We start from the raw sequence: 144,179 nt of genomic DNA on the forward strand, positions 1-144,179 counted from the left end.
CATGCCTCCATCGTGTTATTGGCCATCCTCTTTATTTATACAGATCTCTTGGTATCCAGTCGGTTGTCCTAACCGACCACCGGTTGTCGGTTTGTCTCACTACATGGCCAGCTTCAGTCCATTTGCTTTTCTTTATTTGAACTACGGTATCGTCAATTCCAGTTTGTTCTCGGATCCAGGTACCTCGTTTCTTCTCCCGGAGTGTTATTCCTAACATTATTCGTTCCATCTCCCGTTGAACCGAATGCTTATTGCTGTTACGAAACTAAAATGTAAAACATTTAGTGGTAATGTCGTTGATTGGTCCTCCTTATTTATTTTTAGCATTATGCGGAAAGCTGGCTCAAGTAAAATTTGTCGACAGTTAACAAGTTGTGTGGTCGTTATTTTCTACCTAAAACAGCTAATCGGTTATTGTTGACCCAGTGAGAAGAGGCTGTTTATTTTTGTTTTTGAATTAGAAATAGAAATACTGTAGGACATTGCTTACATCTGACATTCGCGAAACAATTACAGCAACAACATTAAAACCAAAGAATATTTACGGATACTGTCTGCATAAAAACGGGAAATATTTGGACATCTGTTTAGCAGTTTCTGAGGAATGCGAAGCCTCAGACGAACAAATGTCACCCCGACACGTGTTCTGATTCACCGTTAGTCTCACTTAAAAACAAGGCTCTCCCGTAAGGCAACTATGCGTTCATATCCACAAGCTGCCAACTATGTCGAGGTATTCTTAAAAAAGTTAATGAAGGCACTTTGACACGTGGAATAGAGTGAACCTGGGCAACGATGTAGCTGCTCAAACCGTTCAACTGGGAAACAGTCACTTCAAGACGAGTTATCGACTTCATAGCTTCAACCTTGTCAACAGTGTGGCCTATAAAGACCATGAAATTTGTTGCCTGTTTTGCCCAGTCAAACATCAGACTGGCCACATACACATGATCTGTGCCAAACGTTCTTATGGCCACTGCTTGAGGTGACAGAGCGAGAGAGTTGCATTTTCTTTACCTTGTTTTGTATTTCTTTTTACCAGCACAATTTCGACGCCTGTGTTCACCCGTCTGTTTATTTTTCACGGAGATACCAATTCAATGTGAATTTTAAATTCAGAAACTCCGGCATTGTCCGTATATTGCTTCATTTAGCGCCAAACCTGCCCAAGCTTTCTGTTGCAAAAAAAAAAAAGTCGGCGTCAAGTGAGCGCTGAACCATACGTACCAGACCGCTGGAAAGCGCGTGCGCATATACACTTCGTGTTATTGCCTTTTGTGGTGGCACAAAAATCTTTTGTAGTGATGTACAGTACGCTACTAGCTGACGATGGCTTCAGGTAAGCTGCATATATAAGTGAAGATGAAAGAATAAAATCTGCACGTAAATGACGTCCTGTCTCCTATGGTGGGAGATAGGACGGACGCAGGTCTTGACAAAGGACATGCCAGGGTTCCCGAAATACGTTTTGGGTATAAAGTGTTTCGCAAAAAAATAGGGGCCCTCATTTTAATTATTTCAAGGTGAAAAGTAGGTTTTTGAGGCGTCAATGGCTGCAGTGTGGGCGTTAAGACGTTTGAGGGTACCATAAAATAGCGTACTAGATGCACTCATCATCAGTGCAGGCGGGTTTAGAGCCTATCGCAAATTAAAGACGCCCGCGTGTGTTGGGATGCTGTTCGGGGCACATAATTCTCAAAACGGTTACCCGCACTAAATATTGCAGGCGGTCGAATACCGTTTTCTTGATAGTCTGCCCAAACAGACTGCACACTTTTAAAATTCGTCGCCGGGAGGCTTCGACACAACACTCCAGAACGACCAATCCTCGTGACCAAATGTGCAAAAAATTTGGCGAATAAGGATGCCCAGAATGCAGTTAAAGCAAAATATAGTATGTGCGCTGTTACAACAGCGCTGTCTTCGCCGCGCAGATACTATTTACAATATACAATGTATTGACAATAAACAAAATATTACCATTCAAATATGCGCATGCAGGGCTTTAACTACCTGAAAAAGAACGGCGATTTTGAAACCGAAATTGAGAGGAGGATCGCCATTAGGGCCAGGTTGAAGTGACCTCGCAGCCGGCAAGCGAGTGGCCGACCATTTGGAGGAAAGCTCCGCGCGATTCCGCCCAAAAAAGGGGAAGTGAGCCTAGGAGAGCTCGGTTGATTCTCCTGGGTGTCCGGACGAGCAAGCATCCAGCAAGCCGGAATGTATCTTTCACATCTTGGTTGTTTCCGCGATCTGCAGGCAGCACAAGCACTGTCTTCTAGGCAGCTTTTGTAAGCGCTTTTAACTCGTTAACAAGGCCATTCACGGAGCAAACAGTCACACGTAATTATTTTGTGGTACCTACTGCACGTTAAAAATAAAACTTGGTCGAGTTGAAATTTGGGAGCAGTTTTTAAGCGATCTGAGCCCGCATCCGCACAGGATGAGCTAATGAACAAAACATGGTGTGGATGGCTTTATATGTTGCACAATTTACTACAAAATGCATTACAAATTAATAAAATATCTTTCTATGAGAAAGTTTAGCTAGTATCGACATGATGTGCCATATAACCTAAGGACTAATCATGAATATCCACCGAAACATTCTGCGGACTACATCATCCGGCTGGAGTGAACAGTATATTTCCGCATCAATCTTGGCATTAGTAAGAGACAATATATAGATCTAGTGCTTAAGCGTTCACTCCTACAGTCTAGTGAAAGAATGACGATGTAAGGTGTGGTATTCACATTTATCGCTGGTTTAAGAGAGAAAGAACAAAAGAGCCAGAATGGGTTCGCGATGAGTAGCGTGTAGTTGCTGCTATTGTTTTATCGCTGAGAGTGACGGTGAGTGAATTAAATGTAAAAAGCCACTGCCACATACATAGGGACGCGGTGGTGCGTCGTCGATAGCGGCATAACATAGCGTAGTATTCACCGTAAACAACAACCTGTCTAAGCCCACTGCAGGGCAAAGGCCTCTCCCATCAATCTCCAATTATCCTGGTCCTGTGCTAACTGCGACAAATGTATCTCCCTAAACTTCTTGATCTCCTCTGCCCACCTAACTTTCTGTCCCCCATGCCACGCTTGATTGATTGATTGATTGTAGGATTTAACGCGCCGACGCAACGGAGGCGATGAGGCGCGCCGTAGTGGAGGGCTCCGGATGAATTTTGACCACCTGGGGATGTTTACCGTGCGCCGAAATCTCGCACACACGGGCATTTTTGCTTTTCGCCTCTATCTGATAAGCGGCCGCCGCGGCCGGGAATCGAACCCGCGACCTCGTGCTCAGCAGCGCAACGCCTTAGCCACTGAGCCACCGCGGCGGGTCCATGCCACGCTTGCCTTCTCTAGAGATATCCCTTCTGTTACCCTTAATTACCAACAGTTACCTTGCCTTCGCATTACTTGCCCTGCCCACATTCATTTCTTCTTTATTTCAATTAATATGTCCTTACACGCGTTTGTTGCCTGACCCACTCTGCTCTCTTCTTCTCCCTTAATGTTACACCTATCATCTTCCGTTCCATTGCTCGCTAATTCGTCCTCAATTTAAGTGGAACCCTTTCAGTGAGCCTCCAAGTTTCTGCCCAGTAGGCGAGTACCGGTAAGATACAGCTGTTATACACTTTTTTGTTCAGAGACAATGGTAGGCTGCCATTCATTATCTGACAACGCCTGCCGAATGCACTCCACTTCATTCTTATTTTTTTATTATCTCTGCCTCATGGTTGGGATGGCGGGTCACAACATGGCCTAAGTAGATATATTCGCTTACCACGGCCTTGCCATCTATCTCAAACCGCTGTGCTCTCCCGAGGCTATTTATTACTACTTTAGATTTCTGCATGGTAATTTTCAGGCCCACGATTCTACTGTGCTGGTTCAGTGCGGTAAGCATGCTTTGAAAGTAGTCCCACGGGTTTCTTAGCAAGGAAACTTCGTCAGAAGATCATAGGTTAGTATATATTCAACAGTGTGTGTCTATTATCGGAGGCGATCTTTACACATTTCAACGAATTTTGTCCGACGTCTTTGTCTTCTGGCTGGAAGCGGATCATAAAAACCTTGTGAAGGCAAGATTGGGACCAAAAGAAACAGCGTGACGCCCGAAGGAGGGCGAAGGTATAGAGTCCAGAAAAAAAGCAACGACTGTGCAGAGCTTCGTCAAACAAGAGCTGTGAAGAGCAAAGTCAAATAAAGGAAACAAATTTGAAAAGCTGTGGTTGTTGCTATTCATTTCTTCATAGCACGCGGCCAATTCGGTGACTTACACGCAATGGAGAGCTTTAAGGAGCGCATGGGCTCCGTTCTGAAAATTCACAAAACTGTGAATTGGAAAATAAAAGTTGCAGAATAATGCGTGACACGCGAACGGGACGGCACATGCGATGACAGGTGCACACAAGCCGCGCAGACCCACGATTACAGGGAGGCTGCGCTGTGTGCCAGTCTTCTTGCTGGTGAGTTCACTACGAAATCAAGAGTAGAAACTCCCGCAAACATGGTAAAGCAGCAAAGAAGCCGGTCGAAGTAATGCCAATATAATGCCGAAAGACAACGAAATAAAACCGAGAAAAAATACGCAACTGCAACATATTAGTTAGAATTACCTCAAGTACAATGCTCAGTTGTTAATAAGTATCGCAAGTACAATGTATCAGTGGTTAAGAAGTATCGCCAAACTTTTCCCATCAAATCACGTAATCAGACTGAAGTGCGTCTAGGAAATTTCGTATGTGTAAGCGGACAGAGGGTTTCGATAACACCGAGCAGCAATTACTTTGAATTTGGCGCATTTCCATCCCTAGCTTTCTTTTTTTTTACAGTCGTCTTTCGTCATGTGATTGCATTGTCTGCCACCTACGGCAGAAATGGGCAGAAAGGGCTGCTTTGGACGGCGAATTTCAAACAAAAATCTCATGAAAACCCTTAAAATAAAAATATAAAGACACTTTCCAGTGAAATACAGATTATTAAAATAAAAGTGCGATGAAGTAATGTAGTTGGATTTGCTTGCCCCTGCAGTGCGCCACCACTGCAGCAGTGGAACGAGAGACGGCAGTGAAAAACGCGCCACGCCCTAGTCGCGCCTCCTTGGAACGCAGTTGCCTAGACGGGTTACGTCACCCCAATAATCAGCAAATAGCATGAATTGCATTTGTAAGGCGCTTGAGCTCCGCCTCAAAATATTATCATTATGTTACGCGGGTGTCGCTAGAGCCACTACAAACGTGCGCGATGTGGACTCCAGTGATAGCCCGGACGTGTATCCGAGCGATGTGTGCGCGGTGTGTAGGAAGGACAGGGCCACGATGGCTCATATCCTGTGGAACTGCAAAGTGAACGACGGTGCTACAGAGACGTTACCGCCGCACCTAGCGGATGTGGTGGCAAACGAGGACTACGACGTGCAATACAGGGCCGTCCAGCAAGTGTTGGAGGCTCTCGAGCGTCAGCGGCCGAAAGCACTGTCCCCTCGGGGGCTGGGTGCGTGTGGGTAGCCGATGCCGAGGGACCGACTGACACGACGTTAGGCAGCGTCAATTTTGCCGGACAATAAAGATGTTTTATCTATCTCTCTCTCTCTCTCGTGTTTCCGGAGTTTCGCTTCTGGCTTCTGGAATAGCACCTCTGGCTTCTGGAATCTCGGGTCTTTTGGAATAGCACACCAGGGTTTGTTCTTTACGCTTGGAAGGGTTGCAAAACAATAAAGAGGCGCTTGGAAATATTCATCGGTTTCTATTCTTGCAATATATGCACGTACACTATTTATTCTGTTCGTTAGCGATTATACGCCTCGAGCTTCGCGATCACTGCACCGCCTGCCGCTGCTTCTCCGCGGCGCTCGCGGGATGACCGCTACGCAGCTGATAGCTGCTCATGCAGTGTTTTGGTTCTCATTCGCCTCTTTTTTCTTTTCCACGCCCTAAACAACTTGTGATGGTTATGTCTGTGAACAAATAGCTCGTTTAGAGCACTTCAAAAAACAGCTACGTCCTGATACAGTGCTCGAACACCAACAAGAACTACCCGGGGACGCGGTACTGCGCGCTTCTTCGCCGCTCGTACGCGCGTCGGGGACGACAGCAGCATATCACTACTGCCACCTCCGAATACATCAGGCGCAAGTGAATTCTGTTGGAGCCCTCAATGTTTAGGCCTGATACTGGCGGAGTGAGAGGTTGGTTTCGTTTTTCAGCGCGGGCAACGAAGGCTGCCTTGTTTTGAATACTATATACGTCGTAGAAAAATATGATTCGGGGATGTGATTACGTATTAACTGACAATAACTGGTATCTTTAATAGGAATAGAAGCCACGCGAACTGAACATGTTGAGTATATTCGAAGTCTGCGGGTCGTTAAATATGTGCTCACTCCCGTATGATTGCAAGGACCAAGGAGAGTTAATTAAACCACGGAAAAATAAACAGCCTGCCAAGTTCAGAAGCGATATAATAGCTCTTACGGTAATGAAAAAAAAAAAAAAAACCACTGCAGCTTCGGAAATCCCAGAGACGTTCGTCTTAACTTAAGCAACGTAGGACTCACTAAACCAACTAGCTGCGAAATGCACGAATATTTTTCAAGACAGGAGGGGGGATGCAGGGCGTGGTTAACTATCGTTGTGTACAAATGCGGGGCGAAATAAAGGAACAACCGCTTTAGTTACCGCACAGAAAACCTGCGCGTTCACTTTTATTTTGATTTTCGACTTTAACAAACAGCAGATCCCTCCGCGGACAGATTTTTTGAAGTATAAGTATACAAGTTCACAAGCGATAAAAGGTGTCGCTAGAAGAGTGTGGTATCTGATAAGGCCCTCTGATTTTACCTTTGTGCTAGGTTCTGCAGGCTCCCTGTGTTATATGACAATGTTCCGAAGAATCCTTTAGTCATGGACGCGGATATAACGGGAGGATATATGTAGCAGATGATGAAGGTTTGGGAGGGCTCACCTCCTGACAAGACGACCCAGTAGTAAATTCTTTGTCGTGTGCTGACACCCGCATCTAATTTTACATTATCCATCGTACTAATTGCGTCGGATGTACGCAAAATGTATGCCACATTGGATGATTTAGATTATGAAAGCACACGAAGCCGATTTACATTGCAGCGTAGCGTATAACCGTAGCACGAGCATCTGAACGACGGCTGCTTACGGAGGTACTGTTAGTAAACTTCTGCGCAGTGGAATCACAATAAGCTCCATGCATGTGCCGGTTTCCCGACGCCGGCCTGTGACACACACCTGGCGCTTATGCGTACCGAATACACCACACTAAGATGGTGTCAGAAGCATTTACACTCTCGCAAGTACACCAAATTTGCGAACAGTAGTGACTGCTCCATATAAATGTGCATTTCCATTGCATACAAACAGAAAATATCAGTCGCAATGGTGCCGCAAAAGCAACGGCGACAGTGGTGAGCGGGACGGAAACTCCCGCGACTGCTTTCGAAACGGGCCGCTAGGGGGATTTCAGTGGCGCTCCTACAGGCAGCGCTCGAGGCGTATATCAAGCCTTCAACATCATGACCATGCCATAATTGTTAGGGTTGAGAGTGGGTTCGGTATGGTAACGATAATTACACGATAGAAATTCGGAGCACAAAAGCCGCCTCCGACCACTCTGGGCAACGTTGTCTGGGACGCGGTAACGGTGGCGGAGCGTAAACCTTCTCATTGCATGTGCATGTACATGTGAATAAACAACATGCGCAGTGGATATGCACCTTTTTGCATACAGCCATAAGGAAAGACAATTTGTTAAGAAGGGAATGTATGCCATACAGCCTGAAGAAAATATCCACACGATCCTCGGGAGCCTCCCGAACAAACCCAAACATTAAAAGAAGACATTTCTGACGGTGCAGAAAAATTGCACACACACACACACACACACACACACACACACACACACACACACACACACACACACACACACACACACACACACACACACACACACACACACACACACACACGCACACGCACACACACACACACGCACACGCACACACACAAGCACACACGCACACACGCACACACGCACACACGCACACGCGCACACACGCACACACACACGCACGCACGCACGCACACACACACACACACACACGCACGCACACACACACACGCACAAAAACATTAATCTGATACAAGTCAACGTCAACGAAAGAAACAGAAGACAGCTGCTTTATTTCCTGCTGTGCGATGGGCGTGTAGTGGCTCACTGCTTGGTACGTAGCATTAGACTGTTGAGCCTCCATGAGAACATCTCAAAAATACTGTATGGAAGCCTACGCATTTTGAATACTTATCGAGGAGGTCCGAGCGCTTAACCTCGCGATTAAGCTAGTTAAACACGATCTTATGAGCCATGCTTTGAAGCAAGTTGTTCTCTCTCTTCTTGTGTTTGTCAAACTTGTGGGGAATACAGCTCGAAAATATTCAGGTGTGTCAGGATCTGGCAAAAATAACTGAATTACTAGAAATACGCTTTTTAATACACTACAGCATCAAAGCGGGCGATATATACCACAGGCACTGGTGCCCCTCACAAGCGGAGCGTAGCAGACGACAGCGGAGCGAGTCCCAAGGCCAAGTTGCGATGCAGAGGCGCGCCACTAACATCTTATCACCAATAGTACCTCCTGTCTGAGTAACCGCCACAACACCCGATGACCATTAACGCAGCAACGTGCTAGGCCTGCCACAGCTGTCAAAAGATGCATTGAAGTCACGCGAGCAGCGATGACAACTGGCCGATAAAGCCGTGAAACTGGGTGGCTCTGGCGTTACAAACCACGGGTTCAACGGGCTCCAAATGGACGCTCGGACTGGAACACCCAACTGTCCAGCGGAGCAACGACGACGCTCTGACCGTGTTTTTTTTCTTATAGCTCATGAATCGTCAAAATACAGCAGATCTTTAACAAATTAGGCCACATTGTAAACCGCCTAAGCGGAGAAACAGCAAGAGTGAAAGAGGAAACGATAAGCCTCATGCGGGCACTGAATATGAAACATTCTACAGGCTGCCGCACCACAAACGCAGCCTCCCCGAGGAAAACCCAGTAACTCCTTCATCAACACAGAATTTTAAAGCAGACCTAAACTTCCTATTTGCAAGGTCGCCGAAGTGGCCCTCCAATTGAGTCTCTATAATACCTTTGAAAACGTTAAGGGGGCCACACTTCAAGCGCACAAAAAGGGGCTGTGGAAAAAATTGGCGCGCACTAGTATATGAAAATAGCCCCCCCCCCCCCCAACCCCCCAATTCAAACCTACGGAAGGCCAGGAGATAAGCGAGAATCAAATTCTTTTGATTTCACAATGAAAAAGAAGCAAACACAGTATACACCGAAGGCGGAATGTACAAAACTACTGAGACAGCAATCGCCACAGGAATACGGAACTTCTATGTTGCGAAAGTATTCAGTCATTTTAATGATGAATTATGTACGTTAAACACGAAGCGGAAATTAAACACGAGGCGGAAACAAAGCAATAAGAGAATGGTGCGCAGGTTCAATAAACACTGATTGGGTAATGCCACTTAAGATGGGAGGATTTGTTCACCGGCTTTGTGTGAAACTTGTTTATATTCATATTCTTTTATATCTGTGTAATTTCAAAGTCGCATTGAATTATATTTCAGTAAGTCAGTGTGCAATTGGTGTATTGCTTTTATAGGAGTTATTGTAACATTCAATTATTCCTAAATTACAGTATTAAATAGAAAGAAACCTATAAATACTCGGGAGAAAGAAGGCACTCCTTTTGGGTGTGCGCTTTATAATTTGCTTTGTTTTTGTGCACTGGGAATTGATGAGTGTGCATGCGCAAAAAGTTATGGTTCTAGTTTTCGTGAAATGTAATTGAAAAAAATGTTTCACCGAGGGCCGGGACACTATACAAGCAGTGCGTGCTTAGATTGACATGAAAATTATTCCTGTACAGAAGGCTCTGATGAATGAATGAATGAATGAATGAATGAATGAATGAATGAATGAATGAATGAATGAATGAATGAATGAATGAATGAATGAATGAATGAATGAATGAATGCGCTTTCTTTTTCAGAAATGAAAGGTTCCACATCGGCCGAAGGTTTCGCATCAGTCACATCGGTAATGTACTACAAGTACATTACCATTAGCAGCAGTTATCTTAATTTTGCGTACAGTTAAACCTGGATGTGACGAACCTCGATGTAAAAGATTCCTGGATTTAACGACGTTTTTCAATTCCCCATTGCCACCACCGTTGAAGCCCATATGCTTGTGACCTCTATGTAACAAAACGTCGTGGCGGTAACATTATTGTAGCGAAGTCGGCCGGAGAAATTCGGCCGGAGAAATGAACTGATTATGCGAATACTAGAACTACCGCAACTAGCCAGGAGCAATGAAAATGTATGGAATCACCTAAACATGGAATTCGTCATGATGGTGATGGTGGCCATGAACGGAGCGGATAGCATCATCCCGTGGATAACGTAGAAGTCACTTCTGGTTCTACTTATGTAGCATGACACCAAACCAGCTAGCCAGATTGACTACCCTTCACGTTTTTCCCCCGCACCGCACACGACCATGAGTTTCCACGTGTGAGTGCGGCGTCGGTTTCAGACTTAGGTTTTGAGGTATAGGCCATCCTGTCGGCGTGTAGTCGCGTGTATGCACTTCTATCTCTGGTATCGGGTTGTCGGAGATGAGTGCAGCTACTAGAAAACGAAAAGTAGTGTAGTTTCAAGAAAACCACCAAATTTTATTGCCGTCTCAGCTGGCGATAAGAACAATATCCTAGCCTCTCTCAACAATATTGATTGCAGTAAAGCGCATCAAGGTCCGTTTAGCATACGTTTGGTTTTCCTAACGCGCTAAGGCGCCGGAAAGTGTGAAAAGTGAAATTAAAGCTTAAGTTGCGGTTGTTAATACGGGGGAAAGCGACTTTGCTTCTTTGGAGCACTGTGTAGTGCCTAAGCTCGCGCGAAAGCGGGATGCGCAACTGACGCAATTTTTCGGTTTGACATATAAATCCATGAAGGGTGAGTTCAGCTTCACTGACTTCTAGCATTTTAGCTCCGTTTCTGCTTCATTCCCGCGAGCCTTAACTCGAAACCTGCACCAGCATGTAACAAAAACTTAGTTGCAACAAAAAATTGCGAACTTTTGTTAACTTTGTTACATCCAGGTTTAACTGTGCGCTTAAAACGCTTGCGATGAATACAAAATTTAAAAATTTTCGTGGTGCAAAATTGGGTGGAAATCGACGTAACGCCAAGCTGACATCGTGGCATTCTTGGGTTGAAATGAAGTGGCATGTGGTATTTTGTGTTATTGCTCTCTGCGCAGTTGTAGGTTTTTTCTGAATGGTTTGTGGTAGGGAATGTGTCGATTAATACGTCACGTAAGCAGAAACGTGGAACGTTGCATTATCCCTGCCGAGAATTCCGCCATCGCTTAGCTCAGAGAGCGTGATACAAGCATGAACCGCGGTTTCCCCAGGTGCACGCCCCTATGTCGTTTTGTTCACCTACCTGTCGAGCGCGGTGCGAGGTAGCTAGCCTTATCATGTGTACATTCTCGAGGCGTCGCCCGCGACGCGCTTTAGCGAGCGGCGAGTCGCTTTTCGAGCCCTGCGTCCGCGATATGCGGATGGTAGCTAGCATTATCTCGTGAAAGATGAAAGTCAGAGCCAAACCAGGCCAGAAATCAGCAGCAGCAGCCGCAGCCGTAAAGCCTGGGAGAACCACCAAAGAAAGCTTCGCATTAAAACCCAGTTAACACCGCAACAAGACCACGTGTGATCATTCCACAAAAAGTGGGGCATGCTCGATCTGCAGGAAGTGCACGGGTGATGTTGGTCACATGCCCTTACCCCTATAAGGATAGAAGGAAACGGGGCTGTCTCGCGTCACCACCAACAGCAGTCCAGCTAGCGTCCTAATCACTATGCACACCAGTTGTTTATGTCACTTGACACCGCTACATTTTGGCTAGTACAGTTTTACACTAGACCGTGCATTCTCATACCCCTGTTCTGAACCGCGGCTAGTACCGCTGCAACTAAGCTCGGCGAACTCATATTCTGCAACCAAGCGAGGGAAAACAGCGGAGGAAAATGTGGCGGAAGTGTGCGGTGGAGGGCAGTATTCTGAGCCCGCACAAGACGCTCATAGCAGGGTGTCGAACCGGTGTTTTTTCGGGTTCGGTTCGGGTTCGGGTTCAAGCCTTTCGGGTTCGGTTCGGGTTCTGTTCCGGAGCACCATTTCGTTCCGGTTCGAACCGGTTCGAACCGGTTCAAAACGGGTTCAAACGGGTTTGGGAGAAAAAGGCATGGGTTTTTTTTCTTTTTTTTGTGCGCTCGGTTTTCATTTCTCTGTGACGTCGGTATAAAAATGAAGTCACAATGTAGGTTTGTTTGTGAAAATGTTTTTATTTGGCCAACTTAAAGGGACGCTAAACACTTTTGTCAACTTTTTTTCTAAATCTTGAATGCTTGCAGAACGTAGACAACCAACACATCCTGTATTTATGTTACGGGGTCGCGAAGTACCTCAGCCAAAAATTACTGCTCTATGCCCATCAGAGAACTTAGAAACTTGCTCAAAATATTTATCTCTTCTTCCGAGTCTCGGAGTTCTTCGACCGCTGTAATTACGTCATTACAGGGGTGTAGCGGCTATTCGCCGGCTTTCCTAAATTACAGCAAATAACGCACTTGATAGCCAATTTAAAAAGAAGGTCGCAAAATCAAAGCAGAAACGAAGGCGTATCCGCTGCGACGTGCAAATCACGCAGTGCCGCCCCATGCTGGCAATGGCGATACATTTCTCAGCGCTTCCAGAAGCGACGTAAAGAGTGAAAACGTTTATAGACAGCGTTGAAGAGTCCTGTTAACTGTACAATCCACTGGAAATTGTTTTCCATGGTAGGTCATCGATTACAACACTAACTGAAACGAAATAAAGGGTTCACTGAGACACCTAAGGCTGCATATGTGTATGCAGGTGAAATCAGTAGTCTTTATGGCCACAGGTCTATTTTTATTTATTTGGTTTCACCTATTTGTAGAACTTATTTTAAATTTATTCTTGGCTCAGAAACCCGCAGTTTCATATGCAGTAGGTTTTTGAGGAAACAAAAATATGGCTGACAACTACATACTCGCTAATGCGAAATTTGAGTGCGCGGCCAACTGCAGCTTCCTCAGCGACGGCGCATAGCTGCTTCGTCTCAGGAAGCCTATCGCGTATCAGCGAACGCACGACTGCGCACGCTATACTGTGTCGTTATCTCGTTGCGCGTCGCCACCGGCGAGCATGTCCCTTCCCCTCACACTTTCGCCGTACTTTATTCATCCGCTTTAATGCTTATTCTACCTTCGGTGGCCTTTACGTTCTCTCGGCGACGCTAAGGGAGTACGCCAAACCACAGGAGCGGGCGCTTAAAAGCTGCGCTCTAAAATGTGGCTCTACTTAGCCGTCGCTGTACCGCCTTGGGATCCACTCCCCTCGCCGCACCTCGTTTCCAAATGATGTATCCTTGCCTCAGTCTTCTGGAAGGCAAGCTTGTAGCCTCCTGATCAGTTGGCAGTGCCCCAGTGCCTCCGACTCCTCCTCCTCATATTCCTTGGTGTGGCATTCTTGCCAGAACCTTCTGGAAATGTACAGCCTCCCTGCAGGATGTCCATTGCCCCGTCCGTCCACTAAGCAGACGACCCGTCCGTGCGCCATCGTTTTTTGGTACCCTCGAGTGTCTCCGTGGAGCGGCTTCGCGCCATTCCATCTCCCCCCCCCCCTAGCCGCGGGCCAGCCCTCGTCTCCAAATCCCCCAACCTCGCCGGAATCTTCTGGCTGGCCGGCAGGCAGGCAGACAGGTACTTTACTGGCAAGCGGGAAGCCTCATTTTGGGGCAGGAAACTTATCTGGGTAGCAGAGAGGCTGTGCGCCCGCTGTCTATTTTGTTAACATCAGATGTCGACGCATGCACGCGCGCACGCGCACGTATTTTCGCATGGTGAGGGGAAAAAAATTTCACATTTAACAAAAATTGGTTGGTCTGTAACACTTTTTACTTACCCATAGTTTCAACGGCGTTTTAGCGTGACCACTACATCATTAGCAATGCTAGAAGTCGAAAAATGTCCCCCGTCGGCGTCAGCCTCCACTATAAACCATTGCAGGTGGCGTTTAAAGGGATGCCATTCTCCACACCTTCCATCTCCTAACATGCTGGTTAGAAGGAAAGATAAGGGCTCACTGACCAGCGATTACAACTTGCTACTGACACTTCAGCCACAGGTGGCAGCGATTGGGTTTTAGGAAAGATAGTAACTTATTGAGGTCGCAAGCAGTGGTAATGGTCGCTTGTAGAGAGAGGGAGAGAATGAACTTTAATTAAATCGAGGAAAAGTTTCACGCCCTCATTCAAGGACGCCTTGATCTCGGGCCGAGTCGACGGCACTTTCGATCAGGCGCAGCTGATCTTCGAGGCCTGAGCTGGCCCCGTGTCTCTCCCGAAGCTCCGTAGAAAGGTGGAGGTTTTGAGGGGAGGGGGGGGGGGGGGGGTTCTAGGGAAGATTTGTTGCAGCCGCCCACTAGGTGTCTCAGGTTCCCAGGCGCTCGGCACAGCTTGGGACCCTGAGACCGCCATTTTCCTCGGCCGCCATTTTCTCATAGGCGAAAATCGTTTTTACTTATTTTCACAATAAGCAGGCAAGTGCCGTCGTTGTTCCCGGTGAAAACAAATGGACCACAAAATGCGACCTTCGTGTGAAGTTTGAGAGGGAACCACGCAGCAATTCACTGACAAATTTTTTTTTTAAATTTCCAATTATCGCCGTAACACCCTCTATATTTGTTTTGAAAACACTTAGATGAGTATAAAATATGCGTTAGGTAATTATTTACTAAGGTCAGTTCGAGATGTCACTCTTACACTAGAAATAATGTAACAGCGCAAAACGTGCTTAAAGAAAGGCATTTTGCAGCATTCAGGTGGTCGTCACATAACTTCCCGGCTATTTTCTGCGAAACTAAATTTTCTGATTGGTCGAGAAGGAAACCGCCGCAATATTTACAAATACCAATGACCACAAAGGGATCGTGTTTGGTACGACCCTCTGGTTCACCTTAACCGACCCCTCTAATTCCTCTAATCCAAGTTAATCAACACACCAATCCAACTAATTCTCACTAGCTCCTCCACTCATCTCACAAATCCACTCCAGTGTGCCTGCTAATCCGCATTATTCGACTTTTTCTCAAGCTACCCTTAACTTTAGGGTAGAGAAAACTCAAGATAATAAAGAAATTCGGTCGCATCTACTTTGAAAGTGGAAATTAAAAAGCCCCCCAATTTTTTTTCAGTTTTCGTGCTCTCTGGGAGCAGAAGGTACACAACGGCACTCTACAATAAAGGTACCGATGACTTGGAGAACTGGGAGTGTTTGTTTCACCGCTGTTTTGATATAACTGCCTATTCAAACTAAAATGAGTGGAAGATATTGATTTATTGTTGATAATATCCCTAAATGCCTTCACAGGGGGGCAGGAATGCACACAAATTAACTACACATTAACAAGTTTACACAGTATTAAACACCATGCCGATAGAAATCATGAGGAACAATCCATGATGTGCTCCTTCGGAATATACGTTCTAGCTTAACTTTTTCTGAATGAAAAACCAAACTTAGTGTGATAAGCAGTATCTAAAGCAAACTGATAGAATATGCGGTAAACTTTACATTAAATGAGGCTATAAAAGGGTTGAGAGTTGGGCGAGTTAGTAATGGTGCATCTCGAAAAAACAAACTACGTGCGAATTAATGGGGACAAGAACACATGGAGGCGGCACATAATGAGGCTAATGATAAGCAGAGAACCTGGTGGGTTATTGTGCTACTGCAGACTATGCAAAATATTTCGTGGTGCTGTCGGGCGAGTGGTAAAAGTATCTTCAAAGAAAAGGTGGCACCATAATCGAAAACTAGAAATTACAGTTTTGACGCCCCGGAACCGGTTCGGAACGGTTCCTTCAATTCGTTCCGGTTCGGGTTCAGTTCCAAAATGGCGGAAAAAATACGGTTCCGGTTCAGCTCTGGTTCCGGTTAACAATTCGGGTTCGGTTCCGGTTTTCGGTTCGGTTCCGGTTTCGGTTCGACACCTGGCTCATAGGAGCGCCTGGAGAAAATTACGGGGGGAGGGCGGCACGCGCTGCTATGGTGCCATCTCTCTAAATTAGCCCTCACAATTTCAGCAGACGGAACTTCTCCGTACGTGGCTGATACCAATTACGTGACGTTTGCGCGGAGGTTCAAACGCGATATGCAACAACAGGGTCGCCGGCGGCGGCGATTCGCTACGAGATAACAGAAAAGTAGTGCGCCCTGCTGTGCGTTCGGCGATACCGCGACCACTTCCTGAGAAGCAGCAGATATGCTCCGTGACCAAAACCACTGCAGTTCGTGCTTCTCACAAATTTCGAAATAGGGATTACAGTACTCGGCCCAGCATTTTTAGGTGAAATCCTTGCATCTGTGGGTTCAAAGTTTGGGCCTTAGGGGGCACGGCCAAATAACAACCACGAGCCTGGGATTACGCACACGGAAAGGGGCACGGAGAAGGGTCGAAGGATGTATGCGAAAAATGGGGACGCTGCATGTGCCAGGAAAGGGCAACAGAAGTCCCAAAGAAAGGCAGGCCGCGGCCGCTCGCAAAATACTATCGGCCTTGAGAGCTGACAGTAACGATGCGATGAACAAAAAGATCTTGGCAATGGCGAGCAAGCGGAACCAACTTCGCAGGGTGTTGCCCAGGTGCCATTGTAGTAGTGACGGGCACAGCAACCGAGTTCTATAGAATGTTGAGCGAACGGTTCAACTAGAATTTCTGCTTCACATTCTGGGAAAGAAGACGTTGGTAGGTATCACCAGGCTTTCGACTTCAAAGCACGTAAGTTGTTGGTGCTATCGAACGAGAGGAGAGAAGGCGCTGCTTCCATACGATTCGGCGCACTCAAAGTTGATTAAGAGAGCCATAGCCACTTCTTGCATGTTGCAAGCCATCAAAAAATCCTGCGAACACAGAGTCACTGAAAGTCTATCTTTTCAAATTGACCGTCTAACAAAAAGTGGGTTCACTAATCAAGTACTTGTCTCTCTTGCAGAAAAAGTGTTAAAAACCGTGGTAAAGAAGATTAACAAAGAGAAAGACAGCAAAAAAGCAAAGAAGCGGCCGATCGTTCTGCAGTACATCCACAAATTTTCCCACAGGTTAAAGAAGGTTGGCACGAGGCATGATGTCCCGGTTGTTTTTTCTGCTCCCAAAAAACTAAAAATGCTGTGCAAGACGACTAACAAAACCAGAGATGCTAAACAAACAGGATGTGGCCTTAAGCACACGAGTAAGTTTGTCGCATGCTGCTCGGGGGTTGTCTATGGATACCTTTGTCATGCAAGAAGGCATACATTGGCCAAACTGGACGCTGCGTTAACGAACGACTCAAAGAACACAACAATATGTGCAAGCAAGTCTCAGCCCCAGGGCACTTGGCTGCCCACTGCGCCAGACATGGGTGCTCTGCGAAATTCGAAAGCACCATGATCCTCTTTGAATCTTCAGAAACGATCACCCGCGAGATATGGGAAGCTTACGCCATCCGAAAAGAAAAAGACTGTATCAGTTCGCCATCGATTGCACTGTCGACAACTGAGATGGCACTACTTGACAGTTCGTAGGCAAGCGCATGCGCATGACAAATATTGTATTCAATTCAGCGAGATTGATTAACTCCACCTTTCACGTCATCTGAATTTTCCCTTTATAAGTTGTGTTTGTTGTGATTAATAAATCAGTTGGTAGTGTGCGCTCCAGTTGTGTGTAATTCGTCGTCCTTGTCCCGCCTAGCGCCAGCAATGTTCCACGTAAGCAAATTATGTGCCCAAGAAATTTTTTTTTGAAAGTGTTACCGCGAAACGCATATTAAAACCGACCTGATACCATTATGTAGAGTCATACTTCATCGCTGATAAAGTGTTTTCGGAATATTGAAATGTTCAAAAAATGTTTTTGGATGGAATGTCATACTGTGTCTTTTACTCACACTTTTGCTAATGGGCAGCTTCTCTGTGGTATATTCAAATGACACAGACTGGTTTGAGTTTCTCAATTCCGACAGCAATTGTATTTCCTGAATATGAAAAGCGGGGTCCTTCTTTTTGATATTTAAGATTGCCCTTGGTTTCTAATAATTTGTTCCAGCTTTCGCATTTTTAATTTCCAGAATTAACACCTAGGAACGACGCAGCGAATGTGAAAGTAAGTCATCCCCTAAAACATTTTAAATGGCTGTAGGCCTTGGCCATATCCTGGTTGGGAAAAGGGTTTTGTTTTCCTAGCAGTTTATAAGTTGGAAGTTGCCCAATCTCTGCGGTGTGAAAAAAAGTGCTGAGAAATTGAAACCTACGAAGGTCATGGGGGGAGCGATCCGCTGCCTGTACTACAAAAGCCTTACGAGTCGTGCCTTTCTGCCTCCAAAGTAAAATTTAGCCATTGATAGGTTGGGGCAACAAGAGGCACAGCTGCAGCCGTACATTCAACACGTTGGTTTTGTTGCAATCATGACCCTTTCGTAGAGGGTCGCTTCTGCTTCTAAAAAATTAATTTTTCTAATGTGCAATCTCCCCGTTCATTTAGGCAGTCACTGGAAACCCTGTACAAAGATATAATTACCAGTTCTTTCAGCACACCCGTGGCAGAAAGCATTGCACAAACATTTCCGTCAGTAACAAAAATTGTCAAACCAAAACAAATGAAAAGGTACATCAAAATATTTTCGCCATTACGGCAAATAATACAAAATGTTGTAGTGTTCAAAGGATAGGTGATAGGCCGGGGGGAGGGGGTCAAAATAATCCCCATGCTGAGCAAATCGCTAAGTTTCCGCTCGAACTGCCACGCTGGAGTGTCTGTCATTTCGTATGCGTGCCTTCTACGTTTCCCGGCCACTTCTTAGTCGATGTAATGATTTCGCGATACCTAAACTTCAAGAAATTGCTGCAGCTGATTTTCCCCGCAATGGCTGCTAAACGACCAATAAGCTTTACCAAATGTGCGAATTCGGCGAATGAGTAGTCCCTACACGCGATTAGAGAAAGAATAGTATGTGCGCGGGGACTACAGGGCACTTGGGTGCATTGTGCTTTTTGCCGAGTGCACAGTTTATTTTTAATATATTCTCATGGACGGCCTCGTCCTCCGAAATGGTACAATTCGCAAGCTGATTGCTCCTTCTGCAGCCTCATGGGGAAGATCACCTGCGGAGTGTACAGCTTCCAGACAAGAACGCGGGTGGCTGCATAAATAATACGCTATGAAATAAACCACAGCGATGAAGTCAACACCCCCCCCCCCACACACACACACGCGCGCGCGCGCACACACGCACGCACGCACGCACACACACACACACACGCACACACACGCGCGCGCGCGCACACGCAAGCACACACACATGCAAAAACAAAAGTGGGTAGTTTCCAAGAAGACTCTTTCTGTTAGATCACAGAAAAGAACGCCTTGCAGGAATGGAAGGCCCATGTGCACAGGCGCGGTGTGGGAACCATGCTTCTGTACTCTTCCGGATTGTTCGGATAGATACCAGAGTAACGTGTTGTTGTGTGACGGCATGCACACACTTTCACGAACACGCGCGCGTCCACTTAACGGGACCCTGCAGCACGTTTATCAGATTTTTGGGGAATCCTAAATGATTGCAGAACGTAGTCACCCAATACACCCACTACTTAGATTAGAGGGTCGCCAAGTACCTCAGCCAAAAATTACTGCTCTATGCACATCAGGTATCTTGGAAACTCGCTGAAAAAATATTTCTCCTTTTCCCGGTCTTGATGTTCTTCGACGGGTTAAATTACGTCACTGAGGCCATGTAGCGGCCGTTGGCTGGTTTTCCTTCAGTTGCCGCAGTAGCGAGTTTTAGCTCACCGTTTTTCACGCTCCGCTCCGCTCTAATAGTTAGCGGGAGCGCCATTGCGCATGCGTGGTGCGCTTGGCCGCGAAGGGCATTGGCTCTGGTTCTGCTGAACGGGCCCCGAATACCGGAGCGGGCCGTCGAAAACAATAAGCTAAAACTCTCTATTGAACGATTTTCGATATCAACTTGAAATAAAGCCACTAAAACGAAGCAGGAACGGAAGGCGTATCCGGTGTAACGAGCAAATCACGCAGTGCCGCTGCGTGCTGGCGATAACTGTAGCTTTTGCAGTGCTTCGAGCCGCGAAGGAAAGAGTGAAATCGTTAATCAAAAGTGTTGCAGGGTCCCTTTAAGCAAACACTCGCACGCACATGCACTAGCCCACACGCACGCAGATCAAAAAAAGAACACTCGCACGCACTAACACGCAAATACACACCCAACCATGTTTTTGAGCCTCATACCAGCTGTACAGTTAAGCACATAAAAACGATTACCTAAATGGTGGTTACAATTCTGGGGTGCTATTCCAGGAGGCCCGAGATTGAGCGGAACTCGGGATACATCATCTCTAGATGATGATGATGATGGATTGATTTTATTGGCGCAAGGCCGACATGGGCAAAGAGCGCCAAACACAAAGTGAATTGATAGGAGAGAACACGAAATAAAATCAGTTAAAAACAATGAGCACGGCTGGTGTAAAGGGCCAGGGTGAAGAACAAGAGTGGTTAAAAATTAAATAAGGTGGCTGGTGTATAGGACCAGGGGTAAAACTATGGGTGATAAGAGATGAGTTGTAAGAAATGAACTTCAAATAGGAACCTTAAGGTTCGCTGAACAGAGAACATGGCTTCATCTCCTAAGAAGTATGACGGGTGTGGTGGAATATGTCGTGTGTGTAGTTGTGGGAAGTGTTTTCGTCGTGTAATGTCGAGTGCCTTACATTGTATGAGGATGTGGATCACGGATAGGGCCTCTCCACACCTGCTGCACAGAGGTCTTGGAGACCCCGTGAGAAGGTGCGAGTGCGTTGCATGAGTGTGCCCTATCCGTAATCTAGCCAAGGCGACTTCAGTGTATCTATTACGTGTGTCGGTGGTGTATGGTCCCAAGTGTGGTTTTATTACGTGTAACTTGTTGTCTGTTTGTTCACTCCAGTGCGTTTGCCATGTTTTGCGAAGTTGTTGTCTGATGTGTGGTTTCACGTCGGTGTAGGGTAATGTGGTTATGTCTACTGTATTCGAGAGTGCAGCAGCAGCAACCATTCGGTCCGCTGCTTCGTTCCCGGCTGTACCACTGTGGCCAGGGACCCAGCAAAGAACCAGTTCAAACTTGCGTACATACACCGACATAATACCCTTGACTATTAGATTTACAACGTGATTTTTCGAAGACTTTGTTGACGACAACGCCCGCACGACACTGAGGGAGTCTGTATATATAATGGATTGTGGAATGTGACTTTGAAGTATATGATTGACAACAAGAAGTACACCGTAAGCCTCTGCCGTAAATATACTAGTATAACTATTCAGAGTTTTGGTGACACAAAGGCCGGGCCCATGCGCCGCGCAGGACACAGAGGTGGAAGTCTTAGAGGCATCCGTATAAAATTCAGAATAATGATACTTCTCCTGCAAATACAAGAAGTGCTGCTGAATTGCACATGTGGGAGCTCGGTTTTTATCTACATGTGTGAATGATGTGTCGCATGAGACAGGGCGGAGATGCCATGGTGCTATGAGATCTGTTACAGAACTTTGGATGGTATCTAAAAAGGAGACAGCAAGCTCTGACGCTTCCTCTCTAACTCTGTAAGAGAAGGGCGCAGAGAAAGATGGTCGATTTAAAAGGAGTTCAGTGATGGAGGTATCATGAAAAACTGATTTAAAAGGATGGTGAGGCATGGATGAAATTTTAAACGCATAAAGAAGGTCTGTGTATGCTCGCTGACATTGTAGGTTCCATTTGTTGCACTCTACATACAGGCTTTCGACTGGACTAGTCCGAAAGGCACCACAGGACAAGCGGAGCCCTAGATGAAGCACAGGGTCCAGCATTCTGAGGGATGTTTTAGTGGCTGACCCATAGACAACGCTGCCATAGTCCAATCGTGAGCCTATCAAGCTGGTAAAAACACGCAACAGAAGCTGTTTGTCAGCACCAAAAGAGATGTGCGAGAGAACCTTCAGGATATTCATTGTTTTTAAGCATTTATGTTTTAGTTGTTTTATGTGTGGGATGAATGTGAGCTTTTCGTCAAAGATTATACCTAAAAACTTGTGTTCCTTTTTGACAGGAATCGAGACACCGTGGAGTTGAATGTCTGGATCCGGCCGGATGCCACGCCTCTTGGAAAACAAGACACAAGTGCACTTCCCTGGATTAAATTTAAAACCGTTGCTGTCTGCCCAACCAGCTAGCTTGTTAACACCAAGCTGGACTTGGCGCTCGCAGACAGACAGGTTACAAGACTTAAAGGATAATTGTACGTCGTCTACATAAATTGAGCAGGAAATCGACGGTGGCAATGCCTTCCTCAGGGAATTCATTTTCACAATAAAAAGGGTGCAACTTAAAACTCCACCTTGTGGCACTCCATTTTCCTGCACATGCACCCTAGAGAGTGCAGTTCCAAGTCGCACGCGAAACGTCCTTTCGGACATGTAACTGGAAAGCGTGTTTATCATGTTACCCGACATGCCAAAGGACTTCAAGTCGCTAAGGATGCCGTACCGCCAAGCAGTATCGTACGCCTTTTCAAGATCAAAGAAGACTGTCATACAGTACTGCTTGTGGAGGAAAGCATCTTTGATATAAGACTCTAATGCAACGAGTTGATCGTTGGTAGATCGCCCCGCCCTGAAGCCCGCCTGGCAGCTCTCGAGAAGGCCATTGTACTCTAAGAAGTACACAAGTCTCCTGTTTATCATCTTCTCGAAGAGCTTACACAGGCAGCTTGTCAGGGCAATGGGACGATAACTGGCGGGAGAGGAAGGGTCCTTCCCTTCCTTTAGGAAAGCCACTACTATGGCCTCCCTCCAAGAGCGTGGAATGTGCCCCGAAAGCCATATTTTATTGTATAGGTGTAAGAGTGTTTCAAGAGTGTCTGGGTGTAGGTGCTGTATCATGGTGTATGTAATCTTATCTGCGCCTGGAGCTGAAGGTTTGCACGAGCTCAGGGCAGCCCTCAACTCATAGAGAGTGAATTCAGAGTTGTAAGAAGTTTTTGATCTGTCTTTGTCGTGTAAGAGCTTTTTTTCTGCAGATGTTTTGTGTTTCATGAAAGTGTTCGTGTAGTGTGCTGAACTGGACACGTGTTCGAAGTGTTGTGCAAGCGTGTTAGCCTGGTCTTCAAGTGTGTCCCCTGTTGTGCTAACCAGGGGCAGGCTGTGTGTCTGTTGTCCTTTGAGCTTGCGTATACGTGTCCAGACTTTGTGTGTGTCTGTGTATGAATTAATGGATGTCAAGAAGGTGTGCCAACTCTCTCGTTTCGCCTCACGGCGCACACGTTTTCCTAACGCCTTGGCCCGTTTGAACAAAATGAGGTTACCCGACGTGGGGTACCGACGAAGGATACCCCACGCCTTGTTCTGGGCCTCTCGCGCCCGCCTGCAGTCCTCATTCCACCACGGCCTCCGCTGGTTACGCGGGGCACCAGAGGCGTGGGGAATGGACTTTTCGGCGGCGTCGAGGATGTGCGCCGTGAGGAGTTGGGTGGCTTCTTCAACGTGTAGGTGTCCTATGGATGTGTGGTGTAGTTTCGATGTCTCTGTAAATGTGTTCCAGTTAGCTCGTGCTTCATTGAACCTATTATGGGAAGAAGAACTGCTTGGGCCGTTACCTATATATGTTAGTGAAGTGGGGAAGTGGTCACTGCCATATGGGTCAGTGCCCACTCCCCACTCAAGACATGGAAAGAGAATTGCCGAACCAATAGCCAAGTCAAGATTTGAGTATGTATTGTGCCCTATGTTATGGTATGTAGGCTGTTTATTGTTGAAAAGGCATGCTCCAGAGGATGTTAAAAACTTCTCTATCAGGCGACCTCGGGCATCCGTGCGAGATGAGCCCCAAAGAGAATTGTGTGCATTGAAGTCGCCTTTAAGTATGTATGGTTCGGGCAGCTGGTCAACCAGCGCCTCGAAGTCGGTGCTCGTAAGTGCAACATCAGGAGGAATGTATATGGAGCATACCGTTATCAATCTATTAAATATTATTGTGCGGACGGCTACAGCCTCGAGGACAGTGTTCAAGGTGACAGGGTGGCATGCTAAGGATTTGTGGGTGATTATGGCAACACCGCCAGAAGCGTGTGTGCAGCCATCCCTGTCTTTCCTGTATACCATGTAACTATTCAAGAAATTTGTGTGTTTGGAATTCAGATGTGTTTCCTGGACACACATTATACTTGGCTGGTTGGCATGCAGAATCTCATAAACGTCGTCAAGATTATTCAGAAGGCCTCTGCAGTTCCATTGAACTATGTTTTCTCTTCCCATTATTATGTGTTCAGAGCTACTGGAGTGTGACTGTTTATGTAGGGTCTTTCGGGGCTTGGACTCTTGGGAGGGGTTTTCTGACCTTCTCTACTGACCTGGACGTCGCAGCCCGTTCCTTCTGCTGCGATGAAAGCCGGAAGGGCTCGACGTCCATGTCGTCATCTGAAGGCAAGGGGGTGCCCAGCGGACTGGGCCCCCTTGGCGTGGTACCCTTTCGGGTGTTCTTTGCCTGCGCTGCCAGTGCCGAAGGCGTGGGGAGCACGACAGACGGCAAAGGCAGTGAGGCGGCGGAGGGGGTCGCTGCGACTGCCTCCGTCTCCATCTCCGTGCCCTTGCATGTGCTTTGGGCCGGTGGAGAGGAAGCAGTGGATGCAGCGGCATCCCCAACAGATGTTGTTGCCACCACAGCCGCTGCTGGGTGAGCGAGCGGTGCAGAGGCTGGTTGGGCTGCCTGGGGCAACCCTGGGGGGGGCGGGGGCGGGACCAAGTCCGACTCGCGGTACTGGGTCCCCGCCGAAACCAGACGCCGCTCCGCCCCCCGGCGAGCCGCGTCGGCGTACCTCCCCAGGGGGAAAGAGGCGAACCTCTTTCGCGCCTCTGGGAAGGTGATGTTCTCAGTTACCTTCACATTAATAATCGCCTTCTCCTGCTTAAACTTCTCGCACGTTCGAGAGTAGGCGGCATGGGGTCCCTGGCAGTTGGCGCAGGTGAGGGTTGACGATGGACAATTATCAGATGGATGATCATGCTGAGCGCATTTTGCGCAGGTCAGACGACCACGGCAGGAGTTGGTTCCGTGCCCGAACCGCTGGCACTTAAAGCAGCGGCGCGGGTTTGGAATGTAGGGCCGGACATTACAATGTACAAAACCTGCATTGACGTACTCTGGGAGTGTGGACCGGTCAAAAGTAAGGATAATGTGCTTGGTCGAAACTACTTTGTCATCCCTCCTCATAGTTATGCGCCTCACAGCTGTCACGCCCTGATTTCTCAGGCCCTCCAGCAGGTCAGCATCTGTCTCATTCATCAGGTCTACTTCAGAGATGACACCTTGAGTACTGTTCAGGCTCCGGTGGGGTGTCACCCTGATTTCAAGATTGGCTATGTGAGTTTGTTCAAGGAGGATCTTTGCATGCTGTTGGTTGTGTACTTCAACCAGGATTTCTCCAGTTCTTTGTTTTTTGGCCTTATATTTGTCACCAATGATGCCCTCCAGAACTTTCGATATTACGAACACGGACTGTGATGCAAGAGGCTTTTCTTGGTCACTGGATTCCAACACCAAAAAACGGGGGTAGTTATCGGGCTTTGGAAGACTGTGGGTTGGGAGTGGCGGAAATGAACCTTCGGTGCGGCCCCTTTTCAGGGGCCGATCATGTTTGGGGGGGGGATTTACGATTTACCATATGGCATGTAACATAAGCAGGGGACGGGGGTACTTTCTTCTCAAACCTTACCCTGATAGCCTGAGAGGTCCCGGAGCTCCCTGCCTGGTAAACAGACAGGGAGCCCATCCGCGGGAGCTTGACCTGGGCTCCGACGGCCACCGTTTGAGGCTTCTACCCTTCACCTTTAAACACATCACCACGGTAGGTTACAGTTTATGTTGGGGGCTCGGGGTCCGCGGTATCGCCAGTACCGTCACCAAGATTGCTCAAGGTGCCCCGTGCGGGGACATCATCTCTAGCGACGCCCACCTAAAATGGTGATAATATTTTGAGGCGGAGTTCAAGAAAAATCCGGTTCATGCTTGCTGCTGATTATTGAGGAGGCGTAACAGGTTCAGGTCAGTGCTTTCCAAGGAGGCGCGACTAGGGCGTAGCGCTTTTTTCAGTGCGTTCTCTCGCACTCCTGCTCTACTAGTGGCTGCGGGGGGCAAGCAAATCTAACTACATTACTTTACCATGCTTTTATTTTGAACCCTACTTGCAGTGTCGGGAACTATCGAGAATGGCAACTGGATGACGCTGTCAAGAGAGTTCGTAACGATGCCGGAGGCTTTTGCAGTGCGCATTTAAGCTCTAAATAAACCTCGAAGTGAAGTCTTAGCTAAATAGCACCCATGACGTCATTTATACGAGCCTTTTTTGGGTTGCTTCGGTAAAGAAAAGTGCAAAAAACAATACGCCCAGAACACTAGAACCGCATGCGGGTACATCATGCTAACAATGTACACTACACTAGGGACAATTTACTCTGTACTAATGAGTGATGCAACGGTTAATTCAATTATGCACCGCATTATCCTTGGCTCTGCTATCTCCACAACGAACAGGGCAGCCAAAATGGTTGATGATATGCAACTCTCTATAATTCTCCAAAGCAGCGGTGCATTTTAAATTAGGATTGTTAACAACAGAAAGTACCCTTTCTATAAAATAGGCCACTAGGAAATGAATTACTACAGAGCAAATGTTCTTAAGCTAACCACCAATCTTGCTGCGCCGAAGAAAGTGGGTTCGATTCCCGGCCGCGGCGGCCGCTTTTCTCGCTTTTCTGATGGAGGCGAAAAAGAAAAAAATTCACCCCACCTCCCCGAAGGGAATCGTGAGGAAATGCGAATGCACCGGGATCGGCCCGGCGCCGCTGCCGATTGGTCTCGGCCTCGCGCCTCTTCACCTGAGGATCGACCGAGCGAACGGGAGAGTGGGGCGAGCGTCGAGAGGAGAAGCACCGAAGCACCGCGCCTACCCCGCCTACACTCTCCCACACACGCGGGAGCTCCGGCGAGCTCCCGCGATGTGAGCGCCCTCACACGCCCGAGCGCGCTCCTCCTCTGCACTCACTCGCCGCTGATCCGCCCGCACCACCTTCTCCGGTTGCTAGGGTAGAGGAGGAGCGCACGCGCTCGCAGCTGTTGCTATGGGAGAGGGGGTGAGAGTGGAGAGATAACACCTGCGGGCGCGTGGACGCCGCACGGCGACTGACATGGCTCGACTAAGAAATGCATTCGCATTTAAAACGGCCGTGTGTACGAGATTTCGGCGCACGTTAAAGGTGCCCACGTGGCCAACATTAATCTGCAGCGCTTTTCTGATGGAGGCGAAAAGCAAAAACGCCCGTGTGTACGAGATTTCGGCGCACGATAAAAATCCCCAGGTGGTCAAAATTAATCCGGAGCCCTCCACTACGGCGCGCCTCATCGCCTGCGTTGCGTCGGCGCGTTAAACCCCACAATCAATCAATCAATCAATCAATTAATCTGCAGCCCTCCACTACGGCGCGCCCCTTCGCCTGCGTTGCGAGGGCACGTTAAACCCTACAATCAATCAATGAATAACCGCAAATATGTCGGGCGGATTTACTTTACACATAAAAAGGCTGTTCGGCACTAGAATTTGTGTGTTCTCGTCACCGTCGCCTAAAAGGCACGCACATATCACGTCACAAGTAGATCTAATCTTAGTTGTAGAAAGCAGGGAAAATCTTTTATAGAAAACAGCAGCTCCTACCTGCACACATATTGAAAACCATCCCAGATGGCACAGTTAGGCTGCCTAGGAGTGATGAGGCAGAACACATCGGTGGTGTATGCGCCAGACAGGCTTCGACGACGAGCAAGTTTTATGCGAAAATGACATGACCGAACGTAGACAAAAGCCCTCTGGGGTTAATTGCCAGAAAGATGGCGCCACAAAGGAATCGGCAGATTATCTTAAAGTATGAACGTGAAGGGGGAAGAAGAAGTAGAGGGGATTGTGAGTGGTGACGAAGCGGGTGGAATCGCAAAGCCATAGTTCGGAAGGATGCCTGCAAAGAGGCGGTAGCTGTGGTCTCCGGAGACCGTCGTGAGGACGACTTAAAACCCAGCCTAGCTGCAGTGGCAGCCTTGTTTACTAGCTGCTCATCGCCCGTGCATAAAATCGTCGGCCTCGATTTTGCAACGTTGGTGTTCCCCTGGTGTTCCCTACAACCGGCACTGTACAATGTAGGCGCATCGAGTGCGCCGTAATACAGAAAATGTTTATATATAATGGGCGTGTCTTGAAACTGAACTGGGAACTCTTCCTATTTTTCTATTCTTCACCAAACTTTTGCATCTTAAGTACCGCGTGTCTTGAGGATAGAGGTCATTGCATTCTGCTTGTCCCTGTCACGTCCTACTCACTAACTTTTCACGCATCAATAAATGTTCGTCTTCGTCTTCTACGTACTTCTCAAACGCCTGTATCATTCTTGTAACGCGATTTTCAATAAGTAGCCACTAATGGCATCACATTTGGGTATTTCCATCTATACTGCCTTGAACACTATATACTTGATTTGTCAAGGCGAAGTTTTTGCTCGGGGACTTTGGGAGTTGTCTACGGAAGTCACAAGTCTTTTTTTAACTAACATGTGCACGAGATGCCCTGGCACACAGCAGACAATATTGTTATCCGCTGGTGTTCTCGGGAACTGATGGCAAAGATGAGAGACTTCGTTGGCTTAGTGTGGAAGACTATGCAATCTCATCCCCAAATAGTTGGAATACCATAAACACACCGCGATTCCTATTAATTGCGTCTTATCATCTTGATGAACGTGCGGAATTAGACGATGAGATCTTAAGATTGGCACACTTGCTTAGGCTATCTTGGAGAAGTGATTGTTTTCTTAAACAACATTAGAAAGTCATCTCCAGCGTCTCTCTAGTGTTCATGGCATTTTCCTTTCCGTCGCCCTTCAACGTATTGCTTCAAAGTGCCATTTACAACGCCGCCAACGGCCCAACATTTCTCCCATGTGTCTTTTTCCGCCGAAGACCGGAAATAACGAGAACACATGTGATAATTGCGCCATGAGAAATACCCCGGTATCATAACGCGAGGCACGCATCCTAAACAAAGGACGCGTTCCACCGTTTCTTCTCTGTTGTGTTATGTGGCGAAGGTCTGTTAATTGTTTTCTGTTGCAGTCAATTCGAGTGTTAGGTTATCGCTTTTTTGTTTTTATTGTTTCTTTCCAACCCTTGATATTCTTGTGTGCATAGGTTCGGGATGTTGGAGATGTTAACGCCTCCTCAGGCCTTACCGTCTCGTATTGATGCGGCGAGGGAAGGCCAGATTGAATGTCTTTTGCACGCTGTGGACGTGGGCATTTTCAGTTACGGTTAATTATTTTTTTCGCTTTGAAATAAATCCATTTGGCTGTCATACTTGTGTACACTGCTATCTGCCCTTTTTTCTTGTGGGTGTGGCGCAGTGTGCGCCAAAATCACTTTTTTTCCCAATTGGCTGTACATATTATGTGCCCCGCCTCTGCTAACCCCCTTGGGCCTTTCGGGTGGACCAGTGGTTTGATTGCAAGTTTGACGGAGTAAACATTCCGGTTTCGATTCCAGAGACCTTCCCAAACCACATAAACAATATGCACGCACAGTGCATTCTTGAGGCACCCACTTCCAACACCACTTCGTGGGCACCTCTCCTTTACACCACTTTCCTTCGTAGTTGGCCTAGAATTTCCCCTCCGCCGCTGTGCCGATGATCGCAGTTTTCTCTTATTTATCTGCACGGGCACAGATCAAGTTTAAACAGCTCAGCTCTTAAAAGCAACCTGCTGGATGTAAGGCATCACAGTGTTCTAGGCTTACCTTGCACGCGTGACAGACAAGCCTAAATATGCCCTTAGGAATAGCATTGAAAGCGATAGCAGGTGATATGTGAGTACATGAGCTCACTGCTTATTATTTAATTCGGAGAACACGTAGTCCAGTGATAACGGTGGCAGTGGCAACACAAAGATCACAAAAAACAGACTGTGGTTAGCGAGCAAGTTATATCATAAAAACCAGGAACGCAAAGGAAGTGCTATTGAAAGTTTCAATATCCAACAGCACAAATAATAACGGGCTTTTGCTTTTTGTACAAAAATATTTCAGCTAAAAATACAGCAGCACAAAGGCAAACGTAGCTGTTGATTTAATTGAGGTTGAGATATGTTGTGTCTTGAATTGAGTGTGAATATTTCAGGAATATGTGACCATGCTTGTTTGACAAAGCTTAGTAATGGTATCAAGAAACTGCTATGTAGTGCAGTTTTAAGAAGGCATTCAATGACAGAGCCAGCCAAGGACAATTCTTGACTGTGTTGTTCGCAAGTGTAAGTAAACCAGCCGAGCCTCTATAAAATTGAAGGCGTATGGCAGCGTTGACAAGGACGATGTCGAGACAGGACGAAAAAATAGACGATCTCCCGTCCGTTCTGCTAACTGTGCAAATCTCATGTGGTCCCCGTCGTTGTCAGCACTGCGCTAGGCTTTCACATAAAATTAGGAGCCCATTTTCCAGCAAAACGTTTCTTCGTGCAACAACAGAGTGATAGTAGGAACGTCTGTGTACCGATTTATTCATTGAAAGGAATGTAGTAGATTGTTGGTGAGCTGGATGAACAGCTAAGCATTTTTGCGAAAAAAGGCTTGGGAGAGGATGTAACGCTTGGAGAAACACCTGGGCCATACAGCGAACATGACCCTAATAAAGTGGTAACCAATGGGAGAAAACACTTACCCTCAACTACCGGTCGCGAAGTTCAGAAACAGCCGCTGAGGAAGGAAATGCATGACCGAAGAATTTGCTAAAGCTGCCGAGTGAAATTTTTCAAATACTGCATAAACATTACGTCAACGAGGTTATCTACGGACGTATACATCTGCGTTTGTCTGCCTTGTAGCCAAGAAGACGTAGACAAGTACACATTTGAACTTTTATATTTTAATAAAGGTGCTAGATAGATAAAAAAATTCCCCCGCATTTCCCCGAGGGGGAGAATGTGAAAGTGCGAATGCACGGTTGTCGGCCCGCTTGCGGCGCTTGCGCTCGGCCCCCGCAGCCCACCGCCTCGCCGCCTTCTCTTCCATCTCTTCCATCGGGTTTGTAGTATCACGTGTACACCACGCAGTTATCAAGCCGCTATAACGCCGCTGAGTCGCCAACGCACGCCGCTGACGACGTAGTTTGAATGCGTTAAAGATATAAGGCGCGTTACTCACACTGATATCAGCGTGGCGTCCGTGGCTTAGTCGGTAGAGCGTCGCGCTGCGGCCGCAAAGTCCTCGGATCGAAACCTGGCGCCGGATGCTGTTTCTTTTTTAAATATAGAGGAGCACTGCGGACGCCAATGCCGCCGCCGCCGCCGCCGCCGCCGGCGGTTAATGGTTTGGGGTCGCTTATAAAGTGCATTCGCACTTAAAAAACGTTTTACAAGCACAACAAAACCGATAATGCCCATCGAATGCCTCCCATCAAGCGCTAATTAATAAAATTTCCCAGATCTTCTATTTAAAAGAACTACCAGTATATAAGAAACTTTTTACCAACAAATGTTTCTAGTGTTGTTATCTAATAAACAATATGTGCTCTTTACACAAATGAACCTAGGTCTGTACACTAATGAATCCTATGCGTCAAGCGTTTAATTTTACTTTATTCAGGAGAATATTGTTTTTAGGTGTCCTGTATGACGCCTCAGTATTCGCTGGGATTACATGGTGCCATACTTATCGCACCGATTTCAAAAGGGGGAACTGCGATGAACGCGTACGCACTAAAAACACAGTGCATGGACCCAAAACCGTGCCCTAAGGACATTAGAAGCGACACGCGAACCATAGAAGGATGAAGGTGCTGAACGCACAAAATATGCCCATCAACCACAGGCATATCAAGCTAAGTTGGTATAATATCACGACCAGGCTGAAAAGTTCGGTAGAAAAGCTGTGGTTATTGACGAATTACCTCGTTTTTATGCTCCAGTTATACGCATCCTGCATGCCACTACGCTCGGCTTTTGGAAGTTATGTCCAGGCTTATCACAACTCGGTCTCACGTGCGGCTGCCATTCGACTACCGTTAAAGAGTCCTTTTAAGACGCTGAATAGTTTGATGATGGAAGAGAGAGTTTTGCAGTATTGAAGAACATTTATTTCTTATGACAACTTAGTAATATGATACACTAATATTGTCTAAGTATGTCGTTTTGTCAAGGCATTTCTACGGAAGTAAAATATTTGTCCGTGAAGAATTACGACAGCTGTCACTCGTACCCACCGGTCAGGAAGCATGACATTCTGGCACCAATTATATGAAGCACTCTTACAGGGTCCTTCGTTTGACAATTTGAGCAGCAATCGACACTGCCGTGCACAAGGCACGCGACCACTAAAAAAATGAATATAATGCAGTGATGCCATGGGGGTCGGATTTACAAAAGCACCCGGCAACGATCACCTGGCGCAAAACAACAAAACGGCTTTGAGAGTAGAAAAATCGGAATGTCTAGATCTGCTTTATTCTCCTTGCGGCTTCAAGAGCATGTGCGCGAGAGGCCTGAGGTGTAAGCACGCTTCCGTAATGTACAAAAAAAATTTCCTCGCACTTCCCCGAGGGGGAGAGTGTGTAAGTGCGAATGCACGGTTGCATTCGCACTTAAAAGAAAGATGCATTTATTCACAGACACCTATTTGTGTTGTCGTTGTACTTGATTGCTAGAAGGATTGCTTTGTGGTCCGTGAAATGGACCGTCAAAGGGTCCTGGAGGACGGTGCGGACTTGGCAGTTTCTCGCAAAGGCCAGGTCGATGAAACCGCCGTTGATGGTGGTGGGCGAGTCGAGGGGTACGCACGACATGGAGTGCGTGGCGTGCATGTTGTCGACCAACCACTCTCCGTCCTTGCGGACGTCGACGTTGAAGTCGCCGACCAAGACGACGGGATCCGAGGGTTTGGAACGCGCGCAGACGCTCTCCATGGCCGCGTCCACGTACTGGAGGACCGCTTCGCGCGAGAGGTTGGGGGCGAGGTAGGCATTTAGCACGAAGATACCGTCGCCGGAGTATGCGTTGGTGTAGACCATGCTGTAGGGCGACTCGTCCCTGACGGGCGAGGTGGCAACGGCGTGAGAGACGACGTCGGCGTAGACGTTGCCCACGAGGTATACCCCGCAGTACTCTCCGTGGCTTCCGCGGGCCGTGGCATTAGCCCTTCTCACGCCCGATTCCTGGTCAATTCCTCACGTGGGTATGTGCCATGAGGAGGCGCCCAACACCCGCAGTCACTGAGCGGAGAGAGGAGGAGGAGAGTAGCGCGCGCCCATCTCCCCCCGTTGCTAGGGAAGACAAGGAGGAAGACGAGGAGCGCGCGCTCCCGCAGCTGTTGCTATGCGGACTACGGCGGCGGACGATTCAGGCTCGCTTAATAAGAAGAGCATTCGCACTTAAAAACTTGACTTGTACAGAGTCTAACGGGGTTGAGATGAGATAAAAAACATCCCCGGCTTGGTCAATTACGTAAAACTTAGGGAGGGCCGAAGCATGCAGTGTATAAGTGTATTCTTGGCGTCTTGGCAATTTTGTCCGCGGGGATGAAAACATTCGGGGGCAGAGGCATACAGCTGTGCTGCAAAAGTTTGGTATGTCAGAAGCACGAAGCAATCTAGCGCGAGGCTTTGGAAAGCGAGTGTCCCCGTAGGTTACTTTTTACGTGTTTTTGCCCTCGGAGACGGAAAGTGTTAGCGCGAAGCGTCAGAAAACAAGCGTCCTGGTGTTTTAGTACCGTGACTACATGAGACGACAACGACAGGAGACGCCGACAGCCCGATCTCCAAAGGGGCGCCGCCCCTAAAATTAGAAACGACGAAGACGAGGAGGGATGATGTGCTAAGCAGGTGATAGGTGGGTGCGCAATTCCAATGGGTTCGCGGTGTTCCAGAAGAGTATCAACGCCGCCATAAAAATACACCACTCATGGCAGTTTTTTCCACCTGCAGGCAGCCGAAAATAGGTAGGTACCACCCCACGCTCCTGGCCAGTCATCATCGCGTGTGCCACCGCCATCTCTTCCGCCGAGTCCGTATCCCCCATCTCTGCTGTCACTGCCGTCAGCTCCTTACCATCACGGTTGACCACGCAAACTATATACGTCTTTCACTTTAGTTGCGGTACCACATCGACAAACCTGGCACATTCGGGGTTGCCGTACGCCGAGTTCAGTGCCTCGACTGTAGCCACTCTTTTTCTTGTAATGTTCCGGACCGAGGAAGATGAAATATTTTTAGTAAGTCTGCGTAAGTGGACGTAGCGCGTCTTCAAACAGGCTGATTTGTCCCTGACGATGGTGCGTCCGGCGGTGCTGTGTACGCCGCGGTTACTACGGCGCACTGCATGCTCAGGTAGAATCGTTAGGTGGATTGAATGGAGATCTGTTGGATTGGAGTAAGAGGTGGCATTTTATCATTGCGAAACTGGCAGTTACAAAGAGTTTAGGGTCCATATGCCACCATATGTGTTGTGCGTTCTACACGTTTCAGGTACCAAAAGCTTGAAGCCCTAGTGGCAATATGAGGAAACATTTAAAGCAAAGGTTTCCTGGTCTCACAGATTGAGGTGGTGTTACGTAACGCTTACTACAGGAGTGTCAACTTTACACAATGGGAGGGCACAAGATAGTGATGAGTCGAAAGTCTAAACTGGTTCTTGTGCGTTATGAAGACTACACCTTCGGAATCACGTTATTCTGACACCGGAGAAGCAGTTTGAATATTGGATGTTGAATTTTCCCCCGTGCTGCTCTGAATTATAAATAAAACACATTTAAAGAAATCACTCGCAGACACCCATTTACGTAATTTAGCTGAGGAAAACCTTCGTGTTTCAACCATCTTTCTGGTAAGACAAACGGGGCTTTTGCCTGGTTTTATATTATTGGCATTGATTGAAATGTTTAGGTGTAAATTTATTCTCTTGGCAACACTGGAAACGGCCACGGAGATTGCGAGGCTTGTGCCACTACGCTCGCTCGCCGAAGAAGAAAAAACACCGGCGTGCCTCGTCTGCTCCGTTTCAACCCGATTCTCAAAGGGGGTGTCAAGAGACATGTTTCTAGAGGCATTACTTTGCGTTCGGTGGGGTAGTGTTCGGAACGTCTAACACACATCATGTGCTTAGCACGAACAAGTACCGCCATCTCGCAGATCCTGACGCAACCAGTGACGGCGCACTCACATGGTGGCCTGCATGCGTGCCTCGTCAGTGAATACAAGCTATACTGAAAGGCATGGGCCTTCGTTATTTCTCCCGTGCGGTCTAATTTTTCGGCCAATTTCTTCCGTTCTTGCCACCGGGGTTGCACGGGACCGTTACACAGATGTAGAATTCTGAAATGAGGTACGAGAAGTTATTCTTGAGAGAAATTCCTTCAGGAACATACAAGTACAAAAGCTCATTCGACTAATTTTTGTATTTTACTTAAACGCATATAACGGTTGCACTAAAAATAAAGAGAATTTCTCTCCAGGGTGAAACATCAACTCTATCCCTATGCGTGTTTCGGATCAATTGAGAAGTTAGTGTTTATTTTCGAGATAAGATAATAGAGCATGATTATGTTTATACGGGGAATATGTTCGGCTGGCCTTTGGACATTCTTCCGTAAGAAATACACCTCTCACATACTCCACGGATACAGAGATATGGACGAATTCAGTGCAATTATAGGATTTTTTATTACGTTCGCGCGTTTGCGAACGCCAGCACAAAAGAGCCCCTGCCGAGTTATCACCAGATTACCGGGCATTGGCAGTGTATCACGTTGCCGATGCCAGGCCTAAAGTTAGGCCTAAAAGGCCTAACAGCATATTTACACCGATGCATCTCTATGCCGGCCTTGTCATCTACGGTGGGAGTCTGCGTTCCATTGACACGGACTCCAATTGCGGCCAGGTAATGCTGCAAAGCAACGTTGATGGCCTCATAGCTTGCGGCTTAGCGCTCTGCTTTGCAGTATGTTGAAGAAAGAAGATTCTGTGTTGATAATTCTCATAGAGTCAAGGGCGCCGCTTCTGCAACCAGCCTCATTTCCACGGCAAGAACTGTCCCACAAAATTTACAGTCTTCATGCAAAGGCTACCAGCTTTTCTCACGAAGTAGCCCTACAGTGACTACATGGACATTGGGGGGGGGGGGGGGGGGATTGGGAATGTTATGGCGGACCAAACAGCTTGCGCGGCCCACAACCAATCTTGCGTCATCTTTCCGATTCCATTCACGTGTTCTGTGGCGCGGAAGTTACTACTATCAGTATGGACACGAGATAAAAAAAAATGAGCCGTCACTGTATCGAACTGATCCTGCCTGCACTTTTGGAATGATGTATGGCGTGAGAAAGCCTGACGGCGCAATTGTTCAATCCACTCGCCTCACCGCGCTTTTATCCAGCGCTACTTGCACAAGACGCTTCGAGTGGCGTCCCCTTACTGCTACGCTTGGAGTGTTAGTGCGGACACTAAACATTTACGGTGTGTGCCCGCATTTTGGTACTCCACGGCTAACGAGAGGGTTCAGAAGTGCTGGCCTCCCGCAGACAAAACATGGACACTTTCAGAAGCCATAGCGCGCCTAATATTAGGTCTAGGCTTATGCGGTGAGTGGCAACTTTTTCCGCCCCGCAAAAGGGGCGTTGCGGACAGATTTTTTACCTAGGGTCTTGATTTTTTTACCAGTAAGAAATATGAGCAGAAACATTGGTTTGTGGAGTGCCTGGGTTTCTACACGCCGCAGTGTTTCTACACGCCCAAGGTCGAAATTCTGTTTACAACATTCGTTCTCTTTGGCTGCTCTGATTGCATAGATGCCGCTAGAATTCTTCTGAGGCCGATAGTTTTAGCGCTAAACTTTCTCAAAGTTCCCCAGCTCGACAACGCACGCAATCAAATTTCCCACCCTTGATTTATTGTTTGGTTAACGCGCCGACGCTACACAGGCGATGAAGCGCGCCGTAGTGGTGGGGTCCTGGTAAATCTTTACCACCTGGGGATGTTTAAAGTGCGCCGAAATCTCGAACATACGGGCGTTTTCGCTTTTTGCCTCCATTAGGAATGGGGCCGCACCAATTTCTCCCTCTTGTTGGTGCCTCTGTCTTTTGTAATCAGGATAAAACATCAGGCTCTATACCACTGACCCCGTAGACACTGTGTTCTAGCTATGTTGCTGCGCGAATCTCTGAACTTTTGGGCCCTAGCGACATGCCAGCGGGAGGGTAAAAAAAAAAATATTGACCGCGTATCTGCTCCTTTCGTTGCAAATGCCGCCAAAAGACGATAGTCTTTCTCCGCTTTTGCGTAGTAAATGCCTCCCCTCGCTTTCCCGCTGACCTCTCATGTTGTTCCTCTTGCGTCGCGCTCCTCCCAAGGTAAATGCGCCAAAGGATTGCTTAAATCATTTTAAATTTCCCGCGTTCCACTGCTCCAAACCGGGTGTCTCGATGCGAACGCTGCCGAACGGCGAAGAGGCGCGTTGATCGAGGCGCCCTACTTGAACGTTTATAGAACCACGTTTCCGTACTCCACGTGCGGTGCAAGCAGAACGTGGAACCTATCTAGTGGAACCTTGCGTAGCTGTTGCCGGTTGATTTCTTAAAATGGCGCCAGAAGCTACAGTGGCGCGGGCGACAGCAGGCGACGGCGGAGTGAATTACTTTTCTGCAGTTGATGAAGTATTTAATTTCGCAAACGTCAAGCATGTTTGATTTTTTTATAAAGGAACACTGCAAATGTCACTTCTGTATTGATTTGTTGTCTCATATTTGCGTAATGTCTTGTTCTTTTTCAACAATGTTGACAAGTATGAACATTACACCGGACATAGACGGGTAGATTTAGCTGTGACTATATAAGACTAATGGGCAGGCATTGTTTTGCTTTGGCCGGGTGGCTGAATCGAGTCACAGACAGACAGACAGACGGACAGACAGACCAAAATTTCTGGGTTTAAGTAGCCCAAGAAAGACTATCGTCTTTAAAAAGATTACAGTTGCTCATACGGGTGGGCACCACCGCTTTGATTAAAAGTACGCACTGTAACGTCATCTCTTTCAAGTCGGCTTTCACGCTTATCAGCGTGCGGGGAATAACAAGATTAAACCTATGGCTTACGTAAAAGCGGTACATATTTCGCTTTTCTGCGAGGAACGATGCATATTTTGCATATTTTGCCAGGAACGACTGCTTTCTTCCGTAGTAATGCTGTTTAGCAACGTATTATTCAACTCTAAGCACTAGAGAACACGAAGCGCTTGCCGGGAGTGACGCGAATCCAAATCTTTCCGGTGCATCGGTTGCATGTCGATCACTGCGTGGCGGTGTCACGGTGTAAAATTGCGGGAAAACTTTCTTCTTCTTGGAGGAAGGGAGGGGGGAAGGGGGTGGTTTCGGTCTTGAGTCTCTAAATAAATTTTATTGGGGGTTCCTGAGGCACCAGCCTTTTTATTATTTTTTTTTTTGCTCAATAAAACGTTTTGCCTCCTCCTCGAAATCCCCCTCCACTCTTTCTTTGTATCTTCTTCGCGCAGCATAAGCAATGAATATTTAGGAGCACCCGTTTGCCCTTATCACGGGGCAGTTTTGTCTTTAGCTTCAGCTCCGGCCTTCCTGCGTATGGAGACTGAGCTTACACAGCCACTTGCGTCTGAAAATGCGTACCTTAGCGGAGTAATGTGTAAACCCGCTGACTCGTGAAGCAGGTGTACCGCGTTATTCTATTGTACACTTTGCGTAGTATCTTCGTAAATGTCAGGGTGCCTTTCTAAAAATCTTGGAATGTAATATTGCCGCGAACCATGTATGTGTTTGCTTATTTATTGTTTGGTTTTACTGCCGGGCCACGCCCGGCTGTGTTATCGCGTTCTAAGCAAAGCGCGTCTTCCATTCTTTATTTTTATGCCGCACAGGCTATCACATTCAGATAAGCAAACTGTTTCGACCTAACGTCGCTAGCCCAGAATAATCGTCTGTGATCTACAATGTTCTGGATGTCAATGGACGGTTCCAGAAACACTCGCGCCGAAATATAAAAAGCCTGCAGAGCAGACGCCTCGGCATTCGATTCTGCGACGCTCGCCGACGCAAGTCACTTCGTGGACCGCTGCTTCGCCGTCTCTGTATTCTTTTGAGTTGTTAGGGAAGCACAAGTTCGCTCCAATAAACTTGTTTCTCCTTCAAGACAACTGCGTCTTCCTTGGCTCCGTGACAATATTTTTATTACTTGAATCCATTCCATGCGGAATGTGCTAAAAGGGGCAGACAGAGCTAGCTGTGCCAGCGCACAGAACTAATGTTAACCTGACGAGCAAATAAGGATATTAAATTTAAAAAATCAGACTCCTTGTACTGCAGTTAACGGAAGTTCTTCAGGCAGACCAATCCTTTACTTTTAGTGCCGGTATGAAGCTTGATTTTTATGCAGTTTATATGTGCCCTTCCAAAACTGCTCCCATAATCCTCCTTCACACCGTTTCATTTTGATTCCCCAAGACAAAGAAATGCACGGTGTGCTGTAGGGTGCTTGATACACCGTACAGGTAAGAAAGCCACGCTCCGAAATTTAGCTGAGTCTTTGCAAGTAGGAAAAACTGATTTTTTTTATTGTACTATTCCTTGTTTGTTTATCGTTGAGTTAATTTTGCATTCCTACCCGCCGCGGTTGCTGAGCGGCTAAGGCGTTGCGCTGCTAAGCACTAGGTCGCGGGTTCAATTCCCGGCCGCGGCAGCCGCTTTCGTGATGGAGGCAAAGAGCAAAAATGCCCGTGTGTACGACATTTCGGCGCAGGTTAAAGATCCCCAGGTGGTCAAACTTAATACGGAGCCCTCTACTACGGCGCGCCTCATCGCCTACGTTGCGTTGGCGCGTTAAACCCTACAATCAGTAAATTTTCCATTTCTGATAGCGTAGGCTTTCTTTATTAGTGACGTTGTTTTTATTACTTTTATTGTCATCGCTCATTTTTATCCCTTTAAAGCATGCATAAACTATTATTGGTCGTATATGAACATTCACCGGTGTTCGCCTTCTCTCATTATTCTTTATTTTTTGTGTCAATCCACGCAAATCCACGCCGTCTGGCACCCGTGCGAACAAAACAGTATGGAGAAATGTTAAATGCATTTAGAATAAAACTCTAATTTTCGTGTTAAACTGATCGGTGAACGCAGTCGATTGGACAACTCCGGGAAAAAGATGGATTGATGAACGTTCTACACAGAGTGAACACAAACCGGCTCAAATTCTCTTTCCAAATATTTTATGGTCCCTACAGGCTGGTTGTTGACAAAACCATCACGTCGGACACTTCACCTATGCGCACTAAACACACGAAACATATCAAGCCGATGAAATAAAGAACAGATTGTCTAAAATTTTGGTTTTTCGTCAAAATGATTGACGAATGGAACTCGCTACCTAACGAAGTTCTTAATCTCAGTGATGTCAAAAACTTCGATGCTGCGTTAAGCACCTTGCTGCCCCTTGGCACATAATGTTGTCTTCGTTTCCTTTGTTATTATTCACGAACCAGTGAATGCCCACATGGCTGTTCTCTGGCGTGGTTTATTGCGTGCCTATGGTAATTTTTTTAAGCGCTTTTCTTCTTCCTTTCCCGGTTGCCTGTAAATCTGGTTGCGTGATATTACTATTATTGTTTCATGATGTAAACTCCTAGGTCGGCTGTATGCTGACAGTATAAATAAATAAATAAATAAATAAATAAATAAATAAATATAAAAAATTTATACCATCTTCCCGCGAGGGGAACCATGAGGTAGATGCAACGCATGGAGGGTTGCCGTTGTGTTTCTGTTATGTTAGCGATGTCAGCTTGTGGATTGCTGTTGTTGTGCATCCTATTTACGCAGCATGTTCTCCCCCGATGCGTCGCATCTACCCCATGGTTCCCCTTGCGGGAAGATGGTGTAAATTTTTAACCCAGCGCAAGCTGCGCGCTAAAGCACAGCTGGCACGGCGATGGGAGCGAGCGCAGCCGAGCGCAAGCTGCGCGCTGACCGCGCTGACGCACAGATGGCGCTGCGGTGAGAGCGGCTGAGAGCGCAGCTGCCGTGGGAGGAGAATGGGGGAGAGATGCAGACTACGCCGTGACAACGACGTGGGACAAGGCGAGTTAAAGAGATGCGTTGCATCTAATAAAAGAAAAATGCATCTTTTTTATATTTTTGCAGACTGGTCAGTTCGTGTGTAAACGAGAGGCGCATGTTACGATGCGTTTCTGTGCATCTGTGTATAATACATATTTTATATGCACAAGCGTAACTTTTATGTAATTGTAACCTGTACCGATGTGTCGAAGCGCAGCACAAGACGAGAGACAAAAACAAAGAAGAACTATGTGTCTTCTGTGTTCTTATCCCTCGTGTTATGCTGCGCTTCGACACGTAGTTATCTACCAACTCGCCCAAACCACTACTCTGCTGTAACTCGCATCCATTTATATGTCTAGTGCGTTCGCTACAATAGCAATTGCCTTGTTTACGCGGCACTTTCGTCGTGAAGCCGATGAACGGCTTCATAATTTTACCCTTGGGCCCCCTACATCAAAAACTGCTGTTGTTGACGCTGAAATGATGATTTGAGGGATTTCTATTTGTTATCTATACGGTTTTGCGCTACTTGGTTCATTTTCACTTATTTATACACAATTGGAGCGTGCATGGCAGACTTTTGTTCCTCACCGCAGAATAGCCACCGTCGTTACATGACGGTGACTTGTTTGATTTTGGCCCCTCCACCATACTAGCGTGAACACATGTGTTAACTCAGCATAGGTTCTGCCCTTACACAAACATTAAATAGTTCGATCGTAGTCTTAGCACCGCTCTTACAAAACGTCTTCAATTGTATTTTGGCTGAAACAGGTAGAAGCTGTTCCTCATTGTATCCGTGTCTTTCCCTTTTGTTCACGTGTACTTCAAAGTCGTTGGTCCCATTCACGGATTTGAATTCGTGCCTTATGTTTACCGAGGGATTTTGGGAAGCCAGGCATGTCCGGCTCAGAGAGACACTTCCGTCTTCAAGTAAAATGTGTGCACTTGTTCCTGTTTGGTGTGTTTGTTTTAGGGCTTTACAAACTGGCTTATCACTTTACGAAATTACATTACAAACATTCACAATACGACAAAAACGCCTCAAATAAGTGCAGTGCACAGGCTTCCGTGCAGTCCATATGGAACTTTTTGGTACGCCAAAAACCCTTCGCGGAAAAAATTAAAAAGAACTAAATGAGAGGCGAATCACAGTCGTTGGGTAGAACAAGAGGCCATAAAATAGCGTTCTGTGCAAAGGCATGAGCGTTCGCACCAGAGTCATCCTATCCGCAACACCCCGTTCTTCGTTGTCCTTCTCATGCTGAAAATACCGGCCAGTCAGCCAGATTGAATTGTCTAAGAACTCACAAGTCTTTGCAGCAATGACCACAATCATTTCCGCTTGAACGACTATGTGCCTAGCTGAGATTAGGTAAAAGCGCATGCATAATAGTGTGATCGGGAAAGGGATTGTTATTTTTGTTTGCTTATTTTGTGTGACGAAATCTGCTCGATGCTACACATAATTTTGTACTTTCAGTTAAAACCCCATGTCGCAGTGTACAAAACTATTCAAAAGCAATAAATACAGCGGTAATAAATTCCAACAAAGCTGCTAAACTATTCCAGAAATGCTACACATTATGTTAACGCGAATGCGTAAAATATTTAGCAAGATGTTTGGTGGGAATGCAAGTATGTTTGCATGTAAACAGGGGGGCGAGTGAGAACTTTAGGCACCCTTCTTTGTCAGAAGCACTGATAAAGCTGTGGTTATCGCCAGCACAACGCCGCACAGCGTGATTTGCTCTACCGCAAAAGATATGTTTTCCCGGTTTCTGTTCTGACACTGGTGCGAATTTCTTGATGCGCAACATTCCTAATCGCTGATGCTGGAGTTTCGCACGCATAAAGGGGGGTACCTCTTTTGAGAAGTCACGTTTACGTAGCTTCTACAGAAGCACAGCGACCAAGCTTTCTTAGGTAAAGGTCACGTAAACGGCAGGATTCACAATTAATGCCCAGGGAAGTATGTAGCCTAGTATGCTCACACGAGCCCTCTTGTCGCTGCTGTAGCTCGCTGCAATGCTCTTCCGTCGCAGACATGTAACCGCCGCTGTATATCCTGGAACAAAAGTTAAATGTATATACGCGCTGTCGTATTTCTATTTTTTTACCTCCGTGCATAAACTGATACCAAAGGATTAGAAAACAGGGAAATACATTTTTTTCGCCTTCTTAGAAGCAATAACCCTATCTGAGCGTCGCAGGAAATGAAGCGGTATATATATGATTCATTGACACCGCGAAAAGCCCCATCCTCGCCATCTTTGCAAGTCTACCGAAAAAAAAAAACATGGCATGGGAAAACGAGACAGAAAGGAAATGTGGGTCAAGTCATGCCAGTATTTATTCCATACTGATATCTGAGATTCTTGGCAGGAAACGCTCGTGTCCACGCTCGACCGAAGCATGCCGTCAACGGAGCTATATTTTCTTTCGTTCGGTGGAATAAAGTGTGCTTTTGTGTCCCGGTTGTTTTTACACTGCTAGATTGCTGTTACCTGAAGCAGCTTTTTGGGGGCAATACATGATACCATATGTGAAGCAAGAAAGCCAGAATGTGAGTTGGCGCCGAACTGCTGAACCCTTTTAACAAAAATTCTGGACCCCATGCTGATGCACCCCTAAAACTTAGTGACGTTATCGCTCCATAGAACTTAACTCCCATGGAGACACCGACTACAAAGACCTTGGCGTCATTTCTTTGTAACTCCGGCTCGACTAATACTCCGAACATTTGCCTTTCTTTACCACACACCGCGCAGTGTGCGTGCGCTGTGTGTGCATTCCAGCGTCTGTCAGTTTCTTTGTGCTTATCTGCGTTTGTTTGAGCTTGCATGCCTACTTGTGTCTTCGATTTCTTTGCTCATTTTCGCCCCCCTCGTGTTGAAATGGAGTAGAAAGCCAACCGCGCTGCCATTCTGACTTACTCCAACGAAACAAATTGCGCCCTTAAGGATACGCTTTCGAGAACAAGATATTGTAATTATACACAAAAGAATGTTAGAACACTTGAATTTGGTTCGTTTGAAAAAATAATGCTTTCAAAATACTTATATTTGTAACCTTTGAAAGAAACAGCGCAAAACGCATTTCTATGTTAGAATAAACAAGAAGATATATGACAGTGTGCCCTTCTATTTTTGTAATGTTATGCGTACAAGAAAAACAACAAATGATGGTTTCGGCATTTCCAGAAGAGTACTTGGAAAATGTAATGTCTACACCACCGGAGTTGGGACTGTGTTGTGTGGATGCTGTTTGTCACATCACCTATTGCTAAAATCTGTACTCAAGGAAGGTTTCGCATTTGCTAGCCTTAAGCAACAAAACAAAATGCCTGACAAAACAAAACATCTTGCGCCAACTTCATTATTTTTTTTTCCGCCAACAAATAAGGACCTCCAAAAATAAAAGTCAACATAAAACCTTTATTTCAAACGGTATTTGCCAAGGAAATACTACAGCTTCCCTCAATACCTTAGCTTAATTTTTTTTCAAAAGTGTGCGTTATGTCCAGAGATATTTATGGCTTTTAGACAAATGCTGCCGCAGACCCTGGTGGCTTGATTTGTGTTGTGCGTCTTAAAGGTATTTCTGGGCAGATCTTGAAATCACATTCAATAATCAGAATGTGGAAAATAATAATTGTTGTATTCCTATCCTTTGGTATACATCGCGGCGAAAGCTGTGAGTGATGCGTTATTTTTAATACTTGCTGAGGATACTAGTAACCCTTTTTTTTGAAAACTACTTGTGCTTTTTGGAGTTCCCAGAGCATCTGTCAATAGAAGAATATTCCTAGATCATGGTACTTGTAACCATTTTGGTAGACTGTATCCGCAATGAAAGCTCTCGAGAACGTCATTTATGGGTTCCAAAATATGTACAAGTGATATCAAAAGTCGCTATTGTAGATGCTAGGCTTGTAATATGGTTTTCTGATGTTCACCTACATTACAAAAAAAATGGCGGTGATGAAGCTTCGACCTAACATCAGCGTGGGTAAGAGATAAGCTCAAGCAGAAGACTTACCAGTCAACATTAGGTGAAACGAGGGGGTTGAGCCGGTCGTGTATTTCGTACGAAGGACAACAGAGAGGGCCTTAGGTACTGATTTGAAGGTGGGGCGGATTAGGGCAATTGACGACGACGATGATGTCGACTAAAATCGTGTGGGTCTACAATAGATACATTATTCTGGAAAGCCGAGCGGTTTTTTTTTCTACGACGGAAAGTAATTGCGTTTTTCACAGAGGTGGCGGTGGCGTTTTCAACACAGTCTTGAATTGAACAACATTTATTTTAAGAAAAAGCTCATTATGCACTTCAAATATTCTATATATTGTAAAATTTGGGATGTTAATATTTTAATATGCATGAGCAATTGCACTCTGCGCGTGGCACTCTATGCGGAATTCGCTCTCACACACAATCCACTCGAAATCATGAATAAAATTACGGGCAGCAAATCTTTCACTCTTTGTACAGAAACAGGAAGCTCTAGTAAAAGTAATGTTTGTGTAGCAAGTTAAAAGAACGAATAACATGCTAATTAGGAATTAGGTAACATTACCCTTGGCAGTCAGACCATACATTTTGGGAAAATGACGCAAAGGTATTGAGCCTTCGGCTTTGAATCCGTCATGTCGGCTTTTCTGTATGTTTTAGAGCAACAACTTTTAATTAGTTCTGAGACCGGGAGGGGGGGGGGGGGTTAATTTCATTATTAAAAAACAGGGGCGATTAAGCTCCTCTTGATCCCCCACCTTCCGTGGTCCCAGAGTGGTACCCTCATTTAACCCCTTCAGGCGCAAATTAGGAAAAACACCTAAAATAGTTTTCATACTTTGAAAGGGGTTAACTGAATCACTACAAAGAAATAGAAAGAGAACAGGGGAAACCACACTAGTGAGGAATGAAGAAAATTGGGGGTGAAATATACACTCGACAAATTCGCTAGAGCAAGTTGTAGATGGATATCTGGGAGAGGACTTTGCCCTGCAGGGGATAAAAGCAGGCTGCTACTACTGATAATTATATTGTTCCTGCTCTTTTTTGCTAGTGCCGAGTGAGGAAGAACTTGTGTTTCCGCAAATTTTCAATGCTCGTGACGAGCTTGGAACAAGATTACTAAAGATTAATGACAAAATTACTCTGAATCTGAAAAAAAGTTCGGTTTTCGATGATGGCTTCTTCCTAATGACGTACCCTGGCGGAGTTCCAACGCGAACATATGTAAGTGTCACTTTTCCTTGACTTTTTACGCCTTGCATTTAAGCTTGTTTGTTCATTTCAATAAAACAACCGGTTATTTGATGCATTTTTATATTTGAACGCCATCGAGATGTCAGTGTCCTTGTGAAATAGTTCTACGAAAAGATGAAAGTTTGGCGAACACAGGTGAATGCAAAATGCGAAAACAGAACAGGAAATGAATCAAGAAAAACATATAAAATCAAATCTGAAGAACCATGAACCACAAGTTACTTTATTCAAGAATAAAACATATCTATCTTCTAACCATGCATACGTTGCACGATGCACTAGAAATGCGTGTTCCCAGGGGCACCAAACTTTTCGAGTCCGTGGGAAGACAACGCTCGTGCCTCGAGTCTCACTGTGGGAGCGTCAAAGTGTTACTTCCTCCTTTTCGGGGATGCCTTTAGATTTCCAATCAACAGTATTCAGTTTCTCGCAAATGGGCATGTGGATGTTTTCTTGTTACAAACGAGCTGGGCAGCAATTTATTCATACGCGATTTGCAACAGTAACCTGTAATCGTCCCCTTCATTCCGACGCGCTCAATAACCCGTTTTCTAAGAATGCTAGTTCCTTTCGCTTGCAATGGTTGGTACATATTGAATCAATCTATGCTTTACTTACCTGTCTGTGAAGAGGAGAAGCAGAATCTGAAGTCTGAAAGGTTCCGTAGGCAAGCTGAGACAAGTTATAAGGTCCTTTTAGTGTGACACGAGGAAGGATTGTCTGCATCTTACTCTTTGAAAGCTCAAATGCATTACTTGTTGGGACTTCCCCAGAGCAGTGTAATTGTTATTATTAACGTTTTATTCTACCTTCGCAGCTTGATGTGGATAAATTGCAAGAAGGCCTGTATCACGACGAAAAGTATTTAGCCTCCGTCGTCGTAAATGAAGACGGCGGCTTCGTGAAAGTGGTTGGTATTTTTATTTACCGAAAGTGAAAAAAAATGTCTAATAGCAATATAGAAACTTTACTCACACTGCATTCAAGTACAGCGATATTACATTGCATAATTCAACATCGAAGGAAAGGTCGTATCGAGCGGACTGTGTTGTAATAATAGACGAGGATTAAGTGTAAATCCTGACCACGCAATATTCCCTCCGTCAAATTGCATTTTGAGCGCACCATTAACAGAAATAAGAAATGCAATATGAACCATGTCGCCGATTTTCCTACTAAGCAGTAATCGTGATTGCCATGGGCACGTACACTGTTCGTCAAGGTTCACCAAAAAATAGCATTTACATGAGGGATAACTGATTCGGGTTTAAGTGCTCACAAAAAAAAAAGTTCGTCGCAATAATTCTGCGGGGCGCTATGGGCTCGCTTCTTTATTCTTGTATTACTCATGAGCTCATTCATCAATGCCGTTGTGCTCTTCGGGCGTTTACCCTGTAATCACAGGATAGTAAATACGCTATGGAGTGAGTGTGCTGTTGCTTTTATAAATGTTAATTATGTAATATACCCTTTTTATTTATTGCACAGTAGATGTTGTCAAACTATGACACCAGGTGAGATACGAAAGTTCTTAAGGCGTCAAGGTACCGACGGGGGCGGGGAGGGGGTTCCTGGCGGTGGCTACCTAGCGGAACCATCGAGGCATTCTCTACAACGACAGCTGTCACTATGAAACGACGCGGTATTGGCTTACCAATGATGGTATTCTTCGGTTTGGTAGGCATGCTGTTGGTTGGAAAAGTGCGTAAATCACATGGGCCATCCCGAGGAGGACCACCTAGATATTGGCGCCAAACGCCGCTAAAAATGACGCCCACTGTTTCCCATCCTTTCGTGCCACTCTTCTTCGTGTGCAAACACTGCATCGCTTCAAGAATTGCGAACCTAGGAGCTGCTGAAGTGGTGACTAATACGGCCTCAATGTTCAATAAAACGTTCAGCAGGAGATCAACAGAGTGCCCAATAGGATTTAAATTTTACGTTATTAGAAAGTAGTGAGCACCTCCCATTAATTTTAAACCACATTCGGGACCAAAAATAAACGAAACTGCTAGCAGCAAAGGTTTTACGCCTTGGAACGCTGCTGTGCGTCCCACTACAATACACAGCCTTTTGGGGCGTTGATGGGTATAGCATTCTGCCCCCCCCCCCAAAAGCAGAAAAAATGTGCTCAATGGGGCCTAGATAACAATAAATATCTATTCTGACACCACATCATTTTTATCTCCACCGGCTTTCTTGTGCTACACGAGAAGCCTTGACCTTCAGAGAATTGTAATGTTAATTGAGCATAGCGAGTAATGTGCACATCAATACGTTACTTTGCTCAAAAAGGAAGGTGTGGTTGGACCAAACCTCAAGATTAAGCCGCTAGAAGGAATGGAACGTGCCAATGACGGCTTGTTTCCACATGTGCTAGAACTGATTAGCAAAGGACCAGCCAATGTTGGGCGACTGAACGGTGAGTCATGGCAATAAAATTATATCTTTTTGCAGAAGCCGACATTTTATTTCATCAAGTTCGATATATATGAATATAACGCCGATTTTTTTATTTTTGAAGGTGAATACTTTGAGCCGAGGAATGTGACACTAGAGGAGCGGACAACAGGTAATCGTAGGACTTCTTTTTGATAAAAGAGAACGGTGACACGAAAGAAAAAAAATTGCCTCCTTTTTGTTTTGTTTCTTTGCCAAGATTGAATTTAATTCTCCTATATTAATAGTGCTCTCGCCATTTCAGATCGCCGACGTGTAGAAACGGTCTACCCCGAAATCCGCGTCGTGGTAGATTCCCAATTTCATGAAGGCTTCAACCGTACAAGAGATATGGTCAGATACCTCATGATTACGTTCTCTGTCGTGAGTAAGCTTTTGTGAAAAACTACGAATTGATGTAATTTGAAGGCATGCTACGGATTGAAGAAAAGGTGTAAAAATAGAAACGTTTCAAATTGTTATAAAGATTACCAACCACTTTACTAAATCTAATTAACAATGCGGGCTATAAGCCTATTACAGAGGCTCCAATGCTTTTTTAAAGTAGTCATCATTTATCAATCAAGTGTTAGTCTGAAAGAAATCACCGCTTAGAAATTGGAGACTGACTTATAGTTTAAGCAAGACTGGGGCAAAAAGTCCCCATTGCGGAGACACCGTGGGCTAAACATGTTGTGCATAGTGAACTGTATAGGTGTAGTGATGTGGGCCAACGGTTATTCAGAATGGGATCCCGTGGCACGGGAGGAGTGCTGATTATAGTAAAAACAAGAAAACTTGAAATATACATGCACATAACTCTTACACGCATACATATTACCGCAAGCCCTTTTTTAACAAATCTGACATTGACGTTTTCGCTAGATAGATATGAGAGGCTTGTGTGCCTCTTACATGTCAGGTCCAAGAGTATAATTAAAGAAGGCCCCATGGACAACACCATTGGCATAAATGCCGCGACGTTGCATTCGTAAAAAATGGAGACAGTCGCCAATATTAATCCGCAAAAAGGTTCATTTGAGCTCCCTGAAATCTTATACAATCCTGGCTGTTCACAACTTTTAGAGCAAAGCAATTTCTAGAAATTTAGTGGGCTGAAGATTTCGGTATACAGCCCTTACAAAAGTCATTTTTCATTCCCGTTCAACATGAATGCTTAGTGGACTTTTATAAAAAGCAGTATTGCGATTAAGTCCAGGTTTTTAAGGTATGACTCGTTGTAGAAGGTCGACAGGCTTTCTAAAATGCGAGGATTACCCATGTGCTTTAACAATATTTTATGGAATAAATGGGGTGACATGTTTTTATTACCTTCCACAATATGTTATGAATTATCACCTTTGCGCGATGTCTATTGCTGGTCGTGTAGAATTTTCTTGATGTGTCGATATTGGCTCCATTCGCTCTTAGTACGCGGCCCCTTGGGCGCGATACCATGTTCTTCTATTCTAAAAAAATCTAAACAATCCTGCGGTATTTGATTGCGATGCTGCCTGAAATTAGTCCCCAGATGTATGTAAACAAATCCCAGTGTAATTTGGGGAGAAGATTGCTAAGGTAGGATTTGTTAAAGAATGCAAAAGCATATGAAGTAGAAAAGAGCGAAGATCAAGTGAAGTAAAAGCAGGGTGCCTTGCTATTTTACTTATTGCGTATTTTATTGGGCTCTTTATAATTTTTCTTTAGCGATTTGTACACAGAATGCAGAACACATACAACGTTTGTATGAATTTTCGAATTACTGACTACTCACCGCTTTGGTGAGGAGAAGTAAAACTTGACCTCACCAAAGTGGACAGGTTTGTGATCAAGTTGTTCGTGAGGACAAAATTTACTTCGCGTCCGTGCAGCATAGAAAGATAACAAAAAACAACACACTTTCCCTGCACGTAGACTCACCAACACACGCACGCCAAGCATTGTATCGCGCATGCGCCCTCGGAAAAAGCATAATTCCTTCTCTGTGAGAGCAATCGATGGTACGCTCACACATTTGTCTATTTATCTGTAGATGTAATGTGCCTCATTAATCTCCCGACTACTTTGGACGCTTTTTTAGGAGTAGAAAAAGGGGGCGAGACAAAGACAAGACTAGTACAAATTGGGAAGGACGGATGTTTCCATATCCTAACACACGTGTGCCATGAAACACTGGGACTTATTCAGGGCACCGCTTACAATGGTCGGACAGGTAGCCCCCCCCCCCCCCCCCCCCCCGCTGCATGCGACGACACCGCTTCTTGGTGCCCCCTCAGTCTGCCATATGTGCGCCGTCCTGCTTTTCCTTCGTAGAATTTGCCACAAGACAATGGGATGTGATTGATGACCCCTTTTTTGCCTGTAACAAATCTGGTGCCATAATTTTTTATGCAAGCGTGGCGCGGTTTTTCCTTTACAACGGGGCACGTCCGCATCAGCTTGCCAGGTGCGGCGGCCAGTACGGCAAGCACCACTTCCTGCGCGATTTTTTCAGGCCGTGCATTCGCTGATGTACGCACAACGCAGCTGCACGCCGACACTTGTATCGGTTGGCATAACGTTTCCTCGCAGAACGTCTAGCGAGTGTTCTCTAGCTTCTTTTTCATCTTCGTCTGTTTTTACAACAGTGAAATGCAGTCGTTCGTCTCATCTTTGTCCTGCGTCGTCGTTAACAATATATATCTCATAATTTAGTTTCTTCCCTGTTGCTGGAAGCTCGTTTCTAGTCTCTGAGCGTTACCCCTATCCTCCTTCGTTCCATGCCGGTGTAGCAGACGAAAGTTCTTTATAATTCTTTACCAAGGCCTCAAGTTTCCCCCGTTATATCACTACCGGCAGCACGCGTTGCTTGTATAATATTTTTTTGGTCACCGAGGTAGCTTACTTCCCATTAATTCGTAGCGCTTGCCCAGTGTACGACCACCCATAACTATACTGCACCGGATTTTTTTGTGGTTTGAGTCATCAGTGACGATCTATCCATTATAGCTATAATCTTCTACTTGCTCTAGCGCGCAAGTACCTATGTTGAAGACGGCGCTTTCAGCATGCTTAGCTATAATTTCGTTATACTTATTATTTGTTTGTTGTCACAAGGTCAAGATTTCTGATTGTAGATTGTCAAAAAATTCTTGCAGGTGCGGTGGAGACTCACTGCACAAGGCTATATTGTGCGCAAATGATAAGTGGCTAAAATATTCTCGTTTCCTCCTATTACAATGTTTTCGAAGTCAAGCTCCCAAATGCCCCCTGCAGACACGCGGTGCAAAGTTTTGGCGAGATGGCATCTCCCTTTCTTGCTCCCTTTCGGGTCGGGAACTTTTCGCTTTTCTTGTGAAGGCTTACCTTGCCCGTACAGCCCTTATATATGTCGTTTCAGTCTTTTGTAGGCCTCCTCTATTCCCTGGTCTTTCAATGCTTCCAGCATGGCTGGGTGCTTACTGAAACGAACGAGTTTTCATAGTCCATAAACCCCTCGTCAAGGGGCCATTACAAGCTGCTGATTGTTCTTTTACCTGATACTGACATGGCTGTGGGTTAGTGTGTTTTTTTCGAATCGAGCCTGTTCGCGGCGTTTTCGGAAATTGATGCTCCCATATATACGGTTAACTATTACTTGGGTAAGCAGGTTGTACACAAACCAGCGTAGGCTGGTGGGCCTGAAATTCTTAATGTCTTTGGTATCTCCCTTCTTGCTATTCAAAATTGTGTTGGCGTTTTTCCAGGCTATGGGCACTTTTAGAGCCGTTAAGCATTCTGAAATACCACAGGAAGAATTTGCAGCACGATATCTCGTCGTTCTTTTAAAAGAGCCAGGTTCGAACCGTAGTCACCTGCAGCTTGTCCGTTTTTCATGCCCTGGAGAGTGTTTTCTACTTGCTCTTAAGTTAATAATAGGACAACGCTAGTTAAGCTTGTACGTTCAGTAGTTTTCCGCGGTCCAACGTAGCTGGAGTGTAATTTGGCGTACAATCATTTTGTTACACTTGATACTGTTACACTTCATCTAGTTCATACTCTGCGTTATGTTACCAATGCTCCTCTCTAAGTGTGTACTCTCTGTGTCTACCAATCGCTAGGTTTCTCTTTGCTGCTTTTAAGCTTCATCCTATTTCCGGCGTTTCCGCTATTATTGCGGTGTTGTAGGTACGAATGTTTGTTTTACTTCGGTTAATCAATTTCGCAGCTCTGCTAATTCAAACTTATTCGTCTCACTAGACACGTTCATGTTCTTTGACTTCGCAATGATTTCCCTCGTTTTGTGAATTGGTTTTCTGTTGGTGCCTACGTGCTGCTTCTGCCACAGCTGCTGCGTCTGTTTCTGTAATTGTCGCTGCTGGGCTGTCATTTAGCCTGTCTACACTCTCAATGGTCTCCTCGTTTGGAATTGCGATTCTGTTTTGAAGGGTTGTTTTAAATTTGCATCCGGGCTATAAGTGACTTCATTGTGGGTTTCTTACTTTTTACGAGTTCCCTTCTCTCGCTTTTCAGAATCAGCCTTAGCTTGCATCTAACCATCCCATGATCGCTGCTCCTAATCTTGTTTATCATCTCGACATCCTACATAATACTGGGTTGGCACTTAAAATTAGGTAAATTTCATTTTTGTTGTACCTTTGGGAGTTTTCACTGTCAATTTTTTTATTTCCTTTCTTTTGCAGAAGAAGTGTTCATTAAGCCGAGTGTATTTCTCTCGCCAATGCGAGCTAGTATATCTTGTTGACGTTTGCGACTGTCTACTTCGGAGTTCATTACTGACTGTTGTCTAGTTTGCTTCTCATAATCTTTTTCTTAACGCCTCCCATCACATTCCTGAATTGTTTCGTGCCTTTCTTCATTGCCGACTCTGTCCTCGTAGAAACTGTCTACGGCGTCTTCATCATAGGTGTCTGCTAGTTCATAAACGTATATTATGTATGACCGTACCTCTTGTTCAGCAGAACGGTGCGCTGGGATAGTTTGCATAAATGCATAACAAAACCTTCAAAAGCGCGACACAGAAATACGTGAGGCAGACAGGAAACCCCGACGAGCACTTCCTTTTGTTCATTTGTTAAGCGTGACCCCAGCAACTGCGACTCTTTCGGTGATGCTGAAAAAGTCCTCCACGTTCCCTGCGATTTCTCTGTGGATAAATAATCTCACTTTTTGCTCCTTAGCACGCATAATCTTAGTAGCGGTCGAATTCTGTGGTATTCGGGGCCCCCAAAAAAACCCACCAATAAAGCGCCGAAATTAACGCAAGGAAGTAATTCGTTTAGGATTTCTAACGATTCTTTAAAAAAGCATCCGTTGAGTCAAACCATATGTGGGAATGTAGGAGCTCTTACTTTCTGTTCAATCACCTTAATTTTAATGTTGCGAATACCAACAGCAAAAAAAAAACAAATTGTGGAAAAGGAGTATCATTGTTTTTGTATCAGCATTTCTGAGTGTGTACTGAGTATACATCTTATTTTCGCTGAACATTTTTCAAACGTTGTGGTTAGCGAGAGTTACTGACCGACATCTAAGCTAAATATTAGAACACCAATCCTTTTAAAGCATCCGCCATATTTTTTACAGAAAAGCTCGGGCAGGTGACCAGCGGGATTTCACATTTATATTTTCGTATGTTGCGATGCCGATAGAATTCGTAAACAGAAAACGGGAGCTATAACTGGGAAACTAAAGAAAACTCTATATGTGTGTAGCAGGTAGTGCAGCTATATTAAAAAATGGCAGCATCCCCACTCCGTTGATGATGGCGAGGGTGCGGAGTACGGGGTCTCGAAATTACCTTAAGGTTGCGCCCCGAGTGACATCCGATTTGCGCCGCGACCATCATTCAATTTGAGCCTTGAGTTGCACCTTGATTATTCCCTAAATAAAACTGCAACTCACGGCTCAAATCGAATTTCGCTTGATTTTCACTTGGTGTTGGTGTGCGCATGGATGGACGCCGACGGACATTGGGAGGTCCTAAGGTATCCCAAACCGTTACAGGCGAGGGAGTAAGCCGTCAGACACTCGGGTAGTAATCGACGGTCGTAGCCGAATGGTTAAGACGACTGACACTAACTCTGTCTTGTTTACCAGAGACAGGCTCGAATCCTGCCGGTGCCTGGGTGATTTTTTGCGATTGCAAATGCTATGCGCACGGACGCCCACGAACATTGGAGGTCTTAGGGTACTCCGCACCTAAAATGTCTAGTCACTTGGCAGATGAGAAGCAGAGGCACAGATTGGTTGAGGGGCGAAGCAAGGTTCCATCTAAAAGTAAAACATGATACCAGCAAAAAGTAGAAAACTAGACGTGCAGCTTATAAAAGGCAGATCTCAGGATACCGTTCCGTCCCGTGGCATCAGGATGGAAGATGCCAGCCATGTCAATTGAAGCGATGATATAAATGGGCGGCCGCGCCAGCATCAGCACTGAGAGGTATGTGCCTCTCGGTTGTTTGTCCTTGGTTTCACATGGCGCAGCGGCCACTGACGATTTCCTCCCTGTCGAAGGCGACCGTCCCGGTTGAGGCCGACGTCCAAGAACGGATACAGGAAAGGTGAATGGCGATACGAAAACGATGATTACAAAGTCCTGGCCACCAGGGATGAAGATGATGAGCTGCATAAGCACTGGCCCCAGAACAGCTATGCACAGTGTAGCCAAGAAAAAATTTCGGTGTCCTTGGAGCCGCAGTGCTTGAACGGGAGTCTGAGGATGACGACAAAAAGATCTCGGGTAGCCGTGGCTTGTCTTGTTTTCATCGTCGGGTAACAGGCTGGGAGCACTGGGCAGATGACGTCGATATGCTGGATCGGCGTACGTTGGGCTCGGGCGGTCCGTCCTACACGGGCCACGTACCCTTCACGGTCGACTCAGGAGCAGTAAGGTATGGACCGGGAGAGCCAGGATGGGGATGAACACCGCTCCACCCAGTAAACATGTTACGCTGTGGCAGATAAAAAACGCCAACGATGGCAGATGAAGAAATAATATATAGGGAAGCCATAGGCGCACGAGCGTGGGGGTGTCGGTCATATGGTTGGTATTCTTCTAAGTCGCTTTAGCGTATTTCCGTGCACCACTGCGGTCATCTTCCTTCTCGTAACAACAATGTACTAATATTTCCTAACAAATGTGTAGTTTTATTCATAAAAAGTGGAATTTGCCTTGTCATCCTGACTGAAAACAAAACGTTGATAATTGAAGATGAACGAAGAGCTGCTGGAGGAGTTGAATCTACAAAAGAAATTTGTCAACTCCCACAAAACTGAACTTGAAGAATGCAGTGGCTCCAACGGGCAAACAACCAAGAAGCGATTACAATTGACCAAGCTGTCTAAATAACTAACGGGAGTAAATCTATTGTCATTATGATCTGCAAGAAGCAGGGTTTTAATTAAAGTAACAAACTAAGAAAAACTGAAAGGCAACAAAGCAAGAAATTACGTTCGCCAAGATAGGTCGCGTGCACTCAAGAACCCAACAAACTGGAGTGCCCACAACACGAGTTACTTAGTGAAATATAGGGCGAAAGTTCATGCGCAACTGTACGCTGGGACGTTCCGGTGACGAAACAGTGGTGAAAGGAATATCTTTTTTCTTGAAGGGCCAATACTAACTTATGACGACCAAGACAAGGCACGTATATTTTAAGAGATAACAAACAGCAAAAACTTCAGACTTATTCCAAATACCTCTGAATGGTCTGAAGTTTTGAGGAGCCATGCACCAGAACAGAACCCAAATTACTTTGAGAACGCCTCTTGACCGGAATCGTTTCAGCGCTGGAAAACAATAACAATTGTTGATAAATTCAAACGGATATATCAATGCACCTAAAGATGCCATGCACACAAAATATGTTTGTTTATTCGAAAGATTTGGTATTCTATAGTACCTCGAGTGCTTCTCCGGAAGCAAACAATGCTTTGTTGACTTGGAAATTAATCAATTTAAGGTAAATTTTGATTCTCCCGCAAAACTGTGTGTTTTTGTGATGTCTGTAATGACATCAGAAGAACAGGTCTTCAAGCTGCTGCGGAGCCTTCTTTGCTGTTAGTCAACCTAGACAGCGCGAACATACCATTCGGGTCCGTTTCCTGCCTTCGCTGTGATTTTAATCGTATTCGTACCTAGTTTCTTTTCTTTAAGGTACGAAATAATCGTTTCCTAAGATTCGGTGTTCGCTCAACAAATATGGTCACGTAATACACCGTCGCTTACGCCAATCGGCCAGTGCCGTATGAGACATCCCCAAAGTGCCGCAGTGCTGTGCAGCTACAACAATCATAGTGTGTATGACCAACAGTATTAAGCATAGCTACTTCTATATTTTCGTGTACATTCGTAAGCTTCATAACTTCCACTGTGTGCCACACTATTATAACTGATATAAAAAGAATGTGCCGTACATTATGGCGCTAATACCTCGTTCAGCAAGCTTATAAGCTCGGCCTAATTTGCGTTTGTTTTGCCGGCTTGAGGCATATATCACATCGTCGGTTATGTTGCGGGAAATGAGCTAGTTTGTCGCATGGAAATTCCCTTTTTCGTAATTATATAGTTAATTTTAGAGAAGTTTACATTACAAGTGGTGTCAGTATAATTCTAACGAGGCAGTATTTCGAATGAACCAAATTTGTGGTTTGTCTGCAGGACCCCTTTAAAAATTGCAGATCATTCAGCATACTCCCCCTTGCGTTGAAGTTGTTTGCAAAGGTGATAATTACCCAAGAAGCAAAATCGCAGATTTTCATGACATATGAAAGCAGGCAAACTTTGAAGAACACTACCAAGCAGTTGATCACATCTTTGGTGTCAGTGAGGCAACATGGAAATTGAGAAAGCATATTATAGGCAATAACAAGCTAGTAGAGAAGAGGAAGAGGCGAATGACTGCGTAGGCATGGTCGTTGTAGAGAAAGTATTTATTCATATAGAGCTGTAGGAGGGTTACACAAGTATATGACAGGAAATATGTAAGACAAGGCGGGCACGCTCATTCTTCACAGGAAAACTAAGGAGGATATCAAAAAGAGTGTCAGACCAAAAGAATATGTCATCAAAATTTCCTACAGCCTACCTCGAGCAGGGAGTCAGAAAGCTACATAAAAAGAAGAGTTGATGCCAAGTAATGCAGTACACCTAAGTGACTTGAGATTTTATGACAATAATACATGGCTAGTGAACCAAAAAACATCTATAAAATGTTTTATAACCACCTCTTTGAAGACTCCGAAAGTTGAGTTTTGATGAACGTGAAGAGAGATGTGTAATGTTCAACGGGCACAGTGCAAAGTCCTAAAAGGAAAATGGTTTTAATGGAGGTTTCTCAAAAACGCTGTCAGTGCAGTTCATATGTGAACGGAATTCCTTGTAGCAGTAATTAGGGGGGAAGTGTGGGGAAACTACGCTTTATTAGAGAATACCTGGCAAGGACGGCACCCCAGAAAGAGTAGAATGACCTCGTGTTACCGTGGATGACTCCCAGTGCACAAATGTGGCGTGTACTAATAGCTCAAGGAAAACTTAAACCAGTTCAACACGACAAAAAAAGTATATTGACTGCAGTTACGCATCAGAATAAGCAGTGAACGTCCTATATAAAAAACTGCACGGCTTCGACTAGTGATGCAAAACTGCAGAAACAGAAGAGCTCGTGGCCCCTCTGCCTTCGTCGGAGACCCGGTTGTTGCACCTCACATTGAGTGCCGTACTTGCTCCTGAAAATTCTCCATGACTGGCAGGCCTGGATTGTTTGTCCGCATGCGTTAACAACTCTCCCAATGTGGATCGCGTTAACGTGCGCGAGAATCCGTTGCAACCATCTCTGCAAACTCGGCGTCTGCAGCGTAAACTCTCCGTTTGTGCTCGCCACTACAGGTGTGAACGCACGTGAACTGGCGAAGATAACACCACGTGAGAGATTACGTCACACAAACAGGGCAGAGTGTTCTGGAAGGTCGAGCTGGACGACGCCGGGCCCTCCTAACGAGGTGCACGATCACGTGAGCTTGGTGTTTTCGTTGGCATTTTTTGACAGTTCGTCACGTGGCATCACTGCAGGCGCCAGCCTGGACGATGCCGGGCGCTACTCACGATAGGCAAACACACATGCGTTCGGTATTTTTTCTTGGTATTTTTGGTAACGCTCGACGGCGAATCTAGAAGCTTAAACAGCAGTGCGGTTGAAACAAACTTTCATGGAAGACATCATCGCTCAAACGAAAAGAAAACAAGATACTTGGAGACTTGACCTCGGCATGTATTTTAGGGAACTGACAACCATTTGACAGCAAGCAGGCAAAACGAATAAGAACAGACGTGACCTGACAAAGTTACCCCATGTGTTGGAGAAATATGATAGTTCTGGGAAGAACAGGCTAGGACATCTAAAGAAAGAGAAGGATGGCGGGATGCTGCAGAGTTCCTCATTCGCAAGTGGGCAGAAACAGGCTGATGAGGGTGATAAATACTTGGCCTGAATGTGAGCACCTCAATTGATCTGATGATCGACGACAAAATGGACAGAAGAGAAGCCATTGGTTGTAACTGTTGTAATAAATCTTCATATTCTCATGTAGCCAAAGCTGACGCCCGCTTTTTCTGGTAACAACGTGTAACTGAAGTGAGCTTGTGCTCCCCGAAGAACTCAAAGGTACATAAATGGCCAAGGAGCAGCCCACAAAATGATGTGCGCAGACATGTTTCGGAGAATCCAATACCACGCTATTGGCCCTGTGAAGGATACTTACCTTTTTGTCTGATCATTCCTGGAACCTTCGATTTAGATTCATAAAACTGGAAACCAAAGATGAACATTGTCATTTAGTGACGACCGGGAAAAACACTCTCCATATCACATGCGATATCTCGTGCGGCATACAAAAGAAAGAGAAGGGAACACGCGCGTCACTTCAGAAACACATCCGGTCATGGCTAGCCTCTGGCAATAGAAAACAAAAGTAACGAAAGCATAAAGCATGATTCACGGCAATATGCTCTAGCCAACCACAGCCCTACAAAAAACAGTCATTATCACACCCATGTGAGCAGTGCTCAACGTGTTGGTTTTGTTCGGAAAATTATTACGTGTCAATAAAAGTGAGCGTTGGAGGCCAACTTAAACTTTTTTTCGTATTTTGGACAAAATACACAGGAACTTGATTTTATAGAACATTTCAATTTATGATGTGCTGTACTCAATGGGTGCGTCCCAATCTATGCTTTGGGCATCTTCGTTGCCATCATCATAGAGAGTAAGTCATGCCAAACCCAGTTCCAGTGGTGACGAAGCAGTCAACGAAGCTTGCTTGAGGAGACAGCATCGCAGTCACCAACGATGTAGGCTACCTTCCTGTCTAAACTAAAGTGTGACGCCAGCGACACATTTTCTCGTAATAATGTTATTACAAACTAACTTGTTCTATTATTGAAATATTTCGCATAACTTAATAAGGGAGAAGATGCTTAGTACTATTGTCTAAATCGCGTAATGTTTGTTTTAATAACGGTACTATTATTTACAAAAACTGTGGCTTGCGTTACTCAACATTCCTACTAAGAGGTTGTAGCCCGCATTGGTAACCGCGGCGCCGTTCCAATTCTTCTTCCTTCAGTAGGGTATTTGGATTGTTTTATAAACAGTCTACCAAGATTTCTCTGAATTAGAACGGAAACTTTGTGTCCCACTGCCTTAAAAATAGTTGACAACGTACGTTGCATTCAGAAAAAAAAGAATCAATCCCCAGTGAAAACCTAAACGATGACTTTCCAAAAGAAGTGTTTCAAAAAATGGAATTTTGAATACTAACTCTTGCACTACGTCCTCTCGCAGGTGAAGCTTCGGTACCTTACCGTGAACCATCCAAAGATACATTTAAAATTTCGGGCGATCGAAATTTTAGCGGTAAGTGGCGTACAGTTGTTTCCAAATGTTATCGCCGGTCCGAAGTTAACACTAAACATTTTTTATTGAACGGCTGTCTCTACAGTTAGAAACGGAGTGCACATATTACAAATACATTGACGACGATAACTGGCCCTCAGTTGACGGAATCGCCACGCTGTACAGCTTAGTCGATTATGTCGGCAATTATAGTAGTAGGTACGGCTTCTATGACATCGTTTACGTCATAACAGGGTAAGTGTAAGTCTATTGAAATATCCATTCAATAGCACTTCTTTTTTGAATTACTACGTGCGAACATCACTTTTTTGTACAAAAACTGGTTGTCACAACAAATAGGGCCCTCCTTCTTGTAACATACCAGTAAATATTGTAGAGTTCTTTAAAAGAATACGTCGCTAATGGTTGCGGGGACACTGAGTGGATGTATAGAGTTCTGCTTAGTGAGTAAGCTTTATTGGCTACCCGCCTGTGCAACCAATCAAACTTGTGGCTATACTGGCAATTACAGACACTTAGAACAGTTTGTATTTGTCAACGTGGCATGAAAAAGGATAAATCCACGCTACAGAAGGGCTAAGAAATAAATGCGCAAAAATAAATATAAATGCAGCGCACTGGTCAGTCATAATGCTTATTGACCACATGCTTTGATAAGACACAAAGAAACGGTAACACAAACAGGAACAATTTCAGGGTTGAAGGATTTCAATATTTTAATACACATTCTGGACAGGTACTTATGGCGCGCTGGTTCAGTAAAGTGATAATAAGTGCCGACATATTAGAAAAAAGGACCCTGGCAGTCAAGGTACATTTCAGTTTTGAGCTCAAATATGGTATATAAGAAATAGGCACAAAAATATACAATCTACAATTTTCTGTGAGGGGTTAAAGAACTAGGTACAGAAAAAAAGTATTATTCATAAAAATAGTAGCGTGAATAATATTCTTAGCGTAAGCAGTAAGTTGAACTGGTCGAGGTATCAGAGGCGGGAAAATTTCCTTGCTGAGGCGCAGAGCAGATGAAGAGAAGATGAAGAATTCGGACACCTGCTGCCTACTGGCTCACCCGGATCCACATTCACACACCATATCTTATGGGAGAGGGGACCGATGATGAGTGGCGCCATCTCTGTGCTCATTTGTGATATAATCAAGTGTTTCTTATTGCGTTAAAAACCACCTCGGGCTGTATGGTCTCGTGACATAAAGGTTACGTTTCTGCGTTTCCCCTAAATCAGGTTTAAATGCCCAAGAGACCGTTTTTTGTTGTTTGTTTTGCTTGAAACACATTTATTTTCATCACGCGTGGCATATATTTTTGGTACAATTTGTGCATTATAAACAGGATTTACGCGTGGTTTTGTTCCCTTTACAGCAGTTCCAGATTTGTTTTGTAGTTTGTTTTGTACATTTTGGTGATTTGGTCCCTTTCATGTCGGTTTCGGCTACTTTTCCGAAGTATTTTTGTGCATTAGAATTATTTCAATTGTCGTTAGCTACGTTTTGATTCAGGCTATTTTTTTAACTTGGGTGGTTCTGTCCCTTTATGTCGGTTTCAAGCATTTCGTAGATAGCTGAGCAGAGGCTAGCTGCGGGAACCGTATGTGCAATATTGTTTCTAATGGGTGTTGCTTGCCCTGTTTCAGGTGAGCCTCGTGCAGTATTATTTCATTTATGATGCTTTTGACCTGCTTTAGGTATGCGTCGGCTGTAAAACATGCCCTAAGCAGGTGTAGTGTCTTACGGAATATGGATTATGAATGCGCTACCTTGACTGCCTCTATCGTCTCATCAATCTGATTATGGGAGTCCATCTCAGTCGTATTGAACAATGAGAACATGACATTCTACTGGTAATGGCAATACATTCCGCCTTTGTGGGCCGGAAGCAGCTGTTCGTTTTCTGAAATTCGCGCGAAACGCAGGTAGCAGGAAACTATAACCCCAGTTGCATTTTCGGTTTGACGTCACCTGCCAGCGCACACCCGGAATATCGACGCTCCCTGACCGATTCTCACCTTCGATCCTTGGGCTCGGGACAAGCGTCCTCTCCGATCGCCCTCTTTTACATTTTGCGGACTGTTTACCGCAAAAACAGGTCGTATTGAAAGCGAAACATTTTTGGCTCTCTTCCGAGATTTCCGGAGGCTGCTGCTTCCTGGTACTTTGTGGCGGGGCGCATTGCAGGGTTTTTTTAAAGCAAAGTTTTACTGCTTTCGTCCAGCGATGTCATGGAGGATGCGCAAATGACCTTTTGACCGGAGACACACCCACGGTGACACCCCCCTCGAAGCGCATCGCGTGATTCGCCGGGCCCGCTGTTGGCGCCTGCGGGCGCTGACAGCGGTCGCCACCGCCGCTGCGGCCGAGGCAGCCAACCAGCCCGGCCGCCTCCCATGCATGCGGCGCTGGGTCATGCCAGCGTGCGGTGCCCGGCGGAGAGAACTGGTGCATTTGCCATGCCATGAAACTGGTGAGCGTTGCACGGAACCGAAAGGCTTTGAGACGTGTTCAGCAATACAGTAACGTTTAACCAAGCGAACCCAAGACTGAACCAGACTTAGTCAAGCTTTTGCTTTGCATATGGGAGGTTAGCTGAGCTAAACCGCGACCATTTTTATTACCGCAGATAGCCCTGCATCCGCGCGCCACGCCTGCGGCCATTGGAACCGACTGGCAGCGTTGGCCTTATGGTATCGCTCTCGCGGAGGCCGTAAGCGATTGGCGGCAGGGAGCCCCAGTTAACGTGCGTATCCAATTATCTGCACATGAAGCTGGTGGCGTATAAACTGCGTGGTGGCCAGTAGAATGAATGTGTGAACCACTTTATTAAGAATGAGAGGACATGAGGCCCTGTGGGGAAGTGAGGATGGGGGAGGTGGAGGAGAAAGGGCGACGCCACAATTCATCACAATTCACACAGTGTACACAGTTGTAGTTTTAAGGCCCCATTCACAAGATGCATAGTTAACTCTGTAAGTGGCACCAAAATCCACAGTTTGCGCTGTTGAAATCGGTTGTGGATGGGTATGGCCAGTTTGGGACAGTCTGTCAGACCGCTACACCAATTTGTACAGACCGTTTTGAAGCACGTGCTGGGTAAATATTTCTAGAGTAGCGGGGTCGTCACGGACACGACTAACGTGCTCCAGTTCAGTCGCGGGTGAAGGACCTACAGTTAGCACTTGATGGCGGTTACGGGCGAATATAGGACAGAGCCAAATTAAGTGGAAAAGATTTGGGATGGCATCACTATTGCAGTGGGGGCATAGGTGCAATTGAGAGCCTTCAGGGGCTGACCACTTATGTACAATGTGTGGTATATACGCTGCATTTGCATACACTTTATCACGCGGGCTCGTTTTGAAAACCGCGATTGTGAACGAGACGGTCAGCGTGTACCACATATTTACGACCGTTCTGCAGGATGTTTTTGACGACGGAATCTACTTCCGCTATAAAGACACGCCAGCGGCACTATCAGCGTACAAGCATAAGCATAAAGCTCCGGTTCACGTTTATTGCCATCCATGTGCGGTGTATGCCCTTTTTTAACATTGGCATTGCATTTCTGACCGAATAATAAATATTACTACAAGGCTGCTGTTCAGCACACAACCAGTTAACTTCAAAAATTTTTCTAAGGAGACGTTTCAGTGTCTTGAAGAAAACTTTGATATTGAGGGACGCATTCCCGCAGCAAAATACATGAAGCATAGACAAGCACAGGTTCACACTCCGCCTACAAGAAAGGACATTTGGTACACAAGATATCTCTGAAAGAAAACTTTTCGGAGTTACCTGAGTTCGCCAACCTTCTACCATCACATTGGCGCTCTTTGGAAGCTGCGACAATGCCGAAGTATGGTGTGTTGTACATCAATCGCCGCACCTACAAATGAACCAAAATGCGATTGCTTTTAACTTTCAACTGAACATACTTCTTATTTAATGACCGAAATGGTAGCTTTAAGGACTACAGTTGTAGTACGTGACAAAAATGAGCTATCCGTTTGCCTCTTGTAGGAGCCCTTGCATTGAGAGCAGGGACATTTTCGCAGTGTTTGCAACTTCACTGTGAGCCACCAAAATATGAGGTTTAAATGAAACTGCGAGTAGTGTTGAATGAGGCATAGCGCCTAATTTTCTTACAATTGGATTCGGGATAGATTCAATAAAACAAGAGATACATAAATTTTGTAAGCATACTTTCTGCCAAGACGGCCATCTGTTGAAAGCAGACGTCTTTAAGAGTTGCAACTTCTTGTTGGTAAAATATTGTTAATAAAGTAAAACTCGGTGGAATAATAGTAGCCTTTAGGGAAAATGTACGTGTAATACTTTTGCTAGGCACCCCTAAATGTTATAAAGGATACGAAGGATTAGCGAAAAAATGAACGCGACCTCTGCTGTAACTTTCTGTTTCTTTTAAACTTGGTACACCGTGCCACCAAAAAGCATGGCGAGTGCTTCTTGTTTCTTCACGGCCTTTTTTTCTTTGCTAATAGAGAAATTAAGCAGCCATGTATTTTAATATTAACAGTATAAATAATAATTATGCATTTGTGTCTTGCCTAAAATATGGCCACGAAGCGAGAGACGAGGTAGTTGTCTTGAAGGAAAAACAAGTTTATTGTAGTGAACTTGTGCTCCACTAAGAACTCAAACAATACACAGGCGGCAAAGCAGTAGTCAGCAGAAGTCCGTCGAATTGAATCCCGAACACTGTAGATCAAATAAGATTATTCTATGCTGGTTATGTTAGTTCAAAACGCTCTCCCTGTCAAAGGAGATTAGACGTGCGTTATAAAAATAAAGAATGGAACACGCGCTACACTTGGCCCACGGATGATATAGTTAACACAGCCCAGCGCAGCCGGCCGGCAAAAACAAAACAGAAATAAAGAAACCCAATGCATAGGCAATAGGTATGTTTTATTTTTGCTGAAAAATGTTGACAATTAGGAACATTGCCACCAGACTTAGTAATTTACAAAAGCTTTGCAGATGTAAACGTCTCGTTCAAGTATTCTTTTAACTTCTTGCCTGTGTGCTTCGCGCTTGTCCTCCTCTTCATTAGGATATGCCATCTCCACATCACTGTGGTCGCGCTACCAAATTTCGTTCCATGAAAGCATCTACTAAGAGCACCTTCACTGTTAAAGGAGTACTGACACGAAATTTTTATGTTACGTTTTTTTTGCTGCTATGCGTGCCTACCAGCCCACTAATCATAGAATGGCAGATTAGGCGGTCGAGCGCAGCGTAAACATTCATTTACGGCGTCGTTTATTCGTGCCAGTTTCGGTTTCGACAAAAAAACGCCGAGCGGCCGCCATGACAGCATGTATCACATGGCGTCACCATTCTTGCCGTATCGCTGCCTCTCTGGAAGCGCGCGCGAGCGAGCGCACGCGCGCGCCCAGACCGGCCGAGGTCTTCGCCGTCCCCACAGGCCCTGGCAGCATGACGTCAGTCCCAAAACCATGACGTGTACACACGCCCGAGCAGCGCGCGCCAACCACAGCCAGCGCGTCGGCTTTGTCACGGGAGCCCGGACGTCGACAGTTTGGGGCACGTAGCAGATGATGTCACGTCGACCCGCTCTGGCCTTTCTCGTGCGGGCGAAGATTAAAATGGATTTTAAATATGTTTCGCTGAACGGTTGCTGTTGAAACTTGCTGGGAGATATCTCCTGATAAAAAGGAAGCGTTTTACATAGTTATCTCAGCTTTGAAATTTCGTGTCAGTACTCCTTTAAAATACTTTGCGTCGATGCGACGCGTAGACGAATGAATTGATTGTTTGATTGTAGGGTAAACTTAACGCGCCGACGCAACGCAGGCGATGAGGTGCACCGCATTGGCAGGGCTCCGGATAAATTTTGACCACCTGGTGATATTTAACGTGCGGCGAAATCTCGTGCACACAGGTGTTTTTGCTTTTCGCCTCCATCAGAACGAACGAACATCGACTACCGGAGGATGGTAGCTATATAGAACTTCAGTGTAAAAAAAATCGCTCTCGTTTACAATACACCCTAATGCAAAATTGGGCGCAGTGCGAACTGCCGAGTATTCTGGGCAAGGCCCATGGCTGCTGCTTCAGTAGCGCGTCTGTGCGGATTCTTGCGTTGGCTATGCTGCCCCTTTGGTTTGGGAACACTTCCTTCGTTTCAGGAACTGATGGCGCCATCACGGAACGCGCTGAACTCCGGAATTACCTTGTAGCGCGTCGATACCGGTGAGATCGTCTCGCGCAGCATCGGCATACCACCCTCCCTCCCTTCCTACTTTCGGCTTACTTTCATCGTCCGTTTTCTTGCTCGCTCTCTCTTCAGTGGCATCTTCGTTTTCGGGGTTGCAAAAAGGTGACGGCAGGGGATTACACGAAACCACAGGAGGGGAGGTTTGGGGATTGCGTTTTTAAAGAAACGTTTCCGTGCGGTGCATGGAAACGGCCCTTGTTTGAAATTTTGCTTCATGAACTGGATGCTGTATAATACTTGTACGGGAGGAAACAACCCCTACATGCCTGTACATTACACTATTGTCGATAATACGTTCGGTATAGTGCTATTTAGGACTTACGTGTGACAGAACTGGCTACGGCATGCTGCTATATCAATGCAGTATAACCTGACAAACTCCTTGAATCCCGTTATAGAAAAACCGGGATCACGATGGTTCTTGTACGCCCTGGCACAGCACTAGAACGATCTCGAAGTCTTGTATCAGCGCAATAGTTGCGTTATATTGTCGTATAGGACGGGTATCATGCTCGAGAATGTTTTGCTCATCATCATCATCACAAGCCTATCTACGTCCACAGAAGAGCAAAGTCCTCTCCCATTACCCTCCATTATCCCCGGTCCAGCCCTAACTGCGACCGATTTATCTCCGCAATCTTCTTGATCTCATCTGCCAATCTAACTTTCTGCCACCCCCTGCCACGCTTGCTTCTCTAGGGATCCACTCTGTTACCCTGAATGATCAGCGGTTATCTTTCCATCGCATTACATGCTCATACATGAGTCATTATGTTCATATCTAACTCCTTATACAATTTCAATGAGCACTGTAATCACCATACGAGTGCAGTAACCGCCAGGGTAGCTATAAAAGGTATTATTTTAGACATCTAGAACCCGCTATTTTCTATTAGGCTGCGTAAAAAATTTACATAGACATTTTTATTACAAAAATGCCCAGGGTAGCCTTGGTAGATGCAAATTATAAAAAAAAACAGAATTTTGCGGTTAACGCAATTTGCACGGTTAACGGAAGAATGGTCACGGTTTTTTCCAAGACTGCGTAGGTGTGTGTCGTAAATGGAATGGCTTTTTGCGTATGAAAAGTGCATACTGCTCAAATGTACGGTGGAACTTATTTTAGCACGTGCATTCAAGAAAATGCATATACCAAGTCTGCCATAAAAATATTCCTCTTTTTATTCAGTTATGACATGGTTCGCGTTACTGGAACTACGCTGGAGTACAGCTACCAAGGTGAGTCACCACAATTCTTCGAGCAATACATACATAGCAAAATCCAGAAGTGCCCATGAGACACAGGTGCCGGCGACGGGGTTTGTAGCATGTCAGCCATCTAGGAAACATTGCTCTTTGGAAGCGGCATGAATGTCGCACAGACGAATCGCTGGTGGTTTCGCGCACCCTGGGAAGTACACACCTTTCAAGTTCAAAGCGGACGTGTGTAGAAATAAATCACAAATATTTCGAGGTGGTTCCACGCGGGGTGTATGAGTGACCAGCCCACGCGCAAAGTCACTGATCACTGTTTGGCTTACTAGGGTACGTTAACGGCTGAATATGCCAAGTGACAAATCTTGGTAGCCTGAACTAGCGTCGCTTGTATTTAGAGGTCGTAAACGGTGTTTAGATGGCAGCCACTGCCTAACGCGGGAAAAAATATTTTAGTCGCAATCAGGGCTTCATCGGACAATGATTCAGCTTGGTGTCTGTTTGTGAACACAACGCGGGGTCACTAGCTCGGTAAATATTTAATCCTTTGTCTCCTCCAGAACGCATATGACGTGCTTCGAGAATGTCTTATCCCACGAGAACTTTGAAGTGGCGATACATTTAAATGGGCTGTGCGCGGTGTTGATGTCTTGAAGCCAATGAATCTAGAAGGGACGGTACACCGTCAATGTAAAAAGCACTCTTCGTTTAAGGATTTTCTTAGAGTAGGCACAAGACAGTCCAAAGACCGAATTACAGCAGCACTGAAGAGAAAATAAACGTTTGGTTGATAAGACAAAATTATTTGTCCAGATAACAATGATTCCAATTTAATCGCAAACTAGGAACAAATAATGGAGATATTGAAAAAAAAACGGAGAGAGCAGCAGTGGCTCCCCAGCCACTTTTGAGAGATTTGTCTCTCGCGTCAGAGAATCTTGTTTCTACTTTTGCTGACCGTCGACCAAAGACAAGGCCAACAAACATGCGGCCTCTATTTCTGGCTAATCGCATCAAATAAATGCTAACGTGCAGGTACACATCAATGAAAATCTTCTTACTTCTTGCACATATTACATATTATGTCACTCTGGCTTATATTACGGCACTTTGGCGCGAAATTTAAAAGATTATAATTTTAAAGTAGAAAACGTTTCTAAAAGCAGAGCTTCTAGGCTTGAGGTTAGTCCGTTGGCGTTAGCCGAAAATACCTAGAAAAGCTCCTTCGGCAGGAGGCGCCCGGTACGACCTTCACAGAGCTACGTAGGCGGAGCGAAGTCTGGCCTAGCTGTGACGTAATCGCGCGCGCCAGCCCTGGTCAACCTTCGAGAACACTCGCCAAAATTTTGCAGCATGATCTCTCGCGTGCTCTTCCGCTTGCAGTTTACGTGCATTCGGCCTCAGGTGGGAAGAACAGGAAAGCTTGCGCAGACGCCGAGTTAGCGGTGCCAGTTGCTACCGGTTCTAGAACGCGCTACTCGGTCCGCATTAGGAGAGGTGTAAAAGCCTGCGGACAACATGATGCAGGCCAGCCAATCATGGAGAACGTTCAGCGGCAACAACCGCGTCTCCAACGAGGGGAGAGCTGGGGTGACTGAGGAAGAGCGTCATTCCTGAAGAGCGGCAACTCGAGAATGAATGGGACGACCTGAGCCCAATCCCGAAACAAATGACGGGTACTGAAAATAGAGCAACACCCTACATGTTTTAATGGCTCAGTGTTCATTAAATATTTGGGGGCTAACGGTGACATCACGCAGAATCTTTTGTTTGCCTACAAGCATATTCAAGCAGAAAACGTGGCCGAGTCTCCAAGCATAGCCACACCTAAACTTAGCCGAATCGAGAATGGGAAAGCGGGGGGTGGGGGGTGGGGGGGGGGTGCGCCCGCTTGGCTGTTTCTGCAGCCTTGAACAGCTAGATTAAGGTGCGTCAATTTTTCAACTTGTGACAAACGTAAAAAAGAGGATTTCGGAATTTTCTACAGATAACGGCACGCTTACACCCTCTATCTGAAATGGTTGAAAGTTCGGCTAATTGGATACTTTTCATCAGAAAAAAAAACAAAAGTCTAGGCAAGAAGGTAGCCAAAGAATAGAAAACAAGGGCCCTTACTACCCACCTAGGTGCATTTTTTTCTGTTCCTCAAAAGTTAGAAGCCATGGATGGAGGGGAAAATTGCTGTGGTTTAGCTTTGGTTAACCCTAGTTGATAGCGAAAACTTCACTCCCCTGGCTAGACCCATTGTCGAGGTGCGGTTTCCCAATGATATACATACATGTTTACAACGAATACATTGTGTAATTCTTATGTTTTTTTTGCCTCACGGCGTTGTCTAAGCCTTGCTGCTGCACGAGCGACCACAGCTGGATGTTCGCCTCCCTCCGTTGCACACGGCTCGGCGCTGCACGTGGCCTCCTGGCCTATTATCGTGGAGCGCATCTTAGAGGGGGCATCTTAGCCTTATTCTGCCAGGCTCCCACACGGGTCCTCCGCACGTCACCGTTCCCTTCTCGCCTATCTCTCTCCGCCGTCGGCCTCTGCTTTGGGCTGTGTTCTTGCGAAATGGGGTGTGGTTTCACCTCTAGCACTCAAGGTCAAATATGGTCACCCCGCGAGATAGCGTAGTGCAGCTTTCGCTAGAAAAAATAGTCGTCGTTTACGCGTGGCCATTTGGAGCATCTGATCCTCGGGCCGCCACTGTGAACCAAAACGCCGTGCTCTGCGGACTTCGGTCATCTCACTGGAGAACCTTAACACCTTACCTGTATCATAAGCGGTTAGACTCTTACAACCTTTGTCAAAATTTTGTAGGCCGCGGCTCCGGTGGCCGCAGTGGGCACGTGACCGATCAGGGGCGCTGCTGTGGCCGCGGTTGGATGGTTGCGCAACTAAGCAGAGCGTGGAGAAATTTAGCTCGTGGCATGTAGTTGGGACTTGCGCGACAAGCGAGGCGCACAGCAGGTTTCGAAGCGCAGGCGCTTCAATGTAGGCGGCAGCACGGAGGCCTTAGATTGATTTCTGAATCCCGCTATTTCACTCAGTTCCGATCCCTTTCCCAGCTTCATGTTTCGTCTCAGAAAGTGCGCGAATGTTGTTTTGCAAAGCATGCGCGGTTAATTCTTCCAGTATTTCCAGTGGGCACGAAATGACCTTCACAAGATCAACATACAATATTTTTGGCCGGAGCACACATTCAAGATCCTGCGACGTACAAAAAAAATAGAGCTTGTGGATACGTGACCATGAGTAGACTGGTGCAACAAGATGACAAATTGGCTCCTTATCTAAAAAATTAGTAACCCGAATCCAACAAGATTACAAAATAAAGTCGGCATGACAAGTTTCTTCGCTGCTCCTAAACTACTGGCGACTGTTGAGTTCCTCTGTAATGCGACCAATCCCTAAAATCGCTATATAAATACTTACGTCCAACAGTTTTTCACGAAAATCGAAACGGTTTTAGAACTCTGGCAGCTTCCAATAGAAAAGCGAAATTACCATTTCAGTGTCGCTGCTCGTTGAAGCTTGAAATTTTTCTTGAAACAAAAGATATCATTGTTTTCAAATCTTTGACTCAACAGGCTCATTGGAACCACACGTTCCACTGAATTTTAGGTTGCGGCGTTATATTAACGTAGAAGTTCCAATACGTGGATTTGTGGTTTCACTTTTAAGATAGCTCTGTAGTTATGCAGGAGCGAATATTTGGCGCCGACGTGTTGCACCCAGTGCAATCGCCGTATGGCACGCCAGATCTCACGAAGATATGAGGGGCACCACGCGGTCCCTTCCTTAACAGCTAGCGTAGCCATGTAAAAGGCGGTAGTCATTACCTTATTCCGAGAGCCGTGAAGATAGAAGACGCTGCGGCAACAGCCAACGTTTCGAATTTTGCAATCCGTAACATCGCTAATTTCTCGCAACTCTTGAAGACTGCAGTCAAGGTTGTGTGACAGTACTGTCAGGCATAATTGCTACAACCAATTACGAAAGAAGTGACTGTTCGATAAGCGGTGTATTCTACCATAAGCGAAACACCGATGTGAACTTGGCCGGAATGGTTTTATTGTTATATTCGGCACATTTTTATAACCAGCAATGTCACAAAAGGGTTGAATAGCGCTTTTTTGTCGCAAAGAAGGAAGGTAATGCACAAAATTGTGATAATGTTTTATTTGATTCGATATACCGCTCGAATAGCTCCATTGGTAAACGTTCAAAAACAGCTTCGGACGAAACATTTCCCTTAAACAGCTCAAGTAAAGCATAATGTAACACAATATTCACTATGATGAGTTTTTATTATCACAGTGTCTTTCATAATTGTTGGTACCACGCGATTTTCTTTTGCTGTGTTTACACGACTGAAGTTTCGGAGGACTCTTATTTTGCAATTAGTCCCAAGTGACTAATTTGCCAATTAACGAGCCAATGGTTCATCCTATTGTACATGGCGTCCATGACCGCATAAAGAGAGAGAGAGAGAGAGAGAGAATCAACTTTACTGAGCTCGAAAATTCGATGGGGCGCGCAGGCACCAGACGGGGTGGTTCCCTATTCACGGGACCCATATGTTTCCAGCAACTCCTGGCCCCTGGCCGCGATCTATGTTATTGGCGTGGTCGCGTGATCTGTAATGTGTAAATGGGGCAAAAAAGTCTAGGTGAATGTTGCCACGAGCATTTCATCCCTGCAGGAAAATAACGCAGGCTTCGCAAAAAAATCGGCGCAGCTTGTAGTAGTGGTCTATGGCTGGAGTAACAGCACTGCTGGCGGCACCTCTCCCATCATCAGAGAGCCGGCTGTTCAATGTCAAAGCTACGAATAACCGCCCAAAAATATTGCTGGGTGCTGAGAACGCAATCAACCTGAAACCATTGATCATTGTTTTGTTTTGTGCCGGGATGCGGTGTTTTTCTGTGATGTGTTGCAACGAACTCTAAAAAAGGACATGGACATTACCCCTTATACAATTCGGTTCTTGCCTTTTAGAGATGTTACTGGAGTGCCCTATGATATATTTGTTGTGATCGGATTGTATAGCTTGTGGAAGTGCCGCATGACGGACAGGCACGCGGAACGCCCTCGCCCAACGAAGTCCATTTTTCGGGAGCAAACTGCGTTGGTGCGGAGCATTTATGCGGCGCAAAGTGACCCACCAGAATGGCTGCATCTGTTGGACCAACGCCGCCTGTATTAACATTGCCTGACGCGTCGCGCGCTTTTCAATAGGAAGGGTAGGGACGCTTAATTCAGGCACTGATCCGCTATGTGGCGCGTGCCGGCGGACATCTCGCCTTACGTCACTGCTCGCCAGTCGCGAACGCTGCACCCACGTCTACGACGTGTGTCTGTCAGCTTGCCTGTTGGACTTCAAGGGCCGTTTCGCTTACATCTTAGCCGTGACGGGGCGCTAGTTCTGTGGCGCACTGGGGAATTCTCGTTCAACGTGTCGCTCCCTTTATACGTGCTGCATTTTTCCAAAGATAAAGACGGAGGCCGACTGAAATAGTGTAAGAACATACTGATTGTCGGGTAGACATATAGCTATCAGAAAAACGATATTTTCGGATGGGGCAGCCATTATTTTACTGATATTTTTCTTTCTGGAGTGTTTAAAGAAGAAAAAATTGCGTGCACGTTTTTTGTTCAGGGGCTCACTTCTACGATTACTTTCCAATAATATCACGTGCTTGTAAACTTCAGAAAATTACAGGAAACAAAAGGATAAGCAGCTGGGATCCCGGCACGCTGTCCGGGCGCTTCTACAGTACAGTTATGTACAGTCCTCAATTTTAGAAGTGCGTGCCGATGCGGAGTGCGAACAGCAGGGTCAAAACAATACCTAAATGTGGAGGGGATAGAGGTGGGATGCCCAACTAAGAAAATTTCAGGGCCTGTGATCCGAGTAGATAAGCGCGCAAAGCCGGCATCAGCCTGCGGCAGCGCAAGGGATTTTGCTTCGTGACAAAGGAAGTTTTATCAGTGACAGACCAAGACCGACAGGCATGGTGAAAAACAAGAAGGCGTAGGAGCGCCGCCTCGGGAACGCTAAACAAACGTTCCACTATTTTGCATAGTTTCCGAGAAGCGGCGCTGGCTGGCGGACACGAAAGCACGCTGGAAGGCTACGGAGCGGGGAAGGGTAGGAGAGAGCAATAGGAGAGTGGCTGTTTGGCCATTTTTCGCTCACGCGTTAAGCAATGTTTATACAGGTGGCGTTGGTTGGACGCGTGCGTCTGCTTGCCAGAGTTTTAACGGACGGCTTATTTTAGCTGCAGTGATGTGCATCTTCTTGGATGACTCATAACTTTTGTAGGCTGTATTAAGGGCAGTTTTCTATGAAGTAAAAAAAAAAACGCGTTGATAGTTCAATAGGAAAGAGGTTGGTTTTGTAACGTGAGCAACCCAGGTTCGATTGCAACCACGGAGTGCGTTTTTTTTCCAATTGGATGCTTTGTGTTCGCGTTGCACAACTTTCCGCTGGCTTAAATAGCTCCGCGGCTAAAAAGCGTTGGCGCACATTCCGCGACAAAAAAACAAAAAGGTTAAATAGTGAGCGGCATCGCGTGAAATACCGCGATAATGAATTCAATCTGGAACCCCCTACCACTCCCTCATCGAAGCGTCTGGGCGTGAAACCAGCCGCGCGTCGCACTAGTCGTGCCACCCACACTACGATTGCAAGAGTGAATTGTGCAAGAGCGATTGCTCTCTTTGTGCGCGCAACAAGCCAACAGCAGCAACCACAGCGCCGAGCAGCTGCGGCCACTGGCGTCGTGGCCTACACAATTTTGACAAAGGCTGTCGTGTACAGCGCATGCAGGATACAACAGCAGCTGAAAGCACCCCCTGGAGACATGGTTGGCTCGTTGGTCCTGTAAACTAGGCGCCATGAAATCTTCGTTTGCTTTGTCGTTCTCGGCTGCCACTGTTCTGTTCTGCCAAAGTGGTCTTATTCTGCGTAGCTTCTGAATGTATTTATTTTCTACCTAACTGAGGGTACTTTGGTTTCAAACTCTTCACCCCCTCAAAACTATTCGAATATCGAAGATACCACATGTGTTCAGTCCAGACATTTATGGGTGCACAGTGGAGTGGAAGAAACGTTTATTTAGCCTGCAAAACCGACGCGACACGAGCCGTGGCCCGCGTCACGCCCGTCGACCGGGCTTACGTCGCCTTCGAGGGAGCGTCCCGATCCTGTCGAGGCGCTGCCTCTCGGGCTTGCTGGACGCCCCAGACCTGGTCGTCTTAATCGTACGACGACAGCGCCGGTTCAAGTCGTGGCGGCAGAGTTCCTGTTTTTGCCTCTTCGGTATGCTTGTTGCAGTACTACAGCACGTGCGTGAGAGTCGCCGTCTCCCTGCAAAAAAAAAAAGAAATTAAATTGGCCTCAGTCTTTTTTCAGCGTATGTTAGCAATAATGTATAAGCACTTGTCAAATTTTTCTTTTCATGCTTTACTTAGAATAAATGTATTCGTCCTACTTTTTTTCGCTATGAAACCCGAGGCAAGGCCAGTACGCCAAATGTGCCCGCCATTGCCAATAGGTGCAGCTAAACAACAAAATGCGGATTACAATCCAATAAAACGTCAAATAAACCCATTGACGTATGAATGGCAGATATATACACTTTTACATATGTTCTTTTTTTCTCAATTCCACAGGGTTTGCGTTTGTTGCATCAGTATGCGAAAGACACAGAGTGGGCTTCGGTGAAGACACTCCTTTCACCTACTGGGGAGTCGGTATAATGGCACACGAATTGGCCCATACGTAAGTAAACAGTACAATGTATTTTTTCGCTCGATAATTTCTCTGATCTCCTGAGTGTAAGAAAAAAAACACAATTGCGAAAAACGTCCTATAAAAATGAATACCATAGATAGTAATTATAACACATTTGGTTAAAAAAATAACAGCGACTACGACAAAGCGGTTGCAGATAACCATGTTTGTTTCAATTTTTTCTGCGAGTTTGGCTCGAGTTCCACGAATAAATCGAGATAGGCCCAACACGTAGCGAAAACGTATCTCTTGAGGCAACGAAAGTATGTTCTGAATGTACTAAAACTTGACCGTCGCAGCGCACTCTCCTTCAGCTTCTTTACCACAGGGAACCAATGTGAAAGGAAAGGGGAAAACGTTACGAAAGGAGAAAACTTTACGAATTCTTCTAGCACCAGCCTCGGCAGCGAAGTTTTCTCTTGACTGGTCTGGTGTATGTCTACTTTAGGAGGTTGAACACCTAGTGAGGACAGTGGGGCGTACAAGAAGACGCCTTTGGGTGGCAGTAAGTGGGAGTGGCGACATGCCTTCATTCACTTTGCAAGATAAACGCTTCCCGCTCTCATAGAGCACGCTTTCGTTGACGACACCTACTCCTTCTTCATTAAGATGGCCCGCAGCGCCCACTGCGACGCCTGCATGGCGAAAGAGACAATAAACTCATTCTGTGTCACTGCCACAAATACTCATTGGAGAGAATCGTGCTTGACACCATGCTCAGACGATTGAACAATCGATCGTTCACAATAGAGGTTCTCGTGAGTCATTGGCCTCTATCATCCACTTCACAAAAATCGACAAAAGCTTTGTATGCTTTCTGATGGATACGAATTTACATGAGCGACTGTGGTTCCATAAACGAGACTGAGTGCTCGCCTTGCGCCCCTATTTCTTCTTATATGTCTGCCCTCTCTTTCATCCTCTTGACCACGGTTTCCAGTGCAGGGCGCTCTTTTCTACCTCCTTTCGTCTCTTCTGTGCTCCTCTCCGAAATTACATACAAGAAAACCTCGAAACCTTCCTAAATTAAAATTTACCGGTGTTCATGTGTCGGGTTGCTCTGGCTTTGTTCCCCAAGGTGAAGTATTAAAAAGTTTTGGTGTTGGGAGCACATTAATTCCCAGGAATTTGTTTCAGCGCCTATCCACATTGGTGTTTTATAATATTGTGAGGTAAATTGGCAGAACTCATCTCAAATAGACCGACATTTAGGCATTGATTATGCATAAAAAACTTATAAGAACCAGCTCCCCAACGAAAAGCAAGAACCTCTTGGGACTTGGTTGGATACCGCCCAACAACGTTAAAAATGACCGTGTTCACTCTCCCTGAAGCTCGAAGTATGTGGGGTCTTTCTAGTGCTACATTTTTGTCCTACATAAAATCCTTAAACAATAGTTCTAACACAAAATGTACTTACAAGATATTGCGGCGGAGCTGCAAGCCTCTGAACTAACGTGAGCGCAGTAGAGGTGGAACTCAGGAAAAACAAAATTCCGCTTAGAAATTCCGGTTGTGGATTTTACTGCTTTCGGATGTGCGGGTCTTCTTGCCTGCTGACTTATATTACTATAATTGTAGTGATACTCTTTCCTCAATAAACTACTGCCTCTAAGTATTATCGCGTCTGTTTTGAACAAGGTCCAAAAAAGCAATCAATGAGGACTCGGCATAAATGTACGAAGGTGAACACAAAAGCCTAGGTTGGCGTTGTGCAGATGTGGTGTTGATCAGTCCGCTGAACATCGACCGCAGCCGTAACCTTTTGATCAGCCGCCTCGAAACCGCCCCCAAAAACTTGTTCCACTTGCTCGCGATCGTCAGGATCCTCATTAGGGTCAGGTTTCGAACTTTTTTTGAACTTTGTGACCGCGCTATAACACTTCACCAGCACGCCGGACTGCGCCCTATGAACCTCTTTCTTCTTACTGGCATTGCGAGGAGCCTGCTGTTCGTTCCCGGCCCTCCCCCTTCACATATATTCACTGATTCCGGAATGTAATTCCCGAAAGTATTTTTTGATAAAAACTATACAGTGCCATTATGAATAACATAAGGAGCACTTTTTACCTGAACCTTCTTTGACAGAGACAGGAAGCTATAATATCACCTCGAATAACATAAAGAGCACTTTTTACGCAAACCTTTGTTTGATCTTAGTTTTGCTCCACAGATTTTTCTTGGTAACCCATTATATTGGTATGTTCATAGAACAGTGTTTGTGTTTTAGTAGAGGGGCGGACTTGCCAACCTTCTTTGGCAACCCACTCAAAAAATCTCTCGCCAAGACACCTACCTCTGGTCAGCTTCTGGTTTCCTTCGTCATAAAAGTTACGGCCAAGACGATCCCTTGTTGTCATCTAGCCAGCTGAGGCGTGTGCTTCTTCGAAGTATAAAGGTGACAGGTTGTGGCGTGCATTCCTATTCACGTAGTCACCAAGTACATTTAATAGAAAAGAGACGTACAAAATTATAAACAGGACTAACAACTGACCATCGGCTTTTTCTAGTAATGTATCTTTGTTATGCGGTATCTAGTCCACCCTACTTCCGTTTTGAACGACACCTGTTCGAAATTCAGTTTGTTTGTCAACTCTGACTCACTGACATAAACTCTTAGTGAAGAAAGAGCCATTATGTTTCTCGGATGAATATTACTCAATTTTCATGGTGCGAATCTCTCGCTTAAGGAGCCATGAAGAGAAAATACAACTTTGTTTAATTTGAAAGAACTAGGATTCAGTATCTCACTCAGCTCCATGACAGCCACAAAAAATGTTTTTTTAACGAAAAAAAGCAAGAAGTATTTAAAAACTTTCAAAATTTGCGCCACAGCGACGTGTTATGAGCAAGGATGACGTCATACGGGCCAACAATAAAACATAATTTTCAGTGCGTTAACTGCACGTTAGCATTGAAGTGATGCGGTCAAATGGAACTAGAGGCCCCATTACAGACGTCCAGTCATGTGTCGTCGCGACAAGTCAGTTAGGTGGCCGCCAATCGCAAGAACAAGTTTTCGTGACGTCATAGAAAAGTTGCGGGAAATTGGCTAGGGGGTCGCGACTGCTTCACACGTTTTCTTTAATATCTCCGTTATTTGTTCGAAGATTGCGATGATATTGGTATCATTGTTATCGGGACTAAGCAGTCTTTCTAATAAACCCAACTTGTATTTTGTCTTCATGGCTCCTTTAAACCTTTATTTACACTATATCGCGAAATATTTACTTCAAGCAAGCGCACTGCACAGGATGGAGTTTTGTGAACTTTTCAAATTTTGTGGAAGATTTCAATGAGGTTGTGTCTAGGCAGAGATAGAGGACGACGCAAAATGTTGGACCGTGGGAAAATCGACTATGCATATCAAAATCAAGCGTAATGTAAGAAGAAATGCTTCACAGCTAACACGACGCCACTGTATATTATAATTTGTATTCTAATATACCACGACCCCATTTGATAGGTACAAATAGGAGCCACACTACTTTAACACCTCATTTTGTGCCTAAAAGGCTACTTTGTTCCGGCCTGGAAAAAAAAATGCTGCCGAACCTCTTCAAAACACTAACACGGAGAGAAGTGCACCTGAGAAAGGAGAAGTACACCAAATATAATATTTTGTCCCAAAATTTCTAAGAAACGGTGGACAACAGCTCTTAGAGGAATAAAAGCCTGAATATCGTAAGTTGTGTCATCGGCGGACATAAAGCTCCTAACTCACCCAAATTTTTACCGCAGAACTAATTAATTAGAACTAAGACTAAGGTATCGCCCCATACATTGTGTAGTAGGCTACAAATTTACGTTTTGTTATTTTCAAAAAGCATACAGAATGTTTTCACTTGCACTTCCCTTTTTTTCAGTCTGGGTTGCTCCCACGACGAAAATGCAGAATGGAGCTACCTCAGAGGGTTCTACGCGGATTCAAAGTCGTGTCCATGGTCTGATGGGTACATAATGAGCTATATTAGAGATAACGCAAACAGCATGAAATTTTCTTCATGCTGTGACAAATCAATCACTTACGTTGCACGGTAAGTTGGAGCTATTTTCAAGTCATAGGCCAACTATGCTTAACATCTACCAGAAGGAATTTCTTGATATCAGCTGAGAAAGTGTGTTTCCACTCTTCCAAAAAATATGTGCAACACATGCGCGAGCTCGGTGGCGTTATTGTATGATAAAAACGGGCACAAATGTGGCATCCCAGCCTAAAGACCTAATTCGTTGTGTTTTTTGTACACATAACTCGTGAAACGTTTCATTTATACGGAAATGTGAAAATACGCAGTTCCTAACTAGCGTGAAAGGCCGCTGCTATAAAACTAGCGGTATTTTCGAGGAACGCATGATAAAAAAATATTTTGTACCCTTCAGAAATATTCACATTTTCTTTCTTTTATAATATAGTCAAAAATGCTATAGCATTGTCCCTTTATATTAAGTATATACGAAGTATACAAAAACATACCCAGCCTGATTTGGCGATTACACACAAAACTTTACCAAAACCTTCCCCTTGTGAGAAATACTTTTGAGTCCCCCGTTTTAAAAACAAAACCTGCGTTAGATACGCCTCAGCGTGTCCTACTCCAAAGGAACTCCAGACACCCAAAATTACAAATATTGGGAACGTTCCACTCAGTGTATTCTGGTCGAAATGGAAGATCAGTCGCTGCACCAAACAGAGCTTCGTTTACGACAACTAAAAGGCTGTAGAGTACATTAGAATCTATATGTGACTCAGCAAAATCTTGACAAGAAACTAGCAAAAAGTATGTGCTTATTGCATAAAACCGGAGTTCTACTTTGTGATTACAGAAGCGTTGACAAGCTCTCATAAGAGGGAAATGAAATAGGGCTAGTTGGTTTCGCCTCATAATCTGCGCTTTATGTTACAGGCTACACATAATTAGAGGGGACACAGAAACGAACCTGACAACACCACAGCAATATTTTTATTTGAACAAAACACGTGGATATAGTTACCAGGTACGGAAGGGAAGCGGCTAGCTGTGGAAAAATTTTGCTGATACATAGTGATGACAAACGTCATAATCTGGTGATAGGCGATTTTGGTTTGATTAATCTTTGAGTAGCAGGACATTGTTGAGTACAAGCTCAACTCGCTTCTCTCAGGCAGAGCGGGGAAGCTCGTTATCATTAGCAACGACATGTACAGAAAAAGCAATCCAGGTACTCAACAAACATTTTATGGATAACAAGAACCTGAACGAACAGCATCGCTGTGATGCGGAACGCTGTGTACGAGTGTGCGAAAATGGCGAATAGCACAAGGAAGAGTGGTGGACACAGTTTGAGAAAGTTTTTTACCTTGGGAACCCTGTTTAGCCGTATTGTAGAAGGGCGTTCGACGTTGCAGAATAACGTGAAGCGCTTTATACAGGACTAGCGTCCATTGATTGTCGAAAACTCTGTCAGTGTTGTTGGATTGTTGGAAAGAGGCCGGTGCTCTTCATATTTTTGGTACATTCAGCTTGATCTTTGCTTCATTATCCAACAAAAAGCGGCTTTCAGAGTGGTTGAGGGCTCTATAGAGGAGTATGAAAATATAAAATTTCAATACTGGTTTGGAATGAGCCGCCTCAGTCCACTGCAATGTTCCTCAACACACTCTACACAGAATACGAAAGCGCGGTTTACAAACAAGTCTTTGGACATGCATTAGATCATGCATCATGCTTGGCCCGTCCACTCCCACATATGCTTTTGCATCAGGAGATATCATTCGTAATCAAGAATTCCAAGGGACATGTTTAAGGTTTGTCGACAACCTAGGGTAGTTACGCGAGAAGCCCGAGGCTGCTGATGTAGAGAAGACACTGAAAGTGTTTGAGAATGTTTACGAAGGCTTCTGAGTCACCCACAAGGTCCCAAAACAAGCACGCTACAGTACGTAGACTTAGCAAGAAGGTGGAAAAAGCAGCACTTTCTACGTAACCATTGGAGAAAAGGGATTACGTTACGATTCGGCGCACACGATCCAGGTGAACTGAGTCATAGCTAATGCACGCGTGACCTATGGAATTACGAAATCATAAGCACACAAGTGAAGTGGAAAAATTGCTTTAAAGTCCATGTACAACTTCTACATATGGTTTACAGCATGGCGTCGCTTGCGTGGCCATGGGTCGACATTCGGCTCGGCTGGTCTTCTAGAATGCGGTTTTCGCCGTGGCCTTCGCTGATTCACGTGGTCAACGGTGAACGCCCGCGCGGCCTAATGGGCGAATTTGATTATTTTATTTTCAAGGGTTGCTATAAGTTGGGAATTAGCGTTCGGCTAGGTAGGGTGTGCCACCCTTCAAAGATGACTTGATAATAAAAAATTGCACAAGAATATCGTTCCAGCGCTGATTTGATCAGCGTCCGTTGCCTAGTTTTTTGTACAAACGTTTGGAACTGCATAGATTTGTCCAATTGCTTTAGTTTTTTTATTTCTACGAACGTCTTAAAGGAGGAAAGCCTAATGGCTGTAACATTACGCGATATGTCAGAATTCTGAATTTTGTGGGAAGAATTTTGTAATGGCTGAATTCTGAATTCTGTAATGGCTGTAACATTACGCGATATGTCAGAATTCTGAATTTTGTGGGAAGAATTCTGAATTTTGTGGGAACGTCTTTATCCCAGTTGGCGCATGCTAAAATAATTGTTTGGGGACGCACGATTGTATGATTTCGAAGGGCCGTGAAACAACATGACCCTGCATGAGTGTGGAAGTCGTATGTTTCTCTTTGGTAGCTTCATGTTTCTTCGTGCCATCAAGAAGCTGCAGTGCTCACCGCTAATTGCCAGCTGACGGCGTTAGCATATAGCTGTTAGGCTTCATTCACACAGCCGCCACTTTCCCCGTCACGGCACCGTCATGCCGGAAACCCGCTACGAAGACGTAAACCGAGTAGTTTTCGTACTGGAGCTCTCCATCACTGTGCAATATCGTCGGCCTAGTGATCAGTTTAGCGTAGAATAGGGCGTACGTAAATTGAAAAGTAAAAAAAATGGCTGTGATTTTCACGTGTGCTCACTCTTCGCTAAATTTAGCCATAAAAATTAGTTTTTTGATTGGCTGGTTTACCGCGGGTCATGGTACCATCGCGTTGACGGAGCGGAAACACACAGCTCGGCCTCCCGTCGCAGGCGCACAGTCTTCGGCTAGAAATTGCGCGAGAAACTGCCGGCCATGACGGAAGATGGTGACTTCGCGGTGACGTGACGGAGTGAAAAACGACTGCGTAACGATAGCTTACGCGTTATCAGCTGTTGCCTGCTCCGTGTGCGCAAATATTCGGCTGTGTAAACGCAGATGTTGAAACTACCGTATAGGGCATGCAGTGGACGGAGGAATCGCCTATGTCTGGCATTTAATAGGAAGCGCGCTCGTGCACCAACTGGGAGTAAAGCTTACCGGGTACAGTGAAATTTGCAAACGTGCAAGTCGAGTGGGCAACCTTTTTCAGCCAACAAAAAATTCTTCCCGCCCGGAAAAATGATGCTGTAGACGTGAAATGTTTTGTTTTGTATTTTTTTGTATTATGAATTACAAAATTGATGTGGTAACATATAGGGCCTGACAATCTTCGCTACGTTTATAATAATAATTTTAAATATTATTTTATGTAGTAATTTTAGTCATATTTGCTACAGCAAGTTGCGTTATTTCATCGCTTAATAACTGCGATAACCATACATACATGCCGCCGATTGCAACCCTACGTAGTGTTTAATTACTGACACCTCAGTGGCGAACTTCCCGCTCGTGGCAAATTTTAAAGGGACCCTGCAACACTTACCATCGACTACTCGGAATGTATTTTGGGGTAAAGTCTATTGTCACAGCAATCTCCTCCCGCAAGAATTATGAAAATCCGTTCACTATCACCGAAACTACGCGCGATGAAAAATCGTGCATAAATGTTCCCTCTCAACTCAACCGCGGCCAACGCGACGAAAGCTACGCGCTCTCTCCCGGATAGGGCGCGCGGCGTTCTGTTCGGCGGTATTCGATATGTCACAGGCCGGGGAGTTTCGTCCTTTTCCCCGCAACCTGGAGGGGTCTATTTCCGGTCTGGTGCCACAAAAAAGCAGGCATGGTGGCCTGCTCGCAAGCAAGCACTCGGGCTGCTAGGGCGTTTTTGGTGCAATAAACGTTTGTTGTCGAGTGGGCTCGTTGAAAGTGGAATATTTAGTTCGTCACTCAAACTCCGCGCGCACTCAAAACAAAAGAAACACCAAAAGCATGCGGACAGGTTCATACATAGAAGAGGTTCATACACAGCGCCGACGACGCCTGATCGTCACAGGAAATGCCAGAATTTAGCCGCGAAGGTGACCAGCAATCGCCAATAGGACAACCAGGACAGCCATGGCCAGATTGACGTCGCAGAGGCCATGCCAGGGGTGCATAATGAGGAGAATTGAAGAGAGCGCGGTTGGTTTTTCCGCGTCTTTCACGGCGATTTGCGCGCTTGCCGCTTCACGTGCACGTGTAATATTTGGCTCGGGTGTTCCTGGAAGTCTAATCTAAACGTCGCGCAGGTTTAGTTGCACTGCACGAAGTGAGTGGCAGGGTCCCTTTAAGTTTTGCTCTGCGTCAGTCTACGCTGAATATATAACGCACAATACGATTCGACGACAACACTCACGCAACGAAATGTATCGGCCAAGATTTGACAGGTAACGGTGGCCTGGAGGGTGGCTTACGCAAGGTATGGTATGGTCACTGAGGCTCCACACAGAGAACACAATTCCTGAGACACAGTTGTAATCAATAAATGAAGAGGTATTTTGCTGCTGTTTTACATATTGTCCAACTTGCAATTAAATTAGCACGACACGCCTGGCCAACGGACGTAATCAGAACTGTAATAATTAAATGATGACGCTACCTTATAGTAGGTGCGGTGCGCCACGTTTTCGTACTTTGGAACTTCCTCGCGAAAGTTCTTTTGCATGTCGGTGACCTGTATGAGTTACGACTCCGTCAACAGTATTGAATAATGGCTCTCCTAATATGTCACGAACGACGCACTTCTCAGCGGAGCATGTCAGTCTAAGGCGGAAACCAAAATTCGCGTGTGCTTAAGGCCAGTACGGCGGGCGCGGCGCTAGCGCCATCTACTTTAGGCGGGCCAAACAAGTCACCGTAAATCGTCCAAAAGCAAGTGGCTACTCAGACAGCATGCTACCGCAGTGGCCAAAATATTTTTAGCGACTCACAAAAAAATGAACAGAAAGCCACACAAAAGGAACAAAAACAAATTAAGGAAAGTGTGGTTGCGCCACTCATGATATATTATGCGACGCAGCTTGCATTCCTGCTTATAAAGCGCTGTCCAAACTCTGCAGCGTGTACTGCCAACTGAAAGCAGGATAGCTTTCAGTTGGCATTACCCTCCATCTTCACACTTATCCAGATAACGTCTTCACTTGCTTTCTTCGCGCCGGTCCAAAAAAAATCGCGCCAATTCACCCCGTGAATGTGGTTGAAAAGCAAAGCTGTAAACGGCACGCACAACGATTACCCATGCGACGTCACTTAAATTCACTCACATCGCTCTACAAATAGTAAAACCAGAGAGAAGTGAAATGCAGTTAACCACACCATTTATTACTTCAAAGAGATATTCTTGGTAAGGTTAAATCAATGCATAATGCATGAACGGTGATTGGTTGAGTTCTATTGGTGTAGCACAAGAGTGGAAACGTTTGTTATAAAATTAAAGTAAGTTCCAAAACGGTGTTAGACGATCTGACTTCTCCGTCTCTGCGGCGCGGACAGAGGCAACGAGATTTGTGGCAGAGAGAGATGAGAAGAACACGGAGGAGGAAGAAATACTTCTGTTCAGATTTCTGGACGGCCCAGAGTGGAGCTCAGGGGAGTGATTCCTTCTTCTGTGGGGCCCATATGCAGTCCGCGCGGCCTCTGTTCTGTCCACCCGCTGAGCTGGGTAGGTAGAGAGGGCAAGGACAGCACCATCTCCCATTGCTTTTGTTGGGTAGTTGATGGAAAGAGAGGAGGGTGCTCAGGGCTAAAGTCGCACACCCCGATTACGGGGCGGAGTGTTCCTACTTGTGAGCAAAATTTACATTCAGCGTCGTAGCGATTCGGATGCACTAAGTGAAGACGCGTAGGCTGTGGGAAGGAGCCCGGATTGTATGAGCCGTAGGGTAGTTTGTTGTTCTCTGGAAAGGTCAGGGTAAGACGAAGATACGGTCTGTCTCAGAAGGCGATAATGCTGGGTTATCTCCAAGAACGTGACATGCGGGTGACTGTCCTCGTGCAGCTCCATAGCACGGGACTTAATAGCGCAGGCTTGTTGGGTGGGCGTATTCTTTGCAATCCATTGAAGCATGAGGAGGTGTCCAGATGAGCTGAATGGAACCGTTTGAGGAGTGGTTTTGTAGCACGCGCAGTGCAGGTCAGGACACGCAACCCGACTGGTAATTCCAGTAGGCTTGCTGGGAATCGATGACTACCCTCCGAACCCATGGTTGAGTGAGAGCCAAGGTGATGGCTGCATCTTCTGCGGCCGCCATTTCTTGGGTCCTAAGCGAGGTACACGCAAGGAGGTTGGTTCTGGAGGTAGCCACGATGATGGCGTATTGCTGCCCTCAATGTTTGGAGGCGTCTGTGTGGATACCTGCAAGATCCCCACCGAGGGTGGTGTTTAACGCTTGAGCCCGTGCGTTTCGGTGACCCTCGTCATGTGAGGGCTTCATATTTCTAAGCGAAGCGAGCATCCTTAGTTTCAGTCGCCAAGAGTCTGGGAGTACGTCAAGCGGAGTGACATTCTGGGCTGCCCAGCCAATCTGGTGAAGCATGCGGTTACCCACCCCAGTTCTGATTCGGGCCTTCTGGTTAGAAAGATGGCCTTATATCAGGTCTTCCACCGTGTTGTAGAGCCCCGTGCTAAGCAGCCTCTGTGTGGACGCACTCATGAGAAGACCAATGGCCTGCTCGACCGCCTTTCTATTCATTATATAAAGCATCTCTATGTCCTCCTTGTCGAGAAGAAGACGGGGGGTTGACGTAAGTGACTCTCAAGAAGACAAAAGCTTCAATTAATCAAAAAGTAGCGGATTTCTTTAGGCCTCGTTTCTTGGTGGCAACTCGCCTGATCATGTGTATGATTTGATTAATGCTGTTTTTGAGGCGCTCCAAGGAGACGTCACTCTTGGTGTTAGCCTGGAAATGTAGGCCCAGGATCTTGATGCTGGAGCTTGGAGTGATGGCCTGGCCATCAAGGAGTATTTGAATGTATTCCTTGATTTGGCGTGAGGGCGGACGACAAGGAGCGGTGATTTTTTACGTGAACGCTGGAGGCACATTGTCGTACTAGAAGTGAGATGCCATGCATTGGTGTGAGCTTCCTTTAATTTTTGTAACTGTTAGCACATGAGCAAGGTGCACACAGAGTCGCTAGATGGGCGTAAATGGTCGCGTGACGCTTTCACATGGCATTCAGCAAGAACGCATGGGGAAAACCCGTAGATGTGCTTGGTGAGTACACCACCTGTCTTCCCCGTCTTCGCGTGGGCTCGTAGCTAAATCGGTAAGACAACGGGCTCTCGCTTTGTTAGTTCATTAGTTCCAGGTTCGGTTCCCGGCGGTGCCAGTGAATTCTTTTATTTGTTCGCTGGAGTTTTCTGGTGACACCAACGGTCGCGAAAGAACCCTTGGGGGTAGAGGTAAAAAGCTTTGCTTTAAAAATAATCACCCTCACCTCCGCCCCCCCTTTCCCCGTCCGGCGCTTGCCGTGCCCACTTGACGCAACTCGCCCTCCCACCTCGAAAGTTTGCCGACCCCTGCTCTACATGAGAACGCATGGTCTAGTCGAGGAACCCACGACAGCTGCACAGATGGAATTACGTGGGCCGCTGCACCAGCCCTTCGGGTCTTATTTACGAAGATACTAGTAAATGGCTTTAAGGTGATGATGATGGTTGGTGTTTAATGGCGCAAGGCCAACGAGGGCAAAGAGCGCCAGAGAAGAAGTTATTTAATGAAGAGAAGTGATTACCACAAAAAGGTAGGTATAAAAACGTGTAAACCGACCATAGTAAAATCAATTAAAGATAATGGTCATGGCTGGTATATAGGGCCAGATTTGATTATGCGTGATAGGAAATTAGGTTTAAAAACTTAACGTCTGACAAATACTCAAACACACGTTTCACGGAAACAACGGCATCGTCACCTAGAAACAGCGATGGATGTAGTGGGATATGTTGTCTGTAGAGTTCTATGAAGTGTTTGTGTCGTGTTGTGTGAAGTGCCTTGCATGTGACTAGTATGTGCACTACGGATAGGGCCTCTCCGCACCAGCTGCACTGGGGTCTAGAAGATCCCGTCAGCAGATACGAGTGCGTTGCATGGGTGTGCCCTATCCGCAGCCTACCCAAGACGACTTCCGTGTGTCTGTTGGGTGAGTCAGCTGTGTATCGTCCCAAGTGTGGCTTTATTACATGTAGTTTGTTGTCTGTCTGTTCATCGCAGTGTGTTTGCCATGTTCTGGGCAGGTGTTGTCTGATGTGTGGCTTGAGGTCTGTAAATGGTACGGTTGTTATGTCTACAGTGTTCCTGAGTGCAGCAGCAGCGGCCCTCTCGTCTGGCTTTAAGATACTTCCGCAGTTCAGCAAGATTTTCAAGGCATTCAAGTACCATGAATCTTGCGGCCTCAACAGCGGCGTTGCGACGGGCTTCCACATAGGGAACGTGTATCTTACACGGGAGACTCTCCAGCGACAATGGTGGCATTGAAGCCTGCTTTTTCCCACCAACTTGGAGCAAAAAAAAAAAATCCGCAATGTGCTAAGGGCACTGTGAATATGAAGTGTTGTTCTTGTGCGGAAACAACGGATAATTGGGTTTCCACCAGCAGCATCTCATAGACGCCTTATCTGTGTGAATAACATTTGTGAGGCCACCAAACGAATTATAGAAACCCGACTTTCGTGTAGGATCTTCTTGTTTGCCGCCCGTTGAGGTACGTCTATTGTACCCACAAACCTGTGCCGCGTTCTCCTCGAAACGCCCCTGCTGTGAGTCTGACGAGGAAATAAATACAGCTGATACAGAAACCGCATAAAAGTAAGTACTGAGCGAAGCCTAAGAGATCAAACAATTGTGTTCACTGCCCGTCTCGTCTCTAATGCAGTGTGTTGTAACGGTTGAATACAAGGAACAAGAAGCAAGTATTAAGAATAAGTTTTCCGCAAGTGTTAAGCAACGTTAAAATGAGGCCTGCCGTCTTTCCCCTGTTCCTTGCGAAATAACAAAGGAATACATTTTCACTGAGATCTTAAACCACTTGAAGGGATATTTGTGCAGAATGTGGACAGTTTGTTGAGTAATTACTACCAGCCGCTTGTGTTTACACCCAGAAAAAGTAATGTAGAAATCTACAGCGGGCAAAAATAGGCCACCAGAACGTCGATTTTGTTTTATTGCTCCAGGAAGTCATACAATGCTAAAATAAGAATGTGCAAGGACAGAACGAGAATTAACGTAAGGTACACCCGGTAAACATTCCCTTCTTTTCTAAGTACACTCCCTAGCTATTGTTGTACCCACTGGTCTGTGGAAAGCCATGGGCCCCGGTTAGTACGTATTCTGATGCCCTGTTGTATTTATCATTTGAACTACCCGTTTTTTAGGGTCCGAAATTAGCTTTACCAAATCCCTAAAACAGCCAATTGACTGTGAATGCGCCGGGTTCTGTTCAGTGTGGTGGTTGAAATATAGAACACTAACCTGAATCGAACATTGTGGAAGTCAGAGCTCTTCGATGTGGCGAAAGTATATCTTGTGGGATGGTAGGTGTTTGAAAACATGCGGCCACCAGGTTTTTCTCCCACCAACAAGCATCTCTAAAAGCTTTGCTACACAACATATAAGCGAAAATGGGTATAAAGAATCCGCCGTTTGCAGTTGTCCTGACATAAGTGCAGGCATCACTTGGGCGAGTTTTCACCTAGGAGGAAGGGTACTCATCATTCGAATGTTGTTGATGTTGTCGAGAATATCTCGCGTTGTAATGAGAAGTTGTTGAGTCTTCCGTTGCTGATTCCGTCCAGGCCTGGTTCACGGCGTCTATATGTTGCTTTGTGCGTCCTTGACACCCCCCGCGTCCTCAGGATGAGCAGCGCAACTCCTTAGCCCCTGATAGGGGCTGAGGAGTTGCGCATTAGGTTCATTCACTCTGGATTTACCAGATCACTCGTTCTGATTCCGCGCCCTTTGAGATATGTTTAGCTTATCGCAAAGCTCGTTGTCACTCCAAAACAGCTCACTGGCTGAGAAATCTTGCATCAGTCCAGACTTTGTGACAATATTATTCACAGAGACAAAAATTATATGTGTGCTTCCTGAATATAATGAATAAGCAAGATTGTGTTCGTACGGCACGTCCTAACTGATATTCGTCTCCATACACGGACTAGTGAAAATATCATCGCCGTCTGCGAAACTCTAGCTTTACCACAGGCTGTAGCATATCAGCACACGAGCTCCGGGCCACCATGAGGTGTATGCACAGTTTTAGACTTCGATGGCTTTTGGTGTGTGGATTCTGTTTAGAGAATTTTGTGTTAGAGAAACTCAGTCACAAGAGGCCTTGTATCGCCAAGGAGTTGACTTGTATTTGCGTGACAGTTTTCCACCTAACTACTATTTCTGCGTGTCAACTGTAATCTGGACTCGAAGAAAAACTTGCATGAATGATAAAGGAACCCCACCGCTGTAGCCACATTGTTTGTAAAGTGAATGCATTTCGCACAGGAGAATTACTTCCAGGTTATCCTGGTAACCAGAGGAACATGATGTCCTTTGCGGCTACAAAAAATGTTCACAGTCTGTATGCATTGTTTGAAAATTTCTTTTACAAAGAAAGGGTAAACGGCTGTATGCGACCTGGAGTGGAGATCGTACCTGTTAGCATGTTAGCATTGTAGTAGGATTCTATGAGCAGATACTTGCCCCTGGCCGACCTACACCCGAAGTGTAATTTCCGGTTTAAGCAAAAGCTACCGTGTTTAACTAAGGGTGTCTCACACCGGTGACACCTATATATTGCGTACCCTCCTAGCTCTTTGTCTAAGGTAAGCTTTCTGGATTCACCATTGTGTTTTGTGCGTTCTGGGAAGGAGGACATCAGCACTCAGTGTAACTACTACGCCTGGTAGACTACTTAACAAAAAAGCGCGAAAAGAACACTCAAAGCGACTGCGACGAGGCAACGCGTTACACCTGGGGCGCTTTCTTGGCCCATGGCGTAGTCTTGCTTGTTGCGGGCCTGGGAACAGAAGCTTCTGTTTTAAATGATTTAACATTGACCGATGCTTTCGATGTCCGGCAGATTTTTTTTTCGAAGTGCTCAATTGTAATATTTTCAACGGCTTCATTTTATTTTACCCTCCTACTTAGTTATGGTTTTTACCTCCTTTTTGCTCATTTGCCATCACCAGAGGTTACCTGTCGCCGTTAGTGGATCTAACATCTTCGGTACTCACAAAAGCTTCCTCTCTCTTCCTTAACGTTGTTCCCTATGTTACTGCATCGGTACGGGTTTAGGACAAATGACTAAACTAATATGTAGTAAGGCGTGCCTGATGAACGATCCCGAATGTTAACAGGCCTTACTAGGTAGGCTGTGGATACATAGAAACAACGACACGTTATGGGTGGCTGCCATTTTATTTTCTACGCCGCCTATACATACGAAGCGGTTGTGACAGTGCAGCCATGAAAATCAGTACTCGAGGCTGTTTTGTCGATAAAAAAGTAAAAAAAAAACTTTTTTGGCTTGCCTAGGTAGCAATGAACAGTCTACGTATCAATAAAAAATTACTACTTACAACTTCGAGTACTCCTTTTAAGCGCACCTAAGCTACTCCTTCCTGAGTTTCAGTCTAAATTGGGTTTCACACACCAACTTGAGAAGACCTATGAATAGTTTCAGTTATTGGTAATCAGACTGGAAGTGGTAATCATGGCACATCTATTCGGAGGGGTGTAGGCTATGACGTGTTTTTCTGATTCCGAAAAAGTGTTGCCACGATTGCGGCGAACGCTAAAACTTTACTGCCAATCTTGGCCATCCTCCGTAAATGCGTATGCTTGGCTTGCAAACGGCCCCCGTTTCGCTGGGCAGCCGCTATGAGGCATGTCCACACGGGTGCTCTCGGCATATTTTTGTTTCTTCAACTTCAGGGTGTTCACCTCAATCTCGGCCAATATCCGTAAGTGGGTATGCTTGGCTTGAGAAACATGTGCAGGAGACGCTGGGCGGTCATCCCGAGGAACGCAAACATGCGCGCTCGGCATTTTCTTGGTTTTGTTTGCTGCAGAGCTGTCACCATGAGGCCCGCGCTCACGTTCGCGCGCTCGGCAGTATCTTGGCGTTTTTAACTGCGGACAGAAAAGCTGCTATTCTCGAGACAGCGTCGCTGTTAATAAATGACAACTAATTGGGCACACGCTAAACAGGCGTTATTTTTCGTCGATGAGAAGAACCATAAAATAGCGTGACCGGCTCAAGGGCACACCCGAGAATAGCACGGTAACATTGCCGGAGTCGTTGTATGAATGCGTTTATTTTTGATCATTTCGTCACTTACAACTGCGATAAAACAATTGCGTACGCACCCGTCGACGCCTCTGCCACAATGTCAGAAAAAGGTCCTCCAGGTCTTCGACAATCATATGTTTAGTTTTGCCACAGTAAATGCAAATTTTAGCATATTTGGTAATATTGCGCCCAACCCATGTATATCCACCTGAAAATATGTGCAGGAAAATCGTCGAGAACAAGTGGCTGGTTATTGCAATGACGGTAAAAAGTTGAGGGTGCAATATCGTTAGTTTCGTTTACTTTTACATCGCTGCACAAAGTTTATATTGAAAAACAGCTGGCAGGGCAGCTTTGTCTTGAGCGCACTGATGTTCGAGGTGAAAGAAAATTACAACAAAAGGGGATTTGTAAAGATTTAAGCTTATTTTGACAGTTTTTTCGCTGATTATATCTGTGGCATATTCCAGTCGCTTTCTTTAAAACTCTTGTCTGTCAACCCTTTGCTATGGTTGTCTAGAAGCTGGTATCTAAAAAAGTTAAACAATGCTTGAATCTTGTGTGTGAAATTTTAATCCCTTTTTACAGGGTATCTGAGATTTTATTGAGGCCTATTATTGTGTTACGCAATATTACCCCTAAGAAATAGTGTTCTTTTCAATTTAAGTGGTCAAGATTCAGAGTTAAGTTGCTTTTTTTGTAGGCTACTAGAACCTGTACGCAGACGATCATTGTTTCCATGGAAAAAATGGTTCTTTATTACTATGTTTCCAGCAGCTTCAGTGCTAAAGTATGAGCCTGCCTCCCTGGTTAAGTTGTAAACTCCAGTGCTTCTGTTGAGAAGCCTGCGGGTTTGGTTCCTGATTTTGTCGACTGTGTTGCTGATGCCACCAAAAACAGAGAAAAAACGCCCGTGACTCAAGATTTAGATTATTGTTTTGGTGTCGTATGTTGGAAAATGCTTCTACAGACCTCCGCAATACTGCTAACCGCGGTGGATTTGTAGTTTTGTCGATTAAAACCTGTCATGAACTAATGAGTGGTGTTGTTTATTGACTATTTTTGTACCCGTTAAAAGAATGAAACATTAAAAACGCAATAGAAAATACAGAAGGTGTAAATATTCTTTTGACTTTAAACACTGCTTTTACTTTCAGGTCGCAAGACATAAACTGTCTCCAGACGATTACCTCTAGAACTCGCCTTAGAAAATACAAGACACATACTTTACCAGGTTATTATTTGAGCAGAGACAAACAATGCAAAATAAGCTATCGAAAAGATCCGACGACGTATTATGATAAGGTAAGTATATTTGAAATCATAGTTTTCGAAAAAAGTATGTATTTGTGTGCTCGAAACGCAAGAACAGTGGCAATACGTTTGTATCGAAGGCACTGTTGGTGTAATGCAGAATAAAGTGCATGAATCGCAATGCGAAATTTCATAATGAAAGAAAAGTTGACGTGCTCTACAAGATATAAACTGGTATGCAACCATGAGAACATTTTGTGATACTAAGGGCACTACACAATAGTTTGTGGCACAGAAACTATCCAAAAGGCGTTCTTTGCTTTCCCTTAAAAATGTTTTAAAAAATGTGCATTTAGGAATACCATTTTTGTTCTTTTGATAGCTGACGCCATTGAAGATATAATAGTTTGTTTATGGTGGAAGCTTAAGCCCTTACGTTGTGTTTAACTGTCAGTTTCTAAGGAGAAGCGTGGATATTGGTAATAAACATAGCAGTTGAGTAAAAGCCCCGTTACGACTGTACTTATGCCAGACCCCGCTGCACAGAGTGGGTTATAGGCATTCTACACTTTTTCCACATTCTTAATATCGTTCTGAAAAGCAGTCTTGTGCAGATGAGTTCTCACTAACAAATCTCTGTGCTTTAGAAAGGGATAGGCAAATAAATTTCCACTTCCTGTAGTGACCGAAAATAAAGTATGATTGCCCTTACTACATGGCTTATGGTCTCCGTGGAGGCTTATCTGAAGTCAAGGCAATGGTAATAATATAGATTACTATAAACTGCCGCGGACGTAGATTGCAAGAGCACAAAATTGCGGGGTCAGCTGCATTTGTACCTTTTCAAAGTCTGTCATTTTATGCATCACCAAACGTAAGCGAATGCTTAGATTGTTAGTAAAAATGTGGCTATCACAGATCGTCTTTAACAAAACCTGGCAAACATTTGAACGGTTTGTTTAGCTGCAAAATTTTCCATTGAAATCGGGTAGCAAAAACCTTCTGATATATGCTCTCCCGGCTGCAAAGAAAAATATGCACCGACGGCACCTCCATATGCGGCCATCTGCACGTAATTATTAAGTATGCGAAGGCCTCATTTTAGTAAGAATGTTACCTGCAAAAAATAACGTTCCTTTATGGTATCCGCTACCTGAAATACGAACTGGACCTTGTTTATCTTGTACTTAGAACAAACATTGCAGGCCCATGAACCATTATTCTATTTCCGATGACAGCACCGTTGCCATACATACTGATATACAACGTGTAAATATTAAACGATAATTGTGCTCGCTCATTTATACTTCTCAAGAAAAATTAAGGTGACTGTATATTTTTGGTGTCTTTCTTGGTCACTCGGAAATGTAGCCTAGGTTATATATCCAGTTATTGCGGCAAACAGACGTGTGTTTAATAAGAGGCGGTCACTGCGGGGCTTCTTCTGTGAATGGCTGTGTTGATGTGACTACTAAAGTAACCACTTGCTCTCTTCGCGCTTAACTACAAACACGCGGTACACTCTGCCTGTGGGCGTTTTAACAGCGAAGCTGTTAAGGGGATCGCAATGTTGATTGGTGATTCCCGTCACCCCAGGCAAAGTGTGCTTTGCTGGGCCGACACATCCGCTTCCGCATCGATGGCCGTCCATTGCGCGACCTCGGTGTGTTCGCCAGGGCACGCGGGACACATCTGCCCCTCCATACATGAATCGATATGCTAACAAACCTCAGTGGGTGAGCTTCACGTACGCACATACTGCACCGAGTGGCGTTTTGAGCGATCCACGTCTATGGGAAGAGGGCTCCAGCGTGCCGAAGTGGCCAAATACCACTGCCGTAACCAAACGAAATGCAGTCGTACCCGATCATGAAGCGCCGCATTGCCGTAACCGGCCTTACGCGTCCATCACAGGCCCGTTACCTTCGTGCCGTTATGACTGGCCCAGATCTGCTCCCGTGACGATGCGATGGCCGTCCAGTGTGCGGTGTCAGCTCCTGCGCCGTGGCAAGTGGCGACTACAACCCAACATATATGCACCGATAAACTGCCAAACCCCGTGGGTTCGCTTCGCGAACGTGCATACCCCTACGAGGGGCGTTGTGAATGGGCTTTGCGGGAGGTGGCCGCCAGCGTGCCGAATGAGCTGCGCTGCTTTTGTAGGTTTCACAGGCATAAAAGAGGCGTTACTTTTAAAGACGATAGTCTTTCTTGGGCTACTTAAACACAGAAATTTAGGTCTGTCCGTATTTCTGTCTGTCTTTACTCGATTCAGCCACCCAGCCAAAGTAAAATGTTTACTGCGCGATAGTCTTATATACTCACAGCCAAATGTGAACGTCTTACTTACTTACTGTTCATACTTGTCAACTTCGTCGAACAAGAACAAGGCATTACGCAAATATAAGACAGGAAATTAGAACACAAATGGTATTTACCGTGTTCCGTTATTAAAATTCCTGGATGCTTGGTTTTTCGATAGCAAATGATATTCTACATCAGCTGCAGGACAACGCTTACCGCCTGCTGTTGCCCGCGCCACCTCCGGGCGGCATATGAGAAATCACGCGGCAGCAGCAAATAAAGGTTCCACTAGCTAGGTTCCACGCTCTGTTTGGGACGCACGTGGAGCACGGCAACGCGGTTCTATAAACCTTGAAGGCGGCTGCCTCGACTCACGCACGTCTCCGCCGTACTGCAGCTCTGGCATCGACGAACCCTGCCCGTAGCAGTGGAACGCGGTAAATTCAAATCACCTTGAGCAAACCTTTAGTGTGTTTACCTTGGGATGAGCGCGACGGAACAAGAACAGCATCGGAGGTGAAAGGGAAAGCGAAGGGGGGCATTTCCTTGGCAAATGTCTACGAAGACTATCGTCTTTTGACGATATTTGCAACAAAAGGAGCAGATACGAGTCCAATTTTTAAGCTGTTTTTTTGTGGCGACACCAGATATTTATCTCCATTAGAATCTTCCACGCGCGATATCCCTAATTTACTTGGGGAATTATACATTCAAATATGCTTATTGTTTATCATTCGCTTTGGGCCTTTTCGTTTACAAGAGGTTGTGTTGGATACGTCTATCACTCATTCTGACTAGAGAGAGAGAGAATTGCTTTAATGAGGTAAGGAGGCCAGATGCCCTGGGGGAGAGAGGTAAAAAGGTAGGGGAAAGAGCAGTTCAGCGGTTCTCCCTATTCACACAGTTCTCTTACTCTGCATATTAATGCACATGCTCGCTGTTCATATGCGGTTCACAGTTCACTAGCTTGTATTATTCTCACTTTTCGCACACAAACCGGGCAGATGGAGCGTGCTTAAGGCACTCTAGGGGAGTCGGACAAGCTGCTACACCATTTTAAAGAGACCATTCTCAAGAGCGCATTCAGTAATCATTTCAAGGGTTGGTGGATCTTCCCGCACCCGGCGTATGTGTTCGGATTCGGATGTAGGTGCCGGGTAAATGGCTAAAAGCTGCTCACGGCCTCTGTCGAAGGCGGGACAGAGCCAGATTAAATGAAATAAATTTGGTGTGCCACCACGAGCACAGTGTGGGCAGTGATGGAGCTCGAACCCTGCAGGGGCTGTCCATTTGTAAATGACGTGAGGTGTGTAGGCCGCATTGGCGTAGGCTTAGTTTGCGAATATTTCCCCTGAGCGTGAAAGAGGCTTGAGAAGGCCGAGGACTCCGTCCGGTGTCGCATCTTGCAAGCGTTGTCTGCTTAGTTTCTTTAGATACCGAAGCCGAAGTTGCCAATCCGACTGGAGGGAGGGAGTTGGTGTGTTGGGAACCGCGGGAGGTGCTTGAAGTCGCTCCCTGGCAGCAGCGTGTGCCGAAAGGTTGCCATGTACACTCATGGTGTGTCCCGGTGTCCAGGTGATGCGAATCGTGAAGCCTTCTTGTTGTAGGTAGCGTAGGTTCCGAAGACGGAATTCGGGTCGCCGTGCTATTAAGAGCGAACGCACTGTTCAGCTCCAGAAGTGCGACGTGCGAGTCCGTGATTATTCTGAACTTCTTAATGGAGAGGGTAGAGGAATGTTCGCCAATGTGCCGAATTGCTCAAGAAATTCCCAGGAGTTCCACTTCTTCCACAAGCCCATATGTATTGGAGACATGACGTGATCCATTTTTTGGGGGATATCTGTAGAGGTCCAGGCTATGGCCGCCGTTCTTCCATCAACCCCAGCGCCCGTGTAAATGTCTGTCTCATCTTCGGCCTTGTCGAAGACGAGGGTTCGAACATACTGCTCTCGGGCAGTTTGATGAGTTCTCCTAATTGGTCTGCGACGCGGGTTGCCGATCGAAGGTCGCTCCGACGGAGGAAAGGCCGGTGGAAAGTTCAATTGGGTAAAATTACTTTTTAATTGATCCCATTCGGTAAGCACTCATCCCTGAGGAGAATGCTCCACATGATTCTGGAATCGCAGCTTTGTTTCCTCTATAAGTATATGAAGGGGCGGAAGGGGGACCACTTGATGCAGAATATCGACTCGCGTGAAGTTAGGAAGGCCACTAACCGCAAGGAGAAGATGTCGATTTAGCTTGTGAAGGTCATTAACATGGGACGGACGTAGATCATACACTGGGAAGCCGTAGCATAATCGTCCATGTGCCACTGCGCGAGCGAGCATGGTACAAGCGTGTTGGTGTGCCCCACCATATTTACTGGACAACCGGGTGACCAGGTGTAAAGTAGGGCGCCAGGTCTTCCTAAGTTGGGCTACCCATTGTTTCGGGCTATTGCAACTGCTAACGAGAAGACCCAGCAGACGAATAGTGCCATTGTGAGACTCTATTAGAGTGTCTCCTACTTGAAGAGAGATGGTCTGGTCGTTATTCGTTGCACGTTTACCGTCGACGCTGAGGAGTTGCGTTTCGGCAGGGGATAACTGGAGCTGGAAGCGGGACAACCTGTTCTCCAGGCTGAAGATCGCAGCTTGCAGTTCAGTCTGCATGGGCTCTTTGTAAGGGAAATCACTGGCCTCGGTCCCTACCACGGCATCGTCTGCGTAGAAAGCAAACCGGGCGGCAGTGTTTTGCTCCAGGGTACGAGCCACGCAATTCATCGCAAGATTAAAAGCTAGGGGCCCCTAGATTGATCCCTGAGGGACACCCCTATCAAGATAGTAAGTGGTAGGCTGATGTGTCTGGGGTTTGAGAGGAATCGGGCGGTGCTGCAGGAAGTTCCGAACCCAGGCTTGAGCCTTCTGACTCGGAAAGGTAAGTGCGAGTTCTTGTAGAATGCCTGGTTCACTAACGTTGTCAAAGGCATTATGGATATCTAGTGCGAGGACATAGTCAGGCAATTCCTTGCGGGATGTCCTATTATTGACACGTCTAAGCAGCCAAAAGTAATCATGAGTGCCAATGTGAGGACGAAAACCCGTGAGTGCAGCATGAAAACAGCCTGTACACTCGGGATGATAAACAAGCCTATTATTGATAAGTCGTTCAATAACCTTACAGATGACGGGTGTTAGTGAAATAGGGCGGAGGCTCTGGGGATTGCGAGAATCCTTGCCGGGTTTGGGAATAGGGTGGATGATGGTGACCCGGAGGAAGTCAGAGACCTCCCCTGAGTCCCATAGCTTGTTCACCAATTGCAGTAGAACATCTAGGCCTTGCGGCGGGAGATTCCGAAGGTCTTGCCACTTGACAAGATCATGGCCCGGCGCCGACTTTGGTCTTCCCCGCGAAATGGCGATCGGTAATTCTCCCATGGTAAAAGGGGAATCAAGTTCTTGAAGTGAGTGGTCGATGTCGATGACAGGAAGAGCCACGGGAGTAGAGGGATCATCCACAGCATGCGGAAAAAATGTGTGGATAAGGGTGTCTTCCACTTGACGATAGTCTATTTGAAGACACATCTCGTCCAGTATGGCGAGGCGGGTCTTCGCACGACCACTCATACCGCGAAAAATGCGCCATAGTCGAGAGAGCACAGTCTCGTGGCCAAGTTCATGACAGAAATTGTGCCAAATCTCACTTTGAAGCGTAATTTGATATTCCCGAATAAACGGTAATGATGTTTCAACTGCATCAAATGATGGTGACGTTTGCCCTGTGTTCTATAACGCTTGGTAAGGCGTTCAGACTTGCGAAGAAGTTGAAACATGCGCGAATCCAGGCGGTCAACTTCAGCGGTACTGGTGGTTGTTTCAGTAGCGAGCGAACTGGTCATGTTCAAGGACGCGACGAAATCTTTCAAGGTTGAATGGGGACTAACAACGAATCACTCGCGAAAAGAGTTCCAGTTTACGCGATGGTACGTCGTGCTCGTTCTTAATTTGTCGCCGTTAATTTGAAGCAGAATCGGGTAGTGATCACTTCGCCAGGTACTGTCCAATGTGCGCCATGTCTTCACTGCTCCGGGGGTGGTGATGGTCAAGTCCTGTGCTGTATCGGCCTGGGAATGATGGATGCCAATGCGGGTGGGGACTCCATGTTCATTGCGGAGTTGCAAGTGCCCAAATTCGACGGTTTGCTCTAAGAGCCGGCCCCGGCGGTTCGAGGAGGAATAACCCCGGAGAGTATTTCGTACGTTAAAATCCCCCCTATAATGATGGGGCCTGAAAAATTAATAGAGAGGAGATGCGGTATCCAATCATACAGAGTGGAAAGGATGGCGCCCGAGTTCGGTTTGTAATACACCGACGCAATCAACATAGGTTTACTGCCCGGGGGTGTAATACGTGCAATGATGACTTCTCTGGTTTAATTGCAAGCGCCATCCCAGCGGTGTTTTACCGCTTTGCAGGAATTATGCACTAAGATCGCAGCCTGTCCCGGGGTTTCTTGATTATGGCATCGAATATAATGCGGTATAGTTGGATCCATGAATGTGGTGTAGTTGAGTATCTTGCAGGGGCCTCGTGTTTCTTGGAGTAGGAGGGCGAGAGGACGCAGAGTTGACACCTGGGATTTTAGGAGCGGTCCGGACTGTAGAAAGCTATGGCAGTTCCACTGTAAATTGCAGCGATTTGGGGGGTGTACGGAGGACATATTGGATGTTTAATGCTTCTTTTTCCTTTTCGATTCACTCGGAGAGGGCGTTAGGGGACAGGGGACTTGAATGCTTTGCTTCACTAGCTCCATGAACTGGCGAAGTTCTTTAATCGAGGTAACCTCGCCTTGGAGTATGCTTCAGTGGTCTGGGACCCGCATACAAAAAAAGATATTGGCAAGCTCGAACAAATTCAACGGCAAGCTGTTCGGTTTATTTATAACCGTTATCAGAGACACGATTCCCCTACCACTCTAATGCAGAAGAACGGAATTCTAACGCTAGAATCCCGAAGAAGAATGAACCGATTAAAGTTCCTTGCCGATCTTCGGAACCGCAATCTTCGCATTGACCCATCAATATATCTGACCTGTCTTTCTTCCCGGCCCACCAGGCAATACCACCCCTTTAAATTTACCCCATTGTTCGCCCGCACAAACACTCATAAATACTATTTTTTCCCGCGAACAATATCCGATTCGAACAGTCTTCCTGCCTCTGTGTTCACTTCGCCTAATCTGCATGCATCAATTGATGAGCTTTTTCACATGTAAAAATTTTTTTGCCGTTTGCCATTTTTATTGGTAGAGATTGTATAATCACATTTTGCCTGATATGCTATGTTTTTATCTTTCCACTCCTGCTTAGGCCTAATTTTGGCCTGCAGTATTGTCTAAAAAAAACTATCTCACTTGAATCTCTTTGCCACTCCTTGTTATTTTCGAACTTGATACGGGCGTCCCGCTTTGTAAGCATGTGTTCGGTGATGTAAGTTGAGTTAGGCTCTCCAGTTTTTAGCACTGCATCAGAATCGTGCTTGCGACGACTCGTACGCGAGCGACTACGGCGTGTAGGGGCGGACTTGTTCGGTGCTGGAGAGACCGACTGACGGCGCGTTGAGACGTTCCGAAGGGCTGTGAGCTCCTTCTTCATGGCTGCCATCTCGGCGCGTAGCTCGAAGAGGGTGCGGCGAAGTTGGGAATTTTTTATCACCAACGGGTGATTGTCGGGCAGAGAGACAATTGGAGACAACTTCGGGGGGGGGGGGGTTCCTGTTACAGTAGAAGCCCAGGTGACACCCTGCGGTGTAGAGCGTGGGCCAGTTGACAAAGCCGCGTCAGGGAGTTCTTTCTTAGTCGGAATTGACCTAGTGCTGCGCTCGTCCGTCTTGGGCATGCGACTCGGGCAGACCTTGCTAACGGCAAGGTGACCGGTTTCTTTACATGCCACGCAATACGTGGTAGAACCGCATTCCGCGGCCTCGGCATGGGAGAAGCCACACTCTTTACACACCCTCGGAGATGGACAGAGCTTGGCCATATGTCCCAGACTGTGGCAGTTAAAGCACACCAATCTCATTGGTCCGTACTCAGCTACTCGTACGAATTCCATGTACTACTTGACTGTTTTAGGAAGGGTGGGGGAATCAAATGTTAGAATGGCCTGGTCTGTCTTTCCGATTTTCTGGACCTTAATGACATCTGCTTGTTCACTGTGTAACCAGTTTAGAATTGTCTCGTTGCTAACGGCGGGGTCGACTTGTATGACACCGCGAGTAGTGTTCCTAGTCGAAGGGGTCACTTTTACCACCACATCGATTGTCTCAACTTTGTCGTTAAGCCGGACGGTGAGGTGGTCAATTTCCGCGAGGCGAGCAGCATGATTTTCATCACAAAGTGCAATGTGAGCACTATTGGCCGCGTCGTCGAACGTGACCACGGCCATTTCGGCCACTTCTGCACTAGGAGCTGTGCGTCCGATTACCGTGGCTATAGCTTGGCGGGCAATTTTGCTTATTCGGACTTTGTTGAGTGGTCTCAATTGTAAGGTGTAGCGCGGCCGACTCACCCTGTCTGTGCGCGTAGGCCTCTTCTTCTTCGGCAGATGGACGCGCTGCCAGCCGTCGTCGTCGTCTTCTCCAGTTGTTGGCTCGTCGGAGTCTTCCATGCGCCCTTCAGCATCTTCGGCATCTTCTCGGTTGTCCATTTCTGAAACGTCATTGCAGGGCGGTGCTTGGTGTGGTGGGGAGGCCATTTGGATCGCCGATTCGTTCTGGAGAGCACTTAGTCCGTAGGCAACCTGTTGCGGCGTAGTCTCGTGGCTTATCGTCGTCGTTGTCGTCGTCTGGGCTTTGTCGTTCCTTGCAGCTGGGGTGGCAACCGCGCCGGCCGATGGGGGCGCGGCAGCTGCGGCCGATGGAACACTTGATGAGCGTCGCAGCCGGGCCTTTAGGCTTACCTGGCGGCCTGCCGGGGGGTACGGTACTGGCGGGGTCGATTCCGAAGGTCTGGTAGGCTTGATCGGGTCAATCTTGGTGTAGATCAAGTCAGCGCATACTCATCAACATAAAAAACCAAAGACAGTGCCAGGGACGCGTTATTTACGCGCACAGAGGAGAAAACAGCGGGAGCACATGTGGGGCGCAACCGCTCGGCGTTCCACAGCCTTCTGACTAGTAGGCGTAAAAGTATTCACAACTAGTACTGATTTTGTAGAGTATTGAATACCTGATTGATGGCATAACTATGAAGATTATTAGAAAACCCGTAGTAAATCTGGCTTGTTCCCTCTGCCCTTGAAACGATACGGTGTCGGTAATGCTATGGAGAACTAATGTGCAGTTATATGCCAAATGTAGCTAACGAACTTGCATTATTACCGCTCTGCCGTACCACTCTTCCTATAAAAACATTATGCTCATCTTCCTTTGCGATTAGCATTTTAAGTGTCGAGACACTGCGAGAATAATGCCGCCAGCTCCTATACAACGATTCTTCAACTGTCACCGAGGGTTTAGCCTGTTTTTATAGCATTCTGCGATTTGTAACTTTATGCGCTGTTACGTTTAGAGCTTGTTTTTCAGGGCGGGTCCTTCCGAAAATGTTGTGGGAAGCGAGCTAGAAGACTATCCGGCTGATCGCTTCCCTTTGAACTGGGGGCTAGTTGGTTGAAAACACGGGAACATTTAGGCAGTTAACATCTCTTTACAGAGAAGCGCAGACAAGAATACAGAGCTACCCTTCGCACTCTAGAGGGTATTCTTAAGACCAATCTTCTATACTAGCATCATAGTAAAGAATCACAATAGAACTTTCATTCAGTACTTTCTGCGCGCACTTAGCGTAGAGTACAGTCAAGCCTGAAATATTTATTTTGCTTAAAATGCAGTTTTATTCTGTTTATACGAACATTCGTGTGACCAAATCAGTTTTGGAGTGTAGGTGAGCATTCGGATACGTAATGTTATGGCATGAAGCTCTAGGTTAACGAAAATGAGTCTGCACTAAATGCCATCGGGCTCAACGTTTTGGAGTAAATTTTGTCGTTTATGTAACAATATTTTCCGGAGAGAAAGAATGTTGCTAAAAACTGTGCGGTAACTAAATGCCACAAGCAGAGTGAATCTTAGCAATACAATGGAAAATATTATTCAGTCGGATTTCCGTATGGAGATGGTACTAAGACAGAAAAATTATTACTTAACTGCTCATTTCTCCACCGTTATTTTTAATTATATTGTTGCTGTGGCGGCATTACTGATACCTGACGCTCACGTATATTTTATAGTGTTCGAAATGAAGTCGTCACTAGGAAGGTGGTGTTCAGTCTCATCGAAGTAATAATTTTTATTCGTGCTTGGTAAGATGAGTCTTAGCCAAACCTTTCGTGTAGCCAACCACAAAATCTGGGAATTTATTCGTCAATACACGACTCCTGCTAGCGTTTGTTTTGCTAACACAAAATGCGTTTTCTGAAAATTTACAAATATTCTAGAAAACAAGCAAAAATGGATGCTCGACACGGTGTTGCGTTTGGTGGCAAGGAAAAATCCACTGTTGGACACTACTCCTCCTTGATGGCAGCAGATGTGGACGCCGAAAGGTAACGGCTTTTACTGGAAGAATATTGCATGGCTTTAAACATATTTGAAGCCATTGCGGTAAAACGTAGCGCAGGAGCTAAATAAGCATTTGCAGCGCGAGTTTCAAGCGTATAATGAAAGATTACTGATATATATATATATATATATATATATATATATATATATATATATATATATATATATATATAGCGAATCAGAAAATGGGAAATGAGGGGCTCCGTGAAATAAGACAGAAAACAAGGGTTGGCAGTCAAGAAAACCTGGGAAAGCAAAGGGGAGGTTTGGTGGGTCATACAAAGAGATAAAGAATTTTTTGAGTCGAAAAGAAAGTGGTGAAAAAATGCCCGCCAGGTGGGATCCAAACCCACGACCTCCAGAATACCGGTCTGGTGCGATAACCACTACGCTACCGGCGGGGCTGTTTCCCCAGCACTTTCTCGGGTATTTATGTTAAGGTATTTTTGTTTCCTGCACTTGGGGGTGGTAGCCAGCGCCACTCGGACTACTCGGGGTGAAGGGGACCTTCTTTTTAACCCCCGGGCCGTGAGTCGAGTGTCTACGACATGTCAAGAGTGGTCGACCAGCGTTGAACCCTCTTAAGCTCCCTTTGGCACCAAGACTGCCAGAACAGAGGCCCTCGCTAAGCATGTAGCGAATCAGAAAATGGGAAATGAGGGGCTCCGTGAAATAGGACAGAAAACAAGGGTTGGCAGTCAAGAAAACCTGGGAAAGCAAAGGGGAGGTGGTGGTGGGTCATACAAAGAGATAAAGAATTTTTTGAGTCGAAGAGAAAGTGGTGAAAAAATGCCCGCCAGGTGGGATCCGAACCCACGACCTCCAGAATACCGGTCTGGTGCGATAACCACTAAGCTACCGGCGGTGCTCTTTCGAGTCACGGCCCGGGGGTTAAAAAGAAGGTCCCCTTCACCCCGAGTAGTCCGACTGGCGCTGGCTACCACCCCCAAGTGTAGGAAACAAAAATACCTTAACATAAATACCCGAGAAAGTGCTGGGGAAACAGTCCCGGCGGTAGCGTAGTGGTTATCGCACCAGACCGGTATTCTGGAGGTCGTGGGTTCGGATCCCACCTGGCGGGCATTTTTTCACCACTTTCTTTTCGACTCAAAAAATTCTTTATCTCTTTGTATGACCCACCACAACCTCCCCTTTGCTTTCCCAGGTTTTCTTGACTGCCAACCCTTGTTTTCTGTCTTATTTCACGGAGCCCCTCATTTCCCATTTTCTGATTCGCTACATGCTTAGCGAGGGCCTCTGTTCTGGCAGTCTTGGTGCCAAAGGGAGCTTAAGAGGGTTCAACGCTGGTCGACCACTCTTGACATGTCGTAGACACTCGAGTCACGGCCCGGGGGTTAAAAATAAGGTCCCCTTCACCCCGAGTAGTCCGAGTGGCGCTGGCTACCACCCCCAAGTGCAGGAAACAAAAATACCTTAACATAAATACCCGAGAAAGTGCTGGGGAAACAGCCCCGCCGGTAGCGTAGTGGTTATCGCACCAGACCGGTATTCTGGAGGTCGTGGGTTCGGATCCCACCTGGCGGGCATTTTTTCACCACTTTCTTTTCGACTCAAAAAATTCTTTATCTCTTTGTATGACCCACACAACCTCCCATTTGCTTTCCCAGGTTTTCTTGACTGCCAACCCTTGTTTTCTGTCTTATTTCACGGAGCCCCTCATTTCCCATTTTCTGATTCGCTACATGCTTAGCGAGGGTCTCTGTTGTGGCAGTCTTGGTGCCAAAGGGAGCTTAAGAGGGTTCAACGCTGGTCGACCACTCTTGACATGTCGTAGACACTCGAGTCACGGCCCGGGGGTTAAAAAGAAGGTCCCCTTCACCCCGAGTAGTCCGAGTGGCGCTGGCTACCACCCCCAAGTGCAGGAAACAAAAATACCTTAACATAAATACCCGAGAAAGTGCTGGGGAAACAGCCCCGCCGGTAGCGTAGTGGTTATCGCACCAGACCGGTATTCTGGAGGTCGGGGGTTCGGATCCCACCTGGCGGGCATTTTTTCACTACTTTCTTTTCGACTCAAAAAATTCTTTATCTCTTTGTATGACCCACCACAACCTCCCCTTTGCTTTCCCAGGTTTCTTGACTGCCAACCCTTGTTTTCTGTCTATATATATATATATATATATATATATATATAGTTGTGTTTAATAACAGGGCCCTGATGTTAAATTTTAAAAATTGAACATAATGCATCCTTAAAATTTTGAGATGACTGTGTTTAAATTTATTCAGAAATTTCTCTTGTGTGGCAAGTAAAATGCAAGGACGTGCTCTCTCTCGGTGTTTTTCAATCTGGAATGCGGCTTCATTGTCCTTACAATGGCAGTTCCGTCTAAAAACATTTGCATGCGCTTCATATTTAAGCAACTCCTGTGATCACAAAATAAACGAAAAGGGCATTCTTCTCCACACAATACACCCCAAAGCTTATTTCAAAAGGAATGTCATAAAATGGCAGTCATCTTTATATACATTTAGTTTATTTACATCGACCTTTGCTACCAAAGAAGCGTAAATACAAGTTATCTAATCTTGGAAATATGTTGAAAATCTTCACACCTGCGCATTTTCAGCGCAGGGTCAACGCCTTTTACAAGGTGTAACTATAATCGTTAGGACACGCTGGTCTCTCATGAGATGGAATGGAGGCTTCGAAAACCTTCGAATTCCTATCCACGTTGGTCCGCCCTATTTTATGTAAAGCAGATGCCCCTAAAAAGTGCACGATATCTTTCAATCACACAAGAGAATTACTGTTCATATCTGTTTGCAAACGATTTTCGGCAGTTGTTTTTCACAAAAGTGTGGCACTTCGTTATAATATTTTGTTTATATCTTTTGATGTTTCAGGTTGTTGCATATTTGAAGCTTTCACCAGTGGCATAACAGAACCTGGTACCCATCCCACGAACGCAAAAACCTCTGAGGGCATATCGGATCTTGGGTCTAGGAAATCAATTTTGTCCCCGAAAGAAAGTTTCCTCTTTTTGTGAACATTGCGATCTTACGTTTAGTGCCTTACCAGAAAATATCTTGCTGTTCCAGGTTTGCATAAATGGCGATTGTGTCCCCAAAAAACCGTGGTACCCAGTGAAAACTGTCGCTGAATAAAATGCTGTTTAGCAAAAAAAGATGCTTTCTGTCGTGACATATTTTGGGTTGGTGCCATGCTGTGTGTGGGCTATAATTGAGAATTTCTGACGGATGTTGCTGGCGCCGTTTGGTGGATTGCACATGTTCGGTTTAATTTTATGATTGCAAATGTTCTATCACGTACCCCTTCGAAAGACGACAAAAAGTTTCTCCTGCTAGTAGAAAAGAACCACCTGACAAAACGCCTCCCGCGCAGTGCGCGGGCAGACAAAAATTTTTAGTACCGTTTGTGACTGCTGCAACGCCGCTTTAGGATACGGCCACTCTTTTTTGAAAACACGTAGCATTCTGATTCATCGTGTCTACCTCCGGCAGGACATATTTTTTCTGCGGAACCAGGGGCTTTGCGGTCCCGCATTGCCTTGTGAGCCAGGCCAAATACGCTGCCTTAAACCGAATAAAATGCAAATTTCGACCTGCGTATGTTGAGTTTGGGAGCTGCCAAAACAGTATTATTTCCCCGATTCATTTAAACATTGTTGCAGCTTGCAATAATGGTGCAAGGCTGGAGACACAGCAGAGCTTGCGCCCCATTCCTTTCACCCGAGACCTGGATATTGCACCTCATACGGATTTCCGAACTTGCAGCTGAAGGTGCTTCATGCCTGGCAGTCCCGGATCGTTCTTTCCGCAGCCTTTCACATCTCTGCCGAAGTGGACCACGGTAGAACCCGCGGTAACCGGTTTCCTGAACTCGGCGTGAGTGCTCGTCACTTCAGTCGCGTATGCACGTGAACTGGCGAGGACTACCGCACGAGAGAAATCAAGCCCCGAACGCTGGGTGGAGTGTTCTGAATGGTAAATCTGGCCGACGCCGGGCGCTCCTTACGCAGCGCACGCTCACCAGTGCTGGGTCTGGTTTCTTAGTATTTTTTTCTGGTAATGCTTTACGGTGGAACTCTAAAATGCTCTGCTGTTAAAAACCAACAGCCTCACAGGTGACATGAAGACAAAATACAGATTGTGTTCATTAAAGCCCAACGTCATTCCTATGGCAATATTACAAACATAATTGAAAACTTTGAATGTAATGAAATAAAGACTGTTTTTCTGCTGAATGCCTGCAAGAGACGCAGTGTGTACACTGCGCATGGACGTAGCTACTCGTCGATCCCGGCGTGAGCACTATTCGGACCACCCCTTCGCTACTCGCTACGAGGTTGGACGCCACTGTCCCGTAAGGGAGGGAGTGGCCCTGCAGCGTTCGCTAGGAGGCTGCTTTTCAAGGGCCGCCAGGACCTGCTGGACGGCTGATAGTTGGGTGCCCTTCTCATAACTGCGCATTGCTTCTTGGATCCACGCCGGTAGGTCTGTCCTGGTTGCCGCCTCGTTCGATCGCACTTCACAGTCCCTCAGAAAGTGGGCCGTTGTGGCCAAAGCATTTTCACACAACACACTGGTGTCGTCCGTGTAAAGGTCTGGCTGTATGTGTTTCATGACGACCGTGGTCATCAGTGAATTCGTCTGCAGCTGTCCGAGCGTGGACGCTTCCTCCCTGGTTAGCTCGGGGTGCGGTGGTGCCAGCACCCTCCTGTTGTTTCTGTAATATATGGTGATACCCTGAAAGGTATCGTATCTGTCCTTCGTCTCGGTCAACCACTCTGCAGACGGGTTCACTGCTGCCGGGCGGCCAGCTAATCCTCGCGCGACTGTGTTCGCCGTATCGTTGTGGTTGGTGGCGAGTTCCGATACCTCGTTTCCCGCGTGGGCGGAGAACCACTTTTTTGTCACCTTCTGTCCGTTGATGTTCACCCTCTCGGGCACCCGCACTGCTTCAAAGCCCAGTCATCCATTGGAAATATTGCGCACCGCACTCTTTGAGTCGCTAACCACCGTAGTCGTCTCTGGGTCCGCTATGGCCAGGGCGATGACCAGCCCTTGCGCTCGGTGCACGTCTCTCGTGACGAGCTCGCGGCGTTCACCGTGATTCCCGTCTTCCCGTCTATCACCACCGCCGCGAAGCACCTGTGGTCGCCGTACTTGGCGGCATCAACGAATCTGGTGCCCGCAACGTTCAGAAGCTGATCCAAAACGGCATTCACTGTGCCGCTCTTCTGTACGCGTTGCGGGTCGGATCTATGTTCTTGGGTAACGGATACATTCGCACGGCGTCTCGGACTGCCGCCGGGACTTCGCGCTCTTCCTGTTTGCCGAGGCTCTGAGGGTCGGCCACCGTCTCCATTCAAAGCCGGGCGAGAATGGTCCTCTCCGTTCGCGAACCCTTGAGCCGCTCTATCTGGCCGACCCGCTGGGCTTCCGTGATCTCCTCCAGCATGTTATGTATTCCCAGCTCGAAGAGCTTCTTCGTGCTCGCGCTGTCTAGCACGGCTATGGCTGCCCTGTACGCCTTCCTCATGGCCGCGTTAAGGTGGTTGCGCCCATGAAGCATCCAGTTGTGGAAGGACGCTGCCTAGGCGACGTGATGTATCGCGAAGGACTGAATCAGTCTGAGCAGGCTGTCATCCTTCATCCCTGATCTTCTATTCGTCAATCACTTGATCAGCTGCGTTGCTGCCGCTACCTTGCCTACCAGTTCGGTGAACGTGTCGTTGTTCGGGCGGTTCCGCTCGATCTGCTATCCGAGCAATCTTATCTGGGCTACCTCCGGAATCGTCTGCCCATTGCTTGAGCGCAGGCTGATGTCGCTCTCCTGCTTGGGTCCAGACTTCGGCGGGATTATTAGTAACTCCGATTTGTTGGGAGAACAGATCAGGTCCGTACCCCTCAACTGCTCCTTTATGGCGTCCACCGCCTGTTGCAGGAAAGACATAACGTGGCCGTCGCATCCGCCCGGCACCCACCGCGTGATGTCGTCCGCGTATATGGTGTGACAGACCTCGGGTATGGCTTCCAAGCGTCTCGGGACTCCGATAATGACTACGTTAAATAGCAGCAACGATACCACCGAGCCTTGGGGCGTGCTCACGCTTCCTATCTTCCGCTCGTCCAGAAGGTGGTCTCCCGCTTGGATCGTGGCCGTGCATCCTAAGAGGAACTCGCGCACGTAGTTGTATGGGCGCTCCCCCATTTGCAAGGCCCCGATTTGGGACAGGATGGCCGAGTCCTTCACCTTGTCAAAAGCCCCCTGTAGGTCCAGTCCCGCTATCGCGTGGTTGTCCTTTATCGCGTTGTCTATGACCTCCATCTTGATCTGTAACAGGCCGTCTTGGGTGCTTAGCTTGCTCCTGAAGCCGATCATCGAGTTGGGGTACAACAGATCGTGCTTCTCTAGGTATGCCTGCCACACGTTCGTGAGGACATGTTCCAGCACCTTCCCCACGCAGGACGCCAGAGAGATCGGGCGCAGATGCTCGATGCCCGGAGGCTTGCCCGGGGTGGGTATCAAGATCGTTTTCGCCGCCTTCCAACACTTGGGCAGCTTGCCTTCCTTCTAGCACCTTTGCACAGGGCTGTAAGGCTGGCGAGCGACGGTCGTTCAGATGCTTGAGTACCTCGCTTGTCACGTGATCCGGCCCGCTGGCGACCATCAGTTCCGCTCCTGAACCGTGGCGCGAACCTCCCACATTTTAATCTCTCTGTCCACCTTCTCGTTGGACGGACCCACGTAGTCGGGGTGGCTCTCCTCAAGGATGTCGAGTAGGTACTTGTTGCCAATTCGTTTGAGCATCTCTTCCTGGCTGAGCTCTGTGATTGACATGTTCGGGATCCTACTGAGATTGTCCCGCCTGTGGGACTTGGTCCTGGTCTCGTCCAGCCGGTGGCGTAGTACAGGCCACGTCCTCTCTACGTGTAGCTGACCATCCGCCACACTGCAAACTTCCACCCATTGATGGCGGCAGAGCGTGGTGCAGTGTTTTTGGATGGCCCCATTGAGATCTTCGACCTTCTGCTGCAGCTTCGTGTTGTGCCGCGGCTGCTTCCATCTCTTGTGGATGGAATGCTTCGGCTCGAGCATGTGAGCCAATCGGCTGTCTGTCGTTTTGATCTCGGGTTCGGTCTCTATCTCCTTGGTGGCTGCTCCCGCGCAAACCGTGATCTTGGTTGTCCACGTCTCTGCGTCTTGGGTGTCATCCTCGTCCTCCGGTAACAGGGTGCTATACAAATCCCAGTCCATGAGCATTTGGAATCGTTTCTCAAACGGCGTCTCATTCAATGGGACCCAAATTTCTAAATGGTTATGGTTGCTGTACAAGTTAAGACCCGTGTTGGTTAACGTCGGGAGCTTCCCACGCGTTCGAACGTTAGATCCGGAGTGGTATTTCCATCAATCTTGCAGCCCGTGCACGTGGGGTGCGAGGGGTCCGGGATCAAGGTCACATTCTATCCTTGGGTGGCTTCCAGGAGGTCCTTTCCCTTGGCCAGATTCTCGGCGTACCCTCATCTCTTGTGATGAGCGTTGAAATCGCCGCACACCTCTAGACCTGCGTTGTTACCGGCCGTATTGCCGATCCTGTGCATGAGCGTCTTGTAGCGCTCGCCGGGGTAGCTCGGCCCGCTGTAGATGTTGGCCAAGTAAACGCTTTGTGTCGTTTCCTTGCCTATCACTAGTTACGTGATGGTGTGCTTGGCCATGGACTTCTTTACGCCTTCTCTCTTTTCTTGACAGTCCCATTCTGACGAAGGTGAAGATCACCCTCCCTGCCCATTCCATTGGGTGCTCAGGGGGCTGGCGTGCGCTATGTAACCCGGCAAACGAGCGTTCTCGCTACTCGTTTCCTATAGGACAATTACGTCCGGCTTCCTATTTGACTTGTCGGCGAGGAGCTGGAGTATGGCCTTTTTGTTGTCGTTGCCAGATGACAAGGGACTTGTCGTTTACTGCACCTGCTGTGGTCCCCTACATTGTGGTACGATGCGCCTGAACAATTGGTGCAACTTAAGCATGGCAGCTGCTAGTTGGTGCTGCATGCTCTTTTCCTGCTATATGGCTGGCATGACGGTCTAATGTATAGATTCCGCCATGTTCCGTTGAATGATGGTTGTCATGTCCCTGCAGATGTTGCTCTTGAAACTGTTTAACGCGTCATGTAGTCTGTCTACCCTACCGGCGAGCTTACGCTCCTTGAAACTCTCGATGGCCCTCCTCTTGGGCGACGGTTCGGAGGTGGCCGCCCACTACGGCTGCTGCTGCTGGGCCTCGTTTGCGCTGTTGTCCTCTCCCATTAGCTCCACCTGTTGCTCGTCTATCGGTGTCTGCAGCTGTTGCTTGTGCTGCTGCTGTTGTTGCACCTGGCGTAGTGGCGTCATCTGTCTCGTTTGCCCGCTCGTCTGCTGTGCTTCCCGCGCCTGAAGCTGTTGGCACACCGCCTTCATCTGCTCGGCAATGCTCTCTATCGTTTTCTGCAGCCGCGCGTTATCTCTACGAAGCGCTTCCATCTGGCTCGGAGATGCCTTGTCGTGGCTCGCCTTGGCGTTGCTCGGCGCAGGGGCGAGGGCTTGTTACGGGCTCCTTCCCGCCCGCGCTCTCTTGTATGATCCGGGACCAATTAAATCTCTCTCTGGATTTCGATCTGCTTCTGCTCTGGCCTCTCCTGTTGCTAGCGCTGCGGCCGGGTCATTGCCTGCTCGCAGAGCGCGGTCGTCGCCCCTGCCTGCGATCCAATCGTGCGTGCTTAAACTCCGGGAAGCTGTCGGGCTTAAGGTTCTCCCGCTCCAGCCTGCGCCGTTCGTCTTTCCTTTCCTTCCTGGCCCACCTTCGCTTCTTCACCACGTACGGGGTCTTATATCGGTTCCTGTAAACGTTGGCCCCGGTGGGGTGGGAACCGTTGCAGAGCTTGCATCTTAGCTTGGAGGGCCCGGCGTGTGCTTCCTTCGGATTCTTCTGACCGCAGTCTATACCCACGCGCATGTGGAACGTGGGGCACACTTCTCTTCTGTGACCGTCCACTCGGAATGTCTTACAAAAGTCGAAGTGCTTCCTGTACAGGCTGCACTCCGGAATGCTAGAACCGTAGAACACTTGCCTGGGGAACTTGTCTCCTTCGAACGCCAGGATGATGGGGGGAGGGGGTCTTGGCGATCCTCCGCGCCCCGATCTCCGTCGGCTTCCTGGGCGTAATTAGCTTGGCCATGATCGTTTCTTGTGTGTGTTCCACTGACGTGTTGCCGATCACGCCCTTCCCTTCGCCGTTCTCTCCGGCACCGTCGCGTAAGCGCCCACTTGGTGTCTCCTTCCGGTCATCTCTATCTCCTTGATCTTCGAGTACCGGCACTCCCGGGTCGCGTCGGGTGTGCTGACCACGACGATGTTTCGCTCTCTGTTGGCCACAAACGTGTCGCTCGTCCCTTCGATCAGTGGGGTGCCACGCAGAGTCTTCCGAGTGGTCTCACGATCACCTTGCCGCCCTCCCTTTTCAGATTGGTGTTACGCTTCGCTTCCGTGATTACCGCCACTGCCGCTCGCCTCCCGAATGTCTTGGTTGCCGTAATCGCCGGGGGTTGGGAGCGTTGCCCCGGCTCTCCTCTCGGCTTCTTATTGCGTTCGGCTTTCGTCCAGTTGTCCTTCTGTTCTGGGGCTATTGACGTTGTTTCTTGTTCAACACTTGCTACTTCAACGCACATCCGGCCTGTGTCCTCTGTCGTGAGACCCCTGACGCCCTGGGTTCGGTCGGCATGGTTTTGCTTCAGCCAGTATTAGGCTTAAAGGTAGGCCTGGCGGCCTATCTCCACCACGTATTTCATTTCCAGTCTGGTAGGCTAGCTCCAAACAGGATGTCGGCAGAGGAAAATCCCCGAAAGGATCCAAAAAATCCTACCTTCTTGAAAACGTTTGTATCAGCGTTTGCGCGATGACCTTGCGGAAGCATTGGTACCAAAGTCTTTGTGATACCAATTAATTATCGCTCTCTAATTGTCATTAAAGCCGGTGCCGACGGAGGCAAGTCGGCGCCCTTTGTCGTCGTCTTGGAAACTTCATAAAATAAGGGAGATACTAAGGAAAATGTATAAAGCAGGAAAAACTTCCTTATTCTTTCCTCTGGTTTTCCCGTGACGTCAGAGAATAGTTTTCGTGCGATTGGCGGCTGCCAACCTAAGCCGAAGCCGAGAAATGATGGCTAGGTGATTGTAAGAGAGGGGGGTTTCACTTAGGTTCGATCGTGTCACTTCAATGCTAACATGTTGGTGAGACACTAACAAATATTTTTATTGCTGGCAGTTCTATAGTCCCTCCTGCCTATAGCTTACCTGTGGCGTTAAATTTGAACTTTGTGAATGATGTTTTGGTTTTAGTAGCGGGCGATTGCAGGCATCGAAAGGTACAGGGATAATGCCCGTCACGCCCGGCGAAGGTGCCCCGCTGGCCGACCGATACCCCCCTACCTCGACAGCCGTTGAGGCGGAGAGTGCCCCCTTTGGCCAGCAGATGTTGCCACCTCCTCAACGGTCGTTCATGCAAGATATCGGTGCGTGGTAGAGGTCCACCTAGCTATACACAGTGAAATATCAGTGCTATGTTTTTCGCGGCAACCGGAAAATAAAACGTATTATGCGAAAATCGTATTATCCAAAGAGGATAAAAACAGGAGGAAATTATGCATGCTCCGTCAGCAACTCCCTTCTATTGAGCAACGTTGCAGTTGCTGGTATATTTGTGCGGCACTTTATTCTTTTCAACGTCCAGGACTGCATTCTTTTGCAACGTAAAAAGAAGCTAGCGGTATTTTTGGCTTCGCGGGCGCTTATTTTTACGACAATTTGTGTCCTTCCTTAAATCGGTGAATCCAGCCGCCAGACGCTTGCAAGCCTTCAATGTGCAAGAAGAGCACGGAGATGTCAACTTTTTCGCGTAGAACTGACCTTTGGACGTCGACTCCTGCGGCGCTAACTTCCTCGAAGCTTGTAAGCAGAACGTCCTCCGAGGCGATTATGATATCTTTTGCAAAATGACGCAGTGTATTGCCTGACGTACCATCACCATTGGAGGGAGCGGCCACGCCTGGCAGGGAAGTGTTCACCGCAAAACCGACACAGCCACGGCCTCAGCGACTGCGCAACGTACAGATTGTGCCTTTTTGGAAAGTGGTTAAGCTGTTGCAGGAAAACGTAAGATTTCTAGAAATGTTGAATAAGCACACTTTCGCGATCGTATCATCCAATTTTTGGCAAAACTTTAATCTTCATGAAAGCACAAAGGCGCAATATTTCTAAGAGACGTAGGCGCGCATTAGGAAGAAAAACGTATTGATCCAAAAAGCGTATCATGATGAATCATATCAACGAGATTCTACTGTATATGTACCAATAGGCTACCAGGCATGCATGGGTCAGGTTCGAGTACGTACATACCGCGGCGAGTGACGTTGTGAGCGACCGCCGCCTCAGCGAGAGAGTGACACCAGCATGCCGAAGTCTTCAAATACCCCTGGCGTAGTCTAACGAAGGTTTCACGTATAAGAACTGTACCCATTTGCCATACTGGCCAACATACGGCCTGCAACCTTCGAACTCTACTGTGGGCCCAGAATTTCTCCCAACACGATACGACGACCGTCCTGTGTGCACACTCCGCTGGTTCTCTGCACTGAAAAACTGCGCTGAAATATGCACTGAAAAACTGCGAGGCGTGAAGTTAGCTTTACTTTTTTAGAAAAAAACGCATTTTGTGATGGAATGAACTTCGTAGTTACTAAAGGTAAGTTCTTTCAACTTGAACACGGTTTTAGTTTGTTTTCAGGGCTCCTCTAAATTATTATGAAGTGATTGTACGCCCTGACAATCCCTGGTGACAGTCCCCTCCTGAATTCCGAGGACGTATGAACCACCGTTAAAATAAATTCTATTGTCAAAAAATTTGGGACGTTCCAATTTGGTGTATGATAAAGAAATTCATGAAGATGTGGAATCGGCAATGGCTAAAGTAAAAACACAGTATACCGTAGTTACGGGGGACTTCAATGCTAAAGTAGGCAAGAATCAGGCTGGAGAAACGGCAGTTGGGAACTATGGTCTGGGCTGTAGAAATAGCAGGGGGGACCTACTAGTTGAGTTTGCAGAACGGAATAACCTACGCATAATGAATACCTTCTTCTGTAAACGGGAGAGTCGGAAGTGGACCTGGATGAGCCCGAATGGGGAGCACAAAAATGAAATAGACTTCATATTATGCGATAACCCTGGTGTCGTGCAGGATGTGGAAGTGCTTGGAAGGGTAAGGTGTAGTGACCACCGTATGGTAAGATCTCGAATTAGCCTAGATTTGAGAAGGGACCGCAACGAGCTAGTACAAAAGAAGCCGATAAATGAGCTAACAGTAAGACGTAAGTTAGAAGAATTCAGGATCGCGCTGCAGAACCGATATTCCGCCCTTAAGCACCTGGTGAGGATCAGATAACAGCAGACCTCTTGAAGGATGGCGGACAAATTGTACTTGAAAAACTGGCAGACCTGTACACGCAATGCCTAATGACCGCAATGGTACCGGAATTATTGAAGAACGCGAACATCATCCTAATCGACAAGAAAGGCGACATGAAGGACTTGAACAATTGCAGGACGATCAGCTTACTGTCAGTTGTCTACAAGGTATTTACCAAGGTAATCGCTAACCGAATCTTTGCAACCTTAGATTTCAGTCAACCTAAAGAACAAGCAGGGTTCCGTAAAGGTTATTCAACAATGGACCATATTCACACGATCAATCAGGTGATAGAGAAGTGCGCTGAGTATACTGAACCCCTATATATAGCCTTCATAGATTATGAGAAAGCATTTGACTCGGTCGAAACCCTAGCAGTCATTCAGGCATTACGGAACCAGGGGGTAGATGAGCATTATGTAAGAATACTAGAGGATATCTACAATGGGTCTACAGCTACCATCATCCTCCATAGGGAGAGCAGTAAAATACCTATAAGGAAGGGTGTCAGACAAGGAGACACAATCTCTCCAATGTTATTCACAGCATGCTTACAAGAAGTATTCAGAACGTTGGATTGGGAACAGGTGGGAGTAAGGGTTAATGGAGAATACCTCAGTAACCTCAGATTTGCTGATGACGTTGCCTTGCTAAGTAACTCGGGGGACGAATTGCAAAGCATGCTTTCCGCACTGGGCGAACAGAGTAGAACCGTGGGCCTGATAATTAACATGCAGAAAACTAAAGTAATGATCAATAACCTAGGGACAGCACAGCAGTTTGAGATAGGTGGCGAGGCAGTGGAAGTGGTAAGCGAATATATCTACTTAGGCCAAGTTGTGACCCCAGATCCCAACCATGAGGCAGAGATAATTAGAAGGATCAGAATGGGGTGGGGTGCATATGGCAGACATTCTCAGATAATGAATAGCAGCCTACCATTGTCGCTGAAGAAGAAAGTGTATGACAGCTGCATCTTACCGGTGCTCACCTACGGGGCAGAAACTTGGAGGCTCACTAAGAGGGTTCAACCTAAATTCAGAACGACTCAGCGGGCAATGGAGCGGAAAATGATAGGTGTAACATTAAGGGACAAGAAGAGAGCGGAGTGGGTAAGGGAGCAAACTGGTGTTAAAGACATATTAGTAGAAATTAAGAAGAAGAAATGGACGTGGGCAGGGCATGTAATGCGAAGGCAAGATAACCGCTGGTCATTAAGGGTAACAGAGTGGATCCTTAGAGAAGGCAAGCGTTGCAGGGGGCGGCAGAAAGTTCGATGGGCAGATGAGATCAAAAAGTTTGCGGGGATAAATTGGTCACAGTTGGCACAGGACCGAGGCAATTGGAGAAGAATGGGAGAGGCCTTTGCCCTGCAGTGGGCGTAGATAGGCTGGTGATGATGATGATGATGAAAGAAATCCTATTATGAAGGGCTCTGTGGTAATGTTCTGTGACCAAGCATGGTGGTGTGGGGTTATCGACGCCAAGAAGGACGAGGTATGTGCCTCTAGGGAGGAATAGGAAGATGAAAAGAGCGTGCACTCGGGTTTTCGTTCCTGGAGAGAGAGAGAGACTAAACATGTTTATTATTTCTTAATAAAGAGTCCTTAGGGTGGCCTCATCATTCCAGGAGTCCATTGGCACGGGCCGCGTCTTCTGCCCTCTCCACCAACTTGCGCTGGACGTCGAGGGAAGAGCTGCCAAGGCGCTCTCCCAAAGCTCATAGGTGTGGAAGGGATTGGGCGGGTCAAGTGGGCTTTGTATATAGCTGCCGACCATGTGAAAAAGTGTTCCAAACTCCCCGCAGAAGCGGCACAAACGGGGATACAGGGTGGGGGCTATGTAGTGGTTTCTGCTAGGGTGGGGGTAAGTATTAGTTTGCAAGGCACGAAGTATTCTATCGGGACCCTTGGGTAGTTGTTTGTGCGGTGGGGCGTACGTTTGTCTTTGTAGCCGATAGTTCGTGGTAATCTCATAAAACGAGACTAGAGGAAGCGGACGCAGATCTTCTTCTTCAGGTGCTCGGTCGGTCAATTCTCGAGCTGTGAGATGGGCAATCTCGTTCCCTGAGAGTCCAATGTGCGCAGGCGCCCAGATTATCTTGGCAGGTCTTTTTAGTGGCTTCTATTGAAGTATTTTAAGTGCAGTTTTGTGTATTCTCCCGCTGGAAAAGTTGCGACAAGCCTGCTGAGAGTCAGTAATTACGGTCTACACCTGAGTTTGGGTAAGCGCCAATGCAATGGCCGCTTCCTCGGCGAGTAGAGGGTTGGCTCGGTCCAGTGATACGCTGGTGCGGTGCTCTTGGTCTAAAATAACTGTTGCTACTGAGGCCCGCCTTCCGGGATAGAGGGCCGCGTCCGTGTACGCCACGGCAGGATGGCTTCCATACCGCTTTGAGATAGCACGGGCTTTTGCTTCTCTGCGTTCGGCGGGATGCACTGGGTGCATGTTTCGCGGTAGCACAGGTACTGTAATGTGGCGCTGGATATCATGCGGGATGTCTGGGACTTGGGGTGTTGGGTGTTGAAGCGGAATCGATAGTCCAAGTCTCGAAAGGATGGATGTGCCGGTTTCTGTAGTGCCTAATCTTGCCCTCTGGTGGGATAGATGTGCCTGTATGAGTTCATTAGCTGTATTGTTGAGTCCGAGACGAAGCAGTTTGTCTGTCGAGGTGCTGACTGGTAGGCTCAGAGCCTGCTTGCAGGCTTTTCGTATAATGGTGTCCAGTTTCTTCAATTCTGTTGTTGAGAGTAGAGCCTAGGGTATTGCGTAAGTGATCCGCGAGATGACGAACGCCTGTACAAGTCGGAGTGTATCGGATTCACCCATGCCCTTTGCATTAGTTGGTATGCGCTTGAGCATGTGTGTGACTTGCTCTGTCATGGTCTTGATCATGTTGATTGTTATGATATTTTTCTTGTCCGCCTGAAAGGTGACCCAAAGTATCTTGATGCTTTGAGCAGGGGTGATAATGTGCCCATCTATGTGTATGGCGATGGTGGGTGTTCCTGAAGCTTTTTTCTTAGTTGGAGACACGAGCAATAGTTCGCATTTTTGAGGGGTGCAGCTCAGCCCGCATGACCTTGCGTAGCCATTTACTACGTCCGCTGCTTCCTGTAGGCGCTCCTCCATTGCTCCCACTGAACCTGTGGTGGACCAGATGGTAATGTCGTCCGCGTAGAGACCATGATTTATACCCTGAATAGAATTAAGTAGTGTAGGGAGTCCTATGAGAGCAATGTTAAAGAGGAGGGGAGATAGTACAGCCCCCGGAGGAGTTCCACGTCCTCCTATTGGAAAGGGGTCCATGGTGTGGTCCCCTACTTTGAGTGTGGCTTTCCGATCTGTGAGGAAAGACTTGACATACTGGTAGGTCTTGACTCCGCAGTCCAGGGTGTTCAGCTTCGCCAGGATGGCCGTGTGTTACATTATCGAAAGCGCCCTTTAAATCCAGTGCCAATATAGCCGTCGGGGAGTTACGAGTTGCGGGTCTCATTGGTTCTTCTTTGAGCTGGAGCAGTATATCCTGCGTTGATAAATGGGGTCGGAAACCCATCATTTCTGGGGGCAGTTTTCCCGTGTCTTCCAGAAAGGATTGAAGTCTTTTGAGGATGATATCATCTAGGAGTTTGCCTATGCACGAAGTAAGAGATATGGGACGGAGGTTCTCTATACTCGGTGGTTTTCCTGGTTTCGGGATCAGCCGAACTTCCAGTCCTCAGGTATTGTTCCTTCCTTCCAGATATTATTGAAGTAATTGGTGAGCTCCAAGAGCGACGGGTCGTCAAGGTTAACAAGCATCCTATTAGATATGTGATCCATTCCTGGAGCTGTGTGTCTTCTCAAAGTCTGCATGGTTGCGGTCACTTCGTGCAATTGGATGTCTTCGTCAAGCGCCGGGTTTGGTGCTCCTGAATATGGTGGTAGAGGTTCTGTTGGGTGTGTCTGGAGATACCTGTTCTTGAGGGCTGTGAGCAGGTCTTGCATGTCTCCAGGAAATTGGGGTATGATTTTAGCCATGTTGTGTTGCCAGCTCAGGAGCCAGTTCAGGAGCCAGCTCATAAGCCAGCTCAGGAGCTGGCTCATGTCGTCAGTTTCAAGAAGCACTAATCGAAAAATAGGTGCATAGGTTTCGAACGCGCAGGGCAGCTCATGCTTCACATTTGTATTTAGAATTAGAACACTACCAAAACGATTCTTTGATGTACTGGAGTTGATCGCACAGGTTTCTCTCAGATGTCTGTCTCCATGTTTCGGCGACAGCAGCGTAGTATCCGTGAAAGCCTGCGACAGTCGCTAAGCGGTCATTCTCGTCAAGGAGGTCTAACAGACTTGTGACATCTGATGCGAAGACCTCGGTTGGATCACGCCATTGAGTGGTGAGTGCGTGCAAACGAACCCCCCGTATGGGATAAACTTGGTGTACCTGGGAACTCTCTGCCTCAAGTTCCTTAATGATTGAGAGCACGGCACACGAATCGATCTTCAGAAACCTCATCTTAACAAGCAAGTCGTGCACAGCTTCAGGCGACCAAATAAGACTCTTGAGCTTCTCACACTTCGTTTCCTTGGCTTCGTCGCTTCTCAAAAAAAGACAAAATGGAGCGCCAGTAGTTCTAAATATCTTCTAGAGCTTCATAAAAAGAGAACCACCTCGACGGAAATACGGTTTTCCGCGACTTGAGGGTCATGCCCATGGCCAAGCACACAAGACCAAACTTTCCGCGCAGCTCCCGCGATGATTTCAACAGGGCAGGAAAGTGCACAACAAAATCGTGAAGTACGTTAAACGGGCTCATCCTGATTCCTTCCTCCAGAGCGTTGTTGAGTATGTGGCACGGATCTTTGAATTGGAGCGCTCTGAATTTGGGGTTGGAGAGTTGCAAGTCCTTGTGAAGCTTCAGCATGTAGGAGGCTGAGTCGGAGCACAATACAGCTATGTCACCTAAGGTCTTTCGAACCTTCTGTAGGGCGGTTGGCATCAACATGGCAATTGATACTGCGTTACACTGCTGAATTATTTGCAAGTCTATCATGACGGTTCTACGTCCAGGAAGCTCGTCATCGTAGAATGTTGCAAGCACCGCCAGGGCCGGATGACCGCGAAGTTCCGGCAACTCGTCGATAGTGACGAAAATTGGCTGGTCTTTCACCAAAGAGCTTATCGTCGCAAGGTCTTTGTCACTGACCTCATGTAGGTATTTCCGATATAGTTGGTCACTACCTGGCATCGTGCGTGCCGCCGGACACTTGCTTCGAAAAAGGCTGCCAAGAAGTCCATCAGCCTGGTGCAGCGGAATCACAGTATGACAGAGTGCACGGCAAAACTTGTGCGGGATGTCATTCGCGTCTTCTCTCTTTGAGCGGTCCCGAGTGATGCATTCTTCCAGCGAACTTTGCTGTGGCGAGTTGCCTGTGAGATAGGAATAACAAGACGATGTGAATAAATCGGACTCCGACAATGCAAGTCTGTTTAGACCCTGGCATAGAAGTAAGCGTGCACAAAGAAACCTCGTGAAACTGTACGAAACATGCTACATTCAATCTCACGTAGCCCTAAATTCAAAGCACCAACAATTCAGCAAGGACTTACCTGTGTCCGGACGGCGCGTCTTCATACGGACGTGGCGCTGCGATTGTAAATACTCCGCAATTCTCACGGCCCCCTTGCCGTTGGCAATGCTAACTGTCACATGACAAAGCTTGCAAACGATGACTCCTTCAGAGGACGTTGACTCTTCAAAATCACTATACTCCTTTACGTAGTCGCTGCAAAGCTTTCGTTTCCTTCCCATTTTGCTTGCACGAAATTTCTGTTGACGCGCTACAGAAATGCGTCATGTGAGCATGCCACGCTTTCCGCCAGCAGGCTTTCCGCGCTTGACCCTCACTGCCAGTCACTGCCGTGGCTGTCTGAAACTGTTCTCTCTCGCCCGCTCATGCGAGGAAGACCAGACCAAGCACAGACACCCAATGCGCCGCGCGCAGAAGCGGGCGGCGAAGCCCGGGGACCGTGTATTCGATGTTGTCTGGGCGCCCTAGCGCCGCTGTCGCCTGGCGCGCAGTAGTGTCGCCAGGGGACAGTATATCAAGAAGCCATCTCGCGCTCCCTGGGCCCGTGCATTCGTTGACCTGTTGACGGCTCGCTTTGTGCACGACAATGTCGTTATTAAATATGCGATGGTTGCGGTCTCCGAGATACTGTCGACACGCGGTAAACATTACATCGTTCAAACCAAAGGATGTATCAATAAGCGCTTAGAAATTGTCCTTTGGATAAAGAACGGAACCAGGTCATCTCGGCCCTTGAAATCGGAGTTTATTGGATAAATCCGAATTGTCGAACATTTTACCGGCGAATGTTTACCGGATTTTTTCGGATAAAACCGGAAACACAGAGCTCTACTTAAAAGGAATGACACAGCCTCATTGAATGTATCTTCTTTTCTTTGAACATGGTGTAAGTACAATGTTTAAGATGTTATGAGGCTTAGCATTACCGATACAATAAAGTAGTCAACGCATTATTTGGATGGGGAGAGGTCTGGTTAGGGAACGGAAGGGTTTGGAAGCTCTTTCCAGTGTCTTAAATAAGCGCCAGTATTTGTGCTAGACACTTTTGCCGGCAGTCTATAGAACAGGGGCAATTCTGTCTAAACAAGTATCCACACTTCCGGTTTTTAGAGGTTCGATTTACAGTTTTTCTTCAAGATATGCGCACTAAATTCAGAAAAAGCACGTAATTGTCATCGCAAGTTCACGCCCCCTGGGCAAGAAGGGAATCTTCGCAAAATGGTTATACTGCAATTTTCTCATACTGCGTACAAACAGATATCCCGTAGAAAAAACAAATCGTTCGCACAGGTAAAAGCCTGTCGTTATACGCAGTGCAATTCCTTGCATAATTCACAGATAACTGGAAGAAACAGTAGGTGAAAAACGCAGCAGCAACAAGCACCCGTAAACGCGTATTTGCGATACGTAAAGAAGGAAGATCAAGTGAACGTCAAAAACAAATTAGGCCTTCTAATGAGGTAAACTATTTTTTTTTAAAAAAAAAAAACAAAGAAACACGTATTAACTAGTCACAACTTCATTGCATTGCAATTGTAACCAATCAGCGCAAAATCTCATTAACAACGACCATATAAGCTTTAGCTGCTGCAGAACCATACACAATCCTAATTTGTAGAGTTATTTCGGGCAGAAATAAATGGGGTGCCAGACGCAGAAACAGTTTAACGCCACGCGGACATGATATTTCCCTTCATCTTCTACCGGCAACGTTTGGCGCATATTGTTATTTAATCCCAGAGCTTCTATGTGGCCATACAACTTCCAAAATGCGCTGTTGTCTTTTTTCAATACGGTGTTCCACTGGCCGCATTCTTGCTTGATGTTTTCTTAAAGCATTTAATGCACCTCCGGCTTCCTCTCCTGGTGGCCATTCAGTTTTTTCTTAAAGGGGCCATAAAGAAAACAAACAACTTTGGTTCTTTCGACAGATAAACGCTCGCAGAGCGGATGCACCGGTATTCGACTCGCCGACGCTCGCTTGCGCACGTCACTTTGCTGACTGCTGCTTCGCCACCTATGTATTCCTTCAGTTGTAAGTGGAGCATAAGTTCGCTCCAATAAACTTGTCTTCCTTCGGGACAATTGCGTCGTCTTTGGCTTCGTGACGATATTGCAAAGCTTACATTACGCAGTGATGTTTATACCTGGTAATAGCGTAGCTCACTCAATGAATGCTGCTCACTCAACTGCGAGAAAGCGTGTCTATTTGTTTGCACACGGAGTACCCGTGATGTCTATTTCGCATGCCACTGGAGTACAAACACCTGGCGCACCACTTTTGAGTGAAAGTCCTTTCCGCCTAGAGCACAACTGTAACTGAGTATTCAGTTACAGAGGTATCACAAAGGTGTCGGGTTCGGGTGACCTTTATTAAAACATACGCTTTTTTTTACAGACGTACGTAAGAAATCGGTCACAAAGTAAAAAGAAACATGCACGGAACAAAAGAAAAATACTTCCTATTTAATGCGCCCAACAGGCGACACTCTACGAGGAGAGTGCACGTTGTCTAGGAAGCGGTGCACAGCACCACAAGGAGATAAGAATTATGATCCGGTGTACTTAGGCTAAGAGAAGCCAGGCTTCCGCATGCGCGGATAGGCATTTCCAGTTGGGCGGCATCTACATTTTGTCTGCTCAGCTTATTGCTGCAACTAGTCAACACCAAACAGTTGTTATAAAGTGGTACGCACGCATTACCATTACAATTTTAGATGCGACGCATCTCTTTAACTCGCCTTGTCCCTCCGGCGTCCATCCGTAGACCGCATCCCTCCCCATTATCCTCGCCGCACCAGCTGCGCGGTAACGCCGCGCTCACCGCAGCGCCATCTGTGTGTTAGCGCCCGCTCTCACCGCAACGCCAACTGTGCGTCAGCGCGCGTTAGCGCTCGGTTAACACATGCGCATGCGCTGCTCTCTCTCTCATTCCCCTCACCGTTAACGCGCGGTACATATAAACGCGATAACTGCGCCGCTTCGCTCAGTCGTTCCATCGCCGGCGCTCCGATGACATCCGATGACCACCGATGATTTGAATGGAGACTAACAATTCTGATATCACGCTGGCTGGCGCGATCATACCCAACACTAGCCACCCCGTTACCTCCGATGCGTCGCATCACCCCATGGTTCCCCCCGCGGGAAGATGCTTGTAATTTTTTTTACACAAGTGGCGCTTCTTGCAATTCTACAGGTTTAGGATGCGCTCACGCAACTATATTTCTAAATACCTGGAAATTTTAAAATGACAAGCTATGGTGACGCCAACATGAGCATTCTTTCGCTAAACTATGTGAACAAAATATCTCTTGTCTGCGGTGGTGTTATCCACTTGCTACATGTGGCGCTAAGTTTTATTATAGTTCATGTTTTTTTACTTTTCTAAACAAAAATAAGGAGTTACGTTATGCCCTGTGCAGCCTGCTCCACGCACTTTTGCGGTGAATCCGCGTTTGAGAAATTTTGTATTGCGAATGGGCGGACTTCGTTTCTGAGACTAGACTAACTTTGATAAGACCCTGAGCTTCACAGAGCGCGTCAGTTTAGCCCAGAAATCTGAGATCTCTTCATGTACCGCTTTTATTGAACATGGAACACCGACTCTGCTCTGTTTTACATGACAACAACTTGCAAAGACACCCACTATTGCAATACGTCTCTGTTCCCCGAACCGTAGGGGCCCGACAGACAGACGACACTTGGAGTTTAAGCCGAAACATTCTCTATGCCTCGAGTGTTGCGAGTCGCGCAATGCCTCCCGGGCGCGCAAATCCACCGCGGCAGTAATGCACTCTCTGGAGCGCATCGACATAAAATTTGAGTGAAGTTTTAGAGCTTTTTGGAAAAGTAATTATTGTGCAGTGTATCTGGTCACCCTATGCTTCGACATGCCTCAGCAAAGTCAAGAGCATTCACAATAATGTTACTCTTGGGAGAAAATAATAAAATCTGGTTAACTTCATCAGCGTTCTTACATCGAACACTTAAAAAAACCGTACACACTGAGTACACGGTGTTCATTTTGCTGTTCCGGTAGTTCATTATACATTAAGCTAGAACCAATGTTTAATTTGAAAGGTTGTGCATTCTTTATTTTTAAACACGCTTACCACTCAATTGCAATTCTATGGCTGCGTAGGTTGTGCTTTTAGGAAATATAATAACTTTTTACGCTGTGCTAGCTAGTTACAGACACTTGTACCTTGTTTCGGTGATTATTTGCCGATATCAACACATTTTTCGAAGTACCTATACATACCTTCATTCACTCATTGCTGAGAATCACATGCTGAGCCCGTTCCACTGATTGAAAAGGCTCTACCCAGTCGGAAGGGGGCAACGAACACACGAAACCACAATGAAAAGCTGAAAGATTAACCAAAGATTTGAACAATGCGTTTCACGTATCAAAGATTTAATCGTACTGGCAAATTTGAAACTTACGTGTGGGGTGACGGATGGGCACGCTTCGTTGAGAAACACAACTGCAATATTTTTCCGGTTTTCCGAAAACCAGAAAAGCAGCACAGAGGTAAGCGGAATATTGTTCATAAATCCCTACAATAAACCTGTAGGCATCAAGGACATCTTGAATCAAAACTTCGGCATTATGTTTGATTGGGAAATAATGCGGGGGAATGGACGAAAAAAAACGTAATGATCAATAGAGGCACGCAATACGTTGGCGTGCTAGGATTTCAGTTCGCGCAGATAACAGCGATGTTTTGAAGAACATTTACTTCTAATGTGGAAAGAAAGATGATATTTACATTTGCGGTCCTTATCAGGCTAAAGGTATATGTCAGAGTGTCTTTTAGTGCCTTACTGGCTAAGAATACCTGGAGAAAATGTTGGCTTCTGGCTTTCTTATAACGGCTAGCAAATGCATTTTCGAGCCACAATTTTGTGTATCCCGGAGCTTGGCCTCACTGCGGGGTCACGCGGGTAGCACTAATTTTAGAAAGACAATCTCCTTAAATTTTTTGTACGCAACCGGCTTGGCGCTACCAAACTGATGTCAGGAAATGTGAACGTACATCCTCTTACTCTGACTTCTTTTGCAACTAACACCAGCCTAATAAAAAAGGTCTTGAAAAGTGCGTTTCCAAGAACCTTTCCGGTGCTGCTGTGAAGAGCAGACATAGGCATGGTATATTCCCTGCTTTTTTTTTGGAGATTTTAACATCCAGTTTAGGATGACGCAGAATCAAAATAAGGCCACCGCTGACTATAGTCTTGACGTACATCGTGAACTTCCACTATAGAAAGACTCTTTACCTCTTTATTAGCAATAATAGTGTTAAAATGCTGACAAAATTAATAATGTTTTGTATACGCTGATTATCTGGCGTACTTCATGGCGAAAGTTGTAAGTCGTGTCTCGTATTTTCAAATATTCTAGCAAAATTACAATTTTTAAATGTCGGCTGAAACATATTCGAACATTGGAAAATTTTACGCACCTTCAAAGCCCCACGAAATACCACTAGGCAATAAAGGTTGCGATACTTACTTCAAATAAACCTACAAATAACGCTAGGAACAGCATTTACTCGAATTTATTAAAATACTCTGAATTAACGTTCGAAGACGCATGCGAGAAATACAATATCCGCAATTTAGGTTTCAGATGTTTTCGCCTTTTCGGGTGAAATAAAACGGAGTTAGAAAAAGAAGCGAGAGCAAATTGCCCCTCCAGACCACACCTGCAGTGCAACATACAACCAGTCCGCGCCTAGAGCCACAGGGCCTTGCTACTGCGCTAAACTTGTCATGCAGTGGAAAACGAAGGAAGGTTGTAGAAATTATTGGTCATTGGGGTAAAGGTGTGCACTAAAATCTACAAGAAAACATAAGCGGTGAAGAAACCGTCCACAAATCAGTATTCGCACTGGGGGTCGGCGTATAGCACGGTGTTGCGTTTTCTCTTGAGGCATTGTCTGTAGCACTCTCGCTCTGAAGACGTAGATTTCGATGGAGAATATTTTTAATAAAAAAAGCGAAATGCTAGCCTATTCAATGCAAATCCAGACTTTTTCGCTATAAAGACACGATTGTGGTTTCGCCGCAGAATTGATATGGAAGGAAACACCCGCTTCCCTTACAACACAAAATAGGTGCCGCACACGGCAAGACGCTGCTAAGACTACAAAACTCAACAGATAAAGGGAATACAGTAGACTGCAGTTGAGAACTACTCTGTCAGACGAACTCCATGGTTGCGTAGAACAACACTTTTCCTCTCTCGTATCTGCAACAAGAAAAAAACCTCCGCCGCAAAACAAGTTTCTGATAATACGAACCAGTTTTCGCGGTCGCGTTGAGTTCGTCTTAACAGGAATGTACTGAAGTTTTAATTGCAGCTAAATAAGTACCGCCTGACCTTCAGGGACGGTTTATTGGATGGTAGGAAATCAGAAAGGGGTTTCAAAAAATCGGTGCTCCTCCAGTGTGCGAAGAAGGATAACCTGTGAAGCTGGACGCAGGTCAAGAAGTGTACAAACAACACGTTTGTTTGCAAATAACCATTGGGGATACTTCATAGGCCATAATCTGAATAAACCTGGAGGGACCGGAGATTTATTGCAGCAGACAAACAAGGGGCCTCTCGGGTTCCCTCCAGCGTCGCAGGCTTCTTACACTGTGTTTAACATCCCAACCTAACCATAACCTAAACCCAACCCTAACTCCCCAAACTGTACCACTGAGGACATCAGTCATGTTGCATCTGCCGTGAGACGACCATTTTGAAATCTCCCACTAGCACAAAGGGCATGTCGTCGGCAAGCACCTGAATCCTACCTGCTCATGCAGCCACCCCCCTCTCTCGGATAACCAACAAACCTTAGATACGCACGCTCATAGAGATGACAGGGACTGGCAAAGTAAGGGGCCGGAACCCCTTCAAGAACAACATCCATGCTAGAAGGCCTTCACCTCTACTATAGGCGGGCCACAGGGGTGGGCTGGACAGAAGTGGTGTGTATAAAAGCGCCTGAGGAAGGGGGTATGTGTAACAACGACGGTGGACACATGTGATACTAAAAAATACACTTTGTAACACGCTCTTTCGAATAAGTCCCATTGTGTGGCCTTAATACGCGATTTGAATAAAAACTTTGATCAGCCCAACAGTCTTAGAAAAGAATATTCTGGGGCGAGGTGTATTGTGGAAGAACCTCTTGTGGAGAACGCTCTCGGTTAAATTAGGTGCATGAAATTGGCATGGGTGGGTCACGTCGTGCATATAAGTGTCCACAGAGTGACCGTACCTTTAACATAGTAGACCCAAGTGTACCCTAAAAAAAGGCTTCCGCCCAAGGAATCCATGGAGGGATTCGCTTCGAAAATTTAGGAAGAGAATGGAGCCCGCTAGCAAACGATAAGCGTCATTTCAGCTCTTTGAGAGCGGCCTTAGTAGACACAACCAAGCTGCTGATGATGGTAATAATTTTAGTAATAACCATGATCATCAACACCCTACTTAAATCTGTTTAGGACTACCTCGAAGTGCCCAAGGGTGCTATTCCGCGATGCCCGAGTTCCGCCTACTCCCGAATTTTCAGCTGCTTCTGTTATTAAGGTACTGATAGTGGAGTATTCGATACACCTCGAGAGAAACCGCCGGCATGGCGTGCCGCACGCCTGGCACATTCAGCGCGCTATATTGGGGCCGTTTACGTTGATAACGTAGGGCCTGTGCTATCTTCCGCTTGAAGCACTATCTGAAATCGATCTGCAATACCCATACCCTAGCATAAACTAGATAACGCCACGGCTACTTTGAAATCTCCAGTCTGGCGGTTGGACACGCCTGGCGCGTGGCGGTCCGTTTCTGTGTTCTGTTTTCCCATTGAATTATATTTGCTTCGTGGCTTGAGGGTAGCTCCAGTGGAGCTCTGCGCAAGCACAAAACAAGTAATCAAAGGGGTCCATGTAGCCAACGGAACGCGTCCTTATCTTGAACATCAAATGTGTCTTTTGTTTACGGCTTGCTTGAGGGTGCACGGCGGGTGCTTTCCGAATGATTGTAGTCTTTGAAACGACCGGCAATTCTTGTTTGCAAGTCGTTTTAGCGTTTTGCTATATCATGGGAAGTGTCGAATTGTGGTGATGGTGTCGTGTAGAATGTTTGTGTGAATTGAACTATGGAGCATATGTTTGTAAATAGTCCAGCACTGTTCTACCAAACTTTCATAAAAAGTGACCATATACGGCTCAATAAATAACTTTGGGGCTTTGTAATGGCGATAAATTTTGCTTTTGCACAATTACAAATTGTTTTTCTTAACATACGTGATCGGCGTGGAGGTAACCTGAACGTAAAAATCAGTACGCAATGACCGCTACTTCCTCGCAGGTAGGTAACTCTTGAAACCAGAATTGGTGATGTGTTTAAAACCATATCTAATATGCTGAATGTGGAAGGTGTTACCCGACTGGGCTAGCCTATGAGCTGTGTTACTGAAAATTCAAAACAGGCTGACACAAAATCAGATGACTCATTCGGCTTGTTATACAATAAGACAGCTTGAACTAGTCAATTTTGGGAAAATTTATGCCACCAAAAATGAAAAAACTGAAGATTAGAAAACATGTTATGCTTGGTATTAGGAGCATTCCCCCGGTCCGTGAAGAAACCACTGCGAGCTGGGGGTGCTTTATTACATAAGCCGAAAAGAAACTCCTCGAGTTAAATTGTGGTAGACACACAAATAAAAGCGAGGGTTGGGGTTATATCTGATCTAAAACATTGATGGTTGCCCGATACAGCTACCAATAGCCCATCACCACGGCGTCTTGCATGGTCACACTAAATACTGAGTAGCACTTTTGCGAGAAAAAAAAATATTGCTGTTCCGCATAAAATCCCTGAACGATGTCTCCGTCAAAATGGCAATATTGGCGGAAGTTGTATCGATAAATATAAGTAAGTCATCCAAATAGCGAACAACATTTCGTGTTAGTGAACAATGTGGATGTATCAGCATTAGGAGTGTGGGTATGTCTGCGAGAGCTCATTTCGTCCCCACCAAACCAGTGTTAGGATCATTGACTAGAACTTTGGTTGTCGTCGCGATGATGTGCAATTTTTCGTCACTTCCTAGCTTCATCCTCCCGATATAACACGCCATTATTCTCGTACACGAGCCTTGCTTTTCCCCAGTCTTTTCTTAGCTGGGTGTGCTATAGCATAAATTCTTTCCTATGTTGCCTGGTAGCTGCTGAAAAATCCTCTGATACTGAAATATTCTTTTCTTCATTTCAGAGCGGTTTTCGAAAATCACGCCTTTTTTCAAGGTACTCCACAAGTTTAAACACAACCAATTGTCATCCAGTGTATTAGTTTCAGCCACTTGTGTGTATGCAGTCCGTAGACGATACCTAAACATCCAGCATGTTTTAATACCCCTTTAACTACTCTTTGTTGTAAATGATCAGCTCTGTCCCCAGGCGTCTAAGCAATTCCAAACACTACTATGCAGTTACGTCGGCTGTGGTCATCTAGATCAACCAACTTGTTTTCCAAGCTCAGGACATGTGTTGCTAGTCTGGAGATTTTAGAACTTATACACATAACGTTGGATGGAAGCGCCTCGACAGTTATCAGTTGAAGTTAAATTTGGCATATCCTTTTGTCAATATGTTTATGAACATTGCGAATGTTTTTCAACATTTTTCTATCTCAGGACGGGTAAGGTTCAAAAGCCTCACACACCGTCAGCAAGGACAATACAGAATCTTCGAAGCACAGTGGGCACGTCATCTCAATAAAGAACGGATTGCTCGTTTTAGTGGTTCAATAAGTTACTGACCTGCACAATTAGCAGAGATTGTTTTACCATAATGATAGTGAAAGGCCAGCTGCGGTGCCCAGTGAAGACATGGTAAGGTTTTTATTCTTTTATGGGCGAATTTGTAAGTTTTGCTACATCCGGAAACAGCGAGTCTCACTCATGGCCATATCGTAATGGCTTGTCTACGCAGGCGCCGTAGGAACCAGGCGCGGGAACGATAAAGCACGCTCTTGGATGCGCTATACGCTGTCTTTCTATGTCACGCGGAAGAGAAGTATCTGTACAAGGAACCAAAATGGTATAGGTGTGATGCGGACGGACCTGACCACTTTTACAATAAGAGTAGAGTTTACTGGAAGTCGTAAAGGACTTTGTCTCGTTTTCTATTCTATATTTTTCTGAAACGTGATATGTGCAGGTTCAAGACAAGAGTAAATATTAGAAAAAACACGTAAATGAGACTCAACGTTTGTGGTAGGCAGAATCCGACTGAACAAACAAAAGATATTAGATTCGACGAAAAACGATAGAGAGCCACGGCTAAATGTAAGCTGAAATGAAAAAAGAGTTTGAATAAACAGAAACACTGTACCCGTTTGTCGCGTGCGAGAATCCGTCGCACCACTGGTCTTCGGTGTAGAGTCGTGGTGTGAGGGCCTCCGCCGGGCACTTCACACACTGCCTGTTCCGATGTTCCGATTGAAAGTGGGGATATTTGGTGTTTATACATCGCGAAGTAGCGCCGTTGTGTGTGTCTTCTTGCATTCGTCCTGTTTCAAGCCCTACTTAACCATGTGTCTTCCGTCAGCTGGTGACGTGACTTGTTTGCAGGAGAGGCAGCGTAAGGCTTTCAATGGTGAAGGACCTCTTGGTAGTGTCCCGTTTCTGGGTGCCCGGTGGCCAGCGTTCAGGTCTCGCTCACCACCACGTTTGTTGTTCTTCCTGTTATCACCTATGGACCCCGGCTGGTGCCGCTGGCCGCTCTTTATAAGCCGGCACCCGCCGCGCACTCATGTTGTCTTGTCGAGCGCTTGGCGCTGTAGGATGGTAAGTAACCTTGCCGCCACGTGCCTTGGGGCGCCTGCGTTTTCATCGTGTTGTTTTTAGGGGTGACGCTCCTCTTCCTCAGGCCCTGTCGCGTCCCTAGTTGCTGCCGTACACGGCACTAGGATGATGATTGTGGCAGGATCACCCTAGGGATTGGCCAACCGAAGATTGGCCGAAGAGGTAAAAACGTTCAACGCGTTCGTTCCTACCAAACAAGGAGCAGAGGAAGTGGAAGAGGTTGTCGTTCGTCACCTGCGAGCTGAGGACACGAACCGGGGGTACGCGACACAAGGAGGTCTGCAGAAGGCGACGACCGAGGTGTCTAAATTGTCACACACCGAATTCGCCAACTTAGCCATGGAGATTCTCATCGTCCCAAGCAAGCCCTACATAATCACCACAAACATCGACGTCGTCGACGGGCTTGTCAACGGAGCGGTGGGAAGTCTTAAGCTTTGCGAGCGTGGAGTGGGGGTCTTGAAGCGGCGGCGCCTGGTTTCGATCCCACGACTCTCTGGCCGCGACTGGAGGTACGTGGCGCAATTCCCACTGCGATACGAACCGAGACGCGAGCATGGCTACAAAAGCGCTTTATGTCTTTCACTCATTGAGATGGTGTGTGCCGTCAAGGAGACCTATAACAATGTTTCACGGTTTTATGGATAAGCGTTTTAGCTTCACCCCTCTCATCATCATTAACTTCGTAGAGATGGCGGGATTTTTTTGCCCTTTTGTTCTTCCGGCGGCCTTCGTCGTAGCTAATATTTCGCAAGGCATCAATCAAGCATTCCTAGTCACAGGTTTGTTCCTCAAGACTACGTTTTTAGTCGATGCTGGTACGTAAAATTAATTCGTAGCCATCATTTACGTATGCCGCATCTGGCGGTGCACCAGGAAACGTAGTCGTGGTCTCTGCCTAGGTGTCTCACAACTCATAACTGCACTGTTATAGCGAGCATAAATTCCCGCATGTCGGCAAACAAATCAAACTATTTGCATTATCGACAGTATTGGAATGCTGACGTCTATGAACTAGTCTGCAGCTTGATAGGAGTGCTGCTTATTAAATATGATTGTTGACTATCGCGCTCAAACTAAACTAGTGCATTTGACACATATATGATTACGTTTGGTTTGCGTTTCATACCAAGGAGATATTTTGCATTTTGCAGTGAGTGTCTCTGGTGAACGTCCAATTTTGGCTTGTTGGTGCCTCCCTTAAAGAAAATGTTTTGTGTGCCTAAAAATGACGCAAGATAAAGAGAGGGACCGAAGACAGGAGCGCGCTTTTAAGAAGGTGTATGAGGTAATACTCAGCTGAAGTAGCAACACATCTGTGGATGTCCGCGAGAGGTACTCAAGTGAAAGTAATGCCTCTTTAAAAACCACCCTATTTTTAATACACAACAAATCTCTCAAACAGCAAGAAAAGAGAGCAGTGTACCTAACGGGTGCGACACAGCGCCAGATTAGAAGATGATGCAGATTGTTGGTTGTACAGGCAAAGAAAATGCATCCGGTTGCATCCATCCACAAAGCTGGCTATTAAGGCCAGCCTCTATAGTATTTTGCTCAGCTAATTGCTGCATAATTCAATAACTATGCACGCATGTATTTCAGAGATATTTTGAGATTTCTTGGCGGGGAATAAGAGCTTTTGAATTCGTATTTTACCCTCTGCTGTATCTTATGTCCAGGCAAGTGTTTGTTAACTATGTGTTCTTGGGTTAATACGATGCCTTAAATATCAGTCTGTATAGGTTTAGCTTCGAAAATATTTGGGTATAAAATGACTTGAGTAGCTTTTGGTGTAGCGGGCACGTTGTTCACCATGTGGTACACTTTTGTTGCCTTGCCATTTTTCAGGCGTACTAAGCTTACACCACATCACCCAGCTACCACTGATGTAGAGGCTGTGGAGTACACCCATGGGAGACAACACCAGCTGTAAAAGCGTGCCGAGTGGTCTAACTGTGTCCTGTGCTCACCACTGTCATATCACGCTTCCCATAGCGTTATTTTGTCGTTTTTAACTGGGTAACTGGACCAATAAGCCCAGTTATTCATTCATATCGGTTATCCCACTAAATGTGATTTGGTATTTTATTGTTGAGCGTTATCAAATTACATTTGTCGGCCTCACTGCTAATATTGTGTCCCCGCGTTACCATCGTCATGATTAGTTTGCTGACGCAAACACCCCGTGCCATACGCACGTGGTGTTAGTGTCAGCATGCTTTAGGGATCATGAAACTGGCAACCTCAAATTTCTCTTGTAAGTCTTATTACATCTCTTAATTGAGTTTCTAAGTCGAAGCCAATAACGCATTCAGCTGGTCAACCATTCTTTCGCTAGAGCCAATGATAGGCGTGTACAGAGGAGCCGTGTTCAGATAGCAATTCCAGGGCACCGGGTATAAATGAAAAACACTCTAATTTGCGCTATTTTCTTTCCGTTTCTTTTTTGTGCCATTGGTATGTTTGGAACACCCTCTGTTCCGCCGCCGCAGGATGTCCAATAGAGATCTGGCGTACGGAGCATTTCGTGCTTTCGAATATCATTTATCCCTGCCACAAAATTTATATGCGCAATGGCGTTCCCCGTGTTACCACATTGAATCTTTTAATGCTGTTCACTCAAACATATATAATGGGTCTCCTAAGTACTTTAAACGACACTCCTAGCGGCGCATGTAGAAATATTCCCTGACCTAATAATGTTTGATCACCTTTTGCCGATTGTGGTGGGGGAGCAAAAAACTTTATTCAACCGCAAAACTAAACGTCGAGAATGTACCTGGCCAGCTTCTCCAACGCCAACTGGTCTGTCGGATGGTCCGAGGTTAGCCAAGTCCACCACGTTCAACAACGGGGCTCCGTAACACGTGGGGACTTAATTGCAATGGGTAGGAGCTAACACAGCGTTTTAAATTAGCGTATGCTTCGAGAGAATTGGGACAAGCTGCGGTTTGCCGGATACGGTAGAGCAAGGAAGGAGCAGGTGTAAGGAAGAAAATTAGAGGCCCCTAAAGAGATTTTGCTGATACATAGGTGTTCGAATTTTCAGGTAAATGGTAAATGTCCTAGTAATCACCTCCTTCAAGAACTTAGTTAAAGCGATGAGTAATAATAGAGTTATTGCAAATCAAAACAGCCCCATTTTTACCCGCGCCGCGATTCTCACTCGTTTCGTCCCATGATGCCCCGCTTCTCGGTGACGCTTGCAAGAACGTATCCGTTTGGGGGCGTCGTCTCCTACTGCGATATTCTGCGCCTCAGCATCGCTCTGGGACGGTGCCGCCTGACTGTCTGTGTTCCGTTTCGGCCGTTTTCCCATCATTTTGCTTTTAACCCTGCACTCCACTCACGGCTGGAAAAGCTGAGTAGAGGCATGGGCGGAACTTTTGCGCTTCCCCACCACGCCGAAAGATTACGCGAAAAGAGTACCGCCGTGTCACCACGCCTTCACGGCGACGGCATGTTTTGGTACATATGGGAGTCAGAAGTATGCGAGCGCATGACTGAAAAATCGCCTCAAAATTCTTAGGACAAGCGCGTACATGCATTTAGAAGAGACGTAAGTTACATCTTGATTAATTGGCCGCTCGTTTGCGCCAATGCCGAGGTTAGGCATGTTCTGGGAACGCCATGCACGCACGTCTACAGACAGTGGTAGTATTCCATTCCATTGTTCCTATCGGTTATAAACATTTATAACGCAAACAAAAAACTGCTGAAGGGTAGCACGGTGGGGCACAGGAACGTTTTTTAGTGTGCGTCCGGCATTTCATTTCGTCCTCCGTACCCCCTTACCTTCAGGGAAACATCTGCGCGACGCTGTGGTTATCAACTACTGGACAAGTACATCATAGGAGATATTACGTGCAGTATCTGAAGAGTAGTGTGAGTTTTGGGGCCGTGCGGGCGGGCCTGTGTGTTCGCCTGTGAATATGATTTCACAAAGCATATATTCCACCCTCTGTTTTTCGCCTGATGGCTCCCAGCCGCTTTTCTCTGCATAAAGGTTGTTCCTTCACTTATTACGTGCTCAGGGCTTCCAGGTGTGATACATGGAATGTTTTGTTGCCGGCCCCAACCTACGTTCCCTGCGTCTGTCTCGCCAGTTCCCCCCAAGACTACCTTGTATCTTGTTTAGGATGACGGGAGGAAAGTATGCTAACTGTGTACCAAGCTGTATCAATTTTGCAAAATACACACATATTTATTTAGTCCTCCGAAAGTACAATTGCCTTTTCATACACAGAAAGCACGAGTTTAGAACTAAACAAATCGTGCCTATGACTTAAACGATTCATTGACGTTTGATATGGTAGTCCCACATTTTAACAAAAATGTTTTGTTTCGGATTCGCGAATACAATTTGCAAACCACGCCACTTACACGGCAGAAAAAAAGCAACACCGGGCCGGGGTTTGAACCCGCGAGTTTGATGCGCTGGCGCGCAGCTTTATTCCACTGCGCCACGAAATATATTTTTATTATTGCACTGGCATTTTAGAAAAAGTCACACACGACAATTAGTCAACAGATAATATAAAAATTGTTTTTGTTCCCTCTTCAATAGTAACCGGTAAAACACGAAAGTGGAATGTGCTTTCACAGGATCAGTTAAATGATTATTGTGCATCAATATGAACAAGCAGGTAGCTATTTATATTTCGTCGGCACGGCAGCGTTAGACGCATCAACGTTTGACACTAGATTGCACGCGTAGGAGCATTGCGGAAATCCGTCTGAAACCACAGGCGCTCGCAAACCGTCCGTGCGAATGAAAGCATACGGGGTGTCAGGGAATCGTTTGGTGAGCACACGATCCGCTGCAGCGAAAGGAGCAGCGGACTCTGTCACGAGCGCGACATCTGCAAGTCGGCTTCTCCCCAGCGTACGCTGCGCGTCCCCCGTACACGTAGGCGCCGTCATCGAGGCGCCAACAGTCGGCGCTCATTAGCGTCATGATGCACTGCTTGCTTCGCCGCTCCTACATGGCAGCACCATCTGAAAGGAAGGCTATCAGGCGCTCTTGCCGTCGTATTCATACGTCTGATCGTAGCACAGTCGGGAGGGCGTTTGGCACCTCCCATTGCGGCGAAGGCGTTGCTGGGTCGAATCCAGGCGCCGCCACGTCAATCGAAGTTTTTGTGGCGATGTCATTTCCGTGACAGATATGATGCCACTTAGATCTTGGTGGACCCCGGCATAAAACATTCTTGTGTTAAAACTAACAGACAGCAAAGTGTAAGGATGTCAGTCTAACAAAGGTCGGCAGCAGCTCGAAACTCAGGCAAGCACACGCACGCATCCAAGAGAGGCAGCCACTCCTATTGAACACTCTGCGCCGCCTAAACGCTCTTGCACAACGCTGCCTGTTCTCGAAAAATGCGCTTGGTTGGCATAGGGGTTCAGCAGATCGTTCAATCATGCGGCACTTAAACAAGGTCAACAATCCTAGCAGAACGAAACCGTCATATGGCTCTTGATTGACATCTTCAGATAGAAAGAAGCGAATGGTGTACGGGGTGATGCCAATGTGTATTTTAGTGTCCGTTGCATAGGAAGCTTAAACTAACACGTACGACTTGAATGTAGCGAAGCTGTAAGCAACCTTCACGACCATGAAAACGGTTTAAGTCTACGATGCGGTTCTTTTTCGCGTTCGCAGCAACCTGTACTCTGTCATTTTTGCTCTAAGTGGGAGATTCTTTCATTTTTCTGGTAGTGACAACCATTTGACATCACCTTGGAGGTGCCTACGCTACGACGTGTTCTCCTTGTTCTGAGCAAGTGTTTCCAGGAATATTGCGAACGCTGGAGTTTCTTGCTTCGCCAATCTCGGCTAATCTTTAAGTGGGTATGCTTGGCGTTACAAAAGTGTGCCGAGGACGCTGGACGGTCACCGCGAGGCTCGCTGACACGATCAACCGAATTCCGTAACCCGACCTCGTCAACCAAGGAATCCCTTTCCCAACGTGACAAGGAACTCGGGGAGGCCAGCAATAAGTATCTGGACACCATCAAACCTTGTTACCGGCCGCACAAGGTGGGTTCCACACCACCGCTTCGCTGAGCCTAAGCGAGGCGGTGCCGATGCCGGCTTCGGCATGCCGGAGCAAGCACGTGAGCCAGCAGCTGCAGCAGGGGACCATGGCGGCGCGGAAGCCACATCGGGAGTGGTGGCCAGCGCGCCGGGCGATGCTTCCACGTCGCAGCAAGTCATCGGCGAAGCTCTAAGGCTGGTAACAACGGTCACCGGTGAATCCATCTCACAAGAAGAATATGAAGACAACACGGGCTGGCTCCAATGTTACGGGCGCAATCATGGCCGCATCTCACCACGTCATCCCACAGATGCATCGGACGCGCCGTCCGCCTATCACAGAAGCGCACACTCCGCTACGCAACCAAGCCACGAGGCAAAGGCGCAACAACCAAAATCGCCCCATTCAACGCCCGCGATTCCCACGCCTACCCAAGGACGACATCAAAGTTGTGATTCGGCCGCGGGACGGTCTCAATGTTGCGCGCATCAGCGAAGCTACCTTGAGAGACAGCATCCTACGGGCTGCCGGCCTAGAGCAAGAACTGGCCTCAACGGACATTTTCCGAGCGAACCAGACTCAAAACATTGTGGTTATCAGCACAGCGTTTCTCGAAAGAGCGGTGAGATACACTGGCATTGAACAAATCAAGATCGGCGTAACAACTTACGCTACCCGAGCCTAAGTGACTCCTCCAGAAGATTCCGTAAGGGGGGTCATCCACAACATTCCCCCTTACGACTCGCCTGAAGACATAGCAAGAAGTGTTGTGTATTCCCGAAACCCCACAGCCCTCCACGCCAGACGGATGGGACAAACTCGACCATTATAGCCTTCTCTGGAGCAAGGCGCGCTACTTCGTATATTACCGAGGAGCCGAGTACCGCTGCTACATACATAAGAAAAAGCATGAGGTGTGCTCTGCCTGCGGTAAGTTGGGGCATCGGAAGGACGTGTGCCGTTGGCCAGAACACGCATTTTGCAGCGTGTGTGGCGTCGCTAACCCCATGGAAGAAGAGCACGAATGCGTGGTAAAATGCGCCCTGTGCGGAAAGGAGCACCCTACTGGAGACAAGCACTGCCAACAGCGCTATCGCACCCCCTTCGTCCTCAAGCAGCGACAATGGCCCCGCCAACGATCCCGCAGCCAGAAACGAGACTCATCCAGACGGCGGAGGGACCGTTCGGTTTCATTCACACGGCTACCTCCGGTGGGTTCGTCGTCTCAGAAGAATAACAACGAGAAGTCCATCAAGCCTCAACGACACTCCCGCTCCAAGTTCAAAAACCGAAACCCTGTATCAGCCGAGACAGCCCCACTATGACAGCCCTGCAGCACAGGAACACCAGACTGCACCACGCAGGTGAGCTGGTCAGCAAAGGCCTCCCAAACTGCTAGAGCAGGGGCACAAACACAAGGCATCCACATCCGTGCAAAACAAGATAACGAACAGGAAGAGTTGCAGAGCATTAGGGCTATACTGGACCAGGTTCTAGCCGAGAATAGGCACCTCAAAGCCGAGCTCGCGCAGATCAAACCCAGCTGTACCCCGGCAACATCGTCAGCCGGAACACCAGCCTCACACTCTTTTGAGGAAAACGCTCCTCGTAGCAAAAAACGGGCTGAGGAGGCGGCTGATCGCCCATCGCAAGAAAGCCATTAGATGGAACAACTGGAGCAGCGCTTCAAGCAGGGATTTGAGGAGCTTCAATGCGCAGTGAATTCTCTAGCCACTGCATTGGCGAATTTCAGGGAGACTATTGACCTCAAGGTCACCGCTCTCTCATTTAAGGTAGCTCAACTCCCTTCGGCGTGTACATCGTCCCCAACACCACCCCCGAAAGTCGGCCCTATTCGCCCCTCTCTTTTCCCAAGGGGACATGGTGTGCCTACGCCGAAGCCGTACAATTGTCTGCCGTTCAAACAGTCTCTGATCACCATGGCGGGAAGAACCAGGCAAACACAATGATAACCACTCTTACTGCACCTGGCAGTGGAACTGTAGAGGATACAGGTCCAAACGAGGGCTCCTACAACAGCATATCAACCACATACGGCAAAACCACCAGACTGCACCAGATATCATAGCGTTACAGGAGACAGAGGTCCCAGCTAAACTCTCGGGATACAAGGGTTACCACTACGTTTCTACAGATGCCGGTGCACCATAGCCAAGAGGGGTCACTACTCTCGTGCATCGAAATATTCCAGCAAAGCAAATATCGCTTGAATGTCAGGGGCCGGAATATGTTTTTCTTGAAATCCTGCCCGCTACCGCCAAGAAGAAGCAAAAGTTTTACGTCCTCAATGTATACAGCGCCCCAAGACTATACCGTAATATCGGGCACTTACTCCAGATCGGGCACTTACACCAGGTGTCCCATGGTCATTCTTTGGTTATCGTTGGGGATTTTAATGCGCCCCACCCAGCTTGGGGATACCCCCGACCCACAAAAAAGGGTCAGCAGGTATTTGATACCCTGCCACAGCTGAATGTCAGCGTCTTAACGGATCCGGCGCACCCAACCAGAGAGGGCAACAGCGTCCAGCGCAATACCACGCCGGATCTGAGTATTGTAAAAAACGTGAACAGCGCACAATGGAGAAACACGCTTATCGACCTAGGCAGCGATCATTATATCGTGGAAACACTCCTCGTAGCCGGGCCGAAGAAATCAGTGGGGCGCAAGCACACAGTAATTGACTGGGAGCTCTTCCGGAAAATCCGACAAACGCAAGACTGCCCTAATATCGAAGATGTCGAGGAGTGGGTGAAAATCGTACATGAGCACACCGACTTGGCCACTAAAATCGTTCCTGAAGAAGCAAATCTCGAGCAAGTAGACTCGCGGCTGGTTCATATGTGGGTGGCGAAGGAAAGCATACAGAACCGCCTTCACAGAAACAGACACAACCGCCCCCTGCGGCGAAGGTTGGCTCGACTAAACAAGGATGTAGAAAAGCATGCCGCCTATTTAAGAAATCAGCACTGGAAGGCCGTGTGTGATCTCATGGAGAGACAAATAAGCACACCACGCACGTGGCACACAATCCGAAGCCTGCTAAATCCCGAAGGAAAGCGCATCGTTCAACGCAACAATATGCTAACCTTGCTGCATTCCGAAAAATCTGATTCGCAAACACTGCTGGAAAAGCTACAGCACTTGTACATACCCCAAAGTTCAGAAGAACCGCCACGACCCTACACGGGGGAACCAAACTCAGCGCTGGACAGTCCCATAAGTAGAGCTTAGGTGTATGCGGTCATCACCAAACTAAACACACGATCCGCGCCCGGGCCCGATGGCATCACTAATAAGGTCATCGCAAGCCTCGGTGACTCATCCATAGCCGCGCTCACCGACTACATGAATAGGGTGTGGGATAGAGGTAAGCTCCCTTCTGTATGGAAACATGCCTTGGTCACCCTCATCCCGAAGACGGGCAAGGAGCTGAAATTGGAAAATCTCAGGCCCATCTTACTAACATCATGCCTTGGTAAGCTACTGGAGCATGTAGTTCTCAGTCGACTGCACCAGCACATGGAAGAACGACAGTTATTTCCTCACACCATGGTAGGATTTAGGCCAGGCTTATCTACTCAGGATGTGATGCTGCAGCTGCAACATGAGATAATTGACAACCCTGAAGCATCCCCCCTCGACGCGCGGGTAATCATGGGGTTGGATCTTACGAAGGCTTTTGATTGCGTAAGGCATGCGGCCGTACTTAATAATCTCAACGACCTCAATGTTGGTGTCAAGACATATACCTATATTGCGGACTTCCTTTCGCAACGAACCACTCAACTCAACATCCATGGTCTCAAATGGGACTCCATAAGCCAGGGCAGCAGGGGGACACCACAAGGCTCCGTGCTTTCCTCCTTCCTTTTCAATGTGGCCATGCTTGGGCTGCCTCCTTCGCTCGACCAGATCCCCAACATTCGCCATAGCTTGTACGCCGATGACATTACGGTGTGGACAGTAGGTGGTAGTGATGCGAAGATAGAGGAACGCCTGCAAGCAGCCGCTGATGTTGTACATACATATGTACACGATAGAGGTTTGGCCTGTTCCCCGCAGAAATCAGAGATCCTTCTGTACAACCCCACAAGGCCATGCAGGCGACCATC

The 144,179-nt window shown here is 46.6% G+C and overlaps 1 protein-coding gene across 1 annotated transcript; it reads left to right on the forward strand.

Annotated features, from left to right (window-relative positions):
• Nucleotides 1-44,956: 44,956 nt before the first annotated feature.
• On the forward strand, nucleotides 44,957-108,211 carry LOC144142268 (venom metalloproteinase antarease TserMP_A-like). The gene is made up of 14 exons (XM_077673636.1): nucleotides 44,957-45,128; nucleotides 46,504-46,676; nucleotides 47,524-47,616; nucleotides 49,002-49,128; nucleotides 49,231-49,278; nucleotides 49,411-49,529; nucleotides 60,968-61,039; nucleotides 61,125-61,273; nucleotides 68,503-68,552; nucleotides 76,203-76,311; nucleotides 80,190-80,360; nucleotides 94,076-94,223; nucleotides 104,953-105,060; nucleotides 107,945-108,211. Exons 1-14 carry the CDS (start codon nucleotides 45,071-45,073, stop codon nucleotides 107,978-107,980), a joined length of 1,461 nt encoding a protein of 486 aa, XP_077529762.1. The 5' UTR covers nucleotides 44,957-45,070; the 3' UTR covers nucleotides 107,981-108,211.
• The last annotated feature ends 35,968 nt before the right edge of the window (nucleotides 108,212-144,179 follow it).

This window comes from Haemaphysalis longicornis, unplaced genomic scaffold (assembly GCF_048455015.1).
Source record: "Haemaphysalis longicornis isolate Haplotype H1 unplaced genomic scaffold, Haemaphysalis longicornis Haplotype H1 scaffold_6, whole genome shotgun sequence".
Taxonomy (NCBI): domain Eukaryota; kingdom Metazoa; phylum Arthropoda; class Arachnida; order Ixodida; family Ixodidae; genus Haemaphysalis; species Haemaphysalis longicornis.

Coding starts and splice junctions, on each gene's coding strand:
- LOC144142268 (XM_077673636.1), top strand. CDS start 45,071: ATGTGGAAAATAATAATTGTTGTATTCCTATCCTTTGGTATACATCGC. Junction 46,677..47,523: donor GAGTTCCAACGCGAACATAT/GTAAGTGTCACT, acceptor CTACCTTCGCAG/CTTGATGTGGATAAATTGCA. Junction 61,040..61,124: donor GGGCGATCGAAATTTTAGCG/GTAAGTGGCGTA, acceptor CTGTCTCTACAG/TTAGAAACGGAGTGCACATA.